General features: G+C 44.0%; 6 protein-coding genes, 1 long non-coding RNA gene and 2 other non-coding genes across 23 annotated transcripts in view; 6 read left to right on the forward strand and 3 right to left on the reverse strand.

The window, feature by feature from the left end:
- Positions 1-332: 332 nt before the first annotated feature.
- llgl2 (LLGL scribble cell polarity complex component 2) lies at positions 333-23,427 on the reverse strand. Of its 6 annotated transcripts, none has more exons than XM_023791176.2 (26): positions 23,077-23,427; positions 17,181-17,302; positions 16,922-17,019; positions 16,070-16,151; positions 15,640-15,755; positions 15,285-15,443; positions 14,586-14,748; positions 14,232-14,364; positions 14,032-14,086; positions 13,462-13,616; positions 9,300-9,511; positions 8,503-8,570; positions 8,226-8,379; positions 7,871-7,975; positions 7,251-7,543; positions 6,950-7,097; positions 6,629-6,779; positions 5,901-6,017; positions 5,490-5,656; positions 4,327-4,591; positions 3,679-3,841; positions 3,515-3,534; positions 3,080-3,127; positions 2,574-2,616; positions 2,429-2,490; positions 333-2,274 (listed from the first exon to the last, which is right to left on the reverse strand). In XM_023791176.2, exons 2-26 carry the CDS (start codon positions 17,253-17,255, stop codon positions 2,270-2,272), a joined length of 3,057 nt encoding a protein of 1,018 aa, XP_023646944.1. In that variant the 5' UTR covers positions 17,256-17,302; positions 23,077-23,427; the 3' UTR covers positions 333-2,269. The 6 variants fall into 6 exon arrangements, with proteins under 6 accessions (XP_023646944.1, XP_023646946.1, XP_023646947.1 ...); XM_023791178.2 differs by lacking the exon at positions 23,077-23,427 and adding an exon at positions 22,352-23,041; XM_023791179.2 differs by lacking the exon at positions 23,077-23,427 and adding an exon at positions 20,828-20,960.
- Positions 23,428-23,781: 354 nt separating this feature from the next.
- On the reverse strand, positions 23,782-27,857 carry galk1 (galactokinase 1). Its single transcript, XM_023791181.2, has 9 exons — positions 27,734-27,857; positions 27,397-27,567; positions 26,778-26,967; positions 26,498-26,617; positions 25,980-26,115; positions 25,689-25,870; positions 25,364-25,514; positions 24,166-24,328; positions 23,782-24,064 (listed from the first exon to the last, which is right to left on the reverse strand). Exons 2-9 carry the CDS (start codon positions 27,550-27,552, stop codon positions 23,993-23,995), a joined length of 1,170 nt encoding a protein of 389 aa, XP_023646949.1. The 5' UTR covers positions 27,553-27,567; positions 27,734-27,857; the 3' UTR covers positions 23,782-23,992.
- A 278-nt stretch (positions 27,858-28,135) lies between these two features.
- On the forward strand, positions 28,136-28,208 carry trnaa-agc (transfer RNA alanine (anticodon AGC)). Its single transcript has one exon. It is a non-coding gene; the product is annotated as a tRNA-Ala (tRNA).
- A 910-nt stretch (positions 28,209-29,118) lies between these two features.
- On the forward strand, positions 29,119-93,712 carry pkd1b (polycystic kidney disease 1b). 5 transcript variants are annotated; one of them, XM_072712207.1, is made up of 43 exons: positions 33,057-33,640; positions 34,090-34,270; positions 34,690-34,889; positions 35,123-35,241; positions 69,200-69,347; positions 69,731-69,996; positions 70,512-71,276; positions 71,574-71,705; positions 72,066-72,241; positions 72,472-72,608; positions 72,816-73,879; positions 76,274-76,471; positions 76,612-76,764; positions 77,052-77,189; positions 77,392-77,680; positions 77,759-77,993; positions 78,087-78,237; positions 78,326-78,460; positions 78,826-78,970; positions 79,257-79,883; positions 80,126-80,270; positions 80,753-81,005; positions 81,394-81,589; positions 82,473-82,640; positions 83,142-83,285; positions 83,472-83,682; positions 83,818-83,941; positions 84,139-84,285; positions 84,501-84,565; positions 84,829-85,025; positions 85,238-85,352; positions 86,186-86,352; positions 86,485-86,687; positions 87,209-87,406; positions 87,765-87,919; positions 88,087-88,199; positions 88,333-88,444; positions 88,778-88,903; positions 89,214-89,382; positions 89,479-89,766; positions 91,714-91,848; positions 92,112-92,426; positions 92,558-93,712. In XM_072712207.1, the coding sequence occupies exons 1-43, from the start codon at positions 33,571-33,573 to the stop codon at positions 93,356-93,358; spliced, it is 9,876 nt and encodes a 3,291-aa protein (XP_072568308.1). In that variant the 5' UTR covers positions 33,057-33,570; the 3' UTR covers positions 93,359-93,712. The 5 variants fall into 5 exon arrangements, with proteins under 5 accessions (XP_072568306.1, XP_072568309.1, XP_072568305.1 ...); XM_072712205.1 differs by lacking the exon at positions 33,057-33,640 and adding an exon at positions 29,119-29,400 and having other exon boundaries at positions 72,816-76,471; XM_072712204.1 differs by having other exon boundaries at positions 33,051-33,640; positions 72,816-76,471.
- Positions 67,759-67,830, forward strand: trnat-cgu (transfer RNA threonine (anticodon CGU)). Its single transcript has one exon. It is a non-coding gene; the product is annotated as a tRNA-Thr (tRNA).
- A 2,380-nt stretch (positions 93,713-96,092) lies between the features above and the next one.
- On the forward strand, positions 96,093-98,975 carry LOC111856713 (pepsin A-like). The gene is made up of 9 exons (XM_023836902.2): positions 96,093-96,245; positions 96,581-96,731; positions 96,935-97,052; positions 97,238-97,356; positions 97,484-97,680; positions 97,772-97,888; positions 98,067-98,208; positions 98,470-98,568; positions 98,739-98,975. Exons 1-9 carry the CDS (start codon positions 96,187-96,189, stop codon positions 98,874-98,876), a joined length of 1,140 nt encoding a protein of 379 aa, XP_023692670.2. The 5' UTR covers positions 96,093-96,186; the 3' UTR covers positions 98,877-98,975.
- On the reverse strand, positions 97,396-100,909 carry LOC111856714 (uncharacterized). Of its 6 annotated transcripts, XR_002841200.2 has the most exons (5): positions 100,701-100,909; positions 100,432-100,494; positions 100,228-100,286; positions 97,754-98,191; positions 97,396-97,676 (listed from the first exon to the last, which is right to left on the reverse strand). It is a non-coding gene; the product is annotated as an uncharacterized lncRNA (long non-coding RNA). The 6 variants fall into 6 exon arrangements; XR_011991723.1 differs by lacking the exon at positions 100,228-100,286; XR_011991720.1 differs by having other exon boundaries at positions 100,228-100,494.
- A 6,911-nt stretch (positions 100,910-107,820) lies between these two features.
- LOC140590980 (pepsin A-like) lies at positions 107,821-110,105 on the forward strand. The gene is made up of 8 exons (XM_072712818.1): positions 107,821-107,998; positions 108,150-108,267; positions 108,460-108,578; positions 108,706-108,902; positions 108,994-109,110; positions 109,289-109,430; positions 109,703-109,801; positions 109,968-110,105. Exons 2-8 carry the CDS (start codon positions 108,207-108,209, stop codon positions 110,103-110,105), a joined length of 873 nt encoding a protein of 290 aa, XP_072568919.1. The 5' UTR covers positions 107,821-107,998; positions 108,150-108,206.
- Positions 110,106-116,216: 6,111 nt separating this feature from the next.
- The window catches only part of spata20 (spermatogenesis associated 20), a 32,472-nt gene continuing 6,560 nt past the window's right edge, over positions 116,217-142,128 (forward strand). Inside the window, exons 1-15 of the mRNA XM_023836864.2 lie at positions 116,217-116,509; positions 117,493-117,636; positions 117,915-117,979; positions 118,064-118,218; positions 118,975-119,118; positions 119,427-119,628; positions 120,932-121,062; positions 121,554-121,658; positions 123,050-123,124; positions 123,549-123,761; positions 124,079-124,271; positions 126,242-126,410; positions 130,794-131,002; positions 132,895-133,094; positions 133,598-133,678. Of these exons, the coding sequence (XP_023692632.1) occupies positions 116,316-116,509; positions 117,493-117,636; positions 117,915-117,979; positions 118,064-118,218; positions 118,975-119,118; positions 119,427-119,628; positions 120,932-121,062; positions 121,554-121,658; positions 123,050-123,124; positions 123,549-123,761; positions 124,079-124,271; positions 126,242-126,410; positions 130,794-131,002; positions 132,895-133,094; positions 133,598-133,678 (2,280 nt within the window). The 5' untranslated portion in view covers positions 116,217-116,315. The remainder of the gene's footprint in view (positions 116,510-117,492; positions 117,637-117,914; positions 117,980-118,063; positions 118,219-118,974; positions 119,119-119,426; positions 119,629-120,931; positions 121,063-121,553; positions 121,659-123,049; positions 123,125-123,548; positions 123,762-124,078; positions 124,272-126,241; positions 126,411-130,793; positions 131,003-132,894; positions 133,095-133,597; positions 133,679-142,128) is intronic.

Below are 142,128 nucleotides of genomic sequence, written 5' to 3' on the forward strand. Positions count from 1 at the left end.
GGAACCTAAAGTTACGCCTCAGTTGAAACCTATACTTCAGGAACCTCATTTAAAAAAGAAAAAAAAAAGAAAAAGAAATTTGGATTTCTGTCAAAAAAATGGGGTAAACACTAACCGATAAGACTAAATCTCCAAAAATCCCACCACCCCCTGCAAGAGTCACACAGACATGAAATCCGAGGCACTTATTACGCAGTTTATAAACCTGCAGACATTGCAAAACATCCTTATAGGGTTAGGGTCTCCACAAGGTGCCTTTCTGTATGTACAATCGACACTTAAAATTATAGGCCTCAATGGAAAGTGGAAACAAAGAACACACACAAACAATATTCTTGTGAAAAATGATTTACTCTTGCAGCAGGACATACTGTAGTGTGAAGTTACACATCATATTAGAGTTCTCATACTCATTGAATCACTACAAAAATATAAACTAATCTAAAAATACCCAGCATTTGGGAGTTGGTACCAAAATATTTCCTTGCAAGATATAGCAGCCAACCCCTTCCCCTCAAACCTCTATAAAAACAAGTATGGATTTTCATTATACATATATATTAAACATTTCACTACAATATCTTAAAATTACATTCCTAAATTACATTTGTCATTGTTTACATACAAAAATGAAAGACCCTGTAAAAAGCTGTTCATCTCAAAAAGTACAAAATGTGCTACACAGCAGTGGAAAAAGTACCTAATAATTAACATCAATAAAATGTCCCCTTTAACTACATGTGCCAAGACAATGACAGCAAGGCGGCTGACATTGTCGGGGGGTTGTGTAAATGCAGTTCAAAAGCATTCTTATTTCCTTTAATGTCATATGCACCGCACAGGTCAATGATGCTTTGTAGTCTACAGGTGGGCCTGCACATTTCCAATAACATTGCTTTCAATGCAAGTGTTAGACTTCAATATAAACCGCAATTCTTCTACTTTGGCGACACCTTTTTAAGCGGCAAAGTATAATGGACTAATTTGGTGCTGAATGGCAACTACATTGGCAGATAAGCGGTTGTTGGGAAACTTAAACACATTCACTACTGCATAAAGGACTCATGAGTAGGGGATACATTATGCGAGACACAAGCTAATTTTGTATGTAAATTAAGACAAGTCTTTCTGCAGCTGAATCGAGCATTTGTATTTTAAGTATACTGGATCTCACTTAGCAGCTCAATTCATCAATTGCTCCACACTTAATTCCAGTATTCTTATTTTATATTGTTCAAGAGTTTCACCTATTTTCCCAAGTCATTCATTCAAGTCATTCATTACACAAACGCCTATCACACTACACAATTCAAAGCCACGTGCATCCAAGCTCAACCAAACTGAACATACACTCCGCTTGCTCATTACTATGGTGACCATGTTTATTTAAATGTCAGAATGAGGGACAAAATACATTATTGATACCATTTCTAAATGGTTTCAGTGAGAAATACTGGAGTTAGTTGTCAGTCCTCTAGGAAAACAGGGGTGGGAAAACAAACAAACAAACAAACAAGCAAACACACACACACACACACACACACACACACACACACACACACACACACACACACTCTTCACAGACTCAACCTCTCAGCAATTATTGTCCAAACAGTAACGGATAACTTGCCAAAAAAAGCATAAAAACAGCATATCTTCAAAATGCTGAATTAGCAAACAAACAATGTATAAAAAAAAAAATTATGTTCCCAACACGCCCTTATTAGATGCCAATAAAGAACTGATTAGTAGCACTTAATTAGTGCCTTATACAAGCCCTCCTAAAATAGTGTTACTGTGTTCCTTTAACCGGTACAAATAAGAGGTTCAGAGTCAATGTGATTTACCTTAAATAGAAAAACCAAAGTCTAATTAAATATAAAAAGATTTAAAAAGAGGCTCTTCGACCCGGCACTCTTCCGTCAGACTAAAGACATTTTTAAGCATTCCCCGCTTACTGTCAAAGGTAAGGCAAGGTGTTAGGTTTGAGTTTTGCTGGTTGGTGTCAGGGGCCAAGGAGCGAGCTTCATGGGGGACTGGGCAGCTGGGCGCATACGGAAGGAAGGCTGGCGGAGAGACAGCGGATGGCTGAGGCACGTGCGGCACTCCCTTCTGCCCTTCCTCCCTACTCAGTAGCAGTGCGTCAGTGGTGCCCTTCCTGGGCCGGGGGTCAGGCTTCAGTAGTGGTCTTGTTAGCAGTAGTAGTGTCATTGCTACCAGAAGCGGTGCTGGTGGATTCCAAGGTATTTCAGGCACAGCAATGAGGGGCTCAGTCTTCGGAAAGGGATAGAAAGACAAGCAATTTAGAAGAGAATAAAAGTGAAACACGAAAACTTTCACTCTTGGTTTTTGTGGCATCCCACTACCATAACTAGTGATGAAATTCAGGTCTATAGTATTCTTGCTATTTTTCCCCCTGGAACCTCACCTCCATTGCTCATCACATTGCCTCTTCTTGGCTTGATTTTCATGTTGTTTTCAACATGTGTCCTGAAACAGAGGACAACGTCAGTAGTAACTTCAAGATTTCACCCGACCATCAATTTTTAAACCGTCTCAGACTTAACACTCACGTCTGATCTCCTTCTAATGCTTTCTGGATCTGCTGGAGCACAGCTGTTGGAAATAAAGTGTGGTGACCATCTTAGTAATTATGGATTACAATGCTACATCACTGCCGTAATTTACCATGGATTAATATTGCCAAACTCTTTGATACAGTGCATATAGCAGCCAAATTCAGCATTTATCATTCGGTTAATTTCCTGCAGAAGGTTTCCATTCAATTTAAATTTAACTTCCATCTGCTTCCACAGCAAAACAAATCTGTTACCAGATCATTTCAAAGTTTCAAAGCTGTTCTATCACTGGACGATTTTCCCCCCTTTTTTTTAAAATTTGGTAGTGTGGGGACAGTTGACAGAGAAACAGCTGGTTGCCATAGCAGCTCGAAAAGATACTGACAAAGCGCTCACACGTTTGTGCAAACTGTGGGCTTTATGAGGAACAAGCAGGGAGCCTTTCCCTCAGCATGAAGGACAGGGGGGTTACAGGGTTAGATGTTCACAGGCATACTCACTCTCATCATTCAGCAAGGCATGCTCCATGACACGCTTGGCGGAACTTTCTGGAACAGACAGACAGCTCAGTCGGACCAGCAGGCACACAAAAGCTTTTAGAGGGATTATGCATAAAGGAGCACGCCACTGAAAGAGGGGTCACTTTTTTGCATGCACTGAAAGTTCTCTTTTTTTCATTCCATTCTGAGTGCATTTTACAAAGATGCAGATCTCCGTCGATACAGGTAGATGTCAGGTATGGAATTTGCCAAACCTTATAAAATGACTCATAATTCCAAGTGACTGCACTTAGTAATTTAATCTTGAACCTGTTGACTTGCAGTTTTATTCGTGGACACCAAATGCACAGAATCTTATTTCAAGTGGAGTGCTCATCTGATGAGACATGCAGCTGGATTTAGTAGACAGATGAAGACACCACAAATCAAACTTACCAGATTCTTCATTGTCTTTTCTGAAATATAAAGAATATATATTTCAACACACAATGCATTTCAGTTCATTGTTTACTTGTGTGAGGAACCATTAGGCTAGAACTGCAAGCTTTAAGAGGCTATAATGGATGCTTGGTGAGAAAGATTTGCTGGCTCTGCGTTACCGATGCTTGACGGCCATCCCATCGGGCTGCGTCCTGTATGCGGTGGGAGAGGCTGAGGAGGTGGATGGAGGGAGAGGTACCTCCACCAGGCACTTGGGTTCCACAATCCAGCGAGCGGACAAGGAGAACCGCTCGAACTCAGAGGGAGAGATCAGGTAGAACCCTGCAGGAAAGAAAGTGCACAAAGACCTAGTATAAGCCACGCTTAACACCATTAAAAGATACCGACCCATCCAGAAATTACAGGAAGAAAACTCAAGAAAATAGGTGGCATAGTTAACACCATAAAGACGGCAATATCTGTGTGGAGAGACGAATGCTCAAATTTTTGGGACAAACACAGAGTTATGGAAGCCCATTCTTCTGTACAACTGAAGAAACATGTGGGACCACAAGACCTCAAGCATTCCAACATAAATGAGTGAGAAGAGTTCCATGATGCACTGAAGGGGTTACGGCACTCCCCCCCCAAACTCAAGTTCCCAAAGCTTCTTCATACAATAACGTGGAATAAGTTCATGTATGTTATAGGTAAATACAAGTTTGCAACATATAAAGCAGTAAGGAGTTATGTATGAGTATATAACAAGGTGTTTCACAGACATATGGATGTGGGTGAGTATCCAGGCCCGGCCTGTGCTTCTGTACCTTGGCCGTGCTTCGTGAAGACGCAGGAGGCGATTCCGCTGATGTCCTCCCGGCGGATGCAGGAATAGTGCACCTGCATCTTGATGTGGGGCAGCGACAGCACGTGCAGCTCCCCCAGGTTGGTCAGCACCACCAGCCCACTCTCCCCATATTCCTCCGTCTGGCTGCTGCCAAACCAGGCCAAGCCAACTCGCCGGACCCGCGAGCCCTCCACTGCCGTCAGCTTCAGCTTCGTCTTGGAGCTCACCTTTGGTAGTGTGAACACCTGAAAAAAAAGGGTTTTACCCATTTAAGAGAGCTGTGATATCTCCTATCCATTATCTTCCCAAGACATATGGACCTGTACTTATACAACGGTCAGATGAAACACACATCCACAAAATTCCATTATTTTAGGATTGAGGGAAAAAAAAAGCTTTTTCTCAGAAACTACTTTACAAAATAAACATAAGACAACTTAATGAGACACTCTTAGCACCACAAAGAAAAACCTATTGTTACATGTGTGTCAGCGAGCGGTTTAAGGTTTTAGTGGATTTATGTGGCTTGTCATTAGCGAGACAAATATGGGAATACAAACTAATCTTGCTTTATATTCCCATTTAACAATGACGTTAGTTAGGTTGCTATCTATCGATCAATGGTACGTTAAAATGAACAATAGAGTAATCCATATAAACAATTATCATGAATACAAACATTAACTAGTACAAACAAATAGTAAACAGATAATTTCATAAATGATCTTTTCATTGGTCAAAAAGATGTCAAATGCTCTCTGTATACAGGGACAATGGGCAGTGAGCACCATGGTTTTCATTAGACAGATGATAATATGTATGTGACTAAAGAATTATCCCTTTGACATTTTAAACATACTAAAATTGAATAGTTATGAATTTTTCCTTAATTAATATAAGTTACTTAGCGAGGAAGTTGAATACTTCAGGATACATCTACAACAACCTCTTATACAAAGCAGCGCCACTGATATGCATACACATTTAAACGGTTGATTTAGCAGAGCGTCAACTAAAACAATCCGGTGAACAGACTGTCCTTAAGTGTGGAGTAGATATGCTCCATCTGGGAGGAAAACAGGAAATGGTTTTTCAGTCTTTTTGCAGACTGAGGAAGCGGGTTACTGGCACCTATTAACTCACCTTGAACTGCTCTTCAGAAATCACCAGCAGGTGGTGGGAGCCCTGCATGTCTGGGCTACGGGCCAGGTCATGGGCTACCTCAAGGGGCTCCGGGAGTGGAGCCCCACGGCCATCCAGCACTACCAGGCCCACCACAGGGGCACGGTGCATCAGCTGTATCTCCTTGACTGGGGGGGGAGAAGGGGGTTAAAAATCGTTATATAAGAATAGAATACATTCGTGTCTGTGGATGAGTAGCAACGGAGGAATATATTAAGCGCCACAAAACCTGGAACTTGCCAAATACTGCTCGCAGCCAACACTTTCCACAGAGTTTCACCCAAGTCAGCAAGACACAAAGCAAATAAATTTCCAGTAGTACGACAAGCCAGATCAATGCAGGCTCATTGCTCATAAACAAAACTGGCTCACCAGGGTGAGCCGTTACGACGTCTTCATTACGGCGCTCGATGGAGGGCAAGCGCAGGGCATAGGCGAAGACTGAGCCACCATTCGTACCCGCCCACAGCGATGCCGTCCTATGGGTACCTGGGAGATTACAGGACAGACAGGAAAGGATGAACTTTGTCAAAAAGGAAACACAGCAGCTTCAATGGACTTTGAACAGGTCTCCTGAACCCACAGTGCACAACAACCTCCAAGCTGTTTGCACTGGATCCATTTTTTTCATAAAATCAATCATTAACAAAAGAATATAGAAACAGACAGCAGACTGCTAACTTGCCTATAAGCAGAAGACTTTCAGAGTATGACAGCCAAAGTATTCTGCATTAAAAAAATGCATCGAAAGAATGCAACCATACTGGATGGTAAAGTAGTTTTGAGTCAAGCAGGAGGAAACACTTTTTCCAGCAGCTTAATGACCTATATCAATGAATACATGCTAAAGTGGTACAGGACACTGGTGACTAAGAATCATGTCATTACTTTGTTAAAGGACCATGATCTCAACTAAACTACCAGATGACGGATTGTCAGACTTCTGTGGACTTAGACAAGCAGCATAAATCCTCTGGGTTAAACAGCACAGTGACAGTGTGTCACTGTAAAATAGGTGCACGCAGAATGACAGGTGCGACCACTGGGGCGGCGCCAGATCCTCACACTCTTAACAAGGCCTCTGTTGGAGCAGTACTCACTGTCGCTGAGGAATGTGTCTGCGAAGTACAGAGTGCGGACCAGGCCTGTGAAGGAGTCGTCAGAGGAGCGCGCCTCGATCTTCCGCTGCACCGGGGCCAGCTCCATCTCTTGGAGAGCTTCTGCCTCCATACGAGCATTTATCTCCTGTAGCTGAGATTGGTCCGAAAAGGAAAGAGGAGGAGATACAGAAACGGTAATATGGATGCGTTACATGGACGTTGGGAAATAGGCAGGAGCATAACAGTGAAAATGAGAAGAATTGAGTGTGGATTAAGATGTATTCCAGAAACTTCTAAAAACAAACATGGCGGCCCACTAACCTTTGCGGGGTTGTTGGTATGCTGCTTGCGTACAGAAACCCGGCTGCGGCGGATGCGGCGGAAAGACTGGCGCAGAGACTTCTTAATGGACTTTACGCGCGACAGCGGGCCCTCCATGGCGAGCTGGTCACTGGGGCTCAGCGTGCACCTGCAGGAAGTGGCCGTGTTAGAGGCCGCTCGCCCCCCCTCTCCCTCTTGATATCGCATATAGGAACCTGGTTCAGCTACGTAAGAGCGTTAGCCTGCTGGGGTTTTACCCTGGAGTTTACAGGCAGGTTGCCAAACACCAGAAGGTCCCAACCTGATCAGGACGACGTTCCTCTGCTGGTAGTCATACAGGCCGAATCCATGGCTCGTGCCGAAGGCCACCAGCTTCCACTCCGAGTGCAAGTTGAGGGCCGTGACCACGGCGGGCGGCTGACACTGCACCAGAGCGAAGGGCTGGAAGCCTGGAGAGAAATTCACCGGCTCTTCCCTCTCCTCCAGTCGGGTGTGGCCCTTCCAGCGGAAGCCCTCCTGGCCCAGTAGCAGGTCCACCAGGCTGACCTCCACGGCCTGCTCCAGGGCCTCGTCATTCAGCTCCAGCACCAGAATCTGGCCGAGGGACCGGGAACATCAAGACTTCAGGGGTTGCATCCACCAGCACGAAAATCTTATCAGCAAAAGGGGGGACTAGCAGAAAAAGTTTGAGAAGCACTGCACTATATAACTTTATAAACTACCAGCAATATACCCTTAATTTGTGCATTAATGAACAGTAAGAAGTTTAATAAATATTTTTAAGTAATGGTTACTAGAGTCCCTGTACAGTTGTTATGCTTTACTACAGTCAGCGTAGAGAATCACGAGGTAAATAAGTAACTGAAAGCACGCAGAAACGCCCTAAAACACACAGCGGCCCAAGGTTAATTCAGTGCTCACTTGTCCCGCAGTGCCTGCGACGGCCAGGTGTCCACTGTATTTGCACAAGTGTATCTTCTGTATCCCCAGCCGGGGGTCATCGCTGTAGGGATCAAAGCAGCCCACCTGGAGGGGCACAGAGGGAAGGCATTTGGTCCTGAGCCCCTGGACGGCAAGTCCTGAACAGGACATCAAACTGACAGAAATTCATAACATGGGGTCAAAGTGACCCCCTGTTGCTAGGATCATTTTGAGGGATAAAGACAGAAAAACAAAACAGCTTTTACGGCCATCCCACAAAATCACCAATCGCAGTGCTAAGGTGCAAATACTTCTCTGACGATTGTGCTTGTACGCCTCCCCCGGGGGTCCCTACCTTACGGAAGGGTGGCCACTCTCCCTCGCTTCCCTGATTCATGTTGTCATTGGGGTCGGTGTCAGTGTGAAAGACACTAGAGGTGCTCAGTTTGTACATGGGGTACAGGCAAACCCCTGAGGCGTCCCAGAAACGGACCGTACCATCTTCATGACTGTGGGAAAGGAGTTTGGCTTGTGGGAAACAGAAGTGGTCCAACCCAAACAGATTCATGCAGGTCTTAACTACCTGCATGATACAGCCAAGAGATTAAAAGGCTGATGAAAGGCACCCATACCCTGTGAGCAGCAGGTCCCGCTGGGGGGGGTCCGGGGCCAGGTTCTGCCCTCCGTTCAATGGCCACGGCTGAAGAGTAGAGAGATGTTTACAGCTTGTCCCTTTTAACGTTGTTTGCTTAGTCACATTTACGTAATTTGCCATTTGAAAAATTGTTACAAGCCGTGTTATGATCAAGACAATGGAGGTCAAAGCGTGATGCGGATGAGAGCTGCTAGCATGCAGAGTTTTGCAAAGAAAATACTCTGATGAGCTACTGAATCGCGATAGTGTATTCTGCTGCATATCTTGTAGATAGCGATCGACCGGTGATACCAATAAAAATAAAGCATCACCCATTAATCATCCCACGATTGACCGGCCCATCATGACGGGTTGGGCATCTCTGCTGAAAAACCTGATCAGAGGCTGTTGGTTTGCTAACCAAGAGAAATTTATCTATCCATCCATCCTTTAACCTCTTATCCTCATCAGGGTGAAACAGAAAAATGCCAGGTGAAGAAAAGACACACCTACCATGAAGGCCTAATTGATAAGGGACCTAACATCACACACGTCTCTCCAGATCAGGGGTCTCCAACTCCGGTCCTGGAGAGCTACTATCCAGTAGGTTTTCTATCCTACCCGGCTTCTGATGAGCCACACCTGTTCTCAGGTAAATACCAGGAGCAGCTGTGGCTCATCAGAAGCCAAGTGGGACAGAAAACCTACTGGATAGTAGCTCTCCAGGACCGGAGTTGGAGACCCCTGCTCCAGATCCATATTTTAGAACCTCTGGGAGCCCCGCTGCCCACCTACCTGGTTTGAGTACTGCGTGTTCTGCAGCTGGCCTACGGCCCGCACGCGCTCCCACAGCTTTAGGGGGATGCTGGAGACGTGGTGGGAGCAGGTGATGGCCGAGCAGTGCAGCGGAGCCAGGTAGGGCGCCTGCATCACCGGCCAGCCGGCCGACAGCAGGTCCACCACCACCAGCTCCTCCTCCGCCAGGACCACCAGCGCGCTCGGGTCGCCTGGGCGGGAAGGAGAGCGAGTTAGGAGCGTAAACGGCACACAGGTGCAGGTATACAGGTAGCTGCAGCCGAACGCTCTATAACCCCATAAAGCAGTTTGATTCTACGATGCTGCCCGATGGTATTTATCTTAGACAGGCTTATTTTCTCTGTCATCTTCTCGAACTACAGCTGTGCTACAGGGAAGATCAGGCAATATGCACATTCATTCGTTGACATGTATCGCAACATATTCAGCCATAGGATCTTAACGCCGCATATGGTCTCTTATGTCTACTGATGAAGGAAAAAAACACACTGAAACAAGGCAGAAAAAATAGCAAACATCGTTGCATGAGAATTACACTACATCTCAATGATCTTTCAGGCAGAACTAGAAAGTACAACCAACTTACTTTAATTGCAATAAATGTTTGGTTTCCGGTCAGGATGATTATGTGCTTGAGTATCTCTCTTAGTCACTCAATTCACTAACTTGCCTAAAGCGACAGACCCACATCATAGGGTATAAGCGGCATTTTACTTCACAGGGAGCACAATACAAATGAGTGTCTAATCAGCCGCCCCTCTTATAACAACCAACACTCCTGATGAATAACAACCTTATGATAAGCTCACTTGATATAAACTACTGGTTATTTGTCTTGGTCTGCAAATGTGGCATCGATCAATACCTGGAAAGAACTATCAGTCAGTGTGTCCTGACTTCATTACCACCAACAAATCTATAAGCATCTTGCGGCATTGATGAAAGTTCTCTGGACGGTACCAAGTTGAATTAAGAGCAGCAATTCTAAAATTTTTCTTCATAATAAGTAGAGGTAGATAAGGAGCATGCACTTATAGTGCATTGCTGCACCCACCACATGACAAGCCACCTCAGGGATGAGAACCTGAGTGCAGCCATGTGGTGGATGATACCTCAGCACCACACTAGTCTGAATGGACCAGTGTGAGGTTTTTCCAGAGGTTGAAGTGCCAATCCTGCCACCAACCCCCAAGCTTTTCCCTGTAAGTTGGAGAACCTCCTTATAGGGCTGGATGTAGATTAACATCATACCCAGGATGAAGCAATTGCAGGTTAAGGGCCTTTGCTCAAGGGCCCAATGGAGTAGAATCACTCTGGGTATTCACAGGATTTGAACCAGCAACCTTCCAGTTGCTGGCACAGATCCCTAGCCCCCGAGCCACCACTAATGAGTACCGATACACATATAGCATATCACTGAACGAAACCTGTTAGGCCATCAGTATTAGCCCCCCTCCAGGAAAGATGGACCACGGAGTGACTACCGCTGGCTGGCTCGCCTAAAACGGGACCAGATGTCCTCCGGCTACTCACAGAAAACTCCTATGTGCACAGAGTATCAGCAGCACTGAAGGGCAGCGGCTCCTACAGGGTCCCATCTTGGGAGTTTCTCAAAGTTAATTACCTTTTACCAAATGTTTAACGCGCTTCTAAAAGGTAATTGTGCCATGTCTGTTCATTGTCTTATGCTAAGTGCTCCAGGGTATGAGAAAAGCACTGTACAACAAATTAAAAATTTAATTAAAAAATAAATTAAGCAGCAGATTCTGTCAAGCGGCTGACGAACGATTGTCTTTAAAATAACGAGCGGTTTTAGCGCGCTGCTTTGGCAGAGGCACTTGGGCAACCAACAGCTTCGAGTCCCAGAAATGGCCCACCTGATAGACCACCGAGCGAGGCACTCAATCACACTTATTTAACTTAACGCCCAAGTACACAGACAGAAAACTATATGCCAAAGCAAGTCAATTTCACTACATTTATCCAACCCCCCATCACTGGGGTTGAGGCTGGAGCCTGCGCAGTGCATAAGGCACACACTGGTATACACTGAACAGGAGGCCACTGCGCAAACGGGAGTACGCAGTGAGTTTTATAAGCCAGGAGAGTAATACCGCGTACACGCCTGAAAGTGATGAGGCAAATTTGTTTACTCTGCTTTACTCTTTAACCTATGCCTGTTTGAAGGCGGATGCAGCTGCTTTTCAGCTTTTCCCTGTTCACGACTCGTTCACTTCATTAAGCTCTAAAGAGGAAGAAGAACGGAGCCGAGTGGAAAACTCCCAATCAGACCAGACGAGGTCATCATACTGTCCATACGCTGGTATGATCACTGTTCCCAATTTAACTGAAAGACACAGGAAGTACAATTTGATACCTACATCTGAAACACAATGCAGGAGCGGGAAGTTCTAGTTCCTTCACACTACACAGTTTATAGATGCAGACTTACCCATCTGATCATACTACCTTCGATCATTAACAGAAGCTTTCGTATTACAGCACTAGCCCTAATGGAGGTGTCCGTGTTACAGACAGTGGAATTGACTGAGCTCTGTAGACTTACCACCTTATTCCTTTCCTGGGCCATTAATAAAATATTACCCATAACTAGGGGCAGCGTGTGGCTCAGTGGGCTAAGCCTGTGTGCCTGTAATCACAAGGTTGCTGGTTCAAACCCAGCCTCAGCACGTCTGAGCTCCCTGGGCGCCGCTATGGGTGGCTGCCCTTCACGGACAGCTTACTCTACAAAATAGAGGAAGTTGAGGGAGGCGGGGAGGCGTAAAAACAATTTCCCCACGGGGATCAATAAAGTATCGATTATTATTATTAACTAGGGTTTTAATTTTGAGCTCCTTGTCATTTTACACACTCGAGGCAGTTTCATAACCGAAAAAATTATTAAATTCAGGGGTGTACAAATTCTGAATGCATATGGTAGTCCACTAGGCTAGCAGGATTTCAGCAGAACAAAGGATTTCAGCAGAAACTAATGAATAAAAGAATGCATTAATAAAGTTATTAAATTTCAGGTCCGTCACCCTCCCTAGACAGTCACAAATACAAAGAGTGGATCCTGCAATTATAAGTTGTTTTCAAAACAGTTAAATTTCTACAGAGACGTGCTTATACCAATACATATTTATTTGTTTGTATATATGTTTCTTTGGCAAAACTGACATATTTCCCATTTGAAAAACCCACATGGTTTTGTTTCCTGCCAGCATTTCACCTCTCGCCTCATAGAACCTGTGTAAATCATGGCAAAGCAATAGCATACATACAGTCAAAAGGTATTTACTTCAAAAACAAAGATCTCTTGTGGGTTTGCAGAAATAACCTGACTAGTAATCTATATTGAAATGTAGGCTAACATTATCTGGGTCCAACTTGACTGGCAATAATGTTATTTGAAAAATAATAAGGTTCATGTTACTGAAATACTGTTCCCTTAAGTAGAACCACTGCATACAGTACAGAATGCGGTTTAGTTTCACTTGAAAGGCTGAGCAGCCTATGAGCCCATTAAGGGTTAACTGATCATAAATAACCTACAAAATGTTTACGAGTGATGGACATTTGCATGCGTTAGACTATAAAGTTAGGGGTCAAAGGTTGTGGGTTTACGGGCCTTGCTCAAAGGCCCAACAGTAAAATCACTTTGCCCACCAGCACAGTATCCTAACCCACAAACTACAAGAAGCAGAATCATAAGGCAACATGCTAGTTGAGAACTGATAAGCTCCTTTAAATATGCATTAATATGCACACCAGTGCATATTAATGCATACAGGATCCTTTGCCATTATCATCATGTTGGAAAAATCTATTCACTCAAGGCATTTGAAAGCTCTGTAATTAAATAAAAAAATCAAAAATAGCATATTTATATATTTATCCATCGATCTGTCAGCTGCTTATCCTAGTGGGGAGCTTGAAGCCAATCTAAGCCATCCAGAGGCTGCAGCAAACCCTAATCAGGATGCCAGTCAGTCATGGGGCACACAAACGCACTGCAGGCAATTCAGGTACCAATTAGCCAGACTGCATGTCTTTGGGCTGCAGGAGGGAAACCTGCCACCGAAGAGCTTGGTGAGGTTCTTTCTGCCTCTCGAAACAGGTGGAACTCAAGTCCCCTCACCTTTGTGGCGGTCCCAGTCCTGAATGACGAAGAAGTCAATGATGCGTGACGTGAAATCCAGTGCCACGTGGGTCTTGCCACTGATGACTGATATGCAGTGACGGTCACCGTAGCTGGCCCGGGGCATGCCGCCACTGAAGATTAAGAATGGAGGCCTAGTGGGGCCAGGGAGAGAGTGAGTATTGCTTAGACAAGGTCAATACTTTATTTGTTATGATTGTTGTCCAGCTACTTATTTGGAATGAACACTGCAAGCTGCGTATCAAAACACTGACAAAGTAAAAAACAACAACCAGCAATAATGAAAGAGGAGGGAGACGGAGGTGGTGCAAATTATTTCACAGATGGGGAGAAAGAGTGTTAAGAGGAAACAGAATTCTGGCGACAATGGAAAGGGAGAGAAACAAGGACGAAAGAGTACAAACGGGATGAGGAAAAGCCAAAGATGTCTTTTGCATATATTTACATATCCATTCCAGTCACTTCCTGGATGAACCAGAAAGACAACATGCTAACTTTTTACCATTTAAATAGACATAATTGCCGCACCTTAAAAATATATATACATACCCTTTTGCTGTTGGTATCTGTACAATCTTGGAAATTGCTTTGCATGGGAAGGAACCTATGAGAGCAAATGGAGGCGATCAACAACAATAATAATAATAATAATAATAATAATAATAATAATAATAATAATAATAATAATAATAATAATAATAATAAAAGTTCTATGTGCTTCCTGTGTCGTAAAAACACTAGAGGCTCACCGTAAGGGGTCTCCGTCCTGTGGGGCGCGTACTGAATCTTCTCCTCGCCCAATTTCCACTGACAGTAGCTGCCGTCACTATGACAACTGAGAACACAACCTCCGTCCGGCACCCACCACATGCTCTCCAACTGCTGCAAAACATCACACATGAAACCTCAGGAGTGAACGAAAGACTCAGCATTTCTGTGGGTTATCGAAACGCTAACAAAGCCACTACTTTTCACTACGACTTTCATGATTTGCTGCTTTTGTCGAGATCCTCCCCAGTAAAACGCCACGAATATATAAATACGAAAAACTGGGGCTAACAAGCAAAAAAAAGAGGTGAGAGCGTGGCGATCCAGCCACATACCTGCGTGCCCAGGAACTGCTGGACAGCACGTCTTGCATCCAGATCCCATAATACAATGAGGCCACGGCCGTAGCCCACTAGGACCTGGCGAGAGTTCAGAGGGTTCTCCTGAAGAGCCTCCACACACTGCAGGTTTCGGCGACCCACGTAATCGTCCGGAATTCTGTGAGGAGAGAGGGGGACTGAAATGGCTGCTGTAGGAAGCACTTCCTATTCTACAAATTCCTGGTGGTGGAAACTGCCACGAGGGAATCAGGCAACTTCCTTACTCGCCATGCTGACAAAGTCCCCTGGGGGGCCAGTTACCCTGACCTTTAGGATTAAGAAATAACATAGATATTTCATGCCATGCAAGGGAAGGTGCCACACCTCTGCAGCTTATTTTCTCTCTTTTCTCATTTGATCTTTACACAGGGATTTAAAATTAATCAGTAGTATGCATACCAAGATATATAACAAAGGCACTGAGATTCGTATAAACATTTCCCATAATATCTATATTCAGTTGGCAACTTCATGAATGTGTTCAATGTTTGAGGCAGACGTATCCTGATAACGACCCAAACTCAAGCCAATTTAAGGCATTAAACTCCGGCTTGGTCTGACAGGACCATGTAGGTTGGCACAGCAGCACAAAGTCGACATCACTTCGGTCGCCTGAGTAATGGATGGTTTTTGACCCTCGTCCAGGACTCGCACCGGCTCTGCACGGACTCCAGGCTGATGCTCTTGTCCTCCATTTCCCGGAAGCCAGGCACCTCTACCACAAACACGTGCCCGCCTTCGGTGCCCAGGAGGAGTAGCTCTCCGGAGGAGTGCGCCAGCACTGCGGTCACCCGTGTCACACTAGGAGGGGCACTGAGGGGAGGGAGCAAAGGCGCAGGGTTCAGCTTACATGCCGTTGCTACTGTACGATCAGCATTTGGGTTTGTGTCACGTGGGACAACTACTATGCTACTTTGCAGTCCCGATATTTTCTTGCGAGGCTGGATGTATGTGTATTGATGTTGATAATGAAATGGGGGGGTGGGGGGGAGGGGGTTCAGAGACCCACCCTGGAGGCCCAGTCAGCACGAAGCGGCCGATCTCCAGCAGCTCCGAGACACCGTGGTGCGCTCGAAGGGTCCACATATGCAGACTATTGTCATCAAGCAGAGTCACCAGCTCAACCTGCCAGACAGAGGAAGCCGGGGGGGGGGGGGGGGCACAAATTAAAAAAGTATAAACAAGAGGAAGTGGGTGTGGAAAATTCAAGGAAAAGCTCAGCTACAAAGAAATGCTGAAAAAGAACAAACGTCAAGGAATGCAAGTTGGCCAATTATTCGGGGACTTTAAAGATAAATTTGATTACAAAAAATGTAACACTTTTACTCTCAGAACCATAGGCAGCATTTACACTTCATCTAGTCCAAACCAGATATTACCGGTTATGTTTGCATAAACAGAGAGTCACCATTTCAGGGAACAAGGGAGCGGAGACTCACCAAGTTTGGGAGAAAGTGCACCTGAGTGACGGCAGCGGTCTCATCGTGGAGCCCCATGAACTCAACTCCTGGTGCTCCGTATCTAATGCTACGTTAAGGAAAAAAATCCCAGCTCCTGCCCACCAATGACATTGGAATAGAAGGGAGAGGGTATCTGTTTGTCATACCGGTGGAGCTGTTTACTGACAATAGCCTTGTATACCCAAAAACACTCCAAACTAACACAAAAACAGGGCAGACGTGCAGTAGGTGGCTTCAGTTGCTCTCAAGCAAACAGAGACCATTCAAACTCTGCTGACACACCTCAGTTTAATTTAATCCAGTATTTACAAGTTTAAAGAAAAACAGACGTAATGCATGCTATAAAAGATAATGCATGATGCGGGTCGGTGTAGATTTACAAGACTATACCTAAAAAACATTTACGTAGAGGGAGAACGTCTCCTTGCCCAAAAGGCAAGAACTAACAGAGCACCTGTGTTTTAGTTGTGCAGGTATTCAGACAGGTTCCACTACATTTTGAGCAACCGGCATTATGGGAAACCCTCAAGCCAATTCCACCATGACAGGGCTGAATTGTACTACACCATGGGAAAGAATGTACACAGACACAAAGTGAGGCGTGCAGATCCCAAGGCATCCAAACACATTCATCTCCATTTAAACCAATAACACTGGATAGTGGGAGTGGTGTTTCACATACAAAATTTTACAAAACAGACAAGCTTACAATTACGAGCTCAAATACTAAATGCGAGAGCCTAACGCAAATCATACACACATCCGTCCTATGTGGCGAATCAGGCTAATCCGACGGTCGCAGTGGACACGGATTAACGGAGCGAAGGATACAGCTTGATGGCGCCAGAGCGAGTACCGATAGCCAGGAGCTGTAGGCTGGGGCTGTACCCCAGAGCGCTGGGTTGGTGGGGAAAGCCATGCTCTACAGTCTGCCAGCAAAGAGAGGAGGCATGGGGAGGGGATTGGAGAATGATTAACATGATATTCACCATAACATCCAGAGCACAGGGAAAGAGGAAGGGAATCTTAAGGCGTCGACACAGCGGCGTGGCTCAGCGCTGCCAGTAAGGTAGCGACTCATGCCAGTCACCTTGTTGAACTGGTAGAGCTCCTGCTTAAGCTTGTCCCTGTGCGACTCCTGCCCGTGCCGCCGGAACCTTCTCATCCTCCCACGACAAAGTCTTCCCCTGCTGCGTTCTCACACTGCACTTCCTGAGAGGAAAGAAGAAAAATGGTGGGGGGGGGGGGGTAACCAAAGGAGGCAGGAAATAGAGGATTCAAATTTAGCATCCTTTGTCAAAGTCTAGCCACTCAAGAGATAAAGGACGCCATAGTAGGTATTGCCCAATGTGAGCTGATTTTCAAACAGGAGGGAATCTTAAGGAGGAATAATTAGGCAGCAAAACATTACTCTGCAGCTATACAAAACAAACATTTCCGTGGCTACAAACCGGCACTCGCATCTCCCCACCTTCCTGTGATGGCTGCTCTAAACTCGAGCGAAGAGGTCAGAAGAGAGAGGCCCAAATGAAGCGTCCATTGTTCTCAGGCCACAGCAAACCCAGCCAAGAACCCCCCCCCAACCCAACCCACCTCCTGCACAAACAGCAGCTGATAAACACCTGTTGCATAAAGCAGACCCTTCAGAGCAGCGGGGTCAGGGGGTGGGTCGGGTGTCAGGCTCACTGCGATCAGTCCAATTAGACATGAAATTCAAAGCAGTGTCCACTTCACTGACACAAAGCCGCAGACATGGAGAGAGAGAGAGCCTGTGAGCTTTTCAGGACTTTGCTGGGGAAAGCGTGTAAAATCTATGGAGATACTGTGGCTCTTTCTCACCATTATGAAATGAGAACACAAGTATGGGGGGGGGGGGGGGGGGGCACACAAGGAAATCAAATTTAGGACTTAAACAAACAAAAATAGTAACATACTGGTAACATTCTTATTTCTGCTTTTAGATGGAGGAATATTTAGAATATACAACTATGTTGCACTGTTTCCATCAGTGCCTCCTCAAACAAAACAGCTAAACGCTTAAAGGGTCCGTGTGTTTCCAGTACATAGAGATCTTAAACAAGAATTATGCTACCAATACCTTAATTTACTTTTCAAAATTTCAGTTGCTAAACGAGACAAAAAAAAAACCCTCCCTGACTTATTCCTACACCCGTTGTAGCTGAGATTAGAGTAAGATTGTGACACCTTTTAATTGTATTCTTTAGTTCCTCAGTAAGTTGGCTATTCTGGGATACAACTGCAGTCAACAAGGACAAACAGGGTTCAATAGTGAAGGTTATCACATATACATTAATTCCCAAGTGCATTTTAAGTACACATCTATGCTATCTATGAGAGCTTAGCAAAAACAGCGTTTATATATATATATATATAATGGGAGATCACTGGTCACAAATGGGAATGAGTCAGTGGTCCTTTCAATATAATTATATATATATATATATATATATATATATATATAATTATATATATATATATATATATATATATATATATATATATATATATATATATATATAATTATATTGAAAGGACCACTGACTCATTCCCATTTGTGACCAGTGATCTTTGGCCTGACTAATATTGTTGGATCAGTTTGATTTAATAATTGGAGGAGAAAAAAAACAAAAAAAAAAACAGTACTTTTACACAAAGCATGATATTACGCAAACTCAGGATTTGTCAAAGCCATCATTACATCAGTACAAGGATGAATACCAGAGCCAGGTATTCATTTCCTGGGAAAAAAGACCATGTTTGAGCAGAAGCGAGCGTCGCTCCGCTTGGGATGCCATTCAAGGCCGTGACGCTGATTTCCCGACGCTGTGGGAATACCAAGGCGTGACAACTTGTGTGTGCTGTCACCGCATGGTCCTGCATGGAAGCAAGATTATCTGATCGTCCCTCACTTTAAAAGTCTCCGCTAAATCTGTAGAAGCAGCGTCTTTAACAATTTGAAAATCAGCACCATTACCACAGTATATACTGAAAATAAAGCAGTTGGATATGATTGTCATGTAAATAAAGCAAGTATTTGAAGTTTGTACTGAGCCACATGCCGGTGATAACCTCAGAATTCTGTGAGATGTTGCAATCATATCTAAAAACAATATCTACTCAAATGCGTCTGCATATATTGAGGCGTGTGAGAATTATCTGACTCAACCAACTGTCTGGTGTGACTCAGTATGTAAGGTTTTCCAAATCAAGTAGTAATGGCTAGATATTCATATATTCACATCATTACTCACCTGATCACCTTAGTATAGTCATAGGATGCATAAGTACTTGATCACAGACAGACTCATTCTACCCAACCCTTCACATGCTACTCAAAAGGGGAAACTCCCCGTATAAAAGCATCAGTAACTAAATAAAGCGTCTTAACTTGCAGCTCACACATACACGACCACATATGCCCTGTGCTCAGATCCGGACTGATGGTACAATATGGATTGCAGGGTGTCTTCTTTACAACCAACATTTACTATCTGACCAGAACACTTGACCTACTCCGAAAGTGTGGGATACTAACTGAACACAGTTGTAAAGTATGCAGCTGCTTCTTGCCAATCAGCTCAGACTGTGAGACACAGTTCTCAAAACACACTGGTTGTGTACTGTATACTCAAACTTAGCTAGCCCAATTGCGATTTTATGACAATATGGCCTGAGTTTAAATACTGGAGCATTATACCCAGTTTTAACAGAGAGAGAGATGTGAAAGCACTTGGTTCTTCAAGTCCCAAGAACTATGGAAAAGTATACGAGCCATCGCTGGACATTGCTGCACTGACAGAGGAGTCAATCTGAGAGTTCAACCACAAATTTGTGAAATTCTGATACCATGGTGCAGACCATCCACTGTGCTAGAAATTTCACTGCCGGCTTATGTTAATCATCTATACAACAGATCAATTAAGCAATGTGATGGCCAATATCCTTAACACAAACCAGAAGCATTATCGATAATGCACTATATCATACTGCAAATGATCTCGTTATCCAAGTGCAAATGCCACTTTACTGTTAGAGACAATGTATGATACAATTGCTAAAGGAAATAAACCAAATACATATCTAACCCATGTGTGAAAAGGAAGCTTTGCAATTTAAAATGATCATTTTCGAAGTATTCTTTCCCAGAACTTCACCTGAAATGGGTCGTGCTCGTATAGACCTGGCATGATTTGCATAACTAATTTCAAGCTACAGGAGAGTGCATACATAGACTAACAAACTTCCTGTCAATAATACCAAGTATTACAATGGCAAAAATACTCCCATCTCACTCTTAATGAGAACTACTTTTAGCATGATGCACGTTTAATTTTAAAATCTTGTCATAAATGTCAAGTAACAAATTATCTTACTTCATTTCAGACATCATAAACTTCAGACATACTGAATAAAATACGCGCGGAATACAAAATATGAACACAGAATATTGACACTCTCCCATCCTTCTACCCCAGTCTTCAGAAGATAGTCTTTAGATCCGTGATCTAAAGCTAGGACCACATGTGCTGTCCGACATACAAATTAGCACCTCAGAACCCCACAAACAAAACACCAGTATTTAGTCACGGTTGTTAGCACACAGCAAACCAGTTGTTCAAACAGTAAACCTGCATGCCTGGCTTCTGTCCAGGTAGCACTCTCACTTCACATAAACCATATTAAAGGTGTCAGATAAAGATGGCAGTTTAGATGTACCTTATATATTCTACAACCTGCTTACATGTCCAGCAGTGTAGGTGCCTCAGTCATATATCACACGTTAAAGGCTACCTTGCCCAGTCATGGTTACAGTCCAGCCCTCATGCTCAGAGTCCTAAGTTTTCCAAAAAGTATATGCAAAGTTGCCCGACTAAGCTTTTAGTATCCTAAAAACTGACCACTGCATTCTCAGCATTGCTTAATGTAGAAGGCAGACCTTTACTAAAATAGGAAGCAGGGAAGAACTGCTGCCATCTACAACACGTTTCACTAAGATATGCCAGAATTGCACAGCATTTAAAACATTTCAACTATGAGCTCAAGCCATATGCAAGGAATACCGTGGAAAAAAGGGAAGCCCTATCCGTAGTCCCTACAGACATTAACTCAAAATCAATGCAGATTTGGGGGGAAAAGACCAATTCTCATACAGGCAAAAACACAGAAAAACAAAAAACCAGTCCAACTGCTATACAAAATACAAGTGCCAAAAAATACTTTGCTGACATACTAGGACGACAACCACCCTCCTTGTTTTGGCTCGGATCAATTTGAGACACGCACTGCAGTTTTATTGTAACTACGGTAAATACAAACTAGCAGGGTGTGGCCAAAACACTAGTCAGTGCTGATAGCCTCGCCAGTTTCTATGAAAAGTATGTACAGATATTAGTGTGGATATAGGAAATTCTGTTATTCAGTCATAGTTTCCATGGGAAGTGGGATTTCATTAGGTCTAAAGCCGATCACCTTTTCTTAATACATCGCTAAAAACATGGACAACAGGATTCATTTGGGGTTAGGGTTAATGATCGTCTATCAATAAGAAAAAGAGCCGAGATATATCCAAGGATCCATTATTGATGAGCCGACAACATGACGCGCACGGCGGCTGCGAGCAGCTGAGTCGTGGCTCAAAAACGCTAAATAAATATGATCCTAATGCCTTGGGTGTGGTTCGACAGTCAAACTAAACCCTTCCTGCAATTTCACAAAAGAATAAACTCTTCAGATGAGAAGTGCACCGCCGTCATTCCGAAAACTTGCTTTTTAAAGGCTGCTTTTTGGGGGTTCGTGGGAACAGCTTCTGACTGATCGGCTTCCCATTGAATCGTTGTTATTAAAAAAGATGCTCAGTCTACCAAATGCATACCTTAAAACAATCAGTCTACAAAAAAGTCATCAGCTGTCAGGGCGGTTCAATGCATCGGGACACAATTGCTCACCTACGTAATTATTATTAGTTAAAGACATTGAAGAGGCGTATTTTCCCTGTGGGATGTAACGCAATCGTCGTGACGTTACTCTTTAAAACTAATAAGGACAAAAAAAGTTGAATATGAATGATATAACCCCTGATTTAGGAGTGTAACTGCATTGCTTAAATACAGGAGCGGATCTCATAAGTAAACGGCCGGTGCAGGTCGGGTTCATGTAACCTGCGATCGATCACTGTGACCTGCTGCACTCGAAACAACTAGTAACCGGACAAACCAGTGTGGATGGGTGAAATTAACTTACCCCGCAATAATCACCAGCTGAAACCAGCACGCCGACTGCCAGCACTACCTGATCCGTGGGGGACACGCCTCATACGTGTTAGTTTCTGTTTCCACCTCCCTGGTCAAGTTTTGCATTTTCGTTACCCTGCCGTTCCCGTGTGCAATAATCCAATTCGACATGCACCTATTCATATATCCCTGCATACACACTGTCGATTGCCGAGTTCAGCAGACCACAAACGTAAATTTCTTACGAGGCTGACTAAATGACGAAATTCGAATTACAGCACTGCAGCCCCTCAAACGCTTCCTATTGAACATGATCCACAGTTAAACTTTATCCAGGTGTCCTTCGGTCCACTTCCACGCCGACCCGCTAATCAACCTGCTAAAGTGATCAACCACAACTCTGTCGATTTCGAATAAAAAGTGGCAAAACCCAGCGACATCGACCGTGCCATTGCTCCCCCGGCGGGTTACCCCGCTATGCCGGCTGGGTGTAGGCTCAGATGGAGGGGGGGAACGCTACGCTGCGCTACCGCCAGTACGAAGCTACTCACCCCCCCCAGCCCGGTCCACTCCTATGCCGCACAGCCGCTTCGTAACCACGCGTTAGCTCCCTCCCGATGAGCCCATCCGAGCCCCGTCGGCCGTCCTCAAGCTAAGTAGTCAGCTTCTCCAGAAAGACACGATTCACCTGTAGCGGCGACACTCGGCTTTCAGCGGGCCCGCTGTCCCACTCACCTGATCGGCGGCGTCGGGTCTGCCCACTTTGTTTCCAGGCGCTTTCGGATCGCTCTCTTCCACGTCCTTCTCTCCGCCTTTCTTACTTCCTCCAACCGGCGTTACATAAATAAAACAATAAGCTCGGATCGGGCCGATGGGTCTCTCGGGGGGCACTCGCAGCCCCTCTAACGCCCGATGGTCCCTCTTATTCAGCCTCGGTGTTTCCTGCTGCCCCTCGCCCGGCTCGAGCTCTCAACTTGACTCGGCTCCTCCTTCAAAGTCCGCTTCCGGGATTTTTTTTCCTCCCTTTTTGTTTACCAGCGGAGGGTCGCTACTCATTCATAAGCTTTAGTTTCAGTTCACTACCTCATGGGTGTGACATGTAACACCCAAATTTATTTTTAAAGTTATCGAGAGGGGTAGATTTCCCCCCCAGGTACGCTCTAATTAAAATGTTACTATCACGCTGACACGTAAAACGCTATTAAAATATTTAGATGTATTTGTTTATATGTGCAAACGATGTATACAGTTTGACAATTGTATTGCAATCTACAAAATATTTTTGCTTATATTTTTATGATGAATTTGTTTTAAGTATACATATCACTAGGCTACACTGATCACGTGTACAACAAACACTTGACTATTCTACTTTGCAGGCTAATATACTTAGTAGATTTGTTTGGAACTTTTCTTCTTAAAAGACAAACACCAGAGATGGAAAGTGCAAGAATTTTTTATAGTGAAACAAAACTGTAAATCAACATAATTTGAATTAGTTTAATTTTAATTGAATGTACCATGATTGTAACAGTAAAGCTTCTCATGTATATAGGATGAGTTTGAACATATTAAAGATCTGTAATTGTATGGGAATATATATGGACAGATAAGAGTTTTCAAATAATTGTGTAGGATTTGCATTGTGTTTTCAGAGTTCAAGGACTCGTGCTCCGTCTGATGGAGTAGTGATGTAAAAGGTTGGTGTTCCACTATAACGTTCCTGTTAAGGGAAAACAAATTCAGGTCACTCTGTCCAGTTATTCCATCCCATACGAAGAGAAACAGTGAATTAAACCAGTTGAATGCATAACTCACACTAACCTTAACATGCTCCATGGTCTTCTCTACAGCCTCAGCTTCCAGTAGGGTGACAGTGCAGCCACCAAATCCCCCTCCAGTCATGCGACTTCCATACACCCCTTCCACTTCCAAGGTCGCAGAAACCAGTTCGTCGAGTTCTTTGCAACTGACTTCATACTGGTCCCTAGAAAAGGTCAAATTATAGGCCTACAGGCCATAGACATGCGAATATACCCCACATACCATTAAATGGCCTCTTAATACTCATTCTCAGTTTCTGTTGAGAGAACTTAAGAGGAGGTAAGGAGCGCACACTGATTACAGCACATTGCTGCACCCACCGCAGGGTTGAGATCCTGAATGCAGCCATGAGGTAGGTGATACTTCAGCACCACATTAGACCAATGGAACTATGTGAGTTTTTTTTTCCCAGTGGCTTGAGTGCCAATCCTGCCACCACCCCCCAAGTTTTTCCCCTCTAAGTTGGAGGACCTGCATGCAGGGCTGGGTGTAGATTAACATCATAGTCAAAACAAAGCAACTGCAGGTTAAGGGCCTTACTCAAGGGCCCTATGTAGTAGAATCACTCCAGGGATTCATGGGATTCAAATCAGCTACCTTCCAATTGCTGGCACAGATCCCCAGCCTCAGACCCACCACTCGGTCCACAAGAAACAGAACTTAGCTCAAACTAATTTAAATAACATCCATGTGTATGAAGCAGTGTACCAAGTGTTGCAAAATACTAGTTTCAAGTATTTAGCATCTTATGTATTAGTAAAATAATAGCACTGCACAGTTTAAAAACGGCGACAGTGCATATAAAAGCAAATCACTGAAAATAAACAATGGAAATGAAATAATGGAAAAACATAGATTTCTAAGCTCCAAGTATGCATAATAATAATTATAATAATAATATTTTTCTAATTAGTAAGGATCCTGCCCAAGGGTGTATATTTGGGTATGCACAGTAGGGACATGTCCGTACCAATATTGTGGGAGTACTGTGTGTGTTTAATGTGGGGGTTCAAAGCTGATTTGATCCCTACCAATATTGAAACCAAGCATACGCCCTTGATTCTAAATATTAGAGGTATTACATACAAAATCTCAACTAACACTACACCAGTATAAGCTGTATGCAAAGAGATGATATTCGGCCTTACATCTGAAATAACAACAGGAATTATTGCACTACAGTGGGTTTAACTGTCACCTGAGTGAGTTATGGCTCTCAACCATAAGTTTGCCGAACTCTCTGTAGGCTCCACGCTTCAGAGCCTCTGCTGCTCGGGCAGTGCGCTCAATCTCTTCAATCACATGATGCGCTCGCTGGAGAGTCACACTGTCCAGCTGCTCCTTGGCACCTGCCACCACGGGACAAATCACCATTAGAATGAAAAATATGAATGATTACTTTCCTCTTACAAGAGGCACAACCTTGGAATTGTCTACAGTGTTTTCTTCCTCTCTTCAAGTCCATTGCCGCTCCCAGTGCTGTACCACCCATGCTTGCCATTAGTCATCTCCCACTTCTTCACCTTCCAGGTCTTGGAGCGTGGCTTCCCTCAGGCTCCCCTTCCCCAGTATAGCTGCCGCCTCTTCACACTGCCTCCGTCGAGTCGGATATTCGCTACCTGTGAGCGAGTGCCTCACATTTGAGTTGGTAATAAGGATCACCAACTTGGGATCCTTCAGGGGCACGAGTGTGCCCTCTAAGGTTCTATACAAGCAACGGGAACATGAAATGTGCAACGTTACTGGATGCAACACTTTAAAAGTACTGTGAGACTGAAAGGGAGAAGACGGCATTGATCTGAAATGACCCACACCTGCAGTCAATAAGGAGGGCGTGATCCTTCTTTGCCATCACAGACACAAATTGGTCCATAATTCCACAAGGGACTCCAGCGTGTGTATGCTCTGCCTGCTGACAAACCAGAGCCTTTGCCACCATGTCTCCATCATCTGTGGGTAAAGGGGAGAGCATTGGCGTTTATCAATATGCATGCTTGCCGCTCTTGAGTCCTCAAATACCCGTTTGACCTCATCTTCCACTGTCGAGGTACAGTTCCTATACTCAAGAACAGGAGTACGGAGGATGGTAAAAATCCACAGATGTAGTTTCTTGCCTTGGCCCAAATATCAAACAGTTGCATCCTCACCAAACAACAACAATCCGATGATTCATTCGTCCCAAGTTCGTTCTTGGGAGATAAGTTAGCAAGAACACTCTTACCAAGAACAGAAGAACGTTCTTTGTGTTCTTGGTACTGATATGCACACATTTTTTTTTTTTTTTATCTCCTTATGCGTGACAGGGTCAGGAAAGACTGAGCCCGAATCTCACCTGGGCACAGCTGCTGGAGAAAAGTGTACACTGCCACTTCAAGGGAGGCTGAGCTAGACAGGCCACCTCCAAGTGGCACACTGCTGGCCACCACAGCCCTGAAACCAGGCAGGGGGCTGGCTGTAGAGAGAGGTAATGGATGCTGTATCACTATAGCTGACAGAGCCTCTAAATCTCCAAACATGGACTGGACTAGCATCAGAGCACCTTATGTGTCCCAAAGAAAGGTACTTAGAAAACTTCTAAATTTCTATCAGAAATAAAATGGGATTTGAAATACCTCTGTAGTGATGCAAGACTCCTTTTATGTAATTAGCCCAGCTAGGTTGCCCTGGAGACAGAGAGGCTCCATCTTCCGACAGAACAAAGTCCACCCTGCGTGGGTCCTCTACAGCCTCCGTCAGCGTTATAATAGAAACGTTCTGGTCTGAGCTTTTACTGCCCACCATTACAGTCACAAGGGGCAATGCCTACAAACACAAAGTAAATAACCATGTGTACACTTAGAACCGTATTCACTAGAATAATATATAACCTATTTGCTCCAGGTTAACTCTGCAAAGTTGAAGCAAAATGGTATCAGGTTGCTTCGATATTAATTCATTGTTTACAATTACTGTACCCGCACAAATTTAGTTGCGGAGCATGATATTTATGTGATGTACTATTTGCTTTTCTTGTACTAAATCCGTCATTTATTAGTTTGTTGGGCCTGGACTTGTATCACAAAGCACGTCTTCCTATTTTTCCCTTACAGGAGAAGCAACATAGTGAGAAGATTTGGATTGCTACTGAACTTCCAAAAAGGGCCACAAAAACTTCTAAAAAAAAGTTCTTATTAGTAGGCGAACTGAGAATATGTCACGACCCACGCAGACTTTTACAAAACACTGCATTACCATCGGCAGGACGAATCCTTGATTGTAATCGGTGTGTTCCCCTATCAAGTTGACCCGTCCGGGGGCGCACACAGCCACCTCCGGATCCAGTCCTCCGAAGCTACTCCGGAACAGCCGGCGGGCTTCTTCGACAACATCGTTCACACTGCCCGCCATGGTGGACTAATCACCCTGTTCCGCAGTCGATTAATCACAATGTTATTGTTTTGCAGAGTAGTTTACAAAATAACTTGCGATTAAGAAGCTTATGTTTTACACGAATAGTTTGATTTCCTTTGAAGCTTATGAATCAGATTTTTTTGCAAAGATCATGCCTCACTACTCCGATGATACTTACACGTCAATTAAAAGGAAACACCCAAATGTTAATTAGATTCCAAATATAAGGTATAATGTCTGTTAGTAATTTGATGACCGCGGGACTTCGATCATCCACTTCCTATATTTATGTATAAGGGGCGTTGTGTGCAATGAGTGCTAATAACACGATTGGCTTATACAAGTCACATGGTACTTCCGGATCGTTCCTTTTTTTGCCGCAGGTTACTTTTGTCGTATTTCGGCCAGACAATGAACAGCACACTTGCAAGGCTATTTTAATTAATCATACTTTAGATGCTACATCGTACACACATGTAAGGTTTAATTAAATGTTATACACAGCATAGTAATTTTATTATAAAACAACGTTCCAGTATTTTTATGTATATCATTGGAATAGGTTGATTGACTTTTTGTCGGGGGATTAGCTCAAATGGTAGAGCGCTCGCTTAGCATGCGAGAGGTAGCGGGATCGATGCCCGCATCCTCCAATTTTTCACGTTCTCTTTAAATTTTATATATTAAATTAAAAAACACAGTTTTATTTGAGTTTAATATGATTTCTAGTTCAGTTGTCTTAATTAAGATAGTAATGTTTGGATTTGTTTGTCACACGGTGATCGTGGCTCCATACCGAAGAATCAGAAAACACAGTACTCAGTGTTAAATTCATTTGTTCAAGTCTTCATGATATATTGACTGTAGATTGTTTTGTACTTGTAAATTATATTTGAAAACTATTAGTACGCAATACATATTTTTGTCTTGAATATGAAGATCTTTATATGTTAGGAATAATATTTTGATGCAATCGGCTTTATCATTCTTATTTTTTCTTGCAAACAAATTAAACAGAATTGTTTTTCCATTTAAAAATTATTGTTCCATACATCCATTCTGTACGAGAGCGGCAAAACAATAATTATTCACGTATCATATTATTAAGAAGAGATTATAAACATTTCACCATCTTACCACCAGGGGGAGATGTGTGACAGCTGATCGCCCCCAGAGCACAAGCGCCACAAGCCAATGAAATCTCTAATTTTACCCTCCATTTCTTACCAAATAGCTTGCGGTCCTCCTTCCATTATGAACAACCATTAACACCGATAGGACTAACAGAACTTTATTTATGTGATTTATTTTATTTAGCTTAATTGTCACTGTTCTTTGATTTTTCAAGATGGCATCCGAAAGAAGTATCGTGCTATGGGGGGTGAAGAGTGGGTTGCCAGGCTGAAACGAAGAAAAAAAATAAGGGAAAGAAGGATTCCTGAGAGAATCCGTTTTATTTGTTTGTTCGTTTGTTTTTCATTTTATTGTATCTGTATAGTATTTTATGAATTTTTATTTAATTTTACTTATAGCTTAAATTATTTCTTGTTATGCACCTGTTCTTTAGATTCGTTTTATGTAAAACTTTCTTAATTGCTGTAGTTTGCTATTTATGTTGATATACCTGTTATACCTGAACTACTCTGAATAAAACGTTTGTATGCAGAAGACCAGAAAGATCAGGCTATTAATCTTACATTTATCAGATACAATTTTACGAGAATTTAATGGGATTAAAAAAAACATTTTAGGTATTTCACTTTCACCTTTCGTTCTCGAGGCATAGACGCAGCCTACCCAAGCTACGTCGACGTGTCCTTCGAAGGATGCAGACCCTGAACAGCGGTAAGTGTGGAGTAGGGACTAAAAAAAGATTCTGGAACTGCCTCCGAGAAACTATACAATCGGGCAGAGTTCCTGCGGTGTGAACATTGGTTCTGGAAAAAGGTTCTGGTTCCTGAAAAGTTCCTGTGGTGTGAAAGGGTATATATACTGTACAAGCACTACATTTCTTTCTCCTGCCTAACATGGGTAAAATGTTCAATCTTCTCACTTGCAGAGTAGAGGCAGGATTCATGCTTTTGACTATAAAGGTCAGAAACAAGAGTACCACCAACTGAGCCACCCTTATAAGTACCTTCTAAGTTTAATATATTGTTCATAATGTTTTATATGTAATTAATTTTAACTGCAATGCACCAGGCCTTTCTAATGCAGTCTTTGGTGGTGGTCCAAAAAACTCCTATCTTTTTTTTTTATACATATTCAAATTATTGGTGTCATTTAATTCAATGCAATGGGACTTACAGTCTTTAGACTTCCCTTCTAATGGATCACAATGTTTTATACATCTTTTGTAACCACTTATTTGATGCAAGGTCACAGATCCTGGACCTTCTGCCTAGGAACCTGAGATATCTTCATACTGCAGGAGGCAAGCTGCACAATTCCAGAGAGGAGCTCCTCGCACATAGCTACAGGGCAGTAAATGAATCTATAGCTTTGGATAAATGGAGCCACAATGCTAACCAATGATCTGCCACACTCCCAAGATGTTCATTATAGTCATAAATTGCATAAAATATAGAATCCATCAATTCTGGAAACAATTTATTTACTTGAGGGTTATAGATGCATAATTATGTAACTTAAATTATGTACCTATTAGGAAATGTCCTACAAGCGAGTATAATTCAAATTAATTGCACATCCTCAGGAATATTGACTTACTGTCACAGTATTAAGGCAGTAATAAATAACTGCACTAAATATATTCTTCAACACAGGAAAAACATGACATATATATATATGTGTGTGTGTGTGTGTGCTTAGAAAAACACAGACTGGAGGTGTTATTGAGCCCTCAAGTTTGCATATTTTGTAACTTTTTGCAATGTTTTTACCATTTGAAAAAACAAGGGTGCTTGAAATATTCAGGAAAATTCCTGGCAAAGTTTTATGTGATCATTTTGCCTCATTTATTTAAAGAAGTGTGTTTAATTGCCAATAGCACATATAGGCAGTTAGTAAATGGAAGTAATGTTTTGCCATAATTTGGAAGGAACACATCACTTGTCACATCTTGTTAACTGGGTTTCCAACAGAAATCCACCTAAAGTTTTCCACATGTGAAAACCTCTGTGCATTCTGTGCAGCCAAATCCTACTTTAGCCTCTATTGTGACAGCTATTTTACACCAGCCTGGAGGGTGACCAATAAAATTATTTGAATAGTTGAACATTGTTGGGGTAAAGGCTCTCAGACTAGGCATGGAAACTAATTGCACTTTTTGTCCAAATGCCATTCACCTCTCTTTTGTATCTGTAAGGCAATAGGTCAGTGCTTCTATTGAGATTTTTTCCCATCAGGGCTGCTAAAGAAGAAGAATGTTATTAGTGGAGGTGGAACCTTTCTAATTTGGCCTCATCACCATAGAGATATCTTTTGCCATTGCTGAAATGTCTGGTATTTTTGACCTCCTTGTCACGACTTTCGGGAAGAAGGACTTGAGGGCAGGCGTTGTAGCGAACCAAAAGGGAGTTTATTGAACTCAAAGAACAGAGACTGGAAATAAACAGGATAGCGAGGGATCAAATCAGGAGGAGTGGAACAAGGGAGGGCACAGGCAACAAGAGATTTCGACATCAATGACCGAACCGGGGAAAACAGGACTGGGAAGCACATACATACAGGACTAACGAAGGAACTAATGAGAGACCGCTAGGAGTAATGTCATGTCGCACGGGGCATGGACTGGGGAAACAGAAGCAGGATTCAAAGAATTGGGTCAACTCGGAGTTTGATCAAGATTAAGACAGGCAGGAACAAACAACGACTTCACAACATTAATGACCAGACTCACGCAAAACACACAGACATGGACTTAAATAGGAGGATCGGCATGAGCAGGGCATGGCAAGTGGTTTCCACACAAGGGATATGAACTAGAAGCAAGATGAGAGGGATAGGTGTGGCTTGTTAGGGCCATGACAGAGGAGTCGGGCATTTCCCAAAAAGAGGCATTTGAACTAATTTAGGTAAAGTTTATGTGAGAGACTAGGGATAGCAGGAGAGAATATTAAACTCAGTATGACTTTCAAGTGTACTTGGAGAAACAGACATGCAAAATCAGATGAGCAACAAATTCAGACAAGGATACTGTAAAGTGAAGATGTTTAGCAACATGAATCAGAAACAACATTTTGATGTGAATCCAATTTAGATGTAATTAGAAATGCAACATGGAGGACAGTTGTTAAATGACAGATTGTAATGTTATGTGATGTGGCATTTAACCTTCAAATTTCAATTATTTATTGTGTGTATTATATGTGTTCACTGTTCACGAGATTCACAACAGTGGTTCAAAATGGAATAAAAGCCACACTAAAACCAAGAATATGATGATCTGTTAGCTGCCTGAGGCTCCCGCAGTCCCAAATCTCATCATATCTGCCCCATTTTGAAAGTTATGAAACAGGTATTAACATTAATCTATGGTGATTGATTTAATCCCCACAGAAGAACAAACTGCTGTTACCTAGAAGTGATGCATAAATAAACAGATACTAAATATTTAATCATTGAGTAGCATGTTGGCTAACATTTAGATTGATGACAGTTTAAATGTAGCAAAGAAAACCTTAGTCATTTCTGATAGCAATCTTTGGTAAGTCTAAAGGTGTTCTCAAGTTTAGTCAGGGCTCTGCGGTGATCTGATCGTATCCCATGAACTAAACTACTTCCAACAATTTTCTTTTTCCAGCGAACAAAGCGGAGTGTGCTGGTTTTTGGTTGGATAGTGGACAATAGATTATGATATTTTCTGACTGGCACTGTTGTTTGACTGAGGGAGATATCTTCAGTTTCAGTCTCAGTGTTTTAACCAAAGGCAAGACTTTATACTAAGTGTATGGACTGTTGTGCCAGTACAGAATTGCAAGTGGTTCATGCTAACAGAAGGTATTTCTGGCTTTGTTTAATAGAATTATGCCCTTACTATTACTTAATGAGTGTTTAGCCTTGTCCATCGTCTTCAGTTTTTTGTGGTATAAACTAAGAATCTGTTTCACAGGCCAAGAATGCTTTGGACAAAAAGGCAATTAATCTCACACAGCACTTTATCCATTTTGTTGCATAGCAATGCCAATTGGTTCATGGGATGGTGCTTCTTGTTTAGCATAATTAAGAATTTTCATTCTCTAATTATATACCTGGTTTTTAAACATTCTGATGTCTAAATTGGGGATAGTATAAATTAGATTACTGTCCAGTCACGCAAGACTTTTAAATGCTTGCAACAACTAAGTACAAAAAGTGTTTTATGTGAGAATTTGTTCTTTTGGACCAGGTTGCCCAGATACAGAAATCTGCACAACAATGGCTGTGCTGCCATAGTTTTGTAGACCAGCACACAGACCCATATTTTATGTTGTCTTTACTTTTTTCAGGCCATTAAATGAAGCTGTACTTCTAGAAGGGTTTTAATGGCATGTCCAGTGAGGAGGTGAGAAAAGCATGGATTTTTAACATGCTAATGAAGTAGCAGCCTCTGGACTCTTGTTGCTGTGGGACCAAAAGGCACAAAAGTGCCAAGCTCCTTTTCTGGGAAGAAGAAAGTGTTCTTAAATACAGGCCCCTTGATGCTGATAGGTCATCTGGGGGGAGAGGGCACGAGTACAGGGAGAGAGAGAGAAAGGAGGAGAGGACAGAAGGAAAAATAGAATGAGGTGAGTAAAGTGAGGGGACAGCAGTAGAATACGTCAAAAGCAAAAATGATAGAAAGACAGCGGTGAACAAGTAAGGGAAAGGCAGACAGCAGAAAGACGATGAGGAATAACAGATATAAAGGAAGATGGAAAGGAGGGAGAAGCGCATGAAAGCGGTGCTTCACTTCTCTTGACGGGGTGATAAACTATCAATTGAGGCTGCTTACGAATCTGAAATTTCGCACAACTGCTGTGGTGTGTTTCCTACCTTTATAGTTGGGGTTGCCTTGTCAACGGTGTTAAAAAAATGTTTGTTGAAAAGTACTTTCAGCTCATCTGGATCCTGACTGCGGTAGCAAGCACTGCTTGTGGTGAAGGTTTGTTTGTTTTCTTCACGATTTCTCGGCGGGGGTCTCCGTGCTGGTAGGCCATCTCTTCTGTGGCCAGGCACTTTTCCAAAAGTGTGACACCAACTGACAGGACCTAGCTGGCTAATTTACATATAGTAATTGAACAGGGTAGCAATCAGGAATACTCGGAGAACTATTTTTAAAGTATTTGGTAACATTTAAGGAATATACTGTTAAATTTGGAGTTTTTTTTTCCAGGGATAGTATCACTAACGAGAAGATATTCAGTCCATTATATTTTCAGCCTGTAGTATGTGGATTTTAATGTATTTAAAAATAAATTTACGTCTGGATGTAGCAACAAAATAACACCAAATGCCGTATAGTATAATTTCTTTTAAAAATGCAATTTTGATGTAATACCGTGTATATGTTAAATGTAACGTCACTTTTTGCGTGTATATTTATTGTACCAGATGAGTACCCTTGTCCAAAGGGTGCTTGGGTCCATCTGGCCAGTTTGCACTGCTACTGGCTGAACACACTGGCATCCTCGTGGGCGGAGGCGCAGACTGTCTGCCGACAGACGGAAGGAGGTGACCTTGCTAGGATCAACAGTGCTGAAGAGCAGGATTTTATCCAAGTCTCCTTTCCTTCGTGAGTACCTGACTTCTGACTTTCATTTTCTGTCTCTGGAATCCCGTGGAGGTGTTGGGGAACATAACAAGAGTGGAGAAGTATTTAAAATATTGCATTGTGTGCTGCTTGTAGCATCAAATCAAAGGAAGGCAACTGCTGTTGGAACTTAGAGCCACAAACGTATTAACTTATGGACATTTAATTTAATTGTAACACAGGTCCCCATGTGAATACAAATGTAATGTTTTGAAAAGGTGTACCATGATAATGAATATCTAAGGTACATTGAATATCTAAAATATGAAATTCTGAATATCTATCTGACTATCTAAAGGTATAATGAAAATAATATACATAATAATAGAAGAACTGTTCTCTGAGATTGTAGATTTTGCAGTTAAGGATGGCCATGTGTCTGCATATGTGTATCTATGTAGGGAGGCTTCTCTGTGGGTATGGCTGGTGGACAGTGATTGGAAAGGATTGTACCAAGCGACAACAGAAAGCAGCCAGGAGTGGGAGAAAGGCGATGGAAGGCAGGGTGGCTGCACACAGATGGCACTGGGCTCCGTGGGGCAGTGGAGGAGCATGGCGTGTGGCGAACAATATCCCTTCCTCTGTCAGAAGGAAATTGCAGGTAGGCCCCAGAGGTGCAATAGTATGTCTCAATAGGTATTCAGATTACTACTTAAATGCTAATATGGGTAATTGAGAAGGTGTTCAGTTATCTTTCTTGTGTCACATGACATTGTTGTGGTTATATTGAGTGGATAGCGTATGCAACATTGGAAAGATGGATAGCATGCTTATTTAGACCATTTTATAAACAAGCACTAGGCACATCCTGTCTGCCTGCTGTGTTCCCTGCAGCTTCCCTGCCCTCGCTTGACACCTTCCTTGTTGGGGTACCTCTGATGTCGGGGATATACCATTCATGTCAGCCAGTGCTCCTCGCTGGCTCTCCTGACACTGGGCAGCAGAGAGTGGAGGTGGGTCACACAAAGTTTTTGGATGCGTTTGGTTTTATGTCCAGCGGAACACATTCTGCATACCTTGATTGCATAAATTTAAGGACAAATAGGGAGTTGTGAAAAGCCAAATGAAGGTCAGTAACCTAATTAGTTGCACAAAGATAAAATAAAGTGAATTATTGTGAAACTGTTATCAAATTTAGCCTCTGTAGCTGGTCGATTTTGAGGGGGAGTTTTCCAGCACAACTTGCATTGTCTACCTCCCAAGCGGGAGAGGATAAGGAATCGCAGCTTGGCTCCTTATCAGAGCATCTCCTGGACCTGTCAGGCATTTGTGGCTGGCTGTGCATCACTCATCCAGTTTACATGACCCATAATACACATCACCATGCAACTTAGGTATTATCCAGAGAAAGGAAGTGGCTGTATTTAGGGATGGTTTTCCAGGCATGTATTAAGCATAACACTGGGCCCAAAGGTGCTGAGAGGATCAGTTCTCCAATCAGAATGACCATGAGTTTGAAATAAATTTTAATCCTTATTTTTCTGAAAATAGCCTTAAATGTTTCAGAAAATTATCCCAAGGAAAATCAAATATGCCATAGTGGTACTGCCTCAGTAATTAAGATTAGGGGCAGGAAATTTCTTGCTGTATCCCCCACATAGGATCAAAACCTCCAGGCTATGTTGTTTTGATACATCAGGTGCTGGAGAGCTGGGGGTCAAAGGTGTGCTGCACCCATACCCCAGAGGTCAATGTATTGAAACTGTCCTCTGTAAAGCAGTTTGATTAGATTATCCTCAATAAAATTCACTATTATAGTACTGGCTGAGCATTTTAAGGCAAATGGGCGAAAAATCTGCTCCCGGGTCCCTACTCAGGTTCATATGCTACTGTCAATGGTAGTAATCCTTTCGTTTGTAGCAGAGTGGCACAGCGGAAGCGTGCTGGGCGCATGATCTAGCGGTCAAGGGATTGAAACCCTTCCCTGCTAAGGTGTTTGATTAAATAATGATAACAAAATATACTGTACTGATGACTTTAAGGTAATGGGCTACTGTGCGCCTGGTGTATCCTTGCATCGGTTCAAATCCTACAATGAGTGATAAACTCTTTTCCTTGTATAGTAGAGTGGCACAGTAATAGCATGCTTGGCCCATAACGCCAAAGTCTTTGTGTAGCAGAGTGGTGCAGTAGAAATGTGCTGGGCCCATAAACCTGAGATCCTAGCGTAGCAGAGTGGCGCAGCGGAAGCGTGCTGGGCCCATAACCCAGAGGTCGATGGGTCGAAACCATTCTCTGCTAAATCTTTTGATTCAATTATGTTATTAAAATATATTGGTCTGATGACTCAGCGTTTAAGGCAATGGGCTACTGCGCCTGGTCTATTCTTGCATTGGTTCAGATCCTACTGTCAATGGTAAACTCCGTTCCTTGTTTAGTAGAGGGGTGCAGTAGATACGTGCTGGGCCCATAAGCGAGAGATCATAGGGTAGCAGAGTGGCGCAGCGGAAGCGTGCTGGGCCCATAACCCAGAGGTCGATGGCTCGAAACCATTCTCTGCTAAGTCTTTTGATTCAATTATGTTATTAAAATATATTGGTCTGATGACTCAGTGTTTAAGGCAATGGGCTACTGCGCCTGGTGTATCCTTGCATCGGTTCAGATCCAACTGTCAATGGTAGACTCCTTTCCTTGTTTAGTAGAGGGGTGCAGTAGATTCGTGCTGGGCCCATAAGCCCGGGATCGTAGGGTAGCAGAGTGGCGCAGCGGAAGCGTGCTAGGCCCATAACCCAGAGGTCGATGGATCGAAACCATTCTCTGCTAAGTCTTTTGATTCAAATATGTTATTAAAATATATTGTGCTGATGACTCAGTGTTTGAGGCAATAGGCTACTGCGCCTGGTCTATCTTTGCATCGGATCAGATCCTACTGTCAATGGTAGGCTCTTTTCCTTGTTTAGTAGAGGGGTGCAGTAGATACGTGCTGGGCCCATAAGCCAGAGATCCTAGGGTAGCAGAGTGGCGCAGCTGAAGCGTGCTGAGCCCATAACCCAGAGGTCGATGGATCGAAACCATTCTCTGCTAAGTCTTTTGATTCAATTATGTTATTAAAATATATTGGTCTGATGACTCAGTGTTTAAGGCAATGGGCTACTGCGCCTGGTCTATCCTTGCATCGGTTCAGATCCTACTGTCAATGGTAGGCTCTTTTCCTTGTTTAGTAGAGGGGTGCAGTAGATTCGTGCTGGGCCCATAAGCCAGAGATCGCAGAGTGGCGCAGCGGAAGCGTGCTGGGCCCATAACCCAGAGGTCGATGGATCGAAACCATTCTCTGCTAAGTCTTTTGATTCAATTATGTTATTAAAATATATTGGTCTGATGACTCAGTGTTTAAGGCAATGGGCTACTGCGCCTGGTCTATCCTTGCATCGGTTCAGATCCTACTGTCAATGGTAGGCTCTTTTCCTTGTTTAGTAGAGGGGTGCAGTAGATACGTGCTGGGTCCATAAGCCAGAGATCCTAGGGTAGCAGAGTGGCGCAGCGGAAGCGTGCTGGGCCCATAGCCCAGAGGTCGACGGATCGAAACCATTCTCTGCTAAGTCTTTTGATTCAATTATGTTATTAAAATATATTGGTCTGATGACTCAGCGTTTAAGGCAATGGGCTACTGCGCCTGGTCTATCCTTGCATTGGTTCAGATCCTACTGTCAATGGTAAACTCCGTTCCTTGTTTAGTAGAGGGGTGCAGTAGATTCATGCTGGGCCCATAAGCCAGAGATCCTAACGTAGCAGAGTGGCGCAGCGGAAGCGTGCTGGGCCCATAACCCAGAGGTCGATGGATCGAAACCATTCTCTGCTAAGTCTTTTGATTCAATTATGTTATTAAAATATATTGGTCTGATGACTCAGTGTTTAAGGCAATGGGCTACTGCGCCTAGTCTATCCTTGCATCGGTTCAGATCCTACTGTCAATGGTAGGCTCTTTTCCTTGTTTAGTAGAGGGGTGCAGTAGATACGTGCTGGGCCCATAAGCCAGAGATCCTAACGGAGCAGAGTGGCGCAGCGGAAGCATGCTGGGCCCATTACCCAGAGGTCGATGGATCGAAACCATTCTCTGCTAAGTCTTCTGATTCAATTATGTTATTAAAATTTATTGGTCTGATGACTCAGTGTTTAAGGCAATGGGCTACTGCGCCTGGTCTATCCTTGCATCGGTTCAGATCCTACTGTCAATGGTAAGCTCTGTTCCTTGTTTAGTAGAGGGGTGCAGTAGATTCGTGCTGGGCCCATAAACCCGGGATCGTAGGGTAGCAGAGTGGCGCAGCGGAAGCGTGCTGGGCCCATAACCCAGAGGTCGATGGATCGAAACCATTCTCTGCTAAGTCTTTTGATTCAATTATGTTATTAAAATATATTGGTCTGATGACTCAGTGTTTAAGGCAATGGGCTACTGCGCCTGGTCTATCCTTGCATCGGTTCAGATCCTACTGTCAATGGTAGGCTCTTTTCCTTGTTTAGTAGAGGGGTGCAGTAGATACGTGCTGGGCCCATAAACCAGAGATCGTAGGGTAGCAGAGTGGCGCAGCGGAAGCGTGCTGGGCCCATAACCCAGAGGTCGATGGATCGAAACCATTCTCTGCTATGTCTTTTGATTCAATTATGTTATTAAAATTTATTGGTCTGATGACTCAGTGTTTAAGGCAATGGGCTACTGCGCCTGGTCTATCCTTGCATCGGTTCAGATCCTACTGTCAATGGTAGGCTCTGTTCCTTGTTTAGTAGAGGGGTGCAGTAGATTCGTGCTGGGCCCATAAACCCGGGATCGTAGGGTAGCAGAGTGGCGCAGCGGAAGCGTGCTGGGCCCATAACCCAGAGGTCGATGGATCGAAACCATTCTCTCCTAAGTCTTTTGATTCAATTATGTTATTAAAATATATTGGTCTTAAGACTCAGTGTTTAAGGCAATGGGCTACTGCGCCTGGTCTATCCTTGCATCGGTTCAGATCCTACTGTCAACGGTAGGCTCTTTTCCTTGTTTAGTAGAGGGGTGCAGTAGATTCATGCTGGGCCCATAAGCCAGAGATCCTAACGTAGCAGAGTGGCGCAGCGGAAGCATGCTGGGCCCATAACCCAGAGGTCGATGGATCGAAACCATTCTCTGCTAAGTCTTCTGATTCAATTATGTTATTAAAATTTATTGGTCTGATGACTCAGTGTTTAAGGCAATGGGCTACTGCGCCTGGTCTATCCTTGCATCGGTTCAGATCCTACTGTCAATGGTAGGCTCTGTTCCTTGTTTAGTAGAGGGGTGCAGTAGATTCGTGCTGGGCCCATAAGCCCAGGGTCGTAGGGTAGCAGAGTGGCGCAGCGGAAGCGTGCTGGGCCCATAACCCAGAGGTCAATGGATCGAAACCATTCTCTGCTAAGTCTTTTGATTCAATTATGTTATTAAAATATATTGGTCTGATGACTCAGTGTTTAAGGCAATGGGCTACTGCGCCTGGTCTATCCTTGCATCGGTTCAGATCCTACTGTCAATGGTAGGCTCTTTTCCTTGTTTAGTAGAGGGGTGCAGTAGATTCGTGCTGGGCCCATAAGCCAGAGATCATAGGGTAGCAGAGTGGCGCAGCGGAAGCGTGCTGGGCCCATAACCCAGAGGTCGATGGATCGAAACCATTCTCTGCTAAGTCTTTTGATTCAATTATGTTATTAAAATATATTGGTCTGATGACTCAGTGTTTAAGGCAATGGGCTACTGCGCCTGGTCTATCCTTGCATCGGTTCAGATCCTACTGTCAATGGTAGGCTCTTTTCCTTGTTTAGTAAAGGGGTGCAGTAGATACGTGCTGGGCCCATAAACCAGAGATCGTAGGGTAGCAGAGTGGCGTAGCGGAAGAGTGCTGGGCCCATAACCCAGAGGTCGATGGATCGAAACCATTCTCTGCTATGTCTTTTGATTCAATTATGTTATTAAAATATATTGGTCTGATGACTCAGTGTTTAAGGCAATGGGCTACTGCGCCTGGTGTATCCTTGCATCGGTTCAGATCCAACTGTCAATGGTAGACTCCTTTCCTTGTTTAGTAGAGGGGTGCAGTAGATACGTGCTGGGCCCATGAGCCAGAGATCCTAGGGTAGCAGAGTGGCGCAGCCGAAGTGTGCTGGGCCCATAACCCAGAGGTCGATGGATCGAAACCATTCTCTGCGAAGTCTTCTGATTCAATTATATTATTAAAATTTATTGGTCTGATGACTCAGTGTTTAAGGCAATGGGCTACTGCACCTGGTCTATCCTTGCATCGGTTCAGATCCTACTGTCAATGGTAGGCTCTGTTCCTTGTTTAGTAGAGGGGTGCAGTAGATTCGTGCTGGGCCCATAAACCCAGGATCGTAGGGTAGCAGAGTGGCGCAGCGGAAGCGTGCTGGGCCCATAACCCAGAGGTCGATGGATCGAAACCATTCTCTGCTAAGTCTTTTGATTCAATTATGTTATTAAAATATATTGGTCTGATGACTCAGTGTTTAAGGCAATGGGCTACTGCGCCTGGTCTATCCTTGCATCGGTTCAGATCCTACTGTCAATGGTAGGCTCTTTTCCTTGTTTAGTAGAGGGGTGCAGTAGATACGTGCTGGGCCCATAAGCCAGAGATCATAGGGTAGCAGAGTGGCGCAGCGGAAGTGTGCTAGGCCCATAACCCAGAGGTCGATGGATCGAAACCATTATCTGCTAAGTCTTTTGATTCAATTATGTTATTAAAATATATTGGTCTGATGACTCAGTGTTTAAGGCAATGGGCTACTGCGCCTGGTCTATCCTTGCATCGGTTCAGATCCTACTGTCAATGGTAGGCTCTTTTCCTTGTTTAGTAGAGGGGTGCAGTAGATACGTGCTGGGCCCATGAGCCAGAGATTCTAGGGTAGCAGAGTGGCGCAGCGGAAGCGTGCTGGGCCCATAACCCAGAGGTCGATGGATCGAAACCATTCTCTGCTATGTCTTTTGATTCAATTATGTTATTAAAATATATTGGTCTGATGACTCAGTGTTTAAGGCAATGGGCTACTGCGCCTGGTCTATCCTTGCATCGGTTCAGATCCTACTGTCAATGGTAGGCTCTTTTCCTTGTTTAGTAGAGGGGTGCAGTAGATACGTGCTGGGCCCATAAACCAGAGATCGTAGGGTAGCAGAGTGGCGCAGCGGAAGCGTGCTGGGCCCATAACCCAGAGGTCGATGGATCGAAACCATTCTCTGCTATGTCTTTTGATTCAATTATGTTATTAAAATTTATTGGTCTGATGACTCAGTGTTTAAGGCAATGGGCTACTGCGCCTGGTCTATCCTTGCATCGGTTCAGATCCTACTGTCAATGGTAGGCTCTGTTCCTTGTTTAGTAGAGGGGTGCAGTAGATTCGTGCTGGGCCCATAAACCCAGGATCATAGGGTAGCAGAGTGGCGCAGCGGAAGTGTGCTGGGCCCATAACCCAGAGGTCGATGGATCGAAACCATTCTCTGCTAAGTCTTTTGATTCAATTATGTTATTAAAATATATTGGTCTGATGACTCAGTGTTTAAGGCAATGGGCTACTGCGCCTGGTCTATCCTTGCATCGGTTCAGATCCTACTGTCAATGGTAGGCTCTTTTCCTTGTTTAGTAGAGGGGTGCAGTAGATTCGTGCTGGGCCTATAAGCCAGAGATCGTAGGGTAGCAGAGTGGCGCAGCGGAAGCGTGCTGGGCCCATAACCCAGAGGTCGATGGATCGAAACCATTCTCTGCTAAGTCTTTTGATTCAATTATGTTATTAAAGTATATTGTGCTGATGACTCAGTGTTTAAGGCAATGGGCTACTGCACCTGGTCTATCCTTGCATCGGTTCAGATCCTACTGTCAATGGTAGGCTCTTTTCCTTGTTTAGTAGAGGGGTGCAGTAGATACGTGCTGGGCCCATAAACCAGAGATCCTAGGGTAGCAGAGTGGCGCAGCGGAAGCGTGCTGGGCCCATAACCCAGAGGTAGATGGATCGAAACCATTCTCTGCTAAGTCTTTTGATTCAATTATGTTATTAAAATATATTGGTCTGATGACTCAGTGTTTAAGGCAATGGGCTACTGCGCCTGGTCTATCCTTGCATCGGTTCAGATCCTACTGTCAATGGCAGGCTCTTTTCCTTGTTTAGTAGAGGGGTGCAGTAGATTCGTGCTGGGCCCATAAGCCAGAGATCGTAGGGTAGCAGAGTGGCGCAGCGGAAGCGTGCTGGGCCCATAACCCAGTGGTCGATGGATCGAAACCATTCTCTGCTAAGTCTTTTGATTCAATTATGTTATTAAAATATATTGGTCTGATGACTCAGTGTTTAAGGCAATGGGCTACTGCGCCTGGTCTATCCTTGCATCGGTTCAGATCCTACTGTCAATGGTAGGCTCTTTTCCTTGTTTAGTAGAGGGGTGCAGTAGATTCGTGCTGGGCCCATAAGCCAGAGATCATAGGGTAGCAGAGTGGCGCAGCGGAAGCGTGCTGGGCCCATAACCCAGAGGTCGATGGATCGAAACCATTCTCTGCTAAGTCTTTTGATTCAATTATGTTATTAAAATATATTGGTCTGATGACTCAGTGTTTAAGGCAATGGGCTACTGCGCCTGGTCTATCCTTGCATCAGTTCAGATACTACTGTCAATGGTAGGCTCTTTTCCTTGTTTAGTAGAGGGGTGCAGTAGATACGTGCTGGGCCCATAAACCAGAGATGGTAGAGTGGCGCAGCGGAAGCGTGCTGGGCCCATAACCCAGAGGTCGATGGATCGAAACCGTTCTCTGCTACGTCTTTTGATTCAATTATGTTTTTAAAATATATTGTGCTGATGACTCAGTGTTTAAGGCAATGGGCTACTGCACCTGGTCTATCCTTGCATCGGTTCAGATCCTACTGTCAATGGTAGGCTCTTTTCCTTGTTTAGTAGAGTGGTGCAGTAGATACGTGCTGGACCCATAAGCCAGAGATCCTAGGGTAGCAGAGTGGCGCAGCGGAAGCGTGCTGGGCCCATAACCCAGAGGTCGATGGATCGAAACCATTCTCTGCTAAGTCTTTTGATTCAATTATGTTATTAAAATATATTGGTCTGATGACTCAGTGTTTAAGGCAATGGTCTACTGCGCCTGGTCTATCCTTGCATCGGTTCAGATCCTACTGTCAATGGTAAACTCCGTTCCTTGTTTAGTAGAGGGGTGCAGTAGATACGTGCTGGGCCCATATGCCAGAGATCATAGGGTAGCAGACTGGCGCAGCGGAAGCGTGCTGGGCCCATAACCCAGAGGTCGATGGATCGAAACCATTCTCTGCTAAGTCTTTTGATTCAATTATGTTATTAAAATATATTGGTCTGATGACTCAGTGTTTAAGGCAATGGGCTACTGCGCCTGGTCTATCCTTGCATCGGTTCAGATCCTACTGTCAATGGTAGGCTCTTTTCCTTGTTTAGTAGAGGGGTGCAGTAGATACGTGCTGGGCCCATGAGCCAGAGATCGTAGGGTAGCAGAGTGGCGCAGCCGAAGCGTGCTGGGCCCATAACCCAGAGGTCGATGGATCGAAACCATTCTCTGCTAAGTCTTCTGATTCAATTATATTATTAAAATTTATTGGTCTGATGACTCAGTGTTTAAGGCAATGGGCTACTGCACCTGGTCTATCCTTGCATCGGTTCAGATCCTACTGTCAATGGTAGGCTCTGTTCCTTGTTTAGTAGAGGGGTGCAGTAGATTCGTGCTAGGCCCATAAACCCGGGGTCGTAGGGTAGCAGAGTGGCGCAGCGGAAGCGTGCTGGGCCCATAACCCAGAGGTCGATGGATCGAAACCATTCTCTGCTAAGTCTTTTGATTCAATTATGTTATTAAAATATATTGGTCTGATGACTCAGTGTTTAAGGCAATGGGCTACTGCGCCTGGTCTATCCTTGCATCGGTTCAGATCCTACTGTCAATGGTAGGCTCTTTTCCTTGTTTAGTAGAGGGGTGCAGTAGATTCGTGCTGGGCCCATAAGCCAGAGATCGTAGGGTAGCAGAGTGGCGCAGCGGAAGCGTGCTGGGCCCATAACCCAGAGGTCGATGGATCGAAACCATTCTCTGCTAAGTCTTTTGATTCAATTATGTTATTAAAATATATTGGTCTGATGACTCAGTGTTTAAGGCAATGGGCTACTGCGCCTGGTCTATCCTTGCATCGGTTCAGATACTACTGTCAATGGTAGGCTCTTTTCCTTGTTTAGTAGAGGGGTGCAGTAGATACGTGCTGGGCCCATAAACCAGAGATCGTAGAGTGGGGCAGCGGAAGCGTGCTGGGCCCATAACCCAGAGGTCGATGGATCGAAACCGTTCTCTGCTATGTCTTTTGATTCAATTATGTTTTTAAAATATATTGTGCTGATGACTCAGTGTTTAAGGCAATGGGCTACTGCACCTGGTCTATCCTTGCATCGGTTCAGATCCTACTGTCAATGGTAGGCTCTTTTCCTTGTTTAGTAGAGGGGTGCAGTAGATACGTGCTGGGCCCATAAACCACAGATCGTAGGGTAGCAGAGTGGCGCAGCGGAAGCGTGCTGGGCCCATAACCCAGAGGTCGATGGATCGAAACCATTCTCTGCTATGTCTTTTGATTCAATTATGTTATTAAAATTTATTGGTCTGATGACTCAGTGTTTAAGGCAATGGGCTACTGCGCCTGGTCTATCCTTGCATCGGTTCAGATCCTACTGTCAATGGTAGGCTCTGTTCCTTGTTTAGTAGAGGGGTGCAGTAGATTCGTGCTGGGCCCATAAACCCAGGATCGTAGGGTAGCAGAGTGGCGCAGCGGAAGCGTGCTGGGCCCATAACCCAGAGGTCGATGGATCGAAACCATTCTCTGCTAAGTCTTTTGATTCAATTATGTTATTAAAATATATTGGTCTTATGACTCAGTGTTTAAGGCAATGGGCTACTGCGCCTGGTCTATCCTTGCATCGGTTCTGATCCTACTGTCAATGGTAGGCTCTTTTCCTTGTTTAGTAGAGGGGTGCAGTAGATACGTGCTGGGCCCATGAGCCAGAGATCCTAGGGTAGCAGAGTGGCGCAGCCGAAGCGTGCTGGGCCCATAACCCAGAGGTCGATGGATCGAAACCATTCTCTGCTAAGTCTTCTGATTCAATTATATTATTAAAATTTATTGGTCTGATGACTCAGTGTTTAAGGCAATGGGCTACTGCACCTGGTCTATCCTTGCATCGGTTCAGATCCTACTGTCAATGGTAGGCTCTGTTCCTTGTTTAGTAGAGGGGTGCAGTAGATTCGTGCTGGGCCCATAAACCTGGGATCGTAGGGTAGCAGAGTGGCGCAGCGGAAGCGTGCTGGGCCCATAACCCAGAGGTCGATGGATCGAAACCATTCTCTGCTAAGTCTTTTGATTCAATTATGTTATTAAAATATATTGGTCTGATGACTCAGTGTTTAAGGCAATGGGCTACTGCGCCTGGTCTATCCTTGCATCGGTTCAGATCCTACTGTCAATGGTAGGCTCTTTTCCTTGTTTAGTAGAGGGGTGCAGTAGATTCGTGCTGGGCCCATAAGCCAGAGATCATAGGGTAGCAGAGTGGCGCAGCGGAAGCATGCTGGGCCCATAACCCAGAGGTCGATGGATCGAAACCATTCTCTGCTAAGTCTTCTGATTCAATTATGTTATTAAAATTTATTGGTCTGATGACTCAGTGTTTAAGGCAATGGGCTACTGCGCCTGGTCTATCCTTGCATCGGTTCAGATCCTACTGTCAATGGTAGGCTCTGTTCCTTGTTTAGTAGAGGGGTGCAGTAGATTCGTGCTGGGCCCATAAGCCCGGGGTCGTAGGGTAGCAGAGTGGCGCAGCGGAAGCGTGCTGGGTCCATAACCCAGAGGTCGATGGATCGAAACCGTTCTCTGCTATGTTTTTTGATTCAATTATGTTTTTAAAATATATTGTGCTGATGACTCAGTGTTTAAGGCAATGGGCTACTGCACCTGGTCTATCCTTGCATCGGTTCAGATCCTACTGTCAATGGTAGGCTCTTTTCCTTGTTTAGTAGAGGGGTGCAGTAGATACGTGCTGGGCCCATAAACCACAGATCGTAGGGTAGCAGAGTGGCGCAGCGGAAGCGTGCTGGGCCCATAACCCAGAGGTCGATGGATCGAAACCATTCTCTGCTATGTCTTTTGATTCAATTATGTTATTAAAATTTATTGGTCTGATGACTCAGTGTTTAAGGCAATGGGCTACTGCGCCTGGTCTATCCTTGCATCGGTTCAGATCCTACTGTCAATGGTAGGCTCTGTTCCTTGTTTAGTAGAGGGGTGCAGTAGATTCGTGCTGGGCCCATAAACCCAGGATCATAGGGTAGCAGAGTGGCGCAGCGGAAGCGTGCTGGGCCCATAACCCAGAGGTCGATGGATCGAAACCATTCTCTGCTAAGTCTTTTGATTCAATTATGTTATTAAAATATATTGGTCTTATGACTCAGTGTTTAAGGCAATGGGCTACTGCGCCTGGTCTATCCTTGCATCGGTTCAGATCCTACTGTCAATGGTAGGCTCTTTTCCTTGTTTAGTAGAGGGGTGCAGTAGATACGTGCTGGGCCCATGAGCCAGAGATCCTAGGGTAGCAGAGTGGCGCAGCCGAAGCGTGCTGGGCCCATAACCCAGAGGTCGATGGATCGAAACCATTCTCTGCTAAGTCTTCTGATTCAAATATATTATTAAAATTTATTGGTCTGATGACTCAGTGTTTAAGGCAATGGGCTACTGCACCTGGTCTATCCTTGCATCGGTTCAGATCCTACTGTCAATGGTAGGCTCTGTTCCTTGTTTAGTAGAGGGGTGCAGTAGATTCGTGCTGGGCCCATAAACCCGGGATCGTAGGGTAGCAGAGTGGCGCAGCGGAAGCGTGCTGGGCCCATAACCCAGAGGTCGATGGATCGAAACCATTCTCTGCTAAGTCTTTTGATTCAATTATGTTATTAAAATATATTGGTCTGATGACTCAGTGTTTAAGGCAATGGGCTACTGCGCCTGGTCTATCCTTGCATCGGTTCAGATCCTACTGTCAATGGTAGGCTCTTTTCCTTGTTTAGTAGAGGGGTGCAGTAGATTCGTGCTGGGCCCATAAGCCAGAGATCATAGGGTAGCAGAGTGGCGCAGCGGAAGCATGCTGGGCCCATAACCCAGAGGTCGATGGATCGAAACCATTCTCTGCTAAGTCTTCTGATTCAATTATGTTATTAAAATTTATTGGTCTGATGACTCAGTGTTTAAGGCAATGGGCTACTGCGCCTGGTCTATCCTTGCATCGGTTCAGATCCTACTGTCAATGGTAGGCTCTGTTCCTTGTTTAGTAGAGGGGTGCAGTAGATTCGTGCTGGGCCCATAAGCCCGGGGTCATAGGGTAGCAGAGTGGCGCAGCGGAAGCGTGCTGGGCCCATAACCCAGAGGTCGATGGATCGAAACCATTCTCTGCTAAGTCTTTTGATTCAATTATGTTATTAAAATATATTGGTCTGATGACTCAGTGTTTAAGGCAATGGGCTACTGCGCCTGGTCTATCCTTGCATCGGTTCAGATCCTACTGTCAATGGTAGGCTCTTTTCCTTGTTTAGTAGAGGGGTGCAGTAGATACGTGCTGGGCCCATGAGCCAGAGATCCTAGGGTAGCAGAGTGGCGCAGCGGAAGTGTGCTAGGCCCATAACCCAGAGGTCGATGGATCGAAACCATTATCTGCTAAGTCTTTTGATTCAATTATGTTATTAAAATATATTGGTCTGATGACTCAGCGTTTAAGGCAATGGGCTACTGCGCCTGGTCTATCCTTGCATCGGTTCAGATCCTACTGTCAATGGTAGGCTCTTTTCCTTGTTTAGTAGAGGGGTGCAGTAGATACGTGCTGGGCCCATGAGCCAGAGATCCTAGGGTAGCAGAGTGGCGCAGCGGAAGCGTGCTGGGCCCATAACCCAGAGGTCGATGGATCGAAACCATTCTCTGCTAAGTCTTTTGATTCAATTATGTTATTAAAATATATTGGTCTGATGACTCAGTGTTTAAGGCAATGGGCTACTGCGCCTGGTCTATCCTTGCATCGGTTCAGATCCTACTGTCAATGGTAGGCTCTTTTCCTTGTTTAGTAGAGGGGTGCAGTAGATACGTGCTGGGCCCATAAACCAGAGATCGTAGGGTAGCAGAGTGGCGCAGCGGAAGCGTGCTGGGCCCATAACCCAGAGGTCGATGGATCGAAACCATTCTCTGCTATGTCTTTTGATTCAATTATGTTATTAAAATTTATTGGTCTGATGACTCAGTGTTTAAGGCAATGGGCTACTGCGCCTGGTCTATCCTTGCATCGGTTCAGATCCTACTGTCAATGGTAGGCTCTTTTCCTTGTTTAGTAGAGGGGTGCAGTAGATACGTGCTGGGCCCATGAGCCAGAGCTCCTAGGGTAGCAGAGTGGCGCAGCCGAAGCGTGCTGGGCCCATAACCCAGAGGTCGATGGATCGAAACCATTCTCTGCTAAGTCTTCTGATTCAATTATATTATTAAAATTTATTGGTCTGATGACTCAGTGTTTAAGGCAATGGGCTACTGCACCTGGTCTATCCTTGCATCGGTTCAGATCCTACTGTCAATGGTAGGCTCTGTTCCTTGTTTAGTAGAGGGGTGCAGTAGATTCGTGCTGGGCCCATAAACCCAGGATCATAGGGTAGCAGAGTGGCGCAGCGGAAGTGTGCTGGGCCCATAACCCAGAGGTCGATGGATCGAAACCATTCTCTGCTAAGTCTTTTGATTCAATTATGTTATTAAAATATATTGGTCTGATGACTCAGTGTTTAAGGCAATGGGCTACTGCGCCTGGTCTATCCTTGCATCGGTTCAGATCCTACTGTCAATGGTAGGCTCTTTTCCTTGTTTAGTAGAGGGGTGCAGTAGATTTGTGCTGGGCCCATAAGCCAGAGATCGTAGGGTAGCAGAGTGGCGCAGCGGAAGCGTGCTGGGCCCATAACCCAGAGGTCGATGGATCGAAACCATTCTCTGCTAAGTCTTTTGATTCAATTATGTTATTAAAATATATTGGTCTGATGACTCAGTGTTTAAGGCAATGGGCTACTGCGCCTGGTCTATCCTTGCATCGGTTCAGATCCTACTGTCAATGGTAGGCTCTTTTCCTTGTTTAGTAGAGGGGTGCAGTAGATACGTGCTGGGCCCATAAACCAGAGATCGTAAGGTAGCAGAGTGGCGCAGCGGAAGAGTGCTGGGCCCATAACCCAGAGGTCGATGGATCGAAACCGTTCTCTGATATGTCTTTTGATTCAATTATGTTTTTAAAATATATTGTGCTGATGACTCAGTGTTTAAGGCAATGGGCTACTGCACCTGGTCTATCCTTGCATCGGTTCAGATCCTACTGTCAATGGCAGGCTCTTTTCCTTGTTTAGTAGAGGGGTGCAGTAGATTCGTGCTGGGCCCATAAGCCAGAGATCCTAGGGTAGCAGAGTGGCGCAGCGGAAGCGTGCTGGGCCCATAACCCAGTGGTCGATGGATCGAAACCATTCTCTGCTAAGTCTTTTGATTCAATTATGTTATTAAAATATATTGGTCTGATGACTCAGTGTTTAAGGCAATGGGCTACTGCGCCTGGTCTATCCTTGCATCGGTTCAGATCCTACTGTCAATGGTAGGCTCTTTTCCTTGTTTAGTAGAGGGGTGCAGTAGATACGTGCCGGGGCCATAAACCAGAGATCATAGAGTGGCGCAGCGGAAGCGTGCTGGGCCCATAACCCAGAGGTCGATGGATCGAAACCGTTCTCTGCTAAGTCTTTTGATTCAATTATGTTATTAAAATATATTGGTCTGATGACTCAGTGTTTAAGGCAATGGGCTACTGCGCCTGGTCTATCCTTGCATCGGTTCAGATACTACTGTCAATGGTAGGCTCTTTTCCTTGTTTAGTAGAGGGGTGCAGTAGATACGTGCTGGGCCCATAAACCAGAGATCATGGAGTGGCGCAGCGGAAGCGTGCTGGGCCCATAACCCAGAGGTCGATGGATCGAAACCGTTCTCTGCTATGTATTTTGATTCAATTATGTTTTTAAAATATATTGTGCTGATGACTCAGTGTTTAAGGCAATGGGCTACTGCACCTGGTCTATCCTTGCATCGGTTCAGATCCTACTGTCAATGGTAGGCTCTTTTCCTTGTTTAGTAGAGTGGTGCAGTAGATACGTGCTGGGCCTATAAGCCAGAGATCCTAGGGTAGCAGAGTGGCGCAGCGGAAGCGTGCTGGGCCCATAACCCAGAGGTCGATGGATCGAAACCATTCTCTGCTAAGTCTTTTGATTCAATTATGTTATTAAAATATATTGGTCTTATGACTCAGTGTTTAAGGCAATGGGCTACTGCGCCAGGTCTATCCTTGCATCGGTTCAGATCCTACTGTCAATGGTAGGCTCTTTTCCTTGTTTAGTAGAGGGGCGCAGTAGATACGTGCTGGGCCCATGAGCCAGAGATCCTAGGGTAGCAGAGTGGCGCAGCGGAAGCGTGCTGGGCCCATAACCCAGAGGTCGATGGATCGAAATCATTCTCTGCTAAGTCTTTTGATTCAATTATGTTATTAAAATATATTGGTCTGATGACTCAGTGTTTAAGGCAATGGGCTACTGCGCCTGGTCTATCCTTGCATCGGTTCAGATACTACTGTCAATGGTAGGCTCTTTTCCTTGTTTAGTAGAGGGGTGCAGTAGATACGTGCTGGGCCCATAAACCAGAGATCGTAGAGTGGCGCAGCGGAAGCGTGCTGGGCCCATAACCCAGAGGTCGATGGATCGAAACCGTTCTCTGCTATGTCTTTTGATTCAATTATGTTTTTAAAATATATTGTGCTGATGACTCAGTGTTTAAGGCAATGGGCTACTGCACCTGGTCTATCCTTGCATCGGTTCAGATCCTACTGTCAATGGTAGGCTCTTTTCCTTGTTTAGTAGAGGGGTGCAGTAGATACGTGCTGGGCCCATGAGCCAGAGATCCTAGGGTAGCAGAGTGGCGCAGCGGAAGCGTGCTGGGCCCATAACCCAGAGGTCGATGGATCGAAACCATTCTCTGCTAAGTCTTTTGATTCAATTATGTTATTAAAATATATTGGTCTGATGACTCAGTGTTTAAGGCAATGGGCTACTGCGCCTGATGTATCCTTGCATCGGTTCAGATCCTACTGTCAATGGCAGGCTCTTTTCCTTGTTTAGTAGAGGGGTGCAGTAGATTCGTGCTGGGCCCATAAGCCAGAGATCATAGGGTAGCAGAGTGGCGCAGCGGAAGCGTGCTGGGCCCATAACCCAGAGGTCGATGGATCGAAACCATTCTCTGCTAAGTCTTTTGATTCAATTATGTTATTAAAATATATTGGTCTGATGACTCAGTGTTTAAGGCAATGGGCTACTGCGCCTGGTCTATCCTTGCATCAGTTCAGATCCTACTGTCAAAGGTAAACTCCGTTCCTTGTTTAGTAGAGGGGTGCAGTAGATACGTGCTGGGCCCATAAGCCAGAGATCCTAACGGAGCAGAGTGGCGTAGCGGAAGCATGCTGGGCCCATAACCCAGAGGTCGATGGATCGAAACCATTCTCTGCTTAGTCTTCTGATTCAATTATGTTATTAAAATTTATTGGTCTGATGACTCAGTGTTTAAGGCAATGGGCTACTGCGCCTGGTCTATCCTTGCATCGGTTCAGATCCTACTGTCAATGGTAGGCTCTGTTCCTTGTTTAGTAGAGGGGTGCAGTAGATTCGTGCTGGGCCCATAAGCCCGGGGTCGTAGGGTAGCAGAGTGGCGCAGCGGAAGCGTGCTGGGCCCATAACCCAGAGGTCGATGGATCGAAACCATTCTCTGCTAAGTCTTTTGATTCAATTATGTTATTAAAATATATTGGTCTGATGACTCAGTGTTTAAGGCAATGGGCTACTGCGCCTGGTCTATCCTTGCATCGGTTCAGATCCTACTGTCAATGGTAGGCTCTTTTCCTTGTTTAGTAGAGGGGTGCAGTAGATACGTGCTGGGCCCATAAGCCAGAGATCCTAACGTAGCAGAGTGGCGCAGCGGAAGTGTGCTGGGCCCATAACCCAGAGGTCGATGGATCGAAACCATTCTCTGCTATGTCTTTTGATTCAATTATGTTATTAAAATTTATTGGTCTGATGACTCAGTGTTTAAGGCAATGGGCTACTGCGCCTGGTCTATCCTTGCATCGGTTCAGATCCTACTGTCAATGGTAGGCTCTTTTCCTTGTTTAGTAGAGGGGTGCAGTAGATTCGTGCTGGGCCCATGAGCCAGAGATCCTAGGGTAGCAGAGTGGCGCAGCCGAAGCGTGCTGGTCCCATAACCCAGAGGTCGATGGATCGAAACCATTCTCTGCTAAGTCTTCTGATTCAATTATATTATTAAAATTTATTGGTCTGATGATTCAGTGTTTAAGGCAATGGGCTACTGCGCCTGGTCTATCCTTGCATCGGTTCAGATCCTACTGTCAATGGTAGGCTCTTTTCCTTGTTTAGTAGAGGGGTGTAGTAGATTCGTGCTGGGCCCATAAGCCAGAGGTCATAGGGTAGCAGAGTGGCGCAGCGGAAGCGTGCTGGGCCCATAACCCAGAGGTCGATGGATCGAAACCATTCTCTGCTAAGTCTTTTGATTCAATTATGTTATTAAAATATATTGGTCTGATGACTCAGTGTTTAAGGCAATGGGCTACTGCGCCTGGTCTATCCTTGCATCGGTTCAGATACTACTGTCAATGGTAGGCTCTTTTCCTTGTTTAGTAGAGGGGTGCAGTAGATACGTGCTGGGCCCATAAACCAGAGATCGTAGAGTGGCGCAGCGGAAGCGTGCTGGGCCCATAACCCAGAGGTCGATGGATCGAAACCGTTCTCTGCTATGTCTTTTGATTCAATTATGTTTTTAAAATATATTGTGCTGATGACTCAGTGTTTAAGGCAATGGGCTACTGCACCTGGTCTATCCTTGCATCGGTTCAGATCCTACTGTCAATGGTAGGCTCTTTTCCTTGTTTAGTAGAGGGGTGCAGTAGATACGTGCTGGGCCCATGAGCCAGAGATCCTAGGGTAGCAGAGTGGCGCAGCGGAAGCGTGCTGGGCCCATAACCCAGAGGTCGATGGATCGAAACCATTCTCTGCTAAGTCTTTTCATTCAATTATGTTATTAAAATATATTGGTCTGATGACTCAGTGTTTAAGGCAATGGGCTACTGCGCCTGATGTATCCTTGCATCGGTTCAGATCCTACTGTCAATGGCAGGCTCTTTTCCTTGTTTAGTAGAGGGGTGCAGTAGATTCGTGCTGGGCCCATAAGCCAGAGATCATAGGGTAGCAGAGTGGCGCAGCGGAAGCGTGCTGGGCCCATAACCCAGAGGTCGATGGATCGAAACCATTCTCTCCTAAGTCTTTTGATTCAATTATGTTATTAAAATATATTGGTCTTAAGACTCAGTGTTTAAGGCAATGGGCTACTGCACCTGGTCTATCCTTGCATCGGTTCAGATCCTACTGTCAATGGTAGGCTCTTTTCCTTGTTTAGTAGAGGGGTGCAGTAGATACGTGCTGGGCCCATGAGCCAGAGATCCTAGGGTAGCAGAGTGGCGCAACGGAAGCGTGCTGGGCCCATAACCCAGAGGTCGATGGATCGAAACCATTCTCTGCTAAGTCTTTTGATTCAATTATGTTATTAAAATATATTGGTCTGATGACTCAGTGTTTAAGGCAATGGGCTACTGCGCCTGATGTATCCTTGCATCGGTTCAGATCCTACTGTCAATGGCAGGCTCTTTTCCTTGTTTAGTAGAGGGGTGCAGTAGATTCGTGCTGGGCCCATAAGCCAGAGATCGCAGAGTGGCGCAGCGGAAGCGTGCTGGGCCCATAACCCAGAGGTCGATGGATCGAAACCGTTCTCTGCTATGTCTTTTGATTCAATTATGTTTTTAAAATATATTGTGCTGATGACTCAGTGTTTAAGGCAATGGGCTACTGCACCTGGTCTATCCTTGCATCGGTTCAGATCCTACTGTCAATGGTAGGCTCTTTTCCTTGTTTAGTAGAGGGGTGCAGTAGATACGTGCTGGGCCCATGAGCCAGAGATCCTAGGGTAGCAGAGTGGCGCAGCGGAAGCGTGCTGGGCCCATAACCCAGAGGTCGATGGATCGAAACCATTCTCTGCTAAGTCTTTTGATTCAATTATGTTATTAAAATATATTGGTCTGATGACTCAGTGTTTAAGGCAATGGGCTACTGCGCCTGGTCTATCCTTGCATCGGTTCAGATACTACTGTCAATGGTAGGCTCTTTTCCTTGTTTAGTTGAGGGGTGCAGTAGATACGTGCTGGGCCCATAAACCAGAGATCGTAGAGTGGCGCAGCGGAAGCGTGCTGGGCCCATAACCCAGAGGTCGATGGATCGAAACCATTCTCTGCTTAGTCTTCTGATTCAATTATGTTATTAAAATTTATTGGTCTGATGACTCAGTGTTTAAGGCAATGGGCTACTGCGCCTGGTCTATCCTTGCATCGGTTCAGATCCTACTGTCAATGGTAGGCTCTGTTCCTTGTTTAGTAGAGGGGTGCAGTAGATTCGTGCTGGGCCCATAAGCCCGGGGTCGTAGGGTAGCAGAGTGGCGCAGCGGAAGCGTGCTGGGCCCATAACCCAGAGGTCGATGGATCGAAACCATTCTCTGCTAAGTCTTTTGATTCAATTATGTTATTAAAATATATTGGTCTGATGACTCAGTGTTTAAGGCAATGGGCTACTGCGCCTGGTCTATCCTTGCATCGGTTCAGATCCTACTGTCAATGGTAAGCTCTGTTCCTTGTTTAGTAGAGGGGTGCAGTAGATTCGTGCTGGGCCCATAAACCCGGGATCGTAGGGTAGCAGAGTGGCGCAGCGGAAGCGTGCTGGGCCCATAACCCAGAGGTCGATGGATCGAAACCATTCTCTGCTAAGTCTTTTGATTCAATTATGTTATTAAAATATATTGGTCTGATGACTCAGTGTTTAAGGCAATGGGCTACTGCGCCTGGTCTATCCTTGCATCGGTTCAGATCCTACTGTCAATGGTAGGCTCTTTTCCTTGTTTAGTAGAGGGGTGCAGTACATACGTGCTGGGCCCATAAGCCAGAGATCCTAACGTAGCAGAGTGGCGCTGCGGAAGTGTGCTGGGCCCATAACCCAGAGGTCGATGGATCGAAACCATTCTCTGCTATGTCTTTTGATTCAATTATGTTATTAAAATTTATTGGTCTGATGACTCAGTGTTTAAGGCAATGGGCTACTGCGCCTGGTCTATCCTTGCATCGGTTCAGATCCTACTGTCAATGGTAGGCTCTTTTCCTTGTTTAGTAGAGGGGTGCAGTAGATTCGTGCTGGGCCCATGAGCCAGAGATCCTAGGGTAGCAGAGTGGCGCAGCCGAAGCGTGCTGGTCCCATAACCCAGAGGTCGATGGATCGAAACCATTCTCTGCTAAGTCTTCTGATTCAATTATATTATTAAAATTTATTGGTCTGATGACTCAGTGTTTAAGGCAATGGGCTACTGCACCTGGTCTATCCTTGCATCGGTTCAGATCCTACTGTCAATGGTATGCTCTGTTCCTTGTTTAGTAGAGGGGTGCAGTAGATTCGTGCTGGGCCCATAAACCCGGGATCGTAGGGTAGCAGAGTGGCGCAGCGGAAGCGTGCTGGGCCCATAACCCAGAGGTCGATGGATCGAAACCATTCTCTGCTAAGTCTTTTGATTCAATTATGTTATTAAAATATATTGGTCTGATGACTCAGTGTTTAAGGCAATGGGCTACTGTGCCTGGTCTATCCTTGCATCGGTTCAGATCCTACTGTCAATGGTAGGCTCTTTTCCTTGTTTAGTAGAGGGGTGCAGTAGATTCGTGCTGGGCCCATAAGCCAGAGATCATAGGGTAGCAGAGTGGCGCAGCGGAAGCATGCTGGGCCCATAACCCAGAGGTCGATGGATCGAAACCATTCTCTGCTAAGTCTTCTGATTCAATTATGTTATTAAAATTTATTGGTCTGATGACTCAGTGTTTAAGGCAATGGGCTACTGCGCCTGGTCTATCCTTGCATCGGTTCAGATCCTACTGTCAATGGTAGGCTCTGTTCCTTGTTTAGTAGAGGGGTGCAGTAGATTCGTGCTGGGCCCATAAGCCCGGGGTCGTAGGGTAGCAGAGTGGCGCAGCGGAAGCGTGCTGGGCCCATAACCCAGAGGTCGATGGATCGAAACCATTCTCTGCTAAGTCTTTTGATTCAATTATGTTATTAAAATATATTGGTCTGATGACTCAGTGTTTAAGGCAATGGGCTACTGCGCCTGGTCTATCCTTGCATCGGTTCAGATCCTACTGTCAATGGTAGGCTCTTTTCCTTGTTTAGTAGAGGGGTGCAGTAGATACGTGCTGGGCCCATGAGCCAGAGATCCTAGGGTAGCAGAGTGGCGCAGCGGAAGTGTGCTAGGCCCATAACCCAGAGGTCGATGGATCGAAACCATTATCTGCTAAGTCTTTTGATTCAATTATGTTATTAAAATATATTGGTCTGATGACTCAGCGTTTAAGGCAATGGGCTACTGCGCCTGGTCTATCCTTGCATCGGTTCAGATCCTACTGTCAATGGTAGGCTCTTTTCCTTGTTTAGTAGAGGGGTGCAGTAGATACGTGCTGGGCCCATGAGCCAGAGATCCTAGGGTAGCAGAGTGGCGCAGCGGAAGCGTGCTGGGCCCATAACCCAGAGGTCGATGGATCGAAACCATTCTCTGCTAAGTCTTTTGATTCAATTATGTTATTAAAATATATTGGTCTGATGACTCAGTGTTTAAGGCAATGGGCTACTGCGCCTGGTCTATCCTTGCATCGGTTCAGATCCTACTGTCAATGGTAGGCTCTTTTCCTTGTTTAGTAGAGGGGTGCAGTAGATTCGTGCTGGGCCCATAAGCCAGAGATCATAGGGTAGCAGAGTGGCGCAGCGGAAGCATGCTGGGCCCATAACCCAGAGGTCGATGGATCGAAACCATTCTCTGCTATGTCTTTTGATTCAATTATGTTATTAAAATTTATTGGTCTGATGACTCAGTGTTTAAGGCAATGGGCTACTGCGCCTGGTCTATCCTTGCATCGGTTCAGATCCTACTGTCAATGGTAGGCTCTGTTCCTTGTTTAGTAGAGGGGTGCAGTAGATTCGTGCTGGGCCCATAAACCCAGGATCGTAGGGTAGCAGAGTGGCGCAGCGGAAGCGTGCTGGGCCCATAACCCAGAGGTCGATGGATCGAAACCATTCTCTGCTAAGTCTTTTGATTCAATTATGTTATTAAAATATATTGGTCTTATGACTCAGTGTTTAAGGCAATGGGCTACTGCGCCTGGTCTATCCTTGCATCGGTTCAGATCCTACTGTCAATGGTAGGCTCTTTTCCTTGTTTAGTAGAGGGGTGCAGTAGATTCGTGCTGGGCCCATGAGCCAGAGATCCTAGGGTAGCAGAGTGGCGCAGCCGAAGCGTGCTGGGCCCATAACCCAGAGGTCGATGGATCGAAACCATTCTCTGCTAAGTCTTCTGATTCAATTATATTATTAAAATTTATTGGTCTGATGACTCAGTGTTTAAGGCAATGGGCTACTGCACCTGGTCTATCCTTGCATCGGTTCAGATCCTACTGTCAATGGTAGGCTCTGTTCCTTGTTTAGTAGAGGGGTGCAGTAGATTCGTGCTGGGCCCATAAACCCGGGATCGTAGGGTAGCAGAGTGGCGCAGCGGAAGCGTGCTGGGCCCATAACCCAGAGGTCGATGGATCGAAACCATTCTCTGCTAAGTCTTTTGATTCAATTATGTTATTAAAATATATTGGTCTGATGACTCAGTGTTTAAGGCAATGGGCTACTGCGCCTGGTCTATCCTTGCATCGGTTCAGATCCTACTGTCAATGGTAGGCTCTTTTCCTTGTTTAGTAGAGGGGTGCAGTAGATTCGTGCTGGGCCCATAAGCCAGAGATCATAGGGTAGCAGAGTGCCGCAGCGGAAGCATGCTGGGCCCATAACCCAGAGGTTGATGGATCGAAACCATTCTCTGCTAAGTCTTCTGATTCAATTATGTTATTAAAATTTATTGGTCTGATGACTCAGTGTTTAAGGCAATGGGCTACTGCGCCTGGTCTATCCTTGCATCGGTTCAGATCCTACTGTCAATGGTAGGCTCTGTTCCTTGTTTAGTAGAGGGGTGCAGTAGATTCGTGCTGGGCCCATAAGCCCGGGGTCATAGGGTAGCAGAGTGGCGCAGTGGAAGCGTGCTGGGCCCATAACCCAGAGGTCGATGGATCGAAACCATTCTCTGCTAAGTCTTTTGATTCAATTATGTTATTAAAATATATTGGTCTGATGACTCAGTGTTTAAGGCAATGGGCTACTGCGCCTGGTCTATCCTTGCATCGGTTCAGATCCTACTGTCAATGGTAGGCTCTTTTCCTTGTTTAGTAGAGGGGTGCAGTAGATACGTGCTGGGCCCATGAGCCAGAGATCCTAGGGTAGCAGAGTGGCGCAGCGGAAGTGTGCTAGGCCCATAACCCAGAGGTCGATGGATCGAAACCATTATCTGCTAAGTCTTTTGATTCAATTATGTTATTAAAATATATTGGTCTGATGACTCAGTGTTTAAGGCAATGGGCTACTGCGCCTGGTCTATCCTTGCATCGGTTCAGATCCTACTGTCAATGGTAGGCTCTTTTCCTTGTTTAGTAGAGGGGTGCAGTAGATACGTGCTGGGCCCATAAACCAGAGATCGTAGGGTAGCAGAGTGGCGCAGCGGAAGCGTGCTGGGCCCATAACCCAGAGGTCGATGGATCGAAACCATTCTCTGCTATGTCTTTTGATTCAATTATGTTATTAAAATTTATTGGTCTGATGACTCAGTGTTTAAGGCAATGGGCTACTGCGCCTGGTCTATCCTTGCATCGGTTCAGATCCTACTGTCAATGGTAGGCTCTGTTCCTTGTTTAGTAGAGGGGTGCAGTAGATTCGTGCTGGGCCCATAAACCCAGGATCGTAGGGTAGCAGAGTGGCGCAGCGGAAGCGTGCTGGGCCCATAACCCAGAGGTCGATGGATCGAAACCATTCTCTGCTAAGTCTTTTGATTCAATTATGTTATTAAAATATATTGGTCTTATGACTCAGTGTTTAAGGCAATGGGCTACTGCGCCTGGTCTATCCTTGCATCGGTTCAGATCCTACTGTCAATGGTAGGCTCTTTTCCCTGTTTAGTAGAGGGGTGCAGTAGATACGTGCTGGGCCCATGAGCCAGAGATCCTAGGGTAGCAGAGTGGCGCAGCCGAAGCGTGCTGGGCCCATAACCCAGAGGTCGATGGATCGAAACCATTCTCTGCTAAGTCTTCTGATTCAATTATATTATTAAAATTTATTGGTCTGATGACTCAGTGTTTAAGGCAATGGGCTACTGCACCTGGTCTATCCTTGCATCGGTTCAGATCCTACTGTCAATGGTATGCTCTGTTCCTTGTTTAGTAGAGGGGTGCAGTAGATTCGTGCTGGGCCCATAAACCCGGGATCGTAGGGTAGCAGAGTGGCGCAGCGGAAGCGTGCTGGGCCCATAACCCAGAGGTCGATGGATCGAAACCATTCTCTGCTAAGTCTTTTGATTCAATTATGTTATTAAAATATATTCGTCTGATGACTCAGTGTTTAAGGCAATGGGCTACTGTGCCTGGTCTATCCTTGCATCGGTTCAGATCCTACTGTCAATGGTAGGCTCTTTTCCTTGTTTAGTAGAGGGGTGCAGTAGATTCGTGCTGGGCCCATAAGCCAGAGATCATAGGGTAGCAGAGTGGCGCAGCGGAAGCATGCTGGGCCCATAACCCAGAGGTCGATGGATCGAAACCATTCTCTGCTAAGTCTTCTGATTCAATTATGTTATTAAAATTTATTGGTCTGATGACTCAGTGTTTAAGGCAATGGGCTACTGCGCCTGGTCTATCCTTGCATCGGTTCAGATCCTACTGTCAATGGTAGGCTCTGTTCCTTGTTTAGTAGAGGGGTGCAGTAGATTCGTGCTGGGCCCATAAGCCCGGGGTCGTAGGGTAGCAGAGTGGCGCAGCGGAAGCGTGCTGGGCCCATAACCCAGAGGTCGATGGATCGAAACCATTCTCTGCTAAGTCTTTTGATTCAATTATGTTATTAAAATATATTGGTCTGATGACTCAGTGTTTAAGGCAATGGGCTACTGCGCCTGGTCTATCCTTGCATCGGTTCAGATCCTACTGTCAATGGTAGGCTCTTTTCCTTGTTTAGTAGAGGGGTGCAGTAGATACGTGCTGGGCCCATGAGCCAGAGATCCTAGGGTAGCAGAGTGGCGCAGCGGAAGTGTGCTAGGCCCATAACCCAGAGGTCGATGGATCGAAACCATTATCTGCTAAGTCTTTTGATTCAATTATGTTATTAAAATATATTGGTCTGATGACTCAGCGTTTAAGGCAATGGGCTACTGCGCCTGGTCTATCCTTGCATCGGTTCAGATCCTACTGTCAATGGTAGGCTCTTTTCCTTGTTTAGTAGAGGGGTGCAGTAGATACGTGCTGGGCCCATGAGCCAGAGATCCTAGGGTAGCAGAGTGGCGCAGCGGAAGCGTGCTGGGCCCATAACCCAGAGGTCGATGGATCGAAACCATTCTCTGCTAAGTCTTTTGATTCAATTATGTTATTAAAATATATTGGTCTGATGACTCAGTGTTTAAGGCAATGGGCTACTGCGCCTGGTCTATCCTTGCATCGGTTCAGATCCTACTGTCAATGGTAGGCTCTTTTCCTTGTTTAGTAGAGGGGTGCAGTAGATTCGTGCTGGGCCCATAAGCCAGAGATCATAGGGTAGCAGAGTGGCGCAGCGGAAGCATGCTGGGCCCATAACCCAGAGGTCGATGGATCGAAACCATTCTCTGCTATGTCTTTTGATTCAATTATGTTATTAAAATTTATTGGTCTGATGACTCAGTGTTTAAGGCAATGGGCTACTGCGCCTGGTCTATCCTTGCATCGGTTCAGATCCTACTGTCAATGGTAGGCTCTGTTCCTTGTTTAGTAGAGGGGTGCAGTAGATTCGTGCTGGGCCCATAAACCCAGGATCGTAGGGTAGCAGAGTGGCGCAGCGGAAGCGTGCTGGGCCCATAACCCAGAGGTCGATGGATCGAAACCATTCTCTGCTAAGTCTTTTGATTCAATTATGTTATTAAAATATATTGGTCTTATGACTCAGTGTTTAAGGCAATGGGCTACTGCGCCTGGTCTATCCTTGCATCGGTTCAGATCCTACTGTCAATGGTAGGCTCTTTTCCTTGTTTAGTAGAGGGGTGCAGTAGATTCGTGCTGGGCCCATGAGCCAGAGATCCTAGGGTAGCAGCGTGGCGCAGCCGAAGCGTGCTGGGCCCATAACCCAGAGGTCGATGGATCGAAACCATTCTCTGCTAAGTCTTCTGATTCAATTATATTATTAAAATTTATTGGTCTGATGACTCAGTGTTTAAGGCAATGGGCTACTGCACCTGGTCTATCCTTGCATCGGTTCAGATCCTACTGTCAATGGTAGGCTCTGTTCCTTGTTTAGTAGAGGGGTGCAGTAGATTCGTGCTGGGCCCATAAACCCGGGATCGTAGGGTAGCAGAGTGGCGCAGCGGAAGCGTGCTGGGCCCATAACCCAGAGGTCGATGGATCGAAACCATTCTCTGCTAAGTCTTTTGATTCAATTATGTTATTAAAATATATTGGTCTGATGACTCAGTGTTTAAGGCAATGGGCTACTGCGCCTGGTCTATCCTTGCATCGGTTCAGATCCTACTGTCAATGGTAGGCTCTTTTCCTTGTTTAGTAGAGGGGTGCAGTAGATTCGTGCTGGGCCCATAAGCCAGAGATCATAGGGTAGCAGAGTGCCGCAGCGGAAGCATGCTGGGCCCATAACCCAGAGGTTGATGGATCGAAACCATTCTCTGCTAAGTCTTCTGATTCAATTATGTTATTAAAATTTATTGGTCTGATGACTCAGTGTTTAAGGCAATGGGCTACTGCGCCTGGTCTATCCTTGCATCGGTTCAGATCCTACTGTCAATGGTAGGCTCTGTTCCTTGTTTAGTAGAGGGGTGCAGTAGATTCGTGCTGGGCCCATAAGCCCGGGGTCATAGGGTAGCAGAGTGGCGCAGTGGAAGCGTGCTGGGCCCATAACCCAGAGGTCGATGGATCGAAACCATTCTCTGCTAAGTCTTTTGATTCAATTATGTTATTAAAATATATTGGTCTGATGACTCAGTGTTTAAGGCAATGGGCTACTGCGCCTGGTCTATCCTTGCATCGGTTCAGATCCTACTGTCAATGGTAGGCTCTTTTCCTTGTTTAGTAGAGGGGTGAAGTAGATACGTGCTGGGCCCATGAGCCAGAGATCCTAGGGTAGCAGAGTGGCGCAGCGGAAGTGTGCTAGGCCCATAACCCAGAGGTCGATGGATCGAAACCATTATCTGCTAAGTCTTTTGATTCAATTATGTTATTAAAATATATTGGTCTGATGACTCAGTGTTTAAGGCAATGGGCTACTGCGCCTGGTCTATCCTTGCATCGGTTCAGATCCTACTGTCAATGGTAGGCTCTTTTCCTTGTTTAGTAGAGGGGTGCAGTAGATACGTGCTGGGCCCATAAACCAGAGATCGTAGGGTAGCAGAGTGGCGCAGCGGAAGCGTGCTGGGCCCATAACCCAGAGGTCGATGGATCGAAACCATTCTCTGCTATGTCTTTTGATTCAATTATGTTATTAAAATTTATTGGTCTGATGACTCAGTGTTTAAGGCAATGGGCTACTGCGCCTGGTCTATCCTTGCATCGGTTCAGATCCTACTGTCAATGGTAGGCTCTGTTCCTTGTTTAGTAGAGGGGTGCAGTAGATTCGTGCTGGGCCCATAAACCCAGGATCGTAGGGTAGCAGAGTGGCGCAGCGGAAGCGTGCTGGGCCCATAACCCAGAGGTCGATGGATCGAAACCATTCTCTGCTAAGTCTTTTGATTCAATTATGTTTTTAAAATATATTGTGCTGATGACTCAGTGTTTAAGGCAATGGGCTACTGCACCTGGTCTATCCTTGCATCGGTTCAGATCCTACTGTCAATGGTAAACTCCGTTCCTTGTTTAGTAGAGGGGTGCAGTAGATACGTGCTGGGCCCATATGCCAGAGATCATAGGGTAGCAGACTGGCGCAGCGGAAGCGTGCTGGGCCCATAACCCAGAGGTCGATGGATCGAAACCGTTCTCTGCTATGTCTTTTGATTCAATAATGTTTTTAAAATATATTGTGCTGATGACTCAGTGTTTAAGGCAATGGGCTACTGCACCTGGTCTATCCTTGCATCGGTTCAGATCCTACTGTCAATGGTAGGCTCTTTTCCTTGTTTAGTAGAGGGGTGCAGTAGATACGTGCTGGGCCCATGAGCCAACGATCCTAGGGTAGCAGAGTGGCGCAGCGGAAGCGTGCTGGGCCCATAACCCAGAGGTCGATGGATCGAAACCATTCTCTGCTAAGTCTTTTGATTCAATTATGTTATTAAAATATATTGGTCTGATGACTCAGTGTTTAAGGCAATGGGCTACTGCGCCTGGTCTATCCTTGCATCGGTTCAGATCCTACTGTCAATGGCAGGCTCTTTTCCTTGTTTAGTAGAGGGGTGCAGTAGATTCGTGCTGGGCCCATAAGCCCGGGGTCGTAGGGTAGCAGAGTGGCGCAGCGGAAGCGTGCTGGGCCCATAACCCAGAGGTCGATGGATCGAAACCATTCTCTGCTAAGTCTTTTGATTCAATTATGTTATTAAAATATATTGGTCTGATGACTCAGCGTTTAAGGCAATGGGCTACTGCGCCTGGTCTATCCTTGCATCGGTTCAGATCCTACTGTCAATGGTAGGCTCTTTTCCTTGTTTAGTAGAGGGGTGCAGTAGATACGTCCTGGGCCTATAAGCCAGAGATCGTAGGGTAGCAGAGTGGCGCAGCGGAAGCGTGCTGGGCCCATAACCCAGAGGTCGATGGATCGAAACCATTCTCTGCTAAGTCTTTTGATTCAATTATGTTATTAAAATATATTGGTCTGATGACTCAGTGTTTAAGGCAATGGGCTACTGCGCCTGGTCTATCCTTGCATCGGTTCAGATCCTACTGTCAATGGTAGGCTCTTTTCCTTGTTTAGTAGAGGGGTGCAGTAGATACGTGCTGGGCCCATAAACCAGAGATCTTAGGGTAGCAGAGTGGCGCAGCGTAAGCGTGCTGGGCTCATAACCCAGAGGTCGATGGATCGAAACCGTTCTCTGCTATGTCTTTTGATTCAATTATGTTTTTAAAATATATTGTGCTGATGACTCAGTGTTTAAGGCAATGGGCTACTGCACCTGGTCTATCCTTGCATCGGTTCAGATCCTACTGTCAATGGTAGGCTCTTTTCCTTGTTTAGTAGAGTGGTGCAGTAGATACGTGCTGGGCCCATAAGCCAGAGATCCTAGGGTAGCAGAGTGGCGCAGCGGAAGCGTGCTGGGCCCATAACCCAGAGGTCGATGGATCGAAACCGTTCTCTGCTATGTCTTTTGATTCAATTATGTTTTTAAAATATATTGTGCTGATGACTCAGTGTTTAAGGCAATGGGCTACTGCACCTGGTCTATCCTTGCATCGGTTCAGATCCTACTGTCAATGGTAGGCTCTTTTCCTTGTTTAGTAGAGTGGTGCAGTAGATACGTGCTGGGCCCATAAGCCAGAGATCCTAGGGTAGCAGAGTGGCGCAGCGGAAGCGTGCTGGGCCCATAACCCAGAGGTCGATGGATCGAAACCGTTCTCTGCTATGTCTTTTGATTCAATTATGTTTTTAAAATATATTGTGCTGATGACTCAGTGTTTAAGGCAATGGGCTACTGCACCTGGTCTATCCTTGCATCGGTTCAGATCCTACTGTCAATGGTAGGCTCTTTTCCTTTTTTAGTAGAGTGGTGCAGTAGATACGTGCTGGGCCCATAAGCCAGAGATCCTAGGGTAGCAGAGTGGCGCAGCGGAAGCGTGCTGGGCCCATAACCCAGAGGTTGATGGATCGAAACCATTCTCTGCTAAGTCTTTTGATTCAATTATGTTATTAAAATATATTGGTCTTATGACTCAGTGTTTAAGGCAATGGGCTACTGCGCCTGGTCTATCCTTGCATCGGTTCAGATCCTACTGTCAATGGTAGGCTCTTTTCCTTGTTTAGTAGAGTGGTGCAGTAGATACGTGCTGGGCCCATGAGCCAGAGATCCTAGGGTAGCAGAGTGGCGCAGCGGAAGCGTACTGGGCCCATAACCCAGAGGTCGATGGATCGAAACCATTCTCTGCTAAGTCTTTTGATTCAATTATGTTATTAAAATATATTGGTCTGATGACTCAGTGTTTAAGGCAATGGGCTACTGCGCCTGGTCTATCCTTGCATCGGTTCAGATCCTACTGTCAATGGTAGGCTCTTTTCCTTGTTTAGTAGAGGGGTGCAGTAGATACGTGCTGGGCCCATAAACCAGAGACCTTAGGGTAGCAGAGTGGCGTAGCGGAAGAGTGCTGGGCCCATAACCCAGAGGTCGATGGATCGAAACCGTTCTCTGCTATGTCTTTTGATTCAATTATGTTATTAAAATATATTGTGCTGATGACTCAGTGTTTAAGGCAATGGGCTACTGCGCCTGGTGTATCCTTGCATCGGTTCAGATCCTACTGTCAATGGTAGGCTCTTTTCCTTGTTTAGTAGAGGGGTGCAGTAGATACGTGCTGGGCCCATAAGCGAGAGATCGTAGGGTAGCAGAGTGGCGCAGCGGAAGCGTGCTGTGCCCATAACCCAGAGGTCGATGGATCGAAACCATTCTCTGCTAAGTCTTTTGATTCAATTATGTTATTAAAATTTATTGGTCTGATGACTCAGTGTTTAAGGCAATGGGCTACTGCGCCTGGTCTATCCTTGCATCGGTTCAGATCCTACTGTCAATGGTAAACTCCGTTCCTTGTTTAGTAGAGGGGTGCAGTAGATACGTGCTGGGCCCATAAGCCAGAGATCATAGGGTAGCAGACTGGCGCAGCGGAAGCGTGCTGGGCCCATAACCCAGAGGTCGATGGATCGAAACCATTCTCTGCTAAGTCTTTTGATTCAATTATGTTATTAAAATATATTGGTCTGATGACTCTGTGTTTAAGGCAATGGGCTACTGCGCCTGATGTATCCTTGCATCGGTTCAGATCCTACTGTCAATGGTAGGCTCTTTTCCTTGTTTAGTAGAGGGGTGCAGTAGATTTGTGCTGGGCCCATAAGCCAGCGATCGTAGGGTAGCAGAGTGGTGCAGCGGAAGCGTGCTGGGCCCTTAACCCAGAGGTCAATGGATCGAAATCATTCTCTGCTAAGTCTTTTGATTCAATTATGTTATTAAAATATATTGGTCTGATGACTCAGTGTTTAAGGCAATGGGCTACTGCGCCTGGTCTATCCTTGCATCGGTTCAGATCCTACTGTCAATGGTGGGCTCTTTTCCTTGTTTAGTAGAGGGGTGCAGTAGATACGTGCTGGGCCCATAAACCAGAGATCGTAGGTTAGCAGAGTGGCGCAGCGGATGCGTGCTGGGCCCATAACCCAGAGGTCGATGGATCGAAACCGTTCTCTACTATGTCTTTTGATTCAATTATGTTTTTAAAATATATTGGTCTGATGACTAAGTGTTTAAGGCAATGGCTACTGCGCCTGGTCATTCCTTGCATCGGTTCATATCCTACTGTCAATGGTAGGCTCTGTTCCTTGTTTAGTAGAGGGGTGCAGTAGATTCGTGCTGGGCCCATAAACCCAGGATCGTAGGGTAGCAGAGTGGCACATTGGAAGCGTGCTGGGCCCATAACCTAGAGGTTGATGGATCGAAACCATTCTCTGCTAAGTCTTTTGATTCAATTATGTTATTAAAATATATTGGTCTGATGACTCAGTGTTTAAGGCAATGGGCTACTGCGCCTGGTCTATCCTTGCATCGGTTCAGATCCTACTGTCAATGGTAGGCTCTTTTCCTTGTTTAGTAGAGGGGTGCAGTAGATTCGTGCTGGGCCCATAAGCCAGCGATCGTAGGGTAGCAGAGTGGTGCAGCGGAAGCGTGCTGGGCCCATAACCCAGAGGTCATAGGGTAGCAGAGTGGCGCAGCGGAAGCGTGCTGGGCCCATAACCCAGAGGTCGATGGATCGAAACCATTCTCTGCTAAGTCTTTTGATTCAATTATGTTATTAAAATATATTGGTCTGATGACTCAGCGTTTAAGGCAATGGGCTACTGCGCCTGGTCTATCCTTGCATCGGTTCAGATCCTACTGTCAATGGTAAACTCCGTTCCTTGTTTAGTAGAGGGGTGCAGTAGATACGTGCTGGGCCCATAAGCGAGAGATCGTAGGGTAGCAGAGTGGCGCAGCGGAAGCGTGCTGGGCCCGTAACCCAGAGGTCGATGGATCAAAACCATTCTCTGCTAAGTCTTTTGACTCAATTATGTTATTAAAATATATTGGTCTGATGATTCAGTGTTTAAGGCAATGGGCTACTGCGCCTGGTCTATCCTTGCATCGGTTCAGATCCTACTGTCAATGGTAGGCTCTTTTCCTTGTTTAGTAGAGGGGTGTAGTAGATTCGTGCTGGGCCCATAAGCCAGAGGTCATAGGGTAGCAGAGTGGCGCAGCGGAAGCGTGCTGGGCCCGTAACCCAGAGGTCGATAGATCGAAACCATTCTCTGCTAAGTCTTTTGATTCAATTATGTTGTTAAAATATATTGGTCTGATGACTCAGCGTTTAAGGCAATGGGCTACTGCGCCTGGTCTATCCTTGCATCGGTTCAGATCCTACTGTCAATGGTAAACTCCGTTCCTTGTTTAGTAGAGGGGTGCAGTAGATACGTGCTGGGCCCATAAGCGAGAGATCGTAGGGTAGCGTAGTGGCGCAGCGGATGCGTGCTGGGCCCATAACCCAGAGATCGATGGGTCGAAACCATTCTCTGCTAAGGCATTTGATTCAATTATGGTAATAAAATATATTGGTCTGATAACTCAGTGTTTAAGGCAATTGGCTACTGCACCTGGTCTATCCTTGCATCGGTTCAGATCCTACTGTCAATGGCCACCGTTTCTCCATGTAGGTTCAACTGCTACTTACTATGGTATGGCTGAGTCTTTGGTTTGAAACCATCCTCTGCTTAGGAGTTTGATTAAATTTTCCTGAACAATTTTAGCATCTGTCTGAAGTTTTAATGGAAGCACTGTAAAATTTGCTGTCATTTCCCCACTTAGTTTCAGATACTACTGACTACGGTAGGTCAGTCTTTTGGGGGAGTAGAGTGGTGCAGTGGAAGTGTGCTGGGTCTGTAAGACAATGCTTAATGAATCCAATCTGTCTTCTGCTGAGGAGTTTCATTCTTCATCAAAATTTAATTTACTATTGTAAAGTGTTATTGTAGAGTGGTGCTGCAGATGTGTGTTGGGCTCCTAATCCTGTGGTCAATCGATTGAAAGCATCCTCTGTTACGGAGTTCAATTAATTTATCTCAGTGAAATATTCTCTTGTTTTACTGGCTGAGTGTTTGAGGCGGTGGGCTGCAAATCCACTGCTATATCCCCATGAAGGTTCAGCTCCAACTGATTATGGTATATCTGGTATGGTAGAAGCATGTTTGGCCCATAACCCACAAATCAATGGGTCAAACCCATCCTCTGCCAAGGAAGTGTTGCTTGTTTTTTTTTCCAGAACTTCCAAAAAATATAGTCATTTTTACATATAGGGAAGTTATTGTGATTTGTGTTTTAAATGCATCTTTTTAATCCTTCTTGCAACCATTATTGTGTTCTTCCCAGATGATGCTATTCCCTGGGCTCTGGTTCAGCCATGCTGGCCAAGTGCTGTCTGTGGAAATGGTTGTGCAGCCGAGTGAGCGCCACACCTATGCCAAAGTACAGATCTTCCGGCCCTACTGCAGTCCCAGCCAGCACCTTGTACCTCCCGGTAGGCTAAAGCGCTGCAGCTGTTGGTGTCACAAAGCATGATTCTCGTCTCACTGTGGGTTATCTGATGAATGTTTTATGATGTGGGACTAGAGGCAGGGATTTTTAAGAACTGATTTCATTATCATGGAAATGTTATCTAATTAATACCTAGTGCATGTATAAGCAGTGCTATTGCCCAGATACAATTCTGATTATATATCTACGCTATCTATTAGGCTGCTGGGATTTCATCTTGCAATCTTTGTTTTAGAAGTTTATTTAACAGTAATGAACCCATGTCTTGACTCTAGACTAATATGTTTCCTTGAGAAGTCTAATCTTCAGCTGAGAGCACTTTCCAGCTCTATTTAAACCCACCCATTTCCCCACTTCTTCCTGCAGGTTGTGCCTCCCTTCACAACCCATTTAGCTGCTGCTTCCAGGAGCCCCTGTGTAACACAACCGGAGGCTGTGCCATTGGGCAGCACTGGTGCCACCTGTTGGACAGCTGTGTGCCTGTCACTAGCCCCTGCAGCCCTTATTACTCTGCATCACAGGGCAGGGGCTTCTCCATGCCTCCTCGCCTCTCTGCTACTACCCCTTTCTACCACCAGGTGGCTGACTTCCCTCTAGACTTGTCACCTAGTTCTGAGCTTGTCCATGTCAATGTGAGTACACACTGGATCCTATTCTATAGTGCATATATTTAAAGAGTCCTGAAGTATTCCTCCATATTATTACTTATTGATACAAAAAAAACTATTTTGCACAGCATTATACAGCCTGATATGCAAAGTAAAAGGTAGTTCCAGTGATGTTTCTGGGAACTTAAACCAATAAAGGCTTGTTTCTGTGTCTAGTATACTACCAGGCAGGGGGCGTAGTTAGAGATGAATAGATGGGGAGTTTTTACTACGATGGCAAACATATATAATATAAAAAGCTATTAATGACTTAAGCCAATAAATACACATTTATTTGGGGGGGGAGACTAAAAAACATTTTAGGGGGACTAAAGCCCCCGTAAAGTAGGCTTCACAATGCTCCTGCTGCAAGAATTAATATAATTTAGTTGATTATTATGTGCTTGAATGGTTGTTATCTTGTAATTGTTACAGTGTTTGTTATCACCTGCCTAACATATAATATTATGTTGATGATATTCTACACCCTGCTGTTCCAGGTGATGCTCCCAGAGCGGGAGATTAACGTGTATCCAGATGACATCCTGGCCGTCCAACACACAGCGCCACCTGGGGGCTTCCTGCACTGTTTGAGGAGCTCCAGTTCCCCGTGGCGTCAGAGCTACGTTTCACTGGCAGGGCCTGAGTGGGGCGGCTGGATAGCAGGCGGCCTCTTGGCCATGCCTCCTGGGGCGCAGTGGGTCGACGAGGTGGTGTGTGACCTGCGTCTGCTCTACGCTGATGCCTTCAGCGGTTACACCACCTCCACAATGCACAGCACGGGCCAGAGTCCCATCCACATGGAGACCACAGGCAGCTTGGGGAATGACAGGATATACGGTGGTGTAGGTCCGACGCTGACTCCAGTTTTGGGAATCCACCTTGTCTACCCCACCCCAGACCAAGGGGGGCAAATCCATATCCCTGTCAACACCCCAACACTGTTCATCATCAAAATACAGTCAGGATCAAATGCCACCAGCTCCTGGTCAGCCCCTATTTCCCAAACCGGGATTCCCTTCCTGCCCTCCTGCCCCCCTGGACCAACAGAGTCACACCACGTCTGCGAAAAAGACAGTGCTGACACGTGGTTCTCGCACGCTTACCTGGCGCTGTCTGAGCCAGGATCCCACATGCTTAACGTCAGTGCGTCTAACCGCATCAGCTCCCAGAGTGTGTCTGTGCGACTGCAGGCTCACCAGCGGGTGAGAGGACTCACCATTTTGCCACATGGGGACCAGAGATTATTGGTGGGAGCCCCACAGGTACAGCCCTCAGCTTCTTCCGTCGTTGCTGTTCATGACACATTTTTATCCAAAGCACTGGATGTAGCTTTTATTGAAAGTGAGATTATGGGCATAAACGGATATAAAAGCAAGCTCCCTCTGGAGTGTAACAGTTTTGTCTTTATCCATCACTTTTGCATCCCTCAATATGTCCTAAAGCTGTGTTTAAAGCTACACTCGTTGCAATGTACCTAAGCAATCCATAGCTACTCTTGATCATTTTTGTACCGGTTTGCATTATTGTTGACATGCATTTCCCTTGGCCTCCCGCTGCAGGTTTTCAACGCGACGGTGGAAAGTGGCTCCGCAGTAAAGTATACCTGGGTCATTGACGACCTTATGCAATTTGCTTATGAAGGACAGACTTACAGTGTTGTCTTCAAAAAGCCAGCACAGTACAAGCTCACAGTAAGACCCCGATACCGTTTTTCATCATAAAACTTATTACCCGAGGCAACTGACTCACTGGTATTAGCAACGGCATAGGAGAGGCTTTGATATGGAGCGAGGGGGGGGCAACTTAATAATTCAAATTGACGGTGGGTTGTAGGGGGGGGGGGGTAGAAAACAAAGCTAAAAGTAACATAATTTGTCTTTTTTGATAATAAACAAATTCCATCAATCTATTTTCTATACCCACTTGTCCAATGCAAGGTCGAGGGGGTCTGAAGTCTATTAATAAACAAATTACATGGTGAAATGGTATATTGCTGGTATATAACTAAACTATCATAACTGATACAACACCCCCTAACTGCCATGTACCAGGTGGTCGCAGAAAATCCTGTGAGCTCCCAGTCCGTGGAGGTGATGCTTACAGTGGAAAATGTGTTCCTCATGACTCATCCCACCTTCTTCTCCATTAGAGAAGTAATCCCAGTCAGTACCTTCCAGTTTTTTACCTTCAGGGTCAAGGTGGACACCTGCCTTGGAGCTGCATTCTGGTTAGTTGGACACCGGTGATGCAATAGCCATAGCAAACGATATTGCTAATTTAAAATGAATTTTGATACTCAGTGTAGGAGGTGCTGTAAACTTCAGGCATGTATATTGTGTAGCATTTGGAAAACACCTCCAGTTTCTTGTTTTATGTACAAAAGGAGCATCTGCCACATACACAGTATGCGTGCTATTTATAGGAATGGTAATAATACCATATATGCTGTTTGTACAGGTGGGATTTTGGTGATAACAGCCCGGCTGTGAATCATTCTTATCCTTCCTCTTCTGAGCCCAGAGGGACTCAGCTGGAGCCTGGGGTGAGACAGACATATCTGCAGGATACCATCAGCCACAGCTACCAACAACCAGGTGAAGCAAAGTTTTACCATTTGTTCTGAGTTTGACATACTTTTTAAATAATAAATGCATGTGTAGAGCTAGAGAATTGGAGTGTGTTTGCTATTCAGTGCAGTTACACTGCAAAAGTTACTTTGTTTTGCATAGTTTTTGAACTCTGTTAAGTGAGAATGTTTTGTACAATCCACTTATTATTGTGTATATTATTTCCCCATTAAGGTGACTACAAATTGAACGTCAAAGTCTTCAACCAATATGAAAGGATAGAGAAGGCTGTGTTGGTAAAAGTGCGGAGTCCATTGGCTAAACTGGTGATTTCGGCTACCCCGTCCGTCCCTCTTGTCAACCAAACATTTCATCTGGAAGCTTTGCCTTGGCCGTCCTCTTATGGAATTCTGTATACGTGGAACTTTGGCAGCAGCACCCATGAAGTGAAGGGAGTGGAATCCAAAATCAGCCATATACTGAGAGCAGCAGGCATGTACAATGTTACAGTCAAAGCCAACAACAGCCTTTCAGAACTTACAACCTGGCTGGCTTTGGAAATAGTTGAGAACATTTCTGGTATCCAGCTCAGCTCTAGTGCTCCAGATGAATTTGGCTCCATCAGTGTAATAGAAGGCAGCGTATCATCTGGCACCAGTCTCCTGTGGACGTTTGACATGGGTGATGGGTCTTTGCTTGAAAACATCTCTAACAACTCCATGGCCTATACCTATAGGTTGCCTGGGAATTATACAGTGAGAGTAACTGTGAGAAATGCAGTGAGTCAGGCTTCCAAAACAATCAGTATTGAAGTCTACAAGCTGAATATTAATGGAATTCTACCAACTGGATGCTCGGAAAGTGGACACCTGACCTATTTTACAACATTAGTGACAGGAAATGCTGCCAAATTGATGTTCTATTGGAATTTTGGGGATGGAACTCCTGTGTCAGTTATCCAAGGGATTTCCACAGCCTCACACATTTATGAACTTCCAGGGAATTATGAAGCAAACGTGACTGCATTTAGCTCTGTGGGATCTACCTTTTATTCTAAAAATATATGCATGGAGGAGTTCATCGCTGCCATAACTGTAAATTCTTCAAAAGATGCAGTTGCAGTGAATGAGGAAGTGTGTTTCAGTGCTTTTGTTCAACCAAAACTGGATGAACTTCACAGTTATCAATTTCTGTGGAACAGCTCCTGCTGTAATGATTATGTCCAAGGACATGCTAATCACTGTTTCATATTCAAAAAAGATGGTCACTACCAGGTTTCAGTGGAAGCAAGAAACAATGTGAGCAGAAAAACGGCTAAAGCATTTGTTGCTGTTATAAAACCAATTGTCAATGCAACTGTGAAAACTTCAGGTCATTGTGGCACAATGGTGATCAACAAGTCTTACCTCTTCTGGGTGGAAACTTTCCCTAGAACTGATTTTTCTGTTTTATGGGACATGGGAGATGAGACCCCTAAAAAACAAGGTCAAAATATTTCTCATACCTTCAAACTTGAAGGTGGGTTTAAAATTACAGCTACTGCGATAAATGGAGTCAGCCAGCACTCTGCAAATATAGAAGTGATGGTGATGATTCCTTTGTCAAACCTGATGCTGCAAATCAAAAAGGCAATTGTAGAAGTGGGGGAAGAGGTTGTAATAACAGCAGTAACTAACGTCATTAAGCATGTTACTTTCAACTGGTCGATTGATGCTTCTGTCCCAGTTGTGACTGGAACACCCAGCTTTGCATATGTATTTCCACGAGTGGGTCTCTATCGTATCTATGTGACTGCCGAAAATAATGTCAGCAAACAGGAGGCTGCAGTTTCAATTGAAGTTCTGAAAAGGATTCAAGGGGTTCAGATTACAAGCACGAGTCTTATTTCTATGAAGTATTTACCAACACAGGAAAATGTCATTTTGTCTGCAACAGTTACAGGGGGCTCCAACTTAACTTACTTCTGGATGGTTTTAGTGAATGGAAAAAACAGGTCGACACAAAATGGAGAACATTTCCAGCTGGTTACAGAAGCTCCTGGAGACGTTTTTGTGGAGGTGACAGTCTCCAACCGCCTAGGGAAAGTCAAAAGCAGTGTTTTGCTCAGGGCAGAGGAGCGTGTTTCTGGAGTCCAGATTTCCACTACAAGAGATATTGTGGCACTTGGTAAGCCTGTAGAGATCTCAGTCAGTGTGAGAAAAGGAACCAACCTCCAGTTTTTCTGGTATGTGGGCTCCAGTATATCTCCCTTATCATCAGCTGGGCCCTCACTTCTACAAGTTTTTAGTACATTGGGTCCTATTGTAGTCAAAGCATCAGTAAGCAATATGATTGGCTACAGTGAAGCCACTAAGTTGCTTATAGTACAGGAGGAAATTCAGAATGTAATTTTTAAGATTAATGATAAAATGAATCCTTTCTTTGTCTCTTCAAACTCCGAGTTGCTTTTCTTTGCGTCGGTTGAGAAAGGAAACTATTTAACCTGGGAATGGGAATGTTTCTCAGAGAACAAAGGACCAACACGTTTTGGCAGCACACAATCAGTTCTACATTCCTTTTCGGTTGCAGGGGCTTATCACGTGCTACTCAATGTCTCAAATAACATCAGCTGGCAAACGGTTACCCATAAAGTAAATGTTCAGGATGCAATCCAGGGACTGAATTTGAAAGTAAGCAGCCACATAGTTTGCACTGATGACCCCATTGTTTTCATTCCGACCATCTTAACAGGAAGTGATGTTCATGTTTATATGGACATTGATAATGGAAATGTATCTGTCAGTCTGATTGAAAAGCATTTTGCAGTATCTTCCCTTCCAGTAGGTAACCACACCATCACAGCTAGAGCTCAGAATAATGTAAGCAGCTCAGTTGTAACTGCGAACGTACAAGTTGTAGAAAAGATTCTGGGACTGAGACTGGTCAACTGCTGCCATTCTGTTCTGGAGTCCCTTAAAGAGATCAGCTTCGAGGCAGAGGTCCTCAATAGAATGCCGATGATTTACAGCTGGAATTTCAGTCTAGCTGGATTTCAACCCTCATGGGCAATAGGGCCAAAAGTCGTCTATACCCCTATTGGACATGGAACACTGACTGTAAATGTTGTGGCTAGTAATGGCTTCTGTTCACAGTCTTTAAGTGAATGGGTAAGCATAGAGTGGCCTGTGCAGTATGCTAGGATTGTTTACAAAGCAGCAACAATTTTTGTTAGTCAAGTAGTTGTGTTTTCTGCAATAACTAATAATGGCAGCAGTCTAAGATTCAAGTGGGAATTTGGTGACTCTGATGAGGCAACAATAATCACTGATTCCAATATAGTTAGTCACACATATTACTTTCCTGGTAGGTATGTTGTGCAGTTGACAGTGTTAAATAATATCAGCCAAGTAGTGACACAATTGCCCATTGAAGCCAGAAATCTGGAGTGTGCCTTACCTCGTGTATCTTTGATTCAGAAACAATCCATAATCCTCAGATCTAGGCCAAGCTACTTCGAGGCTAATGTGGACCTTCAGGGTTGTGTTGCATACAAGACAAGCTATTTGTGGGAAGCCTTCTTTGCTCCATTGTGCCAGGAAGAGGACATAGTTCCCCTGAGTGCTACAGTGGACATGACCATGCCACTGCTAAAGCTCCCCAAGCATGCCCTGGCTGTGGGTACCTACTGCCTGAGATTCACTGCTGTTCTTCAGGGAACATCTCTGCAGCAGCAGCAAAGCATCAAAGTAACTGTGGTTCACAGTCCACTGATCCCACTGATTAAGGGAGGGTCGCACAGGATTTGGTCAAGCAACAGAGATCTTCTTTTGGATGGAACTGAGTCACGTGATCCAGATTACGAGACTGAGGATGGCAACCCTCTACAGTACCAGTGGGATTGCATTGTTCAAGTAAGATTCCAGCCCATGCTTACACCACCAAAATTATAATACAAAATGAGAATTCCAGAACATATCGAACAACTGTCTTGCTTTGTCATTTGTCATTCTTTGATGGCCTCCCCACGGTCAATTTTCTTCTTTTCTTCTAGACTCCAGCAGTCTCACCCTGCCATACAAACATAACCCAGAGTAACAGCAGTACTGTCCTGGTATCTCACAAGATGCTGCACCCTGAAAGAGTGTACCTCTTCATCCTCACCGTCTACAAACAAGGGAGGCCATCTGTCTCCACAAGCCAATCTGTACGTAGAAAACAAATCTTGCACACCAACCCATATCTTAAATACCATAATTTACTTTGCTATGCTTTTGTTGACTGCAGATGACATTTCTTTTGAGAATTTTTAACACGTGCAATTTTAGTCTGGATATTCGGGGGAGCAGTTAACACATTTTCTCAAATATTAACCTTTTGATGATTTCCATCCATGATTTAATTTCCTTTTAAAGCCACCTCTTTCTAATAAAAAAACCTGCATTTTGCTCCACTCTGATTGAGTTGATTTTTGTCCCCTACCGCCCTTCACAGGTGGTGGTGGAGGTGGGTCACATGCTCTCTGTGAGTGTGGCGTGTGTTTCCTGCAGCTCCACCTCTTCTTTCCGCTCCAGCTACAACCGCCCCATTGTCCTGTCCAGCTCTTGCTCCTCCTGCGATGGCAGTTTGCAGGTACGCCTGTCACCACAGATATTGTTTCCCTTTATTTGTTCATAATATAAAAATAGTTTGACACCAAGATGATTTCCCAAATGTAAATGCTGAATATATAATGAAATAAAAGCCAACACATTTTGTTGTTTTCTTTTCATATTCACCTACTGATTTGATAGCCATATGATGTCGTTTATAACCTTGTCAACTGATGTCATAGCTACTGTACCAGTGGTCAGCTGAGAGCTGGAATGGTGACTTGCTGGACCTCAATGAAGTCACCACATCCACAGGGATAGCTTCCCCGGACCTGGTCATCAGATCAGGAGTGCTGCTGGATGGACCCAATTATACCTTCACACTGAATGTGTCTCAGCCTTCCCTGAACCTATGGGGCTCAGCCAGTCTCATCCTTTTACCAAACCTTCCACCTCGTGGGGGAGTCTGCAAACTCAGTCCAGATACAAGTGTTCGTCTGCTGGAAACCTTGGTGACTTACAAATGCTCAGGTAGCACAGACTTTTTCCTGAAACATCTCTGAGTCAGTCTTGGACCTGCTTAATGGCTACTCGATTTTTCATTGGCAGGATGGGTAGATGGAGATGATGAGGCCACTCAGTTGATCTACTCTCTGAAGGTGGAGATATGTCAGCACTATGGGCAGCCATGCCTTTTCCACACTCTGTACCGGGGCACCAGGAATACCTATGGAAGCTTTGTCCCTCTGGGTTTCTCAGATCCAGGAGAGAAAAAAATGTCTGTTATCAATGTATTAGTGTTGGTAGAAGATGATCTGGGGTCTGTCATCACTGCACTGAACAGGTACTATAGCATAGTACAGCCAAGTGGGATTTCTCAAATGTCAGCTACTGCACCACTGTTGCTCAGTTTGCTTTCCTTTCCACATTTTTACAGGACTTTGGTCGTTCTTGAACCCAAGGGAGATCAACGTACTACAGAATGGCTGAGGAACAAGTGTCAGTCAGAGCTGTGGGCTCTGTTTCAAAATGGAAACCCCCAAGAAGTCATTCCTTACACCATAGCTCTAACCAGTCAGCTCAACCAAGTATGTGTGTTTGCAGGATGCATTTTTGTGTTTTCGTTTACTAGTTCAATAGAGGCATGCAAATGTTGCTACTCATGTAACATTCCAGATTGAAAATGTGAGTGAGCAGGAACACCAGGACAGGGTGATGATACGTGGGAACATGACACGGATGCTGGCCTCCCTGCCTGTCTCCTCGCTGCAGGATGCTGTGCAAATCGGCTCGGCTCTGGCACAGTGCACTGTGAGTTACTGCGGTATCCAGTGACACGGCAACTTTGGCAAGGGCGTCATACCAAGTTGCTAGCACACTCTCAGGGGACCTCAGAGAAAACATACAACCCACCCACCAGGCTAGAAATAGCAAGGGAAAAACACAGATTATATTGTTATTATCTACTTTGCATTCAGGTACTATAGTCATTATGTACATATATTTAAGGCCTAAGTCACTAAAGGCTTGGAATTTATATCAAGCAAAGAACCTAACTTGACTCTATAATTCTACACAAATTTGTCAGATTGCAAAGCTGCACGTCATACACGTTCCTTGTCTGTGTAGTAACAAAATATTGTTAGGCCTGACAACCTCAATTATACGTTCAACAGGCTGATCCCAGAGACCTGGTGTGTGAAGGATGCAAAGAGAAGGTTCTGGAGGCCACAGGGAAGATGATTACCACACTCGGGGAAGAGACTAAAGCAGGCGATATCACACCCCTTGAGGCTGGACGAAGTATTCTGCATGTTCTTGGTACTGTCAGAACTGTTATATACAAATAAAAGTCAGTTATATCCATCTTTGTGAACTACAGATTACAGCTGTTCGGTTTGAAGAAGGATAAATTATTTTTAAATGATATTTAAGGATGGGATTTCAGATATGAATCTAAACATATTAGCTAATAAAAGTTATTCATTTTATACATAATCTTTTGCCCAATGTTAAAGTGTGACTATACAGTATACTGTATATGTGACTATATTTGTTGTAGAATGTCTGGAATTGCTCAGAATTCTCTTTGACGGTTTTGTTTCAGGCAGTGCAATTGCTGCAGATGCAGGGTCCTCAGCCACTTCTGCACACCCCAATGCGTCCATGTCCCTGGCCGCCTCAGACACTGCGGTGTTTGCCTTTGGTCAGGTAGGGGATTTGATGCAATCTTTGATGCGCTCTCGAATGCGAGGTGAGGAGCCACTGACCCTGGCAGCCCCAAGGATCAGCGCCGTGGGGCAGCGTAGCGACCCGGCAGACCTGCTGTGCACCGAACCCTCCTCTTCGTGCTCATTTCACATCCCACGAGGCCTAGGAAGCCAGCTACGTGTGGAGAGAGAGGAGGTCGTGCAAATCGTCATGGACCTCGATGGCGGAGGGCCCCTTGTCTCAGCTGCTGAGCCACCTATCTCAACCAAGCTGGCGGCCATGGAGTTCACCACACTCCAGGGCAGATCCATTGTCATCCAGGACCTTCAGCCAGACCGAGCCATCCGTGTCATGCTGCAGAACCATCTCCCTGCTGGGTGTCAAGGACACATGAGGGAACAGAAGGGCTCTGTTGGGGATCTCCCTCTCCCACCCAAAGGGTCGGTCCGCTTCTTAGTGAAACCTCCCAGCATGGATCCCAAAGCTGGCCTCTTCATCACCTTTAACTTCAGCCTTCTTTCAGGTAACAGTCTCTCTTTTGTTTTTTTCTTCTTTTTACTGCATTTAAACACATAGGTTAAAGCACAAGCCTAACAAATCTAACAGAATTGGGGCAGCTGATGAAAGGTGGACAATGGATGGATCGAGGAATGGATGGTTAAACAAGCCTTTTTTAAACTTTTTAAATTTCATCATTATTTGATATCAGTCCCTCTTATTAAATGAGATATTTCTTGTTTTCCTTGTTTGTTTGTTGATGAGCAGGAACCGGTGAGCAGAGCAGCGGTCAGGTGACCATCACAGTGGACAATCAGTCCATCCACTCAATCTCCCAGCATGTACGTAATCTGTCCATCAGCCTCAGTGCTGCAGACCCAGCTCTGGAGGAGACCATTTTTCTCAGTCCTCTGTAAGTCACGGTATACAAACATATAGTGTTTGGTTTTTTTTCTATTTCTATTTGTGCATTTTTATTTTAGTCTAATGAGTTCCAAAAACCTGTAAGACTCACTATATAGTGATGAAAATTATAAAAGAAACTAGATACCATCAGTGTTATGAATATTCTGACTTGTGCACTTTGAGAGACCTCTGAGTTATAGCTTACACAGACCAGCATCATTCAGTTTCAGAGTTATGATTCAGACAGTGACTAAGATGGGGCTGCTTCAAGCTCCTGAAAAATGTTTCGACAGGGTACTTAACCGAAACTGCTCAAATATTATATTACACTAATGGAATAAAGTTTGAAAGTGCCATAAAATTACAACTTATAATATAATGTCTGCTAAGAAACTGTATAATAGTTATAATATGTGTCTTGCTAGAGGGTTTAATGTACAGAGTGCTATTTGGGCATTCCTTGGTATCCATTTATCTGTGTGCCCACAGGCAGAATGGCTCTGGCCAGGAGCTCTTTGTGAGCATGAGCAGTTCTGTGAACGGGGCCACCATGCAGGCATCAGTGTGCGTGTTCAGCTCCCTGTGCCAGTACTTCAGCACTGAGCAGCGGCGCTGGAGCAGTGAGGGTCTCCGGCCACTGGGTGGCAGCAGTCCCCGCGTAGCGCATTGCCTCACCCAGCATCTCACTGTGTTTGGGGCCAGCATGTTTGTTCACCCTGAAGCTGTCATTCTGCTACCACCGGTGTGTGTCAGTCTTAGTCCTCCAAGTAGTACAATTCAATAGCCTAGTCCATGGCCAAAGTGACCTACAGTAAACCTGGTTGCCCCAGCAAATCTTTTCACAGCTGATGTCACTGTGGTGATTTTATTCTGTGCTGACAGCAGAAGTAAAAGTATTCAAAGGAAGACAAAGAATTTATATATTTTTTATATTTTGGCCAATGAATAAAGAATAAAATTATTATTAATACTGAGTGATTTTCCTATATACAACAATATGTGACAGTGTTGAAGTAAAATAGAATTTAATATGATTTGTTTATTGTACTGTTTGGATGCTAAGACCCTCTCTGAAAGATGAAAATGATTTGTCCTGTAATCTTCTGTCGTTCTCTAATCATCCCCGACAGCCAGAAAGGCCGGTGAGAAATGTCGTAGTGGGAATCGTGTGTGGGGTTCTGCTGCTGCTGCACATGCTCGTTGGCCTGATTGCCCACAAACTGGACCATCTGGACAGCACACGCCTGAGCTCGGTCCCGCTCTGTGGACAGCCGGGCCGGTACCAGTATCGAGTCCTAGTCAAGACTGGCTGGGATAGAGGATCTGGTGAGGAACATGTGTAAATATGCTCATTGAATTGTTTTGGGTCATGGGTTGTTGGAGCAGCTATAGTCTGTGAAACCAGAAGTCATTGGATGTGTGTAGAAAATACCATGGTTAGTAGCCCTGTGGCCACACTTCCAGGATTGTGGGTTTGATTTCTGCCATAACTGTGCTTGCATGCATGCTCTTCTGAGTTTCTTCCTACAATTCAGTGACATGTGATTTCTCAGTTGTCTGCAGTATGCGGTTGTGTGTGTGCCCTATGATGGACTGGCATCCCATCCAGGGTGCGCCCTGTTTTGGGTCACACGCTGTGAGAGGCGGTGATAGGAAGATGGATAGATGGAACGTGTTGGTCTGCCTTTGATCTCAGTGACTGCTACAGTGTCTTATGGAGAACTTCATACTGACCAGTGCAAAAATATGTTGCTATTCTATGCATTTCACCATTGAATCATTCATAAATGAAGGCTGTCATGTCTCTGTCTGAATGTTATAATTCGTATTTATTTTCAATTTGAATTCCAAAAAAATTGAAGATTGCTGTGAATGATGTTATTCTCCATAAAAGAAAATGCACGAGCCTTGCTTTAATCACCAGTGCAGAGTCCTACAATGAGAATTTTCATTGTTTTTGGGAACCATAGTATATATACAGACTTGCTTGATTTCTGCAAGAAGGCAGTGGGACAAGGCGTGTGATTTCGGCAGAAAATACAAAACAGATGCAAGTCCAGATCTCAAAAGACTAAAAATTCAGTTGTGCTGTTGAACAAGGTCATTATCCCTGTATCTAGGTGTCTAATGTGGTGATGCGAATAAACGGTGTAAATATAATGATGCCGGCCAGAGTCTGTATCTGAGTCATTAGTCTCCTGCTCAACAGGCACCACGGCTCACGTGGGGATCAGCCTGTATGGGCTGAACAAAAGTGGGTCACGCCACCTGCAGCGGGAGGGCGCCTTTCAGAGAAACGCGCTGGATGATTTTCAGCTGGAGACCGAGGCCAACCTGGGCGAGATCTGGAAGATACGCATCTGGCATGACAATACAGGTGTTCTTTGGTTGGGGCCTGTGTAATTACCCTTTTAATTTTATAACATATATGGGAACATATTACATTAAAATATGCTTTTTTTAAGCTGCCAGTTTTATTTTCAGAGGTACACAGCTTCAAAGATTCTTCCTCAGTGACTCACTTGTCTGACCCAAAGCATCAGTACAATGTACTGCTATGCGAATGTTTAAAAGAGGGTCAGCTAAAGATCCAAGCTGTAAACAAACGTGTATTAAAAATCAGTCAACGAGGCCGGATAAACCACAAACAGCCTTGCAGGTCTTCAGAATCACCTTAGGTGTGAAAACAACTAGAATGTAAATATTTAATTTAACTACACTCCCTTGTCGTTGGCTTCAAATGATTAATTGAGAAAATTTATTTTTGTTTTTATCTGACTTGATTTACAAATATTTAATTATGCTAAACAGAAAGAGACATACAAGAAAAAAGTACCTGTTTAGAAGTAAATGACTTGTAATTGTATGTGTATTTCAGGATTGGACCCATCTTGGTACCTGCAGCATGTGATTGTTTGGGACAGGCAAACAGACAACATGTTCTTTTTCCTGGTGGAGGACTGGCTCTCTGTGGAGAATGAGAAGAATGGAGGGTTGGTGGAAAAGGAAGTGCTGGCATCTTGTAAGGACCGTCTCAGAAGGTCACCCGACGTTTGGCTGACATACATTTTCCACAATACACAAACCTGTTGGCCTTGTGAGATATTTCCCATCACTGACTGACAATGCACCAAAGAAGACATGAAATATTTGCGCAGTAATGGTCTGTTCGTTTGCATGTTCCTTATAATCATCCCGATCACGACAGGCCCGCAGGAACTGCAGCGGTTCTGGCGGATTCTGCGAGCGCAGCTGATGCACGGTATGATGGAGAGGCACATCTGGGCCTCGGTGTGGGAGCGCCCCGCGCACAGCAATTTCACCCGCGCTCAGAGGGTGACCTGCTGTGCCCTCCTTCTCCACCTGTACCTGGCCGCAGCCGCCGTCTGGTACGGGGCCGCCGGCAGCAGTGAGACGCGGTGAGCTCCGGGCACCTTCTGGATACGGGCTGCTTCAGACGTTTCAGGGCAGTGGAAATTTGCTGTGGCTAAGCGGAATACGAGACCTTCACGATGGGCCGTGTTTGAAGAGCGTGTTTGAATTGTGTCCGGCAGCACTCCCGTCTCCGACCACGTGCCAGTGAATGCTGAGACGCTGGCGATGGGGATGACAGTGGCCGTCTTTGTGTTTCCCCTTCAGCTGCTATTCTGCTTTCTGTTCCGAAACACGTGCAGCAAGGTATTTCATCGGCTCATGTTTTGAACTGACTAATCTCAACCTTATTCACACAGTATTATCAATCCAATTACTTGTCCGTCTGTGGGTTTTTCTGATTATTTGGTGCTATATCTCTGTGATAATATACCGTGTACTGCTTTTAAGTGCTTTTCTGAGAATGCTGGTAAGTGCATGGGTTTGTTGTGGCTGTTTCCCAGGTGACGCTCGAGGAAACAGCACCGCCGACCCCAGCGTCTCAGACCGTGGAAATGGACGTTTACCTGGACCAATCAAATATCACCGGCTCTTCTTTCCTATCGCTACCCCGGGGCCTTGACTCCATCACATATGGAGGATCGGATGGAGTAAGAGCTCTGTCCAGATCTTCTGTTCACCTTGTCACTCCAACAGGCACAAAACGAAAGATAACTTTGTGTCTTTTACCTCCTTGGGATATAAATAATCCTTTTCTTACTCCAAAGCACATTTTGAATACTTAATGGCCAAATGGGTATTGCGTTAGCTTCTGTTCTGTGCCAGAATGCAACACTTTTATTTCATTTTATTTCATCTCTCCTAGGAATTTCTTGGAAGCAAGAAGATAGAATCAGACTTCTGGAACGCCTCCAAACTAAGCAATGAAATGTAATGTGATTCCATGTGTACCTTGTTTACTGTATTGCCCTCTAACATAATTTAATTTAGTCTTTTTTTTAATGATTGTGTCCCAGTGATTTTGATGTGCCTTCTAATATTAATATTTGGCATTCACATTTGTTGTTTTCTCGTCAAGGATTAGACAGTGGCACATCGCTGTCCAAAAGAGATTCCAAGTACTGAGAATGTCACTTATTGCTTCGGTGCACTGATGCGCATTAGTGTCCCTCTCGAAAACCGTCTGCTTCCAGCACAGAGGAGCAGTGGGCCTCCAGTTGCAGCATGTCTGACTTGCCAGAGCTCCTTGAGGAGCCGGTGCTGAGTCCAGCCCGTTTGCTGAAAAGGAAGAAGGCGCAGCTGCAGCTGCAACTGGGATCTCCAGCTGGGTCCATGCAGCAGACTGCATCCCCCTCCCTAACCAGCGAAGCCCTCCCCACCACACTGTCCGGTGAGGCATCTCGCAGAAAATCAAGCGTGTCCCCCCCCACTCATTCACTTGCTCGTTCATTTGAAGCAACTGAAATATCAAAAAAAAAAAAAACTCTTCCGGTGAACAAACCTGTAACAGCTTCTAAAAGTGTAACTGTGTGTTGGCAGTAGCTAAAACTCCCAGTGGTCTCTGAAATGTTTTTTTTTTCCTTCTTCATCTTTGGCCCACAGAGCAGGATCTTATCAAGTCTTTATCTGCAGACTCCAAACTCAGCAGTTCGTCCTCAGGAAGAGTGACGACTGATTGTAGCCCCAGTACAGCCTGCAAGACGGTGCTGTCTGACACGTGAGGACACACCGATTGATAAGGGTGGAGAAAAGTGGAGATGCTACGGCCAAAAAACATCCATGCCAATGGCTTAGACCTGGGGTGTCAAACTCCAGCCCTGGGGGCCGGAGCCCTGCACTGGGGTGTCAAACTCCAGCCCTGTTTTTAGTTTACCCTCATTTAACACACCTGATTCAACATCCTGTGCTAATTACCATACAGCTCTCAAGCTGAATCATTTGCGGTGGAACAGGGAAGGAACTGAGCTAACCAGGGCTCTGGCTCCCCAGGATCAGAGTCTGAGTCCCATGGCTTAGACTTTGTGTGTGCCGTGGAAAAATGAGGTGTGCAAGAACTCAAGCACAAAGAAAAAAAGTATGGTAATTTCTTAGAGGGCAAGTCTATGAGCCTATGATCAGTGTTACATTGTTGTAAGCGGTTGTCACTCTAAGTCTGACAATAAAATTTGCCAATTGGGTGGCGGGGGGGCATTTGGTTTGGGTGTCCAAGCTGATATTTTGGTTGGCATTTGCAAACCCTGGCACAACCTTGGCCATACTCCAGGTACAATGTGAGTTTACATAACAAGACCTTGTTTATGTAACCTATCAGCAGTAAAAAATGTATAAAATATACAATGTATAACATTACTATATAAATGAGGAAATACTTTACATGTAATACTCTTTACATCTCAAATGGGAAAGTTAAGAAACAGTTTTTTCTGTTTCTTTTCTGTTTTCCTGCTGTCATATTATTGTGCACGACAGGTAATCTGAACTGCTTTGGTAAAAAACATCACTACATAACTAGCATACGATAAGGGATGCTGCCGCTTTTGCTTCTTCCAGGCAGGACAGCTTCTGCAGTGGCTGGTCACAAACGAGCCGGACAAACGATTCGCTTGGAGTGGGGCTCTACAGGTCGGCCTCTTCCCTGTCGGTGTTCAGCACGGCCAGCACCTTCCTGCCCAGCCCATCTCCAGATTCCCTGGACACCTCTTCCGCCACACGCATAGGTGAGCCATGACCCAACAAAACTGGCCACTATTTCATCCTGGTACCTCTGCTGCCCTGATATGCAGCGCACACACAAAACAGAGAGATTATGACGTTTTAAAGAAATCCCTGGTGGCTTTGTACTACTACAGGTGTTGCTCGTAGCGCCCCCTGCTGGTGTCTCCCCTCCTGGATGCTGAAAGTAATTTACCTCCTAATCGGGCTGGTATTGGGGCTCAGCCTGGCTGTGGTCGGGCTCTACGGTAGCAGCTTCTCCGAATCAGTCCTGCTCATGTGGCTCATTTCAGCCTCCTCTGCATTCCTGACCTCCGTCCTGCTGTTGGAACCCCTTAAGGTACAAATCGGCAGCTAATGCTAGAACATTCTGAACAGATAACTGATGGTTACAGCTTGGATGTAGAGGTACATTTCTCACTAATATTGTCATGTAATATGACTACTGGGATACTGGGGGGTGTGGCTCTGTGGGTTAAGCCTCTGCACCAATGGGCAGAAGGTTGCCAGTTCAAATCCTGTGGTGGGCAGAGTGATTTCACTGTTGGGTCCTTGAGCAAGTTTAGCCAGGTACTGGCTGACCCTGCTTCCTCAAGTGCGTGTGCCAAAATGGACAAACATCTGCAATGTGAATGGTAGCCAGTTTGTACAGCTGTAAAGGAGCTGGACTTTTGGCCAAAATTCACTGGTTCACACTCTATGGGGTCTTGGTGTGGTATGCTTGAGGAAGGTACTTTAAATGGCTTTCTATAGTAAGAACCATATAAACTGAAAAAGTGCCAGATTTGGGATGTTCTATACACTTTGGATTAAAGCACCTGCTTGGAATCCAGATTAACTCTGACAGTGTTGTCTGCTAAGGTGTTTGTTCAGGCTCTCTTCATGGCAATTGTGGTGAGACCAGTGGACCCAGAGGTGGAGGAGCGCCTGGCACAGGAGGCCATAGTGCAGAAAGTGTGTGTGGCACAGGGGGGCAGGGTGCGGCCCCCATGTGGATATGGCCTCCTGCATGCCAAGGAGGAGGCCCGAAAAGTGAGGGTGCTGCGGTCACTGATGAAGGTAAAGCCATCTTGGAGGACGTGACTGCAGCGCGCTTACTGTATCATCTTCAGATCCCGTGGCTGATGAAGTGAGACCACTGCTGGGTCTTGCAGAAAGACCTTTAGCTCCAATTGCGCCAGGGTGCCGAATGCTGCTAGATCCTTCACTTGGACCCCAAACCTTGCTCTAAATTATGCATGGAGAGCAAAATGGGCTATGTGAAAATTTCCCAGTCTTTTCTCACTGGGATAAAGCTCACATACACACATGCTTTATCTTACATTACATTTTTGGGCATCCTTGTGGAGCCATTTCTTTGAACCCAGCATTCATGACTGAAATCCATTCTTGTCTCTCTCTTCTCCCCACTGTCCAGAGCTGTGTGGTGCATGTGCTGTTCCTCTTGGTTGTCCTGCTGGTGAATTACCAGAGCAGCGTCCATGATGCACAAGTCAGGCTACTGCATTCTGCAGTTAAGCACTGGATAGTCGCAGCTCCACCAGGGTCCCCAAAGCTCAGCAAACTGGCAGGGTGAGACTGGCACTTCATCATGATGCTGAAGATGTACATGTGGACATACTGTAGACCGTTCACACTGCTACCCCCAGGCAGACAGTACTGCAGTATGAGGGCCCGTTCCAGCAGACTCTGTTTGCTTTAGACTCCTAACTTCCACTGATCCACGTTGATGTGTGCAGGTGGACTGAGGTCTGGCAGTGGATGGACAGGAGTCTCACTGCATACATCCACGAAAACCCATCGCTCTCCTTAGTGGGGTTACCACGGCTGCAAAGAGTACAGGTCCCGGGAAGTAAGCCCTTTGATTCTCCTCAAAAACCAGTTATGAGTTTAAACTTTTCAAGGAACATGTTGCAAAAAATGTAATAGGTTTGAGTTCACATTGATCTTTTCTAACTTATCAGCTAATATTTCTTTCTCCCTAGTCTGTTGTACTATGGTCAGGTCTTATGGAGAACAAAATTTGACCTCACACATCCCATCTATGGATCTCAGAACCTCAGCCAACAATAGCTCATCTGAACACTTTTTTTCCTGGTAGGACACCACTTTGAGATCTTCTGGCACTCAGTGCTCTGCATTAGACAATAAAAGAATATTTATGTGTGCTAAAGGGTCTGTGTATTGTGTTCAGTTTGTAGAAAAAAAATGATGCACATGGAAACCTTCATCTTACCTTCCCCAAAAGGAACATAAACTTATTTAACTGAATTAATTTAGATAAAGTGCATTGACTAACGATGCTATGGCATGGATCGATGTCGGTCATTCTTGTAATGACATGTGAATCTGCCACTTTTTGTTCTTAATCATTATGCTACTGGAAAGCTATTGTGCAACCAGAGTTAGACTTCTGGTCAACTCACACAGGCTGTGGCCAAGGTGGCGCAGTGATATGGGGCGCAGAGGGGAAGAGAGCGTGGATTTGGGAAGCAGCACTGGGGACACACGCCAGCTCCTGTCCGACCTGCAGGGGGGCAGCTTCATCAATTCTGCGTAAGTCGCGTTTCATAAATTCGCCTAATGGGATAACTGTAAAAAAAAAAAATCTCACAATTTAAGCAACTTTAAAGATTGTGTTGTTCATGATAATGTTTTGGTGCCATTTTAAGTCTTGTATACCATTATCTATATAAAGACTGACATTTACTTAGGCTACACATTTAATTCTGAAATCTGTGATTTAATGTATCCTGCCAGTGTGAGCTGTCTAAATGTATACATGCATAATAATGTATATTTCTTTTAACAATGTATATTACAGTAATGATGCAAATGATAGTAATAAGATTTCATTGTTTGCCAGGACCCAGTCGATGTCTGTGAAGTTCACACAGCACCACAGGGAAACTTCGCTCTTTGTCTCTGTGACTGTAATGATCCAGTGGGCACAAACAGAGACCACTTTTATCTCGATACAGCCTTTTCACATGCCGGCATCTTCTTTGGGCCCTGACTTGCACATTGCTACTACGGTAAGAACCAGGGACACATTTTGAGGATAGCTACAAACTTGAACGGGTTGGTTGATACCCCAGCAAGGCTTGGTTTAAGACTGTTCCCGCCATCAGGTTCTGCTGCTGCTGTTTGCTCTGTCCTTCCTGGGCAGTGAGCTCTGGGCAATGGTCAAGGAGAAGAGCCGGTACTTTAGGGATTTCAGGCATTGCCTCCAGCTCCTCGTGTCCCTGCTCTCCCTGGGCAGTGCCGCACTGCGGCTCTCCTTCCTCCACGTGGCGGCATCCCGCCTCTCCCATCTTCGCAAGCAGCCCCGGACCTTCGTCAGCCTCCATGACGCAGCTCAGCTGGCCCAATTGAGCTGTCAGCTCTCTGCCCTGCTGCTCACACTACTGGTGTTAAAGGTAACAGCACATCAGTTATGTAATACAGGAAAAAACATGTGTGCTGGCTCGATATTATTTCTGTTCTTACAACCCCGTTTCCAAAAAAGTTGGGATGCTGTGTAAAATGTAAATGATAACAGAACGCAATGATTTGCTAAGCATATAAACCCATATTTAATTGAAAGTAGCACAAAGATAACAAATCAAATGTTGAAACTGAGAAATGTAATTGTTTTAGGACAAATATATCTTCAATTTGAATTTGATGTCCATAACATGTTTCAAAAAAGTTGAGACGGGGCAACAAAAGACTAGAAAAGTTGTGTAATGCTAAAACAAAACACCTGGTTGAAAATCTCATAACTAATTAGGTTAAGTGGCAATAGGCCAGTAAGATGATTGGGTATAAAAAGAGCCTCCCAGAGCGGCAGAGTCTCTGTGCAGTGAAGATGGGGAGAAGTTCACCACTCTGTGAAAGACTGTGTGGGCAAAGAGTGCAACAATTTAAGAATAATGTTCCTCAGTGTAAATTTGGGATTTTTTTCATCTTTCATTGATTTCATGGTACATGATATCATTAAAAGATTCAGAGAAATCTTTGTATGCAAGAGACAAGCTGAAAACCAATATTGGATAGTCGTGATTTTCGGGTCCTCAGGTGACACTGCATTAAAAACAGACACGATTCTACAGTGGAAATCACTGCATGGGCTCAGGAACACATCTGAAAACTACTGTTTGTGAACACAATTCATCAATGCATTCACAAATGCAGGATAAAACTACCACGCAAAGAAGAAATCATATCTAAACATGATCCAGGAATGCTGCTGACCTCTTTGGGGCTGAGCTCATTTAAGGAGGCAAAATGGAAAACTGTCCAGTGGTGTGATGAATCAAAATTGCAGAATCTTTTTGGAAATCATGGATGCTGCATCCTCTGGGCTAAAGAGGAGAGGGACCACCCAGCTTGCTATCACTGGACAGTCCAAAAGGCAGCATCAATGATGGTGTGTGGGGGTGCATTAGTGCCCATGGTTTGGGTAGCATCTGGGAAGACACCTTTAATGCATTAATGCTGAGCGATATACATATATACATATATATATATATATATATATATATATATATATATATATATATATATATATATATATATATATATATATATATACATACATACATATACATATACATATACATACATACATATACATATATATATATATATATATATATATATATATATATATATATATATATATATATATATATGTGTGTGTTTTGGAGCAGCAAATACTACCATTCAGACAATGTCTTTTTCAGTGAAGGCCTTGTGTATTTGTGCAAGACAATGCCAAACCACATTCTGAGCGTATTACAACAGCATGGCTCCAGAGTCCGAGTGCTAGACTGGCCTGCCTGCAGTCCAGACCTATCACCCAATGGAAAACATTTGCTGCATCATGTATATACAACAAAAATACAACAAATGAGAATCTGAACTGCTGAGCAGTTGAAATCCTGTATCAGGCAAGAATGGGACAACATTTCATTTTCAAAACTCAAAACTTTTCAGCAACTGGTCTCCTCAGTTCCCAAACACTTACAGAGTGTTGTTAAAGGAAGAGGTGATGCAACAGGCCCCTGTCCTAACTTTTTGAAAGTGTTGCTGGCATTGAATTCAAATTTATATATTTATCATAAAACAATGATATTTCTCAGTTTCAACGTTTGATAAGAAATTAGAAATTAAAGGAATGTTACACTTATGGATTTTATGTTCCGCTAAGACTAAAAAAGTTTGTGATGTATAAGGAAACATCTTTGAACTTTCAGTTCACCCATCGATCTATCCATCCATCCCCTATACCACTTAACCAGGGTCTCAGTCCATTCACAAGTGCAGCTGTCAAATTTCCATGTCCATTACGTCTTTAATAAAAGCGCTGGTCATGGTTTCAGACAGTTGGCCCGTTGCGCTTTGTAAGACGCTGGGTGGTGTTCAGCAAGGCGCTGCAACAGGCCGGCAGAGAGCTCTGTGGGGCAGCCTTCCTCTACGCTCTCCTCCTGCTGCTGTTCACTCACGTCGGCTGCATGGTGAGAGGCAGATCAGAAAATTTACTCACGTTTGAAAACGATTTTTACTTTTCTTTCATTTTAACATAGTATATAGCATAGTATATTAAGAGACAGAATTTTTTTGTTTTGGTGTTCAACATTAAATGAAAGAGGAGGTGTCTGTATTGCACGTCTTGTTTTGAATTCAAGCTTTATAGATGTACTGGTGAAGTCAACACATGGAAGAAAATGAGCTAATCAGCTAAAATAAATGCCTTACGGAAGGTTGTGTTTGGCCTTAGCTGTTCTCCCACTCAGTAGAGGGCTTCAGGACAACGGGGCAGGCGATCCTCACCCTGGTATCAGCACTGCGTGGACGTGCTGTTGTCAGGAGGCTGTGCCAGCAGCACCCAGTGCTGGGGACACTCTACTGCCTGGCTCTGCTGGGCACAGGCCTGTGGGCTCTGGGCCGGTTCTGCGGCATCCTGCTACTGCGCTCCTACAGGATCGTGCAGACTGAGCTGTACCGGCCCGCCTTCGAGCCTCAGGATTACGAAATGGTGGAGTTCTTCATCAAGAGGCTCAAGCTCTGGATAGGTCTCAGTAAATCTAAGGAGGTACTTCACTCACCTAATGCAATTCCTGCATATGCTAGTATCTTAAGCTCTCAGTCCATGGTAACAGTAAGAAATCACTGTAGGAAAAAGTGTGTAGGGAAGTTTGACTTCCTTCCTTTTCTCTTTTCCAGTTCAGACACAAAGTGAAGTTTGAGGGGATGGTTTCTCCACCCTCCAGATCTTCCCAGGGATCCCAGTTTTCTGGTCTTGAAGTCCACAGCCCCACCAGGTCCTGCTTGCCTTCAGCTTTATCCCAGGTCTCTGAGGACTCCATCATTTCAGAAAGCTACGACGTCCAGTGCTATCTGGATCGACTGCTCCCGGCTGCCAACAGCCTACTGACACGGTTTGAGCGGGTCAACCAGGTAACTGATGATCTACATGCGATTGAGCAGATGCTGCTGAGGAATTGGACCAGGATTTCTCTGAAACGGCAGCAACGGGACAACCAGAGGAGAAGCCAAGGAAGAGGATCGGCTTCACCACCTATTCCTCAAGCGGTTCTCCAGCCTCCCTCTCTCCTTCACAGTCCTCACCCCCCACCATCCACTGCTCCTGCTTTGACCTCCTGTCACACACCTTCTGCTTTCTCCAGTTCGACTCAACCTTGCCAGACACTGCAAGCATGCAGCGTACCGAATGCTGTACCTGCAAATGACAACATACTGATTCGCCGGGTTTCCGGCACAGATTCTGGGTTCAGACCGCTTCCGGGGCGCCGTGCCTGGCATTCGGGCACTGCCCACTCAGCTGACATTGGGCAAAGGCCCCCCCAGGCCCCAAACAGCCTCCAGGCCCGACCCAAAAGCGAAGAGGGCAAGAGGAGGTTTGTCTTTGACCAAGTCCCAGTGAAGAGAAGAGCTTGGCAACCTGAGGGACCTGAAATGTGGACGTGTGAAACCTACTGGAAAAACCTCCATGACGACAGTTAGTAATAGATGCAAAAGATTGTTTTAGTAATAGATGGTAAAGGAAATACTTGCAATGTTTGAACACTTCAACACCACAACAATATGGTTACATAATAATCTGACAGCTATTAAAATCTTTTCTATCCAAATCCATTAAATAACAAAATCCATGAAATTCATGACTGATTGTGGGTTTTAAACACTGAGGTTTTTTCAGCTATAATAAAGAAGACAGACCTTGTTTTGAAATGTCTGGTAAACTGCAAGCTCATACAGTTTCCGATTACAAGCACATAAAAATAGTGACTGTTTAAAGGTGCATGTGAGGTGTATTGTATCTTTTATTAAAGACCTGGTCTGTTGACCCAATAATAATTTGGAGTCTTTGATAATGGGTATAGATTCAAAAAGAGTTTCACCTCAATTATGAGGAGGTGAAACGATGCAGTAAAAAATTCTTATTCTAAATTATTTGTCTACATATATCCAGTGTGCCATTTGGTATCCCCAAGGTGAACTAGAATCAAGCGCACATGCTGTCCTTCCTGTACTATTTAAATAATACGGGTAAGAAAACGAATCAGTCAGTGCTATAGGGAGCAGGAAACAATGGAACACGTATATAATGTGAGATAAGGACAGGCGGAGTGATAGTGCTAAAAAGGCTTGTTTTAACAAACACTCAGGTATATGCAAGTGTGCTAAATGATTACATTGACAGTGGAGGATTTTTCGGCATGTGAAAAATGTCTCAGCCAAAAATGACATTTTAAAAACATTTTCAAAAATAAGCAAAAGGCCTCACAATTGCAGAATGAAAGTGTAGTCTACTGTCACCAAAAGAAGCTGTCATGAGAAATATTTTTCTAAACTGCTCAGAACATGTGCATAGAACACTACTTATTAAAAATGTCAAAAATTTTATAATGGATGCAAAACTACTCATTATATTTTCAAACATCCACCCATTTTTGAATCATTTATCTTGGTCGTGGGGAGGGGGGGAATCCCAAGAATTAAAAAGCCTGAGGCAGATAAACACAGTAGATGGGAAGGCAGATGACATATTTACATTTATTTATTTAGTAGATGCTTTTGTCCAAAGCGATGTGCAAGTGAGGAGCACTATTCAGCAACCCTGGAGCAACTGGGAGTAAGGTCTATGCTCAGGGGGCCCAATACTTACATTACTCTGACAGCCAAAGGATTTGAAATAGAGACCTTGAAGTCACAGGAACAGAATCCACACACCACCCCCTACCATTAAAGGTTTATACATTATGCTCTCTGTAGCTTTCTGCTATTTACATATTGAGCCAAAAACATGTGAAGTAAAGCTGGGGAAACTTTCAATTCCAAAAGCTTGAACAGTAGTGAGAAAAGTTCGACCTCAACAAAGTAATAATATAAACATTAATAGGAAAGTTTCTTTCAATGGTATGTTAGTTTTTTTTTTACTTTGCACACAAAGGGAGTCACACCAAAGATTTATCTGAGTGGCTTGATCCTTTGCTGAGGTTACAGGATTTATTCATTCTTAATGATATGTTAATGCTGAATTTGTTAGTCATACTAGTACATTTCATTCTGACTGGTAAATAACTTGATTACTTCTGCATATTGTGCCTTTTCATTTCAGCAACAAATCTTGTTTTTTTTTTTAATCTTTTGAAGAATTTTTGCTTGAGCTTATGCACGTTCATATACTCAATTTCTGACATACTCGTGTGCATTTCCTGTTCTTTCTCATCCATGTGAGGTTCTTGTACTGATTATTGTGCATTGCATTCTATATGCTGCAAACACTGTGGTCTGAAAGTCACATTGTCTTTATTTCCTGAGGAGACTGGAGAAAGCCAATCTGTCACCTAAGATCCTGAACAATTTCTACTGGTGCACCACTGAGAGCATCTTGACCAGCTGTGTCATGGTGATTTAACAGTTGTTCTGTTACTGACTGGAAGGCCCTGCAACAGGTGATGAAAACTGCCCAGTACATCATTAGCATCCAGCTCCCCTCCATGAAGAACCTCCAGTGCAAGCAATGCCTGAAAGCACATACAGCATCACTGGAAACTCCATCCACCCCAATCATAGATTGTTTATCCTGCTCCCATTTTGAAGAAGGTAGAGAAGCTTCCACTCCCTCCCAAGAATGCGGAACATCTTCACCACAGCTTCCTCCCCACTGAACTCTTAACACTCAACAGTACTGCTAGTCTTCACCCAATCCTGCACCCAACCATGGACTGTGTAGCTCCCCCCCCCCCCACTTCATAGTAATTTAAACATGCTGCATGTGTGTGTGTATAAACCTAAAAACTACACCACACTCTATTACTATTTATACAGCACTGCATCTATGTACATTTTTCCAAGTATTTATTTCCCACATATGTATGTATTTTATAGCTTTCTCTAGCATATGGTACTATTTTTCGCTTTCAGATTAGATGCCAAACACTATTTCGTTCTCAGTACTCATACTTTGTGCAATGAGAGTAGCACTGAATTGAGTTGAATCCAATATGCACAGTGCTGTTATTTCATTAACTCGTTGTCTCAAATTACTTTCTAAGATCAGCAGATAAGATTTATACTCTAGTGATAGCAATATTCTGACCATGACCCCATAAGCCCTTAAAAATATTTTCCCACATCACTTATATTATTCCATCTCTTATCAGAACATATCTAAAAGTTTATATATATGTAATATATATTCCTGAATCACTGCGATAATGAGAATGCGATAATCGGTGGCCCATCTATATAAAAGGAGCCAGCCGTCCTACAACTGTATACTTCACTTCAAAGTCTGGTAAGAAGTCTTTGGGAGCCGAGCAGATATGATGAAGTGGGCTGTTGTTCTCTGTGCCCTGATCGCACTCTCCGAGTGCCTGCACAAGTAAGTCTATTTCTTTTTTCATTAGCAATATGAAAAAGAAATTTTGGATGTAGCCTGCAATACTAATTTTAGATCAAAGAACTTTCACATTGTAATTCCAAGTATGCTGGACCAACGACGTGACATAAATGCACCATCATCATCAGAGCTTGTATCAAATAATGGTAGCTTGAATCCTGAGAATGACCTCAGTTTTCATTCTAAGTCGTCTTGTTTCACTTACAAACTCAGCCTGAAGCATAGTGCAACTGCAGGTCTATAGCCTGTTCTGTCAACAAATTCCTTACTATTCATTTGTTGGTTTTTAACTAGTAGGCATGTCCTCTTTGTCACAGGATCCCCCTGATTAAGGGTAAGAGTGCCAGGGAGCGTCTGGAGGAGAAGGGCCTTTGGGAACAATACAGGCTAAAGCACCACTACAACCCTTTTGCCAAGTTTGATTCAAACTTTGCTGTTGCCAGCGAGCCCTTGACTAATGATGCTGACGTGAGTCTAAATTCATGTTCTTTTTTTTTCTTTTCTTTTTTAAATTCATGTTCTTTTCTACCATCCCTTCATCCGATGGTGTTATAACCTGCAAAAAATATACTGTTAAATGTTTTTCCATTGCTTCCTAATATTATATGTGGTTCTCAGGATTAACTGGTTGTGAGAAAATCAGGTATGTTCTGTTTTTCCTCATCTTCCAGCTTTCTTACTACGGTGAGATCTCCATTGGCACCCCTGGCCAAGCTTTCAGTGTGATCATGGATACTGGGTCCTCCAACCTGTGGGTCCCATCTGTCTACTGCTCCAGTCCAGCTTGCAGTACGTGTGTTTTCCATCATATTTTATACATTTGGCAGATGTTTTTACCCACAGTGTCACATAATTGTGAACGCAGGGTCAGACAATCCCGTTGTGTTCATGCATCTTTGTCCAGCAGTTAGCTAGAAACGGACAAACAGTGACCACAATGAAGACGACCTCTTTGTGTGTCCATCCGTTTTCAGCCAATCACAGGAAGTATAACCCAGGTTCGTCCTCCACTTTCAAATGGGATGGGAGAAGCCTCTCTATCCAGTACGGAACTGGTAGCATGACTGGTGTTCTCGGATATGACACTGTGGAGGTGAGAGTTGGTGAACAGCGAAAATTCAAAGCTGGTAGATCACTTCAGCTATAGTTTTTAATTATTACAGAATACATTTACTATTTTTAAGAAATAGTTCGAGAGGTAACTGCATGTCTTTCCCTAGGTTGCTGGCATTGCGGACAAAAACCAAATCTTTGGACTGAGCAAGACTGAAGCCGACTTCATGCAAAACATGGTAGCTGATGGTATTCTGGGGTTGGCCTACCCCAGCATTGCTGCCTCTGATGCCACCCCAGTCTTTGATAATATGATGAGCCAGGGTTTGCTGGATCAAGATCTTTTCTCTTTCTACCTGACTGGGTAGGAATCTGAGACATTATTTAAACAATTAAGAAAAAAAATAATTACATATATATATATAGACTGAACCTACTTGTTCATTGTTCCCCAGCAATTCTCAGCAGGGTAGTGTATTGATATTGGGTGGATATGAAACCACCTACTACACTGGCTCAGTTGTCTGGATTCCCCTGTCCTCTACGACCTACTGGCAGATTACCATGGAAAGGTAAACCTATTTTACTACTCTGACTACTACATGTTCCAGACTCTCTTCTCTCTGTAAACATGCCCACATATTGTGTATACTTTATCAGCATATATGTATAAAATTCAATTTTTCCTCATTTATTAATATTCCACTGTAAATGAATGAATGCTACATTTCACTCATGTTTCCATTGTAGTGTTACCATCAACGGAAATACTGTGGCTTGTAATGGTGGCTGCCAGGCAATTGTGGACACTGGTACCTCCCTGATCGCCGGTCCCTCTGCCGATATTGCGAACATCAATCAGTTGGTTGGAGCCACTGTGAACAATGGAGACGTAAGATTGTTGATTGTCTTGTTCTCCGACATCAAGAACTTAAATGCAGATCCACTAATAACAGTGACAAGGTTTTGGTATTGTTATATCCATGTGCATGTTCAAGATTTAAGCAAAACACCTATTAATTATTTGGTTTTGAATTTTATATAAACCCTTGGACAACCAATTGACACTTGCTGCGAATAGATCTGCGATTCAGTATTTCTGCATATTAAAATAATTACATAGCATTCTGACAGGTTCTTTCCTTTTTCACAGGCTGTTGTGGACTGTAACAACATCCAAAGCATGCCTGTGTTGAACTTCAATATCAATGGGTACTCCTTCACCCTCCCACCTTCTGCCTATGTCCGTCAGGTGAGTACCATTTTTGACAAAAAAGAGGCAGGGTAGTATTGTTAAATACAATGCGAAAATTGTGTAAAAAAGTGAACAATTTGCGTTAAAAAAACAGAAAAATGATTAGAAAAGCTTTCATTTGCTAGAAGTTTAGTTTAATTGTTTAACTAACGTTTTCTTTTTTCCAGTCGCAATATTATGGTTGCCGCACTGGTTTTAGTGGTGGTGATTCCAATCTCTGGATCCTGGGCGATGTTTTCATCAGAGAGTACTACTCTATCTTTGACAGAACCAATAACATGGTGGGTCTGGCCAAATCTGTTTAATCGTGTTGAAATGTGATCTGTAATATAAACCAATGTAAAAGGTGTATGTACTACCATGTGAAATGATTATGAGTGAAATAAAAATTATTGTAGAATTAATTGTTTTATGAACTTCTGTTTCTCCCCTTTTTCATTTTATTGATGCCGAAACCACAGATAACACCGAACCGGACTCGTATATCAAAAAAAAAAAAAATCAGTTTATTCGTATTGCACATTATCAAAGTTAAACACGTTGACAGATCAAAGTGCTACACAATGACAGATCAAAAGTATAGAAATATTGAACAATAAAAACAATAAGATCTAAACTCAGTATTAATTTAACAAATATATAAGATATTTAGTATTTAATTGTGAAACATTGTAAAGATGTAATTTTCGTGAGCACAGTAAGACATTTTCAACATTCCAAGTAATAAGTCTAATGTACATTATACAATACTGTACTCTCAAAGTAGCGGGATTCTAATGTTTTAGCCTAATTCTCAAAAGGCGATATAGTAATAAAGATAGGCTACTGATGTAGATCTTACTAATTTAAAATATTGTATTACGTGCCTGTACATAACCTGTAACGAAAAAAACAAACAATTGATGTAAAATAGCGTGTACTCACTTTGCGAGCGGTTGAAACTCAAGTAACCGGCAACAGCCACGTTAGCGAACTAGGGGTTGACGTACTTCTATGGATGTTTAGAGACCACAAGGATCTAGGTCCTTGACCCCCAAAACCAATTCGCTTCCCACCCACTCTGCCGACCGACAGCGTACAATAGCTCATGCTTTACAATAGGGTGACCAGATAATCCATGTCAGGGAGGACACTCTGAGCTAGGACAGGAATTGTAAATTACCATTTCAATTAAACGGACTTGGATTTCACTTGAGCACCGAGTTCTTGCTGTGTGTTGATTGGTCAGTCTCCTATAAGCATGCATGTGTCACTAATGCTAATGTGAAACAGCTGGATGAGTCTTTCACTCAAGGAAACAAACCAGTCAAAGCACAAGAAGAGCTGAACTCTTTAGCCGAGCACAGGAGCCTTTTAATTTGGAAGTAGTTTGTAAAACCCGAAGTAGCTCAAAGTGTCCTCCTTGACATGGATTATCTGGTCACCCTACTTTACAATTTGTTTTTAGTAAGAAAACAATTTTGTTTTCACTTTATCTCAGATTTCTAAACTGCGTGAGCGCTCAAGCGAACTAACACTAAGTGAGATAGAAGCACCATAAATGATAAAACATACAGCTTTCGTTCAGTTAGGTTCAAATTAAACATTAATGTACGACAACCGCATTATACACAAAGACAACCTTATCAAACACTAATGGGGATTTGTTATACCTACCCACAGAAAAGAAAGACCTCAGTACTGGAAAAACATTTCCAATCCAAAAGAAAGAAGTACTATTAATAATAAAAAGACACAAAAAATTACTCAGTTCGACTAACAAGTGGCCCAGGCTAATTTAAGCTATAGAGAAAAACTTCGTTTAAGTTCACTCGACACAAAAAGCAGGTAGTAGTTTCCTGAAGAAACGTATCCAATTACCTCAGGTTTACATCTCGACACAAAGCATACAGGCTTTTGCCCGTAGTGCTGAGCACCAGTCTCCTGTTAGCCGGGAATAATGGAGTCTCACATAAGCAAATCAGGCGGCAATGGCGCGGGATCTACACCCCTCCGCCGACAATAAAACTCGATGTTACATTGCCTTGCATTCACGAACACTAACTCGGGGGTAACCGTCATGTGTCCTTTACACACGCTTTCATCGTTTTCTACGATTTAACAAGACAGCTCGTCCGTCCACTTCTTACTTTAATTCCCACCGTGGCGAACACCTCGGCATCCCGCCCTCTCCATTTCTCGATCGGTTATTTCTTTTGTAAATTCCGCCCTTCTCCACCCCCTCGATTCTACATGCTGATTTGATTATGCAAAGGAAGAAGTATTTTTGCTCCACGACACACTTACGAACCGTTTCTGTAATTAATCAGCGAAACAAGTACAACTGAAACCACAGATACTGGGGTGCTAGTGTAATAATTTAATTAGTTAATTTCATTAGTCATTACAGCGGACAGTTAATTCTGATAATTTTTTTGACTATGCTTATCACATGTATTTCTTAAAATATTTTGACGTATACATTAATTACACAGGTCTACAAAAAAAATTCAGGTGCCAAGGTTTTTTGAATGTATATAGGGCATTTTGAGGGTGCTGAATTCAAAAATCCCATTATTTTTGCTGAATTGGTTCTAGTTTTTGAGATAATGGACATCCATGAAAATAATGCATTCCCCCAATGCAACTTGTGTGATAACAAATGCAATAGCTTTTGGTCTGTCTTTTGACTCTTTAACATTGTCTTAGGTAATGAAATATCCCATATAATTATTTTGTATTTCAATTTGTAGGCCTACTGTCATGATGCGATCCTCCTGTGTGTCACGCCCCCCTCGTTACCTCGTGTCACTTCCCGATTGTAATCACCTGTTGCCTGTTATGTTCAGCCTGTCCTGTGTACTTAGTCCGTGTCTGAGTTAGTTTCCCCAGATCCGTCATTGATGTTCATCACCTTCTGCCCTGTTCGTCTGAATAAAACCCGTTTGCTTTTTGGATTTCGGTCTGCCTGCCTTGTCATTCCCCGCTTCCTGCCTGCTCGCCGGACAGCGGTCACTACACCTACAATGCTGTAAAAGTGACTTTTTGAAGCCAGAATTTAACTGTGAATTTGCAGAGGAAAAGTCGGCTACAGTATAAGTTTGTCAACCCAGTCTTGGTTTATACCGAAAAAGTTCGGTCTTGATAAGTATATAAATACATGTAAAAATTATGACTTCATCAAGAATTAAGAGCCTGCATCAACACTCCAATTTTACCAAATGCATGAATGACACTGAGACTTCGGCCTGGAAGAGTTTTGTCTCTTGTAAAAACTACTTGGGTAATCACAGAGCAGACAATTATGAAGAATCGGTGCAAGATATGCTTGCTAACTTCAGAAATTTGGGAGTTAGCCATTTAAACCGATTTCCAGATAACCTTGGAGACTTCAGCGAGGAACAAGGAGAGAGGTTCCACCAGGATACGAAGGTGATGGAGGAGAGATATCAAAGCAGATGGGACATACACATGATGGCAGACTACTGTTGGAGTCCTGATGACACACATAAAAGGAAATTGCATAAACAGCGTTTTTTGAAGCATTGACAATAACAATAACTAATTAATATTGTATTAATTAATAAAATCATACAAAACTTTTTCCTGTCACTGTTAGATATTTTTAATTTCTTTTTTGTATGATGTTAGGCTGTTTACTTACTAGTCGTAACTAAAATAAAAATATTCTTGCAATTTTGAATGCTTTTCAAACGTGTTGCGTTAATTAACTATTAAATATCCCAGAAACTAGAGCCAATCTGGCAAAACCGAAGTCATATTCTTAATCAGCACCATAAACTTAAAACCGTTCAGACATCGTTGGCACCAAAATCACTGTATACCAGTGTTATCTGTCACTGTAATCTTTTTATTTTTTAATCTTTTGCATGTTACTGTATGTAACAAGCAGTGTACGCACGCTGTCCGCGCACATATGTAGGCATGTTGAAAACGCGCCTTTTTAACAGCAGTGATAGACTGCACCATTGATTTTAAACCAATGTTCAGCTGCTTCAAGATAGCAATGAGCCAACAATACACCTGACTCCACCTCATATGCTATACGCTGGACCACTAATGCAATTCAGATACTTGTAAATGAAATAGAGCACGTTTGTGACACCCCAGGGATATTTATCTGCAAGTGTACTCCTATAATGTTTTTTACAATTTAAATAAACAGGCTACACAAAAGTTAAGACTATGTTTGCCAAAGGCTGAATGTGTGTGTAAGTGGGACATACACAACAGTCAATATCAGTTATTACTTACAGGGTAACTTTGACCAGGCGTTTAACTTTTGATCCTGTGTTTATCAAGGTCTGGTTTTCCCCACAGCATATGCACACGCAATCGCAAAATCTTTTTGTCTGCATGGTCTTAAGATGCAACCGTTCAAATTTGGTGTAAGCTGGATGAACGGTCTAGGATAAGTTAGAAAAAGAAGATGTTTCACATTATGCAAATGAGCAAAAAGTCTAAATAAAGTTTTATTCTTTGCTGGGACCCAGTCGATGTCTGTGAAGTTCACACAGCACCACAGAGAGACTTCACCTCTCCCATCTTCGCAAGCAGCCCTGGACCTTCGTCAGCATCCATGACGCAGCTCAGCTGGCCCATTTGAGCCGTCAGCTCTCTGCCCTCCTGCTCACACTACTGGTCTTAAAGGTAACAGCACATCAGTTACAGTATGTAACACAATTTTTTGCTTACTTGATATTATTTCTGTTCTTACTTAGTATCATTTCTCAATAATATTAGAGAAGAAATTGAAATAATGTTAGACTTAGATGTAACACTTAATGTTAGAGGGATTTTATGGCCTGTTAAGATGAAAAAAGGTTAAGTATAAGGGAACGTCTTTGAGCTATCATTCCATCCATCCATCATCCATCCATCCATCCATTACTTTTCTACACCTCTTAACCAGGGTCTCAATCTACAGTATTCACAAGTGCAGCTGTCAAATTTCCATGTCCGTTACGTCTTTAATAAAAGCGCTGGTCATGGTTTCAGACAGTTGGCCCGTTGCGCTTTGTAAGACGCTGGGTGGTGATCAGCAAGGCGCTGCAACAGACCGGCAGAGAGGTCTGTGGGGCAGCCTTCATTTATGCCAGGGCTGGGGAACCTGTTCCATAAAGGGCCGGTGTGGGTGCGGATTTTTGGGATGACCTCCCAATCAGCCAATAATATAACAGTGATTCTTAACTCCAGTTCTGGGGACCCACTGTGATTGACCGATTGAGACCATTCCAAAAACCTGCCCCTATACCGGCTCTCCATGGAACAGGCTCCCCAATCCCTGTCGATGCTCTCCCACTGTTGCTGTTCATTCACATGGGCTGCATGAAGACGGGCAGATCAGAAAAAAATCAGGTGAGCCTCTCCTGGTATCAGCACTGCGTGGACGTGCTGTTGTCAGGAGGCTGTGCCAGCAGCACCCAGTGCTGGGGACACTCTACTGCCTGGCTCTGCTGGGCACAGGCCTGTGGGCTCTGGGCCGGTTCTGCGGCATCCTGCTACTGCGCTCCTACAGGATCGTGCAGACTGAGTTGTACCGGCCCACCTTCGAGCCTCAGGATTACTAAATGGTAGAGTTCTTCATCAAGAGGCTCAAGCTCTGGATAGGTCTCAGTAAATCTAAGGAGGTACTTCACTCACCTAATGCAATTCCTGCATATGCTAGTATCTAAAGCTCTCAGTCCATGGTAACAGTAAGAAATCACTGTAGGAAAAAGTGTGTAGGGAAGTTTGACTTCCTTCCTTTTCTCTTTTCCAGTTCAGACACAAAGTGAAGTTTGAGGGGATGGTTTCTCCACCCTCCAGATCTTCCCAGGGATCCCAGTTTTCTGGTCTTGAAGTCCACAGCCCCACCAGGTCCTGCTTGCCTTCAGCTTTATCCCAGGTCTCTGAGGACTCCATCATTTCAGAAAGCTACGACGTCCAGTGCTATCTGGATCGACTGCTCCCGGCTGCCAACAGCCTGCTGAGACAGTTTGAGCAGGTCAACCAGGTAACTGATGACCTACATGCGATTGAGCAGATGCTGCTGACGACCTGGACCAGGATTTCTCTGAAACGGCAGCAACGGGACAACCAGAGGAGAAGCCAAGGAAGAGGATCAGCTTCACCACCTATTCCTCGAGCGGTTCCCCAGCCTCCCTCTCTCCTTCACAGTCCTCACCCCCCACCATCCACTGCTCCTGCTTTGACCTCCTGTCACACGACCTTGCCAGACACTGCAAGCATGCAGCGTACCGAATGCTGTACCTGCAAATGACAACATACTGATTCGCCGGGTTTCCGGCACAGATTCTGGGTTCAGACCGCTTCCGGGGCGCCGTGCCTGGCATTCGGGCACTGCCCACTCAGCTGACATTGGGCAAAGGCCCCCCCAGGCCCCAAACAGCCTCCAGGCCCGACCCAAAAGCGAAGAGGGCAAGAGGAGGTTTGTCTTTGACCAAGTCCCAGTGAAGAGAAGAGCTTGGCAACCTGAGGGACCTGAAATGTGGACGTGTGAAACCTACTGGAAAAACCTCCATGACAACAGTTAGTAATAGATGCAAAAGATTGTTTTAGTAATAGAGGGTAAAGGAAAACAGGTACAAGAAAATTTAGCAGAGTTTTGAAATGCTTGGAATGTCTGAATGCTCCCACATCACAACAATATGGTTACAAAATAATGATGACCCAGTAATTATTTGTAGTGTTTGATATGGGTATGGATGCAGCAATAGTTTCACCTCATCTATGTGGAAACGTACCATGATTAAAAAAAAATACTTATGCAGAATCATTTGTCTACATATATCCAGTGTGCCATTTGGTATCCCCAAGGTGAACTAGAATCAAGCGCACATGCTGTCCTTCCTGTACTATTTAAATAATACGAGTAAGAAAACGAATCAGTCAGTGCTATGGGGAGCAGGAAACAATGGAACACGTGCATAATGTGAGATAAGGACCGGCGGAGACTGATAGTGCTAAAAAGGCTTGTTTTAACAAACACTCAGGTATATGCAAGTGTGCTAAATGATTACATTGACAACTTTGGCATTGGAAAATGTCCAAAATGTGTCCTAGAAACCTAATTTTAAAATTCACATATTTTTTAATACAATATTTATCTTGCAATAAATAAATTGAATAAGGTAAATATAATATTTGAGTAAAGTTTGCCAGTTTATTAAATAAAAAAATTTAAACATAAGCAAAACTGTCCATATGCCTTACAATTACGGAATGTAAATGCAGTCCATTGTCACCCACAGAAGACTTAATGGGGAAGCATTTTTCTAAGCTGCTCAGAATGTGTTTAGTAGATGCTTTTGTCCAAAGTGATGCACAAGTGAGTAGCACTATCCAGCAACTGTGGGGAAACTGGGAGTAAGGTCTATGCTCAGGGGCCCAATGCTTACATTAGTCTGACAGCCAAAGGATTTGAAATAGAGACCTTGAAGTCACAGGAACAGAATCCACACACCACCCCCTACCATTAAAGGTTTATACATTATGCTCTCTGCAGCTTTAAGTTATTTACATATTGAGCCAAAAACATGAAAAGTAAAGCTGGGTTAACTTTCAATTCCAAAAGCTTGAACAGTAGTGAGAAAACTTTGATCTCAAGAAAGTAATAATACAAACATGAATAGGAGAGAAGAGGAGTTTCCTTCAGTGCCATGTTAGTTTATTTACTTTGAATGCAGAGGGAGTCACACCAAAGATTTCTTTCAGAGTGGCTCAAACCTTCATTCATTTTTAATGGCCCATGTCAATCCTCAATTTCATTATGACTGGTAAATAACCTGATTATTATTATTCTGGTTATTATTGCATTATATATGCTACAAACATTGTGGTCTGAAAGGCACATCAGTATCTTTACTTCCTGACGAGACTGGAGAAAGCTTCCTAAGATCTTGAACAATTTCTACTAGTGCACCACTGAGAGCATCTTGACCAGCTGTGTCATGGTGATTTAACAGTTGTTCTGTTACTGAATGGAAGGCCCTGCAACAGGTGATGAAAATTGCCCAGTACATCATCAGCATCCAGCTGCCCTCCATGAAGAACCTCCAGTGCAAGCAATGCCTGAAAGCACATACAGCATCACTGGAAACTCCTTCCACCCCAATCATAGACTGTTTCTCCTGCTCCCATCTTGAAGAAGGTAGAGAAGCTTCTACTCCCTCCCAAGAATGCGGAACATCTTCACTACAGCTTCCTCCCCACTGAACTCTTAACACTCAACAGTACTGCTAGTCTTCACCCAATCCTGCACCCAACCATGGACTGTGTAGCCCCCCCCCCACTTCATAGTAATTTAAACGTCCTGTGTGTGTGTGTATACACAAACATACATACATACATACAGATAGATAGATAGATAGATAGATAGATAGACAGTACAGCAAAGGTGTATGTCATTTTTCTTTAACTGCAATCACAGATGCTGTATATACTCATTATTTATACTGCACTGTCTATAGCACGTATATATCTATATTTTTCCAAGTATTAATGTACCATACATGTATATATCTTCTATTAAATTTAATCCAACTTGCACAGTACTGCTATTTCATCGTCCTCTTTTCTTAAATTCCTTTGCAAGCTCAGCAGATAATATGATTTATACTCTAGTGATACCAGTATTTTGACCATGACCGCACAAGCCCTTAAATTTTTTTCTGATATCACACCTTTGTTAGTTACATTATTAAATCTCTTATCAGGACATATCTTACAGGTTCTATATATTCCTGAATCACTGCGATAATGAGAATGCGATAATCGGTGGTCCATCTATATAAAAGGAGCCAGGCGACCTACAACTGTATACTTTACTTCAAAGTCTGGTAAGAAGTCTTTGGGAGCCGAGCAGATATGATGAAGTGGGCTGTTGTTCTCTGTGCCCTGATCGCACTCTCCGAGTGCTTGCACAAGTAAGTCTATTTCTTTTTTCATTAGCAATATGAAAAAGAAATTTTTGGCTAATTCGTTTTCTTGGATGTAGCCTGCAATACTAATTTTAGATCAAAGAACTTTCATATTGTAATTCCAAGTATGCTGGACCAGCGACGTGACATAAATGCACCATCATCATCAGAGCTTGTATCAAATAATGGTAGCTTGAATCCTGAGAATGACCTCAGTTTTCATTCTAAGTCGTCTTGTTTCACTTACAAACTCAGCCTGAAGCATAGTGCAACTGCAGGTCTATAGCCTGTTCTGTCAACAAATTCCTATTCATTTGTTGGTTTTTAACTAGTAGGCATGTCCTCTTTGTCACAGGATCCCCCTGATTAAGGGTAAGAGTGCCAGGGAGCGTCTGGAGGAGAAGGGCCTTTGGGAACAATACAGGCTAAAGCACCACTACAACCCTTTTGCCAAGTTTGATTCAAACTTTGCTGTTGCCAGCGAGCCCTTGACTAATGACGCTGACGTGAGTCTAAATTCATGTTCTTTTCTACCATCCCTTCATCCGATGATACTATAACTTACGAAAAGTTTACCATTAACTATCTTTCTATTGCTTCCTAAAAGCTATACGTTGTCTTGTTTTAATGTCTTGAAGACTTTTCCTCATCTTCCAGCTTTCTTACTACGGTGAGATCTCCATTGGCACCCCTGGCCAAGTTTTCAGTGTGATCATGGATACTGGGTCCTCCAACCTGTGGGTCCCATCTGTCTACTGTTCCAGTCCGGCTTGCAGTACGTGTGTTTTCCATCATATTTTACACATTTAGCAGATGTTTTTATCCAAAGTGATATACAATTAAGAAAGCAGAGTCTGACAGTCCCATTGTACTCATGCAATTGAAAAAGTATTCCCACAGTTAGGTAGAAAAGGACAGTCATTAACCACAATGAAGACGACCTCTTTGTGTGTCCATCCGTTTTCAGCCAATCACAGGAAGTATAACCCAGGTTCGTCCTCCACTTTCAAATGGGATGGGAGAAGCCTCTCTATCCAGTACGGAACTGGTAGCATGACTGGTGTTCTCGGATATGACACTGTGGAGGTGAGAGTTGGTGAACAGCGAAAATTCAAAGCTGGTAGATCACTTCAGCTATAGTTTTTAATTATTACAGAATACATTTACTATTTTTAAGAAATAGTTCGAGAGGTAACTGCATGTCTTTCCCTAGGTTGCTGGCATTGCGGACAAAAACCAAATCTTTGGACTGAGCAAGACTGAAGCCGACTTCATGCAACACATGGTAGCTGATGGTATTCTGGGGTTGGCCTACCCCAGCATTGCCGCCTCTGATGCCACCCCAGTCTTTGATAATATGATGAGCCAGGGTTTGCTGGATCAAGATCTTTTCTCTTTCTACCTGACTGGGTAGGAATCTGAGACATTATTTAAACAATTAAGAAAAAAAATAATTACATATATATATATAGACTGAACCTACTTGTTCATTGTTCCCCAGCAATTCTCAGCAGGGTAGTGTATTGATATTGGGTGGATATGAAACCAACTACTACACTGGCTCAGTTGTCTGGATTCCCCTGTCCTCTATGACCTACTGGCAGATTACCATGGAAAGGTAAACCTATTTTACTACTCCGACTACTACATGTTCCAGACTCTCTTCTCTCCGTAAACATGCCCACATATTGTGTATACTTTATCAGCATATATGTATAAAAGTCCATTTTTCCTCATTTATTAATATTCCACTGTAAATGAATGAATGCTACATTTCACTCATGTTTCCACTGTAGTGTTACCATCAACGGAAAAACTGTGGCTTGTAGTGGTGGCTGCCAGGCAATTGTGGACACTGGTACCTCCCTGATCGCCGGTCCCTCTGCCGATATTGCGAACATCAATCAGTTGGTTGGAGCCACTGTGAACAATGGAGACGTAAGATTGTTGATTGTCTTGTTCTCCGACATCAAGAACTTAAATGCAGATCCACTAATAACAGTGACAAGGTGGTATTGTTATATCCAAGTGCATGTTCAAGATTTCAGCAAAACACCTATTAATTATTTGGTTTTGAATTTTATATAAACCCTTGGAGTCTTTATAAACTGACAACTTATTGACACTTGCTGTGAATAGATCTGCGATTCAGTATTTCTGCATATTAAAATAGTTACATAGCATTCTGACAGGTTCTTTCCTTTTTCCAGGCTGTTGTGGACTGTAACAACATCCAAAGCATGCCTGTGTTGAACTTCAATATCAATGGGTACTCCTTCACCCTCCCACCTTCTGCCTATGTCCGTCAGGTGAGTACCATTTTTGACAAAAAAGAGGCAGGGTAGTATTGTTAAATGCAAAGCGAAAATTGTTTAAAAAAGTGAACAATTTGCGTAAAAAAAACAGAAAAATGATTAGAAAAGCTTGAATTTGCTAGAAATTTAGTTTGTTTAACTAACGTTTTCTTTTTTCCAGTCGCAATATTATGGTTGCCGCACTGGTTTTAGTGGTGGTGATTCCGATCTCTGGATCCTGGGCGATGTTTTCATCAGAGAGTACTACTCTATCTTTGACAGAACCAATAACATGGTGGGTCTGGCCAAATCTGTTTAATCATGTTAATATGTGATCTGTAACATAAGCCAATGTAAAGGTGTATATACTACCTTGTGAAATGATTATGAATGAAATAAAAATTATTATAGCATTAGATGTTTTGTGAACATCTGTTTTTTTCCATTTTATTGATGTTATGATGCTCCACTACACAAATATTTTCTTGAAGCAAATTCAGATTGTTTTGGACAAAAACACAAAGCAAAAAAATTTCAAGTAAGAGTAGCTATTTTCCTCAGTTAAATATCACCTAAATAATTACAGTAGAAACTCAACTAAAATCCATTTTCACCAGTGTTCCTGACAAAAGTGCTGCCACATGTTTTTATATCGTTGAGTAAGGCCTTGTGGTTTTAAAATATCCAACTTTAGTTATTGCTCCATTTTTATGCAAAGAAAAAAAGATGAAGTGATGAAAAAAAACTTCAGAACAAGAGAAAAAAAAGCAACATGTCTTTACATGACAATGTAGACCAGTGGCCTCTGGTTCTCTGGGGCTCGTGCCCTTTTGGCTGCGGGGGGCTGCGCCTGGGGTCTCCCCCCTCCTCCTCCTGCTGGGGTGGGGACGTGGCTGTCGTGGGGACGTGGGGCCTTGGCTCTTCTGTGCTCTTGGGGGGCTGTGGACGCCTTGGGTCTCCTGGGCCTGTCTCCGCTGGCCTCTGGCTCTTGTGGGGTGGGGTTGCGGCCCCCCGCCCTTGCTATCAAGTACATTCCATGGAGAAATTCACACGCACCCAACACACGTATACCCCCACACAGAAGAACACACATGCAAACCCACTTCCACGCTCCCTTCCAAGCACATGCAACGATTTTGGATGTCTGTGTATCTGTTTTATTTTCTTTAATTCTGGTTGTGCCTTTGTATTCGTCCATTTTTGGTTGTATTTCAAATGCTGTTTTTTTCTCCTTGCCTTGATATGTGCTTTTTACGTTACTCTGTCTTTCTTAGCCTCTCTCCCACTGTTGTCTCCCCCTTTGTTCATGTTTTTTTTTTTTTCTTTTTCTCCTCTATCACCTCCTTTTTAATCTCTCTCCCTACCCCTTTTCTTCACTATCACTCCCTTCCGGACAGCTCGGCAACTGGAATATTTTACATGTGTTAAAAATAAAATACAATAAATATACAAATAAAAAGAAATCGACCAACATGAAGGGCCTATACAGAGTTTATAGAGCCCCTCATGGCGAAGCAAATATGTCTGACACAGCAGTGCATTCAGACCATTATTCTGCTTGCGAAAGCTGCCGGACAGGACACATTTCAAAAAAAAAAAAAAAAACAATGTTTTTTTTCAGAAAAAGGGAAATTAAGAAATTAATGGAGCCACCAATTGTAAAAATCCAATTCAAAGGATCCTCTATGTGGGACATCTAATGTAATTCAGATACTTACTTTTGAGACACTCTAGGCATATTTATCTGCATGTGTATCCCTCTTGTTTATTACACTTTAAATAAACATACTACACACATTATACTTACGGAAATTTTTTCTTGTCAATAATAATCTAACTCATTAGCCCATATGTCCTAACCTTGCATGATAAAATTTGCAAATGACTCATGCAGTAATAGTTATTTCAAACTATTCCCCTATTCCCCAAATATTTCCATAATTCTCAGCACTATATTCATTGAATCCTGAGCCTCTTGTAAACACATAGATGACAAACAGGGCTAGGACAAGGAGACAGATAGTATAATTCAGAAGTTACCCCATGGGACGCAATTTAACTGTGGTGTTTGCCAGAAAGTTGCTGCTAGCAGGATCACCCATATATCTTGGTTGAGCTCACCTTGAAATGGCTACATAAAATGATGGGGTCAGGTAAAGTCCTACTAAAGCAGTGGTTCCCAATCCTGTTCCTGGCGCACCCCCTGCAAGAATGTTTTCGTTCCAGCCCTACCTTAATAGGCTAAAGCTGGTTACAGAACAAACGCGGCATGCGCCGTGCGCGCCCCATTAAAAAAACAGCGGTGTCCGCTCAACGCGCTGTGCTCGCGCGGGGCTTCTGCGCAAAGAGTAGGCGTGGTTTTCAAAACTCTCTCCTGTCATTTCAGCTCGTGGTCAGTAGCGACGATGTATATTTCGCATTCAAAAAGATTCTACGGTTGTGTGATATATTGTCCGTGTCTGAGTTCCCAGAGCTATAAGTTTTCCCTCTATTTCGATTTCGGTGCCTTGTTTCTATTGATCGCGCGACAATGACCGCTGAGCGCTGTGACGTAAAGTTCAACAAAGTTCATCTTTGACCACAGAGCTCGCACAAGCTCCGCGAGCGGCGCGCGGCACGGAGCGCAGCGTAGTGCTCTCCGCGTTCGGTCTGAAACCGGTGTTCTGACAAAACATCCTACCTATCGAGACGTGCTATCGAGCCTTTCTGCGCATGTGCAGTTTCACCATTTTGGGATTAGGGTTAGGTTTTAGGGGTTAGGGTTAGGGTTAAGGTAAAGGTTTTAGGGGTTTTTGGGGTTAGGGTAAGAGTTAGGGTTAGGGTAAGAGTTTGGGTTAGGGCTATCGATTACCACTATGGTAGGATGTTTTGATTAAGTAGGACGTTTTGTCAGAAAACCGGCTTTAGCCTATTAAGGACCATATAACCCTGATTAAGGTAGGGTTGGAACGAAAACATTCTGGCAGGGGGGGCGCCAGGAACAGGATTGAGAACCACTGTACTAAAGTGATGTGCATGAATGGGAAGAATCCAGAAGTATCAGGCCATAGCGAAAGACTGAATCTGAGTATGTGGAATGCCACCTCTTCAGCAGGGAGGAAGCCAAACTTATAGCAGGAGATGGAAAGGTATTGGCTAGACAGAGATGGCTTTATCTCCAAACATAGCATGGCATCAGGAATGAAGCCTCTTTATCAGGGATGATTTGTCCAACTCTATAGTCCCTCGTGATGACAGACCACAGGCAGATGTGAGGATACCCATAAGTATCAGCCTAAGGGCTATGCAGTCGGAGTTTTGCTGGTAGACAACAAGGCTGGCTCTATGTGACTATGAGTTGCTCTAACTGCTGTTGGTGTGCATGTACAAAACAGCAGTTAGGACTATCCAACCTTCTAAGAGAAAGTGGGTAAAGTGCTCCAAAGGATGCACCTTAGAGAATCTCTGATCCTTCACGGTGATGCCGATGCTCATGTGTGCAACTACAGATAGACCTTGAGGGGCATAATTGGGAAGAATTAGCCCTCAGATCTAAACTTCAATAGTGAAGTATAACTGGCCTAGAGCTGGACAATAAAATGAAAGTTACTGCAATATAATTTTCCTCGATATCAATATGACAAATGCTTGATAAAAGTTTAATATGATTTAAGACCCAAGGTGTTGCTTTGCATCAAAGTGAAATAACATCACTTTCTTTGTGACTGCTTGACAGGACCGGCAATGGAGAAGAAGCACAGACACAGCCATAAAATATAAACAGGGGATTTATTGAACAAATAAGAGAATAAAACAGGGCAGGCAGGCAGAAAAAAAACACACAATCAAAACAGTACGGCAACTCACTGGGACAGCAGGTAAGTCCATACCCATCCAATAAGGGTAATGCAGCAGAATCTAAAACAAAAGTCCACAGTAAAATTCAGTACACGAGAAATCCACAGAGCAATAATGACAATAATGACCCTCAGAGAATTAAAAAATGCTAGGAAGAATGTGAGCACCAGCATTTTGTTAGCACTGACTAAAATAACTTGTTCAATGTCTACCTCAGATTTGTGATTTTGAAATGCTGTTTGGCAAGTGCTTGTCACGTTCGGACGATAATGAACAGCTTAAAATCACAATTAACTAACTGGTTCCTTCAATTTTCATTTAGGAGCAAAAATCAGCCTTTAAACTGCCATTTAAATTGCAATTTATCATGACAATCATCAGTATTTCCCTGCAAAAGTCAGGGATTGCACATAACAAACAGCAGGTTTGAACTCAACAGTACTCATAAATGTATCTTGAGGTGTCAGTGGCCAGTGAGTATCGCTACACACAACGCACAGTTCCATAACAAGCCAGGTAAACAACTACGGTCAGACTGCTTGCCCAGGGCATTAAAGGGGGGAAGAAGAAGAAGAAGAAGAAGTCACACCCTCAAACTCATAACACTGGCATTTAACAGTATACCCACATACAACAGTGCCTGGGCTCATCAAACTTTACTACCTCCACCCCCCTGATCCACTATGTCTCTGTTACACAGAAGAATGCTAAAATACATGTGTAAATATGTGCAATAATCCAGGGTGTCATGTGTAATAATTCAAAATTTATGAAAACCTGTAAAACCTTGAAAACCTTTCCAGACGTCTCCGGTCTTCCAAGAGTTTTCCAAGCTTTTGTGTTTTCAGTCTCAAATATATCCTCTGACAAAGTTGATTGAGATGTAGAATAGGGCTGTGCCCAACTCAGAATTATGTCAGTCAAATCTGATTCAGCTGTTCAATACAAATATTTGAGCATTCAGGGATTTTTCCCCTATATAGACTGTCTGGAAATTAGACCATCATCTGGCATGAGGTTCAGTGATTATTTTCACCACATGCTGCAGCTCTCAGGGCACCGTTGTTCTGTCTTTGTTTACGTTATGGATGTTGGAATAATGGGGCAGGCAGCACACGTGCATTTCAGTTTAAATAGCCTATGTTTTTTGTGAAACATGCGCGCTGCATGTGTCCTCTCCAAACACACAGAGTTTGGTCACAAAATAGCAGAGGGCAACACACAACCAACAATGAATTACTGTACTTTGAAATTATATTTGTTATTTTGGCACACTATACCATAGTAGGAAACCCACATGAAAAGGGAATATACAAACACATGCATAACAGAAGAAGGAATGAGTAATGTATGAGGTCACGATGATACCTCCCGAGCTGTCCGTCCATCCTCCATTATTTTATACAGTATGACATCACAGTGAGTCTGGAGCCAATTTCAGGAAGCACAATACACGAGACAGGGGACAACCCGCACAGGATGTCAATCAACCACACTATGGGTAATTTATATATGGCAATTCACTTAAACAGCATGTCACAGATAACTTGTTATTTTGCCCGCCTACAGGGTCCCAAAAACCGCGCAAAGCTGCAAAGCGCCATGACAGAATACAATTATAACCACATGAAACAACCGATTTAATCAGCCTTGATGACAATCAAACTGCATTCAAACAACTAAACAAAACAAACAACCGTTAAATCCGTGCATAATACCTTCTGTTGGCTAGCCAGGTAAAAATTCACCTAGAGCAGGAGAAGTCATCTTTTTTTACGACTGGCATAGGCTACGTCCACACTGATACATTTCCGTTTAAAAACACAGACATTACTCTCCCTTTTTGCCACTTTATCCCAGAGTTTTCACCCCCAAGTCACCCAAACGGAGCCGTTTTAGCGTTTAAGTGTGGATGAATGGAAAAGGAGTCCTACTAAAGTCCAAGATCCCACTACATCATTGAGACGTCACATTGGTCTAACGCGTGTTCAAGTGGTTAAGTCGGCGCAAAATATAGGCGTTAAGAAGCTACATTTTGTTTTACTGTATTTTTCGTTCCCCCACCGCCAAAACGCATTCATAGCGTTAACTGAACTTTTTGTAATGCCTTGCTCAAACAGCATGTAACTGACCAGAGAAATATCAAATATTGAGACAAAAACCTCAAAAATCATTTTTTTTCCCACGGTACACCATTTAATGACAATCTCCTGAACATCCAACACAATTCAGTTTTGCAATGACAAGCTACATAAAATTTACCTTTCATTACATATGTGTGTGTGTATATATATATATATATAGGACATTGCACATCATTTGCGGGTGTTAGGGAGATGTTCTCAATTTGGGGGATATTCCCGGAACTTTGGGGAGAGATGGGATGTCTGCAGATATCCTAATTGCTAATTAATTTAAATTCCGACTTAGGCGACTGGGGAGGCTCTGTCGACCCATGATATTCATTATGTACGGTAACTCTCCTCCAGCATCTTTTACATACACACTTGAAGCAGTTAACAGTTAACTCGGTCGTCCTAGGATAACTCCGTTGCACAGTACCACCGTGTGGTCATACAGGGTACTGCCACTTGCTGAGACGGACCTGCGCACTGACTTGCACTTTCACTTTACAGTTCGGCAGAGCGAATTAAAGCTCCGGCCAGCTGACTGCTCGGTTTTTCTCAGTGAAATGTTAAGACGGGCCTGGGCACTGTCGCTTCATATTAACAGTCGAGCCGCAACACAAAACTTCAACAAGATATTCTCGAGACTGGAGAAGATTCCAGTCGCAGAGAGCAGCAGAGACGTCGGAGGCTTCCCTCTCCCACCTAGAAAAACGTGCCCCTCCCCGGGGAACGTAAGGACTCCCCAGCACTGCTCCAGGTAAACATAAGTACAACAGATAATACAGCATCTAAGCCTGGACAGATCAATGACGGCTGCATGTGTTCAGAATGACAGCTGCGATGGCTTCCAAACAGTACGAATCATACAGTATTTAAGCAGTACAGTATACCTGGTCTAATGAGTATAATCCGTGCACATACAGCAATTTTAATCTGGTTATACAACAGGCGCATGTACTGTAGTATGATATTATGGGTATGGTGTCTCCATGTCTTAGATATACTGTAACACGGCCAGTCGCTTGCAATTTAAAGTTGCCGTGACACTTAATATAAAACAGGAGCACATTTTTTTCCAGCAATATAGTCAGGTTTTTCCTGACTGTGTGTTGGCTTACCTTAGGTAAATTGTCTTACGTTTTACAGATAACTATAACTTTTTATACATTTTTCATCCCCAGCTGTGTGGTGGAATTTGTAGGTAAATGGGACGGAAGATTAACTTTAAGCTTGAATTTAGCCATTGATACTGTGGCTAATGTTATTAACTAGCTAAGGACGTTTACCCGTCAGATCGAAGTAGATGATGCAGTTTGCGTCTCTGCTCTGTGTTGTTTTGCTTCCGGTGTCCTGCCTGCGCTGGCTGCAAAAACTGCCGATCGGGGGGTGTCAAAGCTGCCTTCAGTCTCGATTTCACCCTGCAAATGTACCGATCTACGAACACCCAGATATTTTTCTCAGTCATAAACAAATCATGTTACACGCAGTGTGTCCGGCAGATGTGCTGCACATGTCACTATGCTGACGTCGTTCCCCTGTGATTGTTGATTGTGTAGTTAATTTTCCGTATTTACATAACATGCTCGTTTAGCGATCAAAGCCTATTATTTGTCTTTCTCCGGTTTCACATATTTATATCGACTTCCCCTGATTTTAACCTCTTTCAATCTACTATTTGCCTTGGTGTACGTTTTTAGTAATTTTTTAAAGTTTTTTTCCCCTACTATGACGTTTCCACAGGACCACTTGTATAGTCGGTCTCTGCATGGCATCAGGGGGTGATGCGCAGAACAGCCGACCTGGACATTCAGGAAGATACATAAATCGCTTGAGCAAAGAGAGATCACCATATCTGCTGCAACATGCACATAACCCAGTGGACTGGTGAGAACCGCAGAAATGCAACCCATTTCTTTGTTAAACCATTCCTAAAATATTATTCACCAATGGTGCGTAGCTCCGTGGGTCGGTGCTCTGCAACTTTGACTAGAAGGTTGCTGGTTCAGATCCCATTGTCTACAGGCTTTTTTCGTATTGGGTGCTTGAACAAGGCCCTTAACCCCAACACCTCCAGGGACTGTCTGACCCTGATGTCCCAGTTGTATGTCATTTTGAATAAAAATGGATACTAAATAAACAAATATAAAAATACTGACCCATAGGTTTCCATGGGGACAGGAAGCATTCGACAAGGCAAAGAAGGAAGATAAGCCTATATTCCTGTCAGGTACAAGATTTATGTATAAGTATATGTGTTCTTGTCTTTACATTTGGCTGATATTGAGTATGTCTTATGTTCTCCATCCCATAGTGGGGTATTCTACCTGTCACTGGTGCCATGTGATGGAGAGGGAGTCTTTTGAGGATGTGGAAACTGGCAAGATCCTCAGCGACAACTTTGTTTGCATCAAAGTAGATCGGGAGGAGCGGCCAGATGTGGACAAACTTTATATGACTTTTGTCCAGGTCTGCATTTTTAAAAGATAATATTTTTTTTCTTATGCGACATTACATTTTGGATCAGATATATTGTTGAAATTAATCCAAAATAGTAATTTCGCATCCTGTGTTATAAAAACAATCGCAGGCTTCTTCTGCAATTCAAATTGTGGGGGAAATTTTGTGTGACAGAGCTATTCTGCTTTGGTGTTGGATGCTGGCAGCTCTCTCTGAAGTTGCAGTGAGGATTTTAAAACAGTCGAGGAATTGAACTGTTTCAAGTCAAAACAGCAATTAGAAATCAGGTGGTTCATTGTCTGGCTTGAACAAAAGTCTTCAGACCAGGGTTGAGGAACTGTAGTCTTTACAGAAAGCTATCCAGGCAAGGCTGCAGCAAATTCATACCAGGCTGCAGCAAATTTCATACCAGGCATTCCCTACATTGCTATAGGAGAATTCAGTAGGTTTTATTTGTCACTGTAAATGTATGTTTCTGGAGATTTTTGTGTTGTGGTTGTTATGGGCTGTTTGTGTGTGATGTTGTGGGCTGTTTAGGAGGATATATAGCTAACTGAAATAAGGGTCTTCCAATATAGGTCTTGTCATTTTCTGGATACTCAGTTATTCAGTTGATTGTCATAATTTTTGCCAAATTTACATTAGATCTGTTTTTTTTAACTAAGCAGTATTCACCATTATCAAAGACAATGGCAGGTTGTAATATATGTGAATGTGCATAAATTCAAAGTATTTCTCTAGCTTTTGCATGTCTCTTTTTTTCAGGCGACCTGTGGGGGGGGAGGATGGCCAATGAGCGTATGGCTGACCCCTGAGCTTCGACCTTTTTTGGGGGGCACATACTTCCCTCCTGGCGATAGTGGACGCAGACCTGGATTTAAAACTGTATTATTGCGAATTATAGAGCAGGTCGGGTTTCCCTCGGCACATAACCCAAGAATAAGATGCAGTATTTAAGGGTACAGATTTGTAACCTGAATTTTTTGCTAGTTCAGTCTCAGGAGGAGACCTGAGCTTTCAGTAGGTCTGTAAGCTAAATTTCTTCAGAGGAAAATAGAACTGTATAAATTGATAGAATTACTTTTGTTGTTTTTGTAATTAATAATTAAAATAACCATAATAATAGTAGTAATAATATTGCCGAGTTTTAAGCACATTTTCATGCATAACTCAGTATCTCTCCTTGCCTGCTATTTCATTACATCTTTCTCACTCAGTGGCAGAGCAACAGGGAGGCTCTTGAGTCCAGTGGGAAGCGGGTCATTGAGGCCCTCAAAAAGGCCACAGCTATCGGCGCCCTGCCGGGCCAAGCCCCACCACATGCCCCCGGAGTGGCCCAGAGATGCTTCCACCAGCTGGCACAGTCTTATGAAGAAGAGTATGGGGGATTTAGGGAAGCGCCAAAGTTCCCCACACCAGGTTAGCTGGACACTGTCACATAGGCATGTATCCATGCACGGATGCGTCGTGATGAATCGATTGTTAATGTGGCAGTTCAATGCATCGGTCTGTAACCTTCAAATGAAGGTATTCCTACTTCAGGGCTGCATGAACATGCGTTCACGTGCTGCAGGTAGACGCACAAAGTAGCGGTGCTAACACGCAGATTTTTGAAACGTGGGATGGCAGGGAAGGTTCATTAATATTCACAAAGGACGTGCTACCTGATGATCTTTGTGCTACAACCCCTTTTTGGAAACTCGCCCCTGTTTTGTAGCAGAGAGCACTCTATCTAATGGTAGAGATAATCTTTGCACTCCAGTGCTTTAGGAAATGCCTCTCTTTTGTAACGCAAAAATGGTTTTTGTAGCATCATTCTTTTTGTAAGCTACGGCAGCAATGGTCAAAACCCTGAGGTAGCTAACTAGCTAACTAACTAGAGATGCATGACATTTTTTTTAACATCGTATCAGCCAATACTCATTAAAAATCAAGATATTGACATTGGTCCAATGTGACAGTCTTGGCCAATGCTCCCCCCTCTCCCCCCAGTCAGGTAGCTCTTTATTAAAGTGTTTGATTTTTTTTCTGTACTGTCCAGTAGTTGGCCTTAAGGGCAATTTTACCCCAGTTTGTTTCTCTATTTAATTACAACAATAAAAATTAATGTTCTGAGATTCTACTTCCTTTGTACTTCATTAATAGTGTGTACTTAAGTTCCCATGGTCATATTTGTGTTTTTTTCAGTGAAGTTAAAAAAGGCTTGAATATAGGTAATCTAAAAATCGAATAATCGATTAATCATGATAGAAATTAAAGAATTGTAATGTATCAAATTGTTCCTTCAATAATCATAATTGAATCACCTTGGGGCCAACAATTTTTTGGGGCCAAAAAATTTACACCCATACTGTCAGACTATATATCTGGACAGTCAGTAAAATCTGGTGCTTCTCCTTTTTGACCTGGAGCAGCATAACTGTGCTGCTTGTCCCCACTGTAATATTTTACGTATTTCCCTACAATTATAAAACTCTTCATGTTCTGTTGAAACCAGGTATGTGGTTTGTTCCAGGAATTTGTGTCTTGTATCCTTCAATAGACCTTAATCTTATCTGTTGGGATTTTATGTACCTCAGGTTCAGATCCGCTCCCCAGGTGTCCCTGGGGAGATGCTCTCAATCTAATTGCTGTCAGTACATAGAGAGACATAGATTTTTTTGAACATGCGTCGGTTTCTGCAATCCAGTTACTCTCGAGTGACTCTACGCTGCCTCCACAGTCAACCTGATGTTCCTCATGTCGTTCTGGGCGACGAACCGGTCCACATCAGAGGGGGCGGAGGCGCTGCAGATGGCTCTCCACACAATGCGGATGATGGCCCTAGGTGGCATTCATGACCATGTGGCGCAGGTACTGCGGCTTAACCTCACCAGCATGTGTGGGCCACAGTTCCGCATCTGGTGCATTTCATCTTGAAAAGGCAGCCTATTTCAATAAACATGTTCCCTTATTGAACATAACGTTTTTGCTGGGCTAAATGAAAGGAAGGAGCTTGATGTGAAGTGTGTTTTTCTCATCCCTCCTGCCATGAGCAGTAGGTCAACAGGCTGTTGTCCCTCCCACATGATGTCGACGGGCTACATCATTAGAAATGGAAGGCCACCCATATTCCTTAAGAAAACACTCTTATTTTACTGAGGCTGCATTCCTTTAATTACTTCCTGTTATTGAACCACACTTTGGATTATTTATTGCATTTTTGTCTGGCGTCTCTTCCGTTCTGCTGGATTCATTTCTTTTCGCTGTATTTTTTGCTCTCGGCCTGCTTTTTCCATCCGCTCCCTGTGTTTTCTTCCTTCTCCCCTCACTCCTCTTTGTTTGTGTCCCGGCTTCTCCCTCAGGGTTTCCACCGCTACTCCACGGACTCCTCCTGGCACGTTCCTCACTTTGAGAAGATGCTGTACGACCAAGCGCAGCTGGCGGTGGCCAACATCACCGCCTATCAGGTTGGGGACACCTGTGTTTGTGCGAGAGCCTTTTGGGACTCTGTGTGCACTGCCTCACGCTTGCCTGTGTTTTTCTGCTTCCTTTCTGTCTTTCTGTCGGGATCTAGAGAGGGATTACTGTAATCCTAGCATCGCTTTTTCTCATTGGTTGTAAATGAATATATTTTCAAGTCCTGTAGTCATTTGCACTTGAAACTGGATCATATTGAGCTTGTATACTAATCCCCATTAACAGATGTAATACATAGGTCAAAGAAGTGAGAATTTGGCTGCCCATTGGACTCTCATGTAATCTTGACGACATGGGTCAGAGCTGTTCTTCTCAAATGCCTTACTGTTTGCAAAAATGCTCTTCAAGACTGATGACTGCTGATTGGGCGGTTTTTTATATTGCCACACTATTCCTTCTGTGCCCAAAAATACCCAGTGAAGCCATATGTCCTGCAATTCTGAGCCTGGTTGTTCTGAAGGACACATCTCCCAGCAGGAAGGTAACGCCGTGTCCCTGGGGCACAGATGAAAAGTCACGGGTGAAGCATATTGTAGCTACATCAAATCTGTCTTCGAACAGAATGAGGCCTATGGTAGACCATGCAGGGAAAAATACACACCACGCCACTTGGGGACCACTACTAAAGATATTGAATGTTTAGTGATGAAGGCGAGGCATCCAGTGTGATGCAGATGTGAGGTTTTGTAAGAGTTACAGAACCAAGAGTTACATTTATTTATCCAAAGTGACATAGAATTGCGATAGCAGGGTCAACCAGGCCCTGGGGCAATATGAGCTAAGGGCCCAACTATGAAATCGCTCTGTCAGCCGTGGGACCGAAACCGATGACCTTGCGATCACAGGCATGGTGTCCTAACCCGCTGGGTGGCACAGCGACCATCATACCTGTGAAGTTGTTCTGTTTGTGGTGTTTGTTGGTGCTGGATGCTCTGACTCCACTTTGACCCTTGAGCAGTTATTCAGGGGGTTTATAGCTGGGAGGTTTTTTTTAAAGATTTATTTGTCACTCACATGATTAGCATATTTCACACATCAGGCCCCTTGGCTGGTGACACGTTTGGATACATACTATAAATATCGCATATCCTTCGTACCCCAAATTATTCCCTGCCCCTACTTTTGTCAACTTTTTTGCCTGCTTCTCTGCAGAATATATCTATTTTTTTGTCTGCCACTTGCTGCTGTGGTTCCTCCTTTTAATTTTTCTGTGTGTACGGGACAGCTTCCTTTTCCCTAGGCGTTATCCAGCTTAATATGGGGTAACCTGTTTTCTAAGGGGGCGGCAGCCAAACAAACACGCGTTTGTCATCATTGTGCCCGGCTCAGTGGGTTTTGGGACGGTGCACACGAGCAATCCTCTGTATTTCCGCTGGGACAGGTGTCCGGGGAGCAGCTCTTCGCAGATGTGGCTCGGGATGTGTTGCGCTACGTCTCCAGAGATCTGAGTGACAAGGTGAGTGATCTCGAATCTCCTCGGCTCGTCCCGCCGCGGCACCTGGCCGCACGAGCTCTGCTGACGCCGCAGCCGGCGCACGCCAGTGGCACAGAAACCCCGGAACTGGGTCAGCGAGGTCAGCCCATCGCCCTGCCTGTTGGCCATTTACTGTGGAATACTATGGTTTCCCAGTAGACAAATGGCTGGCTTAATTAAGGTTACTTTCATATTGATAATTACAGTTTTTATGTATTTTGATGCACATTTTTTCCAACAACATTATTATACAAATGGAAGAACTGAGTTGAATAAATAATCACAAATATGTATTTCACACATCAAATGTGTATATTTCACACATGATGTTCTGCAGCATTTCTTGCATGCTAGTCTGCCCCTGTGAAGAGTATCAGTGGGATTACCATTGCGTTCTGCCCTGCAGTCCGGAGGTTTCTATAGCGCAGAGGATGCAGACTCTTTCCCCACGGCTGGGGCTGCTGAGAAGAGGGAAGGTGCCTTCTGTGTATGGACAGCTGGGGAGATCAGGGAGCTACTCCCGGAACCTGTAGAGGGCGCCACTGGGGGAGCCAGTCGGGCTGACATCTTCATGCACCACTACGGTGTCAAAGAGCAGGGCAACGTGGACCCTACCCAGGTACACACCCGCCCTCTGTGAGGGAGAGGAAAGGGAGAGGCAGCATGTACCCAAGAGAACCAACAGTTATGCAGAAGGGTTTTAGTGCTGCTGTGTGGGATGATTTTCTTTGGTGGAGCAGTTTAGCCTAGGAAGTTACTTTGGAGGAAGAGTAAATAGGACACGGAAATCGGATGTCAGTATTATGGCAGTACAAGTGGAAGTCCTGCCTACAGAGGAGCTGCTTTTTATTGGGATCATGGATTTTTGGGATACCTCCTCTCTCTCTGTGGGTAAATTTAGCAACCCCACTTTATTCCTTCCTGCCTTCCTGTTAGGACCCTCACAGCGAGCTGTCGGGGCAGAACGTGCTTATCGTGCGCTATTCTCTGGAATTGACGGCTGCCCGCTTTGGCCTGAGTATGGAGGAGACGGATGAGGTGTTGGCAGAGGGCAGGAGGAGGCTGGCAGAGGTGCGGAAGACCAGGCCTCCACCTCACCTGGACACTAAGATGCTTTCCTCCTGGAACGGTGAGGGGGGGCAGGGTTTGGTTCCCAAATCACATTCATAGGTATATGGGCCGTTTGCAAGTCATTGAAAAAAATCACATCTGTAGTCCATTGCCTGATAGACTTGTTTGTAGCTACAGTACCAGACGAAACATACTGAAGATCAGTTGTTGATAATGAGTAGAGATGGGCCATTTTTTCAGTTCTGATCCAATTCCGATACACAACTGCCGATACCGATAAAGATTCTGATACACAAGCTCTTTTTACTTTAATATTTTAATATAATAAATATGTATGACATAAATATTTATACTTTATATATTATTAATGTTTTTTTAACTAGTAAAAAACGAATGAAAAAATGTAAGCCAAAAAAGCTTTAATTAGGCTACTGGAAACATACATAACGTACTGTTCCACCTCGTTTCTACATCTTGTTTTAAGCGTTTTGAGGCATTTGCAGTTCAGTTTGAATATCTGCCAAGCGAGGATACACAAGTGGCGAATGCTTAAAATGCCCCACAATGCTTAAAATGCCCCACTGGCAACAGCGTCACTTACACATCTTTGTCATCGCAGCCCCTCGTGTATCACAAGCTGTAGCGAGTGTGCAGAACAGCCCAAGCTAGCGACTCCCAAGTCATCCACTGCTTTTTTCATATTACTCACATTGTCTTGCACAATTGTGTGCACTTTGTTTAGTGGGATTTTCCAGTATAAGCTACTTCCACCTCATAAACACTGCAGATCACTATGCTACTAGTTGTTGCCCGGTGGGAGTAGTGGCCAGAAGTCATACTAGGCGGAATTGGCGTGCAGAAAAAAAAAATTGATTTGACAAGAAACAAGAGCCCAACGAACACAATTTGGACTTACAGTTCTCTTCGTTCGTATGTCTGAAAGTTGAGAGTTCGTAAGTAGAGGAGCGTCTGTATTGTATCAAAGACTAAGAGTAAGGTGGTCAACTTGTGCCCAGAACTTGTGAAAACTCCTTCAGGGCTGTTAGAGAAGCATTTCAGGTGGCTACATCTGGGAGCTGGTTGGAAGAACGCCAAGAGTCTGCAATGCTGTTATGGAAGCAAAAGGAGGCTGTTTGGAAGGGTCTAAAATTTGAGAAAATTTTCAGATGTTGAAAACTCCTCTTGACTGTTGCAATATTTGATATGTATTACTTAATTGCCTCGAGGCCTTTTACTATAAGGTAAATGACATAGCTAAAATAAAGACAAATGCATTAACAGCTGGTGTGTCCACACTTTTGACTTGGACTGTGATGCTGTCATGACTCTGTCTCTGATTTTAATGACACCATTACTTTCATGCCTTGTTATATGAAGCTTGTCATTTCCAGTGCCCCCTCCCCCACATTTATTTTATCAATCTTTATAGGTAGTCCAGGTCTTCTCCCAGAGTAATGCACTCCAGGAATGTGATTAATGAACTGATTTCCTAGTTAAGAGTAGGCCGAGCCGTGGCTTAATTGAAGTGTTTCTTACATCGACAAGCCCCATTACTTTTCTAATTCACTTCAATTTAAGCTTTCACCATGCAACGTCTCCTTATCATTCCATTCATTCATCGCAGGTGAGAGTCCCGTTGCTACCATTGAGCACTCAGCGCTGCAGGTTTCACGGGGTCTTAAAGGAGTCCCTTCTGGTTTTCTTACCATGTTTGGGCATAATGGGGAAGGCATCTTGGGAAATAGTAGAATTACCATGTGATCCTGATGTGATGTGTGTTGGCGCTCTGTGCACGATGTGCACGATAATCTGCCGCAATTCATCTTTGTTAGTTAATCTTGTGATTAGCAGAGTGCTTTCACCTTTTTACCCTGGAGCAAGGCCCTCAGTGGCCATCTCAAAAATGTATGTCACATTGGATAAAAGCAGCTAATAATAAATAAATAAATAAATATGCAAATGTAATTAGTGAATCTTGTTCTGCTGGGAATGTCAGCCTTCCTCACTCTCCCATCTCCATCTTTATAGGGCTGATGCTGTCAGGGTTTGCGCGCGTCGGCGCCGCCCTAGGGGACAAGGCACTGGTGGAACGGGCGGTACGCACTGCCCATTTCTTAAGGGATCACCTGTGGGATGAGGCCAAAGGCCGGATCCTGCATGCCTGCTATCGCGGCGACAAAATGGAAGTGGAGCAAATGTGAGTGTCCCTAGCCGGCTTCTTTTCTTCGCTCAGCTGCTGCGTTACGGAGCACATCAAAGACCAGCTTCTGTGGAGGGCCGGGCGTACGTGCCGAGGGGCTGGCATTCGCTCAGGGCATGAGGCTGCAGTCCGAGGGGCACAGGGAAACGTCTGTGCTGCAGGACACCTCTTATGTTAGTTCTAGACGCATCTGATTGCCATCGTCTGCAGCCACACCACGCATATTTGTGCAGCACGCACTAAAGCCAGGCTGCTGGAAACCGAGGCTGCAGAAAGTCTGTGTGGATTTCTGTCATACCTCGCTCTCCGCCAGAACAAAGGGGAAGTTTTTGCTCGCAGCATTTTCATTCTTTTTATATAAAGAAAAAAAGTTCTTCACAGAACCGGAAACCGGCTCACTGTCGGCCGTGCGCTCGGAGAGCCGAAATGTGTCAGACCGCTTTTAATTTGCTCCCATCTGCCGCTGGAGGATTTCCTCTTCAGAATTTAATAATTCCGAGGCGCCAGAACATTGCCAGATTGAAGATGATTAATTTATAGGAAAGTCTGCTGTTTTCTGCTGATTGCGTGTCTGCTCTGCCCAGTTTCTGCAGCACCGGGACTCTGTGTCAGCTTCAGCTCCCCCCCAGAAATGTAACATTTATGATTCAGCCGCCATCCCATCATGCTCTCAATAATGCTGTGCAAACATACGAGAGCAAAAACAAACAAAGCATGTATATCTATATTTTGCCCTAGCACCATAGCCTGTAACTCTTATTAGATATGTTTGCGTTACGTGTCGAACACTCCCCTTTCGATGCAGCAGTGTGAAATGTAAAGCGGTATGAAGGTGATGTCGCTTTGTCGTGGGCATTCCGTCCAAGACGTCGTCATGAAGTGCGGCTGTCATCTGGCACCGTGGCTGTTTGGCAGCGCTATGAGCACAGGTGAGACTGAGAGAGAGTAATCCAGTCTGACCTGGCAGGGTTACTGAAGAAGGCGAGGATGGCGTCACGCTGTGCGAGATTATCGAGGCGTTGAAGGAGGGGGTGCAGACATTGCAGCTCGGCTGCCATTATGTGATGCAGTGCTTAGGAGGGAAGAACACAGGCCATTGTAAATGTACATTTCTACATGTTATTCTTACTAAAAATGATGATGATATGGGTAATGATGATAATACTTACAATTCTAGGCGTTATTAAAAGGCTAGCGCGATGACTCAGATGCTCACACCATCGCCACAAACCCCCGTGGCTGCAGGTGCGATTCCCACTTGCAGAACCTTGTGGTTACTGTAGGTGTCTTAAGAATCGCTCATAGTGTGTCTGCATGTGTGTGTGTGTGTGTGTGTGTGTGGGTTTGTTTTTACCACATTGAGGGGAGCAAATATCCCCACAATGTGGTTAAACCTCTTACTTTTTAAGCTTTTGGGGACATTTTTCCAAGTCAAAAGTCTGTTTTTATTTGGTTACTTATGGTTAAGGTTAGGGCTGGGTTATCATAGTTATGATTAGGGTTATATCCATAGAAATGAATGGAGAGTCCCCACAGTGATAGTAATAAATGAACTGTGTGTGTATGCATATGTTTGTGTGTATGTGTGGTAGCGCATGCACACATGTGCACGCATGTGTACGTGTGTGTGTGTGTGTGTGTGTGTGTGTGTGTATATACGTACATACGTGTGCATGTGCATGTGCGTGTGCGTGTCTGCCCTACACTAGCCTGGCATCGCGTGCTGGGTGTTCCCCTGCCTTATGCTTCCTGGGACAGCTGCCAGCAAGGCACCGTACAGACTCTCAAATCGGGCAACATCGGGACCAGACTGGTGCTGCAAAAGGGATGTCGCCACTTAACTGAGTCATGGTCTTATGAGACACGAAAGACATACGGTTATAGATGACGTACAGTTTTTACTGGAGAGCCAGGACATTCCTCTTAGACTTATTTAGAACAACCAAGGTGCTGTGATGTTGAGGTTTAGGAAGGGGAAGATATTGGATGTAGAATTTTTGTAATGGGGCTGGTTGTTTGAGCACCGTTTACAGGTTGTGCTTTAGATGATGGTGATGATGATGATGATGATGATGATGATGGTGGAATTATTATTTTTATGCAAAGCAGTTTAGCCTGGGCTGAGTTAAGCAGTTAAATCAATATGTATATTCTTATTTGTATAAATGTATATCCAAAATTTAAACCTGGGCCATTTTGTTTCTATAGCCTGTGGATATAGTACACAGTGCTCTCTGTGTGGATGAACAAAAAAAAAGTTTTTAAATGACAAAAAAGGGAAAAAAGGGTGAGGCTGGAAGCCAATTTATGCAGGGCTTGTCATCACTGTTTATCACTGTTTGCTGAGTTTGAACTTTTTTCAAGACGGCACTAGTATTGAGTTTAGAAGCGTTGAGAGGCAGGCTATTTGCATGACCAATCGACAAAGAAGGCATTTGCACATCCCACCCAAAAGTACCTAAAGCATCACAAAAGTACCCCAACTGATTTGGTAGCTTAAGTACTGGAAGTTTTGGTACTGGTACTTGACCAGAAGTGAAAGTACCAAAAGTATTGTACCAAAAATATGGTACCTGGTGCAAAGGAAAAGCGCCCAGTGTAGTTTATCTATAGTTCATGGTTAAAATTCTTGATAGATTAGTTACAATACAGGGAAGTGAATGTAGTGGTGAAGTTAATGCTGGTAACTCAGAATGAAGCAGTGCTACTGTAATCGTAATGAGAGGCTCCACTAATTTAAAACACGTTTCACCTGACTGTATGTTTTTATAAAGACCAAAATAATTTGATGAAGGTCAGGAAAGCTAGTTTTTGAGAAAGGTAGTCAAAGGAAATGTTTAAAGCTATTCATCTGAGGAGTAAGTGTGCATTTGATCACAATAAAAAAAACAAAATTTAAGATCAGAACATATGCAGATTAAGAGTAACACAAGAAAAACTAACAGTAATTTCTCTTGTTCTCCAAAAAGCTACTGATATCTAGTTGGAGGGCTAGATGAGCACCGCTTCAGTTCCCAAACCTCTCCTCACGTCAGCCATTCCGTGTATTTCCTAAATTTCACTTAATAAACTTAGTTAAATAACTGAATGAGGTATTGATTAGCTATACAAGCAATAGAAGGAGTACTACTGCTCAAGTTAAAATATACATGGGTGTATTGGACAGTTGCTGCAAATACTGGGGTGACTTAGGAGTGGTTTTCAAATGGCTAAGCTAACACACTTATACAGCCGTAATACCATAGTTTTACACCAACACGCAGATCATTTAAACATCATTTCTTTGACTGTGTAAGACTTTTGCACGGTACTGTTAAACACATAAGATGCAACATTTGTATTTTAGAAATTGTTTTTCTTATGTGGAAAGATTCTTTGTTATTGTTGTCTCATTAAGCATCTACATAGAATATAAATGATATCCTGACCATAGAAATATTAAATGACTTTTCTATTGGTGCCCCACAACCTAGGTGACTAGGACAAGCCATTAAAACAGGGCTGGGGAACCTGTTCCATGGAGGGCCGGTGTGGGTGCTGGTTTTTGGTATGACATTTCCATCAGCTAATAATAAAGCAGTGGTTCTCAACTCCAGTCCTGGGGACCCACTGTTATTGGCTGATTGAGAGGCCATCACAGAAACCCACAGCCACACCGGCCCTCCATGGATCAGGTTCCCCACCCCTGTGTTAAAAGGTACAGGTGGATGAATAGATGGATCTTTTTTTGGTTTTCTTATGAAATGTTGTGATATTACCCTCCTGCAAATAAACTCCTTTGTTCCCTCATCCCCACCATGCACCTGATCCATGAGTTCATGTGAATCATTCGCTGCCGGGACAGATGTCTGAATTCACTCTCCATCGACAACACATGAGCTCACTGGCTGTGTGTTCATAGGCCGTGCTTTTGTAGCCCACGGTCCGGTGATGGTTCAGTGTGAAATGTCGAAACTGGGCAGCTGATCTGACAGAACACCTCAATGAAAGGGAGGACCATTTAGCAGCCAGACGATTTCACATCCCCTGTGCCCCCCCCCCCCCCCATTCACTACCCACCTCCTTTTTTGTTGTGCAACTAAGCCCTGGAGCATGTGTTGAAACTGTTCTGTCAGCACTGTCTTAGGTGTTGCTATGTCTTCCTGCACCGACCTACACTCAACTAATCATGGTGTGGCAAGGAAAACTGGTCTGGGAATGAAGAACTAAGATCTCTGGGTCCGTTCAGTGAAGTTGTGTGTTGGGAATCTGTACACATTAAAAAAAATTATTGCATATTTTAAAAGTACCTGAATAGATATTTCTATGTATTACTTTTCATGTAAAGCATGCAGCCACGCTAGAGAGCATCATGATCTCTCTGCTGTTGTCTTGCCCCAGTGAATCCCCTATTGCAGGCTTCCTTGATGACTATGCCTTTGTGATCTGTGGCCTACTGGACCTGTATGAGGCCACGCTGAACACGTTCTGGCTTGGCTGGGCTGAGGAGTTACAGCAAGGGCAGGACCAGCTCTTCTGGGACAGCCAGGGCAGCGGTTACTTCTGCAGCGACCCCAGAGACCCTACATTGCTGCTGGCACTCAAGCAAGGTAAAGCACTCAGGTTAGCAGGAAGGTAAGTGGGCGGAGTGGAGGGCGGGTCTAAAAGGCATCTTCAGATGTGATTTGCTACTTGGCTGTCATTCTACTTGACGCGTTACACTCTTGGGCCCTTACACACTTCCCTTACCTCCCTGACATTATTAAAAAGAAATATTTCTGTGGCAAATTCATCCCCGCAGGACAATTTCTGGAGCTAAAATAATTTTTGGCATATTTCCTCGAGTAACACATAGGAAATTAGTTTCTTGCCCTCGACTTTATCTGAAACGATCGATTTTTCCCTACGAGAGAACAGAAAAACTGCAGTAGATATGGGTTGTTCAGCTGAATTGGGCCCATCCTCGTGCCTACAGTGCAACTTTCATGGCATTAAGCTTGATCCTGAACGTTTTAATTGTCTCCGGTTCCACTAGCCGCCTGGTCATTTATAACTCCCACACGTCAGTGAAAAATGTACCTTTAGCTAATTTCCAGCTATGTCCTCTTGCACTGCTAAACGTTCAACCCAAAGTAGCTACTGACGTCAGCTTTATTGATTTACCTCCCATGCGGCTGCCTCTGACATCTCGTTTGTTAAATCGCACCACCCCTGAATAAATTTTGATTTGATTATTTTGATTTATTTTGATATCGTGCCGCATCGGTAATGCTTTTAGGTGGGTGGGTGGGTGGGAGAAGGGGGATTGGTGAGGGAGGGTTAGGGCGTGACATTTGTTAAGGTGGGACAGGAAAATGCATTTGAGGGGTATAACTGCCTGAGCACGATGTCCTTAACAGCATGGTTCTGTATTTACTTTCCTGGAAGGGAACATGCGTGCTGATAGTCTCAGAGATCCTCCACAGGGGGGGCTCTGTCTTGACAGATAACCCTGTGAAAATGGCCTTGACGTATATAAGCCAAGGGGACAAAAGCGAGTAGTTATTATTTTTTTTATTTTTCATCACCTGTGACATACTAAAATGGATGTGAGTAGGATTTTGCCATCACTGCGAGCTTAGCTGGAAGGCTTTGCTGCTTTAGGTCAGGCTATCCCAACAATGTGATAAAACATGTTACTTTTTAAGCTTGTTCGGACATTTTTCGGGGCAAAAGTCTTGTCGGGGGGCTGTTCTGCTTCCGTCATCAAGAGAAAGGCGACTTCTTGCCCGGAATGCATACACCAGTCTGCTGTACACCCCCTTTGTTTAACCTCTTTTTCACACGCGCTCGTGATATGGCTCTTATTATCAGAATAGTAATAACTGACCTCTCCGCCAAAGCAGAACCTTCCCCATTTGTACTGGCTTCATGCGCCCTTACGGGTTTATTCTTCTTTGAAAAGGTTATATTTGCTTGGCAGCCTCTCTTGTGCTGAATGAAATACGTGCCGTAGCACTGTCACCCAGCAGGGTATTCAGCGAAGCTATCGAGATTAAGTACCCCAAGCCTGCCTCCTGTGATTTTTAGCGATGTTTAAGCCGCCGCTCGCGCTTATTCATGTCCGCTTTTGTATATGCGCACGGCCTTAATTGGTCGTATGCAGATTGTGCTACAGAACTCAGTCTTAAGCCCTTGCTGCTGAAAGCAGCAACATGGCCTGAGGCATAAAAACAGATCAGTTCAGATGAAACTGGACCTCCCTACATATTTTTTCGTGGCTCACTTATTGCATCATACTTATTTACTAAATAAATATGCTTATATTATACTTTATATAATTATGGTAAAAAGGTACATAATAAGTATCTGGACATATCACGTAACTATAGGAGGTCTAAATAAATTTACAGGCGATGTAGCCATACAGAACTTTTGTAAAATAACATCCATCCTTTTTACCATAATTATTCAGTAGTGCTGTACTGAATGAGCGGTCTACACTGGTATTATTTGTCTTCAGAACAGGATGGTGCTGAGCCCAGTGGCAACTCTATCTCTGCGATGAATCTGCTCCGTCTGTCCCACTACACGGGCAGGCAGGAATGGGCCTCTCGCTTGGAGCATCTCCTGACCGCGTTTTCCGATCTCGTGGTCAAGATGCCCATCGCCTTGCCGGACATGGTCCGTGGCCTCATGGCCCAGCACTACACGCTGAAGCAGGTGAGGTTCGTCTGCACGCTAATTACAGCTACACGCTAGCAAAAAAATAACAGCATACACATCGATCGACACGTCATTCTTCTGGATGGGGGTCTATTTGAGTGGAGCTTTTTAGGTATTTCTTAGGTACCGTGCCAGGGAAGGGTTTGTCATCCACAGGCACATACGGATTTTGCGAAGTGATGCGATGCGAGCCAACAACGTGCTGGATTCAGTGCCGGTGCTCCTAAACACCTTTTTTTTCCGGAGTAAGCCTTTTCACGCAGCCCGTATATATGGCATAACCGTTGTGTGCGTTTTACCATGTGTCCATGCTTCAGTCAAAGAGCCTGTCCATGACCAGCAGACTTCTGAGAGTGTGTATACAGAATCACACTCTGGAGATCGCGGTAACAAGCTGCAGGTTCAGCTGGGGCCAGATGGACTGGCAGAGACACCTGCCCGCCTCATTACCGGTAGCCGGCGGCCGGGCTGACCCACGCCTCCTCACTCTCTCCCCCCAGGTTGTTATCTGCGGCCAGCCCGACTCTGAGGACACCGCATCCCTGGTTTCCTGTGTCAATGCTCTGTTCCTGCCCCATAAAGTGAGTGGCTATTCACCCCGTTGAGCATGCTTTGTGTGCGCAGGAGAAACCCCTGGAATAGCACATGAGAAGCCAGATCTGTGGCCTGTGGCACTTCCCGAGGTGGGGGGGGGGGGGGCTTTGACATATCGCTGGCTGGCCGAGGTAACGTGGGCTCGTGTTCCCAGTGGGGATGAGGGTAGGGAGGGGTGCGGCGACTGTGTCGGGATGAAGAACGGGGGGCGTCACTGGGTAGGGGCAGGCATTTAAAAGAAAAACGTCTTAATCGCAGGCAGAAATTGACGACCCTGCAGGTTTTCGCCTCTCTAACCGCTTAATTAGCTCTTTGCTCTGCGTATCTGCACACTCGTCCATCGCAGGAGGGAGAAGCTCAGCCTCGATACCCGCAGTGGCTGGAGAGATACTGTGTCGTCAATCATCCTCAGCTCCAGAGCCATGGGAACTGGCGGTGTAACTAACGGGAAGTGGGATTGACAGTGTCCAATAATCCCAGTCAATGAGGCCTGCAAGGCTTGATCTTATCACTGCATTCTTTTTAGCTCAAATTCGGTACATTTCCTGAACACACCACATAAATAGCTGCATATGCCAGGATGTTATTATTAAAATATACTAATTCACAAATATTTTGAAATGACGTGCTAATTAATTAAGATCTAACTAAAACTCGTATTTTTGTGGCTTTATAGGTGTGAAGGTCTCCTTAAGATTGGTCACTTCTTGTGTTGACTGGCTATAAGCTTGGATTTTACTGTAAAATTGATGCGTTTAGCGTAACACGCAGGTGTTGATAAGGCTCTGGCATCATTTTAAATTAGCATTTCAGTTGTATTTAGAAATTTCATTACCTGGAAAGAATGAGCTTAACTAAGGGATTATGTTCCCGAAAGGCTTCTAGTATTTCATTAAATTTGATCCTCACATGTGACAGGAATTAAAACTTGTTGCTTTTGCCATTTTGATTTTTGTTCTTGTCCAGTTCTGGCAGCACTGAGACAAAACGTGTGATATTGAAATCCGTTTCCGTCCCAGATCTGTGAATGTCTGACCTCTGTCTGCTGATTTCTCCCCAGGATGAGCATGTGTCATGTGCTGCCGCTGCTGGCTAATTGCTCACAGTAGAGGATGTTTCATGGTTTTTACATGAAATATGTTTGTTATACTTATATTAGAACTTTTATTGATATTTACTTCAATTATGATGGATGAAATTAAGTAATCTCAGAGCATAACCACATAAAACGGAAAGGTGAAATATAATGCAAGGAAGAGTTTAAACTGAAATGTTCATATTGAGAAAAAAGTCCAGTCTAACCAAATATTTTAATCATTGTGTGGCTTCTTTTATTAATCTTCAGAACATAAATAAGTGATATTGTTCTACGTTATTTATTGACCTTGCAGCGGTGCTTCACAGCTATGACCTACATATTTTCCTGAGAAATGTAATTTAAATAACTTACCTAAGATTACAGTCGTGGTGCTTTTTCTGTGTCTTGGGCACTGATTCATGTTTGACAGACTAATGGCTTTGTTGTCTTGTACAGTAAACCCATAATAAAAATGTCTCTTTCTTTTTGGAGAGGGCTTCTAGCAGGGAAATAGAATTATTCATGCGCTTTTGAAAATATTTATAATTATTGATAGCTTTAAAAAACTGCAGAGATGTATTGCAGCAAAGTAACTAATGGATTTTGTGTTTTATCTTGTGGCTTGTCCCATTTTTAGGCATGAAAAAGGAACATTTTGGGTCAGCTAAGCTTTGGGGGAATCCTTTATTATGTTTAAAAACAAGTAGGTCTGTACATGGATTCTGAAAGGGGCGTTGTTCTGATTTTGGGCACTTCATACAGTGACTGATGATCCTGAGATGTGAACGACCAGGGAGCGTACAGGGTTACTGGCTGTCGGAGCAGACGGATGGCCTCTGCTGTATGAATGGGGATCAGGAGAGGGGTGATAATATGGCGTGCGGGTGATGCTGCTGTAGCGTGTTCCATACAGGTCAGTGGGGTGTTTGTGGAGAATTATCGGCACATTAAGAGACAGCATTTTGACAAGCAGAAATTAACTTATTTAGAGGGCAGGTATCCATCTCCGTAAAGGGGCATGCCCTGTCTTTTGGAAAGTGCCAGATGTTGTTGGTTGTGGTTAGCTATTCATACTCTTGCATACTAAATACTATGGACACATGTTGTTTAGATAAAGGAAAGAAAACCATTATTTCTTGTAATTTCCAAGAGTTATGTGTGTCGAGATTTACTTATCGAAATGCAGATTTCCCCTTAAACAGTACAAATCTTATATTCAAGTCAAATTTGCTTGGGTGGAAGGAATAATGTATATTCTTATGCGAGTACAGGGTTGCTGTGTGATGTCAGCTAGGGATTTTTAGTACAGGAAGTGCTATTTCCACTGTGGCTAAGAGCAGAGTAGGAGGGTGTCTGTCTGTTGTGTTGTTGAAGGCAGTTAAACGGACAGTGGAGGATTTCATCAAGCCAAGTATAGAGAACAGAGGAAACAGAACGTGATGGTATAGACTAGTATTCCCCAACCTGGTCCGGCGAGGTCCCCCCCCGCAGATGGTCCACATCTTTGCCCCCACCCAGCTCCAACAGCTCGGCCTCAGGTGGGCTCTGGGGTAATTGTTTGCCTAATTGACTTGGAAATGACACAAACATTAACTTAACCCCAGTATTTACTGAGGACTTAGCACATTTGTGTTTGTCACTGGGCTAAAACTGCAGTCAAGTAATATCTGCCTAAAATCCCCAGTGTACATATCTATTCTTGGAGACAGCGAGGTGGGGGGGAATTGGACCTTGTGGCATCTTCCTGAATAGTATCTATATTTACATGTATGAGCAATTGTCATAAACGTTAGGGGGGGGGGGTATGTATTTCTGATATCAGTTTGTGTCATTCATGAATTTAAGCACACAGTTTTACTCATGAAAACATTTTTATACCTTAAAGCTGTGCACTTTTACTTTTATACACCAGCAAATTACTAGCAGCAGTTCAATACCTTTGGTTTCTCAAGCAATTCCACTTCTGGCGATTGAAACCTGAAATGTTTTGGTGCCAGTTTTAGATCCTTAAACTACACTATGTGCTGCCTCTGTAGTTAATTCAGTATTATTTTTTGCTTTTTCATTCTTTGTGACTGCGGAGATATAAAATCACTGCTAGAGAGGTAGTTTTCACCTGCACTGTTACCTCTTGAATTAGTGATCCCTAACGAGAGTCATCATTTCTAATTACTGTGTCAAAATGGTATTTGATACTTGGAGAGGTGATGCATGTAACAGAGCCTCCCTTGCTTCCCTCGCTCGCGCACTTGCTCGCTCACCCATTGGTTTTGCATCCATGGTAACCAGCCGCCAGTGTCCCAGTGTTCTGGAATTGTTCGAGCCCAGTTAATCTAACCACTGTAGGTCTCCCTACCTACACTGCAAGTACTGAGAGTAGAGAGTGGGTGTGGAGCCTCACTTTGCATATGGACATTTCAGGAACGTGCGCTCTCTCATACCCTTGTATGTATCTGTGTGTGGTGTAGTATGATCAGAAACATGTCAAGCCTCGTATTCAGGATTTATTTATGCAATAAATCGAGAGCTTCAAAGAGGTTATCCACAATACTCAATATCCTAGAGGCCCCAGGTGAATAATTCCAGTGTTGATTATTGCTTCACTGAGATGTTTATACTGTATATTGGATCTGGGACTGAATTATCAAGTTCTTATTCACTTCAGGCAGTGGTTCTTCATATCATATACATTTGGTCCAGTCCAGTGCGTTATAACCAGTTGCACAGCACATCAGTTTATTCAGAGCATCTGCACAGTTTATGCATTTATCCAGCTGGATTGTTGAACCAATTCAGAAGCATCTCCTGGAGAATCTCCTACTACAGCCCTATGACTCTTATGTCACTTGTGCATCTATTGCTCATGCTAAATATGGAATAGTAAGTATCATGTAAATATTCACAATTGCTGGCTTCGTAGTAACACTGTATTAAATGATTTAAGGTGGAGCTCATACGTGAAAGAAATTATCAGTTGCCCAGTTTATGTGAGTAGTTGCAGATATAGGCATGACAGATTTCCCTAGTTAATTTGTAGTTACTTAATTATGTTCATTTAGTTCACTCATTTATAGCTTTCATTCTTATTTTTATGTTTCTTCCTGTCCTTGCTACTCATCATGTCCTTTGCCTCTCATACAACTTACTCTCACCAAGGCCGTCTGACCCCCCGGCTCCGGGAGTCTGTATGGAGACCATAGATAAAGGGGCTGCTTCCCTCAGGGGGGGGCAGAGACAGACGCAGACAGACACTGACCCGGCCGTGTGAAACATCCTTCTGTGACATCATCATTTTGTCTTGATAAACTGCTTAAGCTTAAGGAACCTGCCTCATCACTGATCATTCAACCTGAGGTTTCACTGAAGAAATCTGGCACAATGGCAGCACAGTGATATATAAATATGCTTGGGATGCTCGCTTAATTCTGTAATAATGTTGCAGATTTACTGATTTCATAACAAAAGTCCATTGACAAACAGTTTTTAACGTATCTGCACATATCAGCCACATATTCTTTTTATTAAGCGTCATAATTTTGACTGACTCATTCAGTTCTGTTCTTGCCATTTTGCTGTTGATTGCAATCGTAGTCTTTGAATGCCAAAGGAAAACTAAACACAAATGTTTGGTGTTTTATGTTATTCCAAAGGTGTTATTAATTAAAAAGCACACAATGATGCTTGTCAATTAACTTTTTAACTCAGAACAGCTATTCTTGAACTGTAATTTGGGTTTCAATTTTTAGTACTTGAAATTAATGTTTTACTTTAAAACTTTTGGCTGTTTCCCATGTGATGTATTTTTATGTAAAAAAAAAAGGAGTAATGATTTTAGTTATGAAATCAGTAAATTATCAATAATGTTATTGAATGTAGCAAATATGTACACACACACACACACAGGTTTGTACATACATCTTTGTGGGGACTCTCTGTTCATTTCTATGGGGAAAACGCTAATCCCAACATGAATACCTTAACCCCTACCCAGCACTAACCTTAACCATAAGTAACCAAACAAAATACGAGACTTTTGGCATTTTTAGTTTTTTGATTGCATCCACAGATTTTCATGGGGACCTGAAAAATGGTGCCCACAAAGTCAAAATAACAGGTTTTTTTGTGAGGAACATTTGATCCCCACAACGTAATATAAACATAATCCACACACACACACTAACTTACACACAAATATACGAAACATGTATATTTAAAACTGATCTTCAAAGGAAGTTTCTTTTTTTCCATGGCATGAATAGCCATAGCAACCCCAGGAAAACGTCAGAAATGTCTTCAAACAAGTAAGGATTTCGGAATGCCTGTAGACATCAGTGGAGGCTTTTAAGGCAGCGGAGCTTGGCGGAAAGGGAGACCGTCCCTGGGAGTGTTTATCTGCGCGATGCGCACGTGTAGGAGGGCAGGCAGAGGGTGGGGGCGGAAGGCGCTGTGTTCTCTCTGCCCTGCTAGGCTTTTCGACAGTCCAATTTAAATCTAATTACCACGTTGTCTGTTCCTTTGTTTTGGGGGACTCTGGGTTTAATTGTGGGGAAGGAGCTGCACGCAGTCTTTTTAGTTTTTATATTTTTATTAATTTTGTGTCTTTTCATATTCTATACCAAACCAGAGAAGTTATTTCTCCCAAATCATTGGGCATTAGAAACCATTGGTCAAAAGCAGACTTTGATTATGACTTTTGGGTGGTGTCTTTTTTAATTTTAATTACCAGCTGTTGTACTCTTCTTGTCAGACGCATTTCACATCAGTAATGTCATGGGGTCTTTTCTTTCTAACGCGTTGCTCAATGCAGGCTTCATAAAGAAATGGGTTTATGGCGCAATATGGCTCTGATTCGCCCTGATAATGTGAAGGACAGAAGACTGGAGAGAGAGTTGCATCCAGCCAGTATGTACCTGTGATTGCAACCAGTTGACCAGTCCATGACATTCTGTAGGTAATGTCCTTAGACTAACTCAAGGCACATTCGACAAGGCCGATGTTCAACTAATTTGACTTTGTTGTTCAACACGAAATCGTTAAGAGTGGACTGACTGTCACGTGAGAGCAGTGTTGAGTGAAGAGAAATTTGAAGTACCTGCATCTTGGAGCAGTGTGGGCTGTGGCTCCGTAGCTGTTTGCGTGGAAGCATGGGTCCATGTCTTTGCTCACATTCACATGAGCTTCGCCGGGACTTGAATTGGCAGAGAAAACACAGTTTTATTTTTTTTTTTTTTTACTTTATTTTTGACAGGGGAGTGTTTTGAACTTTGTCTGATTACGGTGGAGATAAATGGGTCTGATTTCCTAACAAGGCCGTGGAGACTGGAGAGAAGCATTGAAGAGCGGGTGGGAAAGGCAGCGGTGGGAGCAGCCAGCCCGGGTAACAAAGCCCCAGACGATTGTGCGGATTAAGGCATCTTTGGCCGGCAGCCTCGCCGTGGCCTTCTCCCAGCCTGTCCGCAGAGAGGTCCCTCTCACAAGCGCTGTCGGCAGCAACCACACGCGTCCTGTTCTCTCCATGCTTCATTTACCGGGTCGACTGTCTCCATTTTATTTCCGCTGTAATTACCTTGATTCGAAGCTGCTTACGCGGCTGACCGGTTACGGCACTTCGTACAGGTTGATATCTGACCACGTTAAGGTTAAGTAGCTCAATGAAAGGCGTTAGCCACCCCCCTTCAGAATTCCGCGTCCTTAATGGCTGGGCTCTACGCCACCACTTCTCATCTCATCATTAGTGATTTGTTTCCTGGTACACAGAATTAGCCCTCCGGAGAAGACAAAGTTGATGTTGCCTTGACTGCTGGCGGAATGTCGATGTGAATACGGGTTTATTTTTAGAATGGACATAAATGAAGATGCCCCAAGTGTGACTGGTCTGATTGTAGATTCCCATTCCCACCTCCTCCGCAGGCAGCCAGTCAGCAAAGCGGAGGAAACCAGTCTCTGAGCTATCAACCACTCATGCTGTTTACATGTCTGTCTCCAAGCAATTGAAAAGAAAATACAACCCATCTCATTCTGTATACTTAGCAGTTGCTTTCATCCAAAGCGACACATTTGTTTTGTGAAAGCAGGGTCCAGAAGTTACAGCAATTGGAGGTTAAGGGCCTTGGTCTCAGGTTCAACGGTGACATCACTCTGCCAACACTGGGGTTTGGACCAGCTTCTTATCGCAGTCACAGCATCCTACACGGCCAAACACCATTACCCTCAGCTTCAACTCAACAAATTCAAAAACAACTTAGATTTCTGTAAATGTACACATTTATAATTTAATTATTACTTATTTTTTGTCTGTTGACGGTTGTGTGACTGAGTGACTGATTGTAGTGAAAAGTAGAGAAAGTAAGATGTTTTGAGGCGAAAGCTGCCTTTGAAACCTAGAAAAGTTTTTCAGAGGTTTTCCAGCACTCTTTGTGTAGAGTGTCAAACGCATCCTCACAGGCTGAGGTACCGGATTCAGAATAACACATGTACTATATTTTCAGTAGAAAACCATGGAAATTTTGCCTGTAACAAAATTTTCAAGGATGCCAGAGTAATTATACACAAACTTATAATACGGCACAGCATCTTCGAAAAACGAACTGCCCATGACATTGTTTAAAAGGATATCTGTTGTTATCATTAAAGTCTTTTAAAGTTCCTGTACATTTCCTTATCACTAAGATAAAGAAATGGAATTGCCCTCTGTCTAAGCTACGACCGGACACTTCAGAATACAGTAACTGGTACTTGTTCAATGAGCAGATATGATATTTTTCTTAATAAGTCACAAAATTTTCCATGGTATTTTCCATTATGTGGTGTCTAAGGACCAAATATAGATGGTGAGGAACACTGCTGTGTATATATAGTCAATAATTTAATCACAGCGAAGCAGCTCAAAATTCCATGCATTTTTCTATGTGGAAAGATGTGGGGTACTTCATAGATGGTATTTTATTACATTACATACAGAAACTAAGATTCAATTAGTTTAGAGATACCAGTTAAGCTAGGCTATGGTAGGTAACCAACATGAAGAAAGAATGTACAAATGCACACAGGATAGAAGAGCTGTATGTCCATCTGTCCATAAGCAGAGTTTGATGTTTGCAGTGGGGGACAAAAAAACTGTATCTTGCTTACCTTATGTGTTGATGAACGTACCTGGTGTGCAGATAGCCTGTCATTTTGTCTACCTATAGGGTAACGAACAAACACTTTGTGGGCAGTGGTGGCTTAATGGTTAGGGAAGCACACTTGTAATCAAAAGATTGCAGGTTCAAATCCCCAACCAGCAAAGCACCACTGAGGTACCATGTGTAGGGTACTGAATTAGCTGCCCCCTGCTATGTCACATATGGGTTAAAGGCA

Source organism: Paramormyrops kingsleyae, chromosome 5, assembly GCF_048594095.1.
Source record: "Paramormyrops kingsleyae isolate MSU_618 chromosome 5, PKINGS_0.4, whole genome shotgun sequence".
NCBI classification, from domain to species: domain Eukaryota; kingdom Metazoa; phylum Chordata; class Actinopteri; order Osteoglossiformes; family Mormyridae; genus Paramormyrops; species Paramormyrops kingsleyae.

Excerpts from the sequence above, each read along its gene's own strand:
- LOC111856713 (XM_023836902.2), top strand. The coding sequence starts at position 96,187 with ATGATGAAGTGGGCTGTTGTTCTCTGTGCCCTGATCGCACTCTCCGAG. Across the intron at positions 97,053-97,237 it reads CTGCTCCAGTCCAGCTTGCA|CCAATCACAGGAAGTATAAC; the intron begins GTACGTGTGTTT and ends ATCCGTTTTCAG. Across the intron at positions 97,889-98,066 it reads TGGCAGATTACCATGGAAAG|TGTTACCATCAACGGAAATA; the intron begins GTAAACCTATTT and ends TTTCCATTGTAG.
- galk1 (XM_023791181.2), bottom strand. The coding sequence starts at position 27,552 with ATGGCGGGCAGTGTGAACGATGTTGTCGAAGAAGCCCGCCGGCTGTTC. Across the intron at positions 26,968-27,396 it reads AAGGATTCGTCCTGCCGATG|GCATTGCCCCTTGTGACTGT; the intron begins GTAATGCAGTGT and ends TTGTGTTTGTAG. Across the intron at positions 25,515-25,688 it reads CACGCTCCAAGACCTGGAAG|GTGCCAAGGAGCAGCTGGAC; the intron begins GTGAAGAAGTGG and ends CCGTGGTGGCAG.
- llgl2 (XM_023791176.2), bottom strand. The coding sequence starts at position 17,255 with ATGAGAAGGTTCCGGCGGCACGGGCAGGAGTCGCACAGGGACAAGCTT. Across the intron at positions 9,512-13,461 it reads GGACTGGGACCGCCACAAAG|GCGACCCGAGCGCGCTGGTG; the intron begins GTGAGGGGACTT and ends CTTCCCGCCCAG. Across the intron at positions 8,380-8,502 it reads CGGGACCTGCTGCTCACAGG|TCATGAAGATGGTACGGTCC; the intron begins GTATGGGTGCCT and ends CCTTTCCCACAG.
- LOC140590980 (XM_072712818.1), top strand. The coding sequence starts at position 108,207 with ATGGATACTGGGTCCTCCAACCTGTGGGTCCCATCTGTCTACTGTTCC. Across the intron at positions 108,579-108,705 it reads TCGGATATGACACTGTGGAG|GTTGCTGGCATTGCGGACAA; the intron begins GTGAGAGTTGGT and ends GTCTTTCCCTAG. Across the intron at positions 109,111-109,288 it reads TGGCAGATTACCATGGAAAG|TGTTACCATCAACGGAAAAA; the intron begins GTAAACCTATTT and ends TTTCCACTGTAG.
- pkd1b (XM_072712204.1), top strand. The coding sequence starts at position 33,571 with ATGTTTGTTGAAAAGTACTTTCAGCTCATCTGGATCCTGACTGCGGTA. Across the intron at positions 78,238-78,325 it reads TAACCAGTCAGCTCAACCAA|ATTGAAAATGTGAGTGAGCA; the intron begins GTATGTGTGTTT and ends GTAACATTCCAG. Across the intron at positions 87,920-88,086 it reads AAGCTCAGCAAACTGGCAGG|GTGGACTGAGGTCTGGCAGT; the intron begins GTGAGACTGGCA and ends TGATGTGTGCAG.